We start from the raw sequence: 130,704 nt of genomic DNA, 5'->3' as shown, positions 1-130,704 counted from the left end.
ACCAAGAGAGAACTTTGCTCGAGAGTTCGGCGCATATCCATAGACATCTCTGCGGCAAGTGGCTTAACTAGGACGCCGTTGTTCTGGCAGCTTCTTGTCTTAAGTTCGAGGATTCTGATGACGCGACACTCCGAAGGCCTGAGAGGTGTGATGTAAACGGGAAGGATCGACCTGCGAAGGCGGTGAAGTGAAGAGGCCGATATGACCACTTGGCGAGCGATAGCGGGCGACGAGAGACGGGCTTCGAGTGCGGAGACTGGATCGTGGAGGATCAGAGCAGATGGCGACGGTGTTGTGTGCGCGGCGGACGAGGCAGTTTGTTGGGACAGAGGTGTGCGGTAAGAGAGGAAGAGCGGGCAGTGTAACAAGGTGAACCTGCGAAGTTTTGAATTATTTGTGGACAATCATTTATATTGTTGTAATTAATGGAGTTGTGGAACTATTCGTTAAAAATAAAACTGTATTAAATTAACTAGCCTATCTTTCCGGACCTGTTTCCCCCACCCGCAACTGTATCTCTCCTCTAAATATTATTTTAAAAAAAGTCATTATCCGCGTCCATCTGTTCGGTTACTTCTTCTAAACTACAAAATGGATTTTGATGCAGTTTCCACCATGATATAAAAATTTTATTCCGGATGGTTTCTGTGCATAAAACATTCATATTATATTTAAGATAGCACAGAAATTTGGATATTTTGTACTTAATTTCTAAAAAGACAATTTTAGGGCGCTAAAATAGCTTATGCTGATATGACTGATATAGCAAATTAATGTAGGTCTTAAGAAAGACCTACAGAAAATTCCGCATATGTCTCTCGTCCAAGAATGGCCCCACACTAACCACTTTTATCATTCAAAATTGGTTCAGAAATGATGAGTTAATCTCCAAGCTAATTTGACCCATATAGTATTAATCCTTATCCATTTAATATGATGGTTACCTTAGGCATTTAACTGAGTTCAAAATTGACATACACACCGTAAAATTTGAATGAATGTCGTAGAAGATGTCACAGATTGTCTCGTGAGGAAAAAGAAAAGCTGTCAACATTCTTTGTAAAGAAATTCTTTAGTTATGAGTAGACCGTGTTATTGAGTACACAATTTTTGAAAAGAAAAAAACCGGACACTTACGAGAACTTGATACTTGAAAGTACTTACTTATTAAATCTGTAGCACGTCACGTTAGTATATCGCATCCGTGCAGAACCGGGTCGTGTAGTAGTAGTAGTAGTAGTAGTAGTAGTAGAAGAAGAAGTAGTGGTAGAAGATGTAGTAGTAGTAGAAGTAGTAGGAGTAGTGGTAGAAGATGTAGTAGTAGTAGTAGTATAAGTAGCAGAAGTAGTGGTAGAAGATGTAGTAGTAGTAGTAGTAGTGTGCTGTGTGAGTTATTGTGTGAACGTCTTTATCAGAGTGGTTTACGCTCGTCCGATTTTGATGAAAATTTGCCACTCGGATGTCGCGCGGGTGTTGGACCGCCAGCACAGGCGCCGCGGTGTAGCGGTGTCCTGTGACAGCCCCGTCAGCAGCCGTCACCGGGTCTCCGGTCCAATCAGCGAGCCGGGTGACTGGCGTGCGGCTGGCGGCAATATCCGCGCCTGTGTCGCCGGGATTACCTCGTCACACACCTCCCCTCACCTCTAGCCCTGCCGTCGCTCTGCAGGTCGGCTGGTCGTCATGCAGATATATGTGCAGTGGTTTCCAATTCCCTCGTCTCCCTGGTCCCCCTGGTCTCCCTGGTCTCACGTAATTTTATTTAAATACTGTCCATCTTGTTAAAAGTTTCCCTTTGTCTTTGTGAACGTTTGTTCACGCCATCCGCCACAAATGGGATCACCTTGGTTGTTACACATTTACGTTCCTTGACTTCCGTCGTATCCGCGAAATTGCTCCTACTAAATGCCGTTTACAGAGAGCTAAGATATGTTGTTTAACTTTTGTAACTTGTTGTACTTTTACAAAAAAAAATACTTCATTTCCGATCATCAATTTGTTTACTGTGTAGCTGGGCTCGAAGCCATGGCTAAAAGTATGCGTGATATAGACGCAAGCAGTCGCGTCAATGCTTTGCTCCTGGAGGCACGCAACCTGCCTAACAGTCCTGTCGGGCAGGCAGCCAGCCCTATGTTTCCACAGGCGCTGATCACCACAACTACGCCTGCAGGCAAACCTGTGACCTTGTGCCTTGGGCAGGTAGGTCAGCTTGTGACCGATCACTGAGGACGAAGTAGAGTTCTCGGAACTGCAAGACTTCAGGGCAAACATTTCTATTTCATAATTGTTGATGTTTAAAAATTTAGGTTCTCGGTATACGGCTATATGGTAGGAGTTATTTCGTGAAAATGGAACGTACGTAAGTCGACGAACAGAAATGTAACACATAGGTCGCTGACCCACGTGCAGCAACACAAACCCGTATGTAGTCACTTTCGTAAACATTAGGGGACATATCAAACCTATTAGGGTGCAAAATCAAATTTTATGATAGTGAAACTACCCCGAAATATGTTTGGTTAGCTAAAATAGTCATAGTAAAGAGTAATTTCAAGTTTTAAAACACCTAAGATACCTGGCATTACAGTGATTATATTACATATTCTCCTTGATATGTCATTGAGAACGGTAGCGCGTCGCTTGTTGACCTCAAGAACATGTTTCAACTCTCGTAACTGGATTTTTTTAAATATTATTATATAATAATATTACATTATAATAATTTTGCATCAGCTCAATAATGTTAAGGTTTGTTTGTATTAATAATTTACAGACTGATTTAAGTCGTTTAAGCAGAAACAGATAAAACAAACAATTAATTAATGTGTTAATATGCGTTTAAAAATGTTACAGTTATAACTTCTAACGTGCGCTGAAACTTTATAATATTAACTATTTAGTGAATTTTAACCAGATAGGCAGTATTTTAATAAAATTCCTTTTTTGGAAATCATGTCCAAAACTGGGGTTAAGGGTTTTTTAAAGTCTTTTACGCTTTTATCGTAAGTTTCTATAAATTGTTTAAAATTTCCTGTTGTTTCCTGCTGCCATCTGCTGTTGATGGTGGCTAGGAATTTACTATTCAGGCAGCGAATTCTAGTGGCGTGTGCATAAAGTAGTGTGATTTGCCTCTTAAAATTTGTATATGTACTTGGAGAGCGAATATTTTATTGATTAGTATATTTATTACGCTCGGCAATTTTTAAAACCTTAATTATACTATGTTTCACGGTAGAGTTCGTTTTATACGTTTATTTGCAACACGAAAAACACAAGAACATGTGAATTCGCTCGTTACCGAGATTAGGTGTTTAATTAAACAACCGTGGCGAGTACTAAACCACTCGTTCAATTTTTATTTGTCTAGTAGTATATAGCGAGAAAAAAACACATCACTGTGTAGGGTTCAGCCATTAACCAATACTATAAAGTTACGATTTTTCAGGTACATTCGCTTACATATTTATCATTGATTAGAACAGAGACGGCCACTTGGCGGCCCACGACATTTTGTACGACCTGCTTGAAAGAAACTGTCAAAAAAAATATCATTAGGTATGCTTTCGTGTGTTAACCTCACAGAAATATCGAAAAATTATATATATATATATATATATAATATATAATAGGGTGCCAGGGAAAAAGAGTATAAGTCAAAAATACACAATAAGTTGACTTATACTGTTTTTCTCAAACTGTATACACGAAAATTGACTTATACTCCTGAGATCAAAAGCAACACATTAGACGTTTTGCAGTGCTGACTTATACTACTTAGACCACATGTGCGGAACCTTCCTATGAGTAGCCTGCTGACTTATCTCATTTCCCCCAAAACGTAACTCATTTCTTGGTCACACGACGTTGTGAATGTGATATCTACCGGCCCTCGGACAGTTGAGTGCAGGAGTGGTGTGTGTCGGGGGGGAAGGGGAGGGACAGACCGCCGATAAGGCGCGGGTCTCGGCCGGCCGATCAGCGGCGATGAAGCGCGCCCGTCCACGCCAGAGCGCTGATAGCGGCGCCTGTGTCCGCCGACAACCACCAGGCGCGCTGCGGCATATCTCTGTCCTCGTGTCTGCGCGCCCATGCTCCCAGAAACTAGGGACAGGAAAAATTCGTGGATTCGATGTCCTCTAGGATAGCCACCATTATCCTCTGCACTTCTCAAGTAAACACGCGTGTTCATCGGTTACTAAATTGTGAGTCGTTCTCCACTGGGTAGCTTGTGATTCGACGCTTCTTTGGTCGATGGTCTCTCATTGGCCGAGAGAGCTCCAGTTTAAACCACGTTCCAATAGCAGAACCAGCAGAATTGTACACATGTTTGAATTTCAGCCTATCACGAAATGAATCCGCGAATTTTTCCGGTCTCTACCAAAAACAATGTTCCATCTGCAGCTGTATGTTGCAACAAATCATGCATTAAATTGCAGGTAAACTAGTTATTCTATACAAATGTCCAATACGCGCACCTTTAGTTCTACGGCACGCATCCAACCTAAAAGTCCAATTCTTCCCACACTTCGGTTAAAAACGTCCGGAGTGATGGAAGCTATAGCCTCTTCATATTCTGTTTCTCAACTCCGGCAAATCATTAGGTAGCGGCGGAACGTAGACACGATCTTTTATAAAGACCCCCAAAGGAAAATAAAATCGCAGGGCGTTAATATGTCAGGTGAACGTGGAGGCCAGCGAACAAAAAAAAAAAAAAAAAGAGCTCTGTCGTCTCGACCATTGCTACCAACATTATCGGCCCTGCGGACCCGCGGGGGCGAACAAACCGGACGCGCTCTGCCTCGAAACCCACACGCAGCCAAGTTAGTTACTTAACACAAGCTGTAATGCCACTTAAAAACAAGAATGTCAACCAGCTCAGTGCAAACGTGCAGCGTTTAGGGCTCCGACAAAACACGTCACTTCAAAATGCTCAAGAAATCCGAGTAGTGCCTGCTCATAAAAAAAAATTCGATAATACGCTGAGTGTGTATAAAAAGTTATATTTTCGCATTTCATTATTAAAACAAAATGTTTTAGTAGAGTTTAAATGGCTAAAACTCGGGTTTACAGGATGTATTTTAGGCTTGAAACACCTGGTATAAATTCTTGAAAGCACTTAAGGGACTTGCATCACACCTTTACCTGCATTCCTCCACCTTATGATGTACCTAAGGGTTTGCCCTAAGCTCGACGAGAAGACCGCGCGCCTACTCAGAGAGTAGGCTATATACGGCGCTAGAAGCACCAGCCAGTCCCGCCTCGCCGACGCAGATACAGGCCTGGCTAATGTCTTTATCGCGGTGGGAGGGTGCCTCCAGAGCTGATGTAGGGGGTGGGGGGTGGAAGGAGGAGAGGGTAGGTGTTGCAGCTCCGTGTAGGACACGTGTTCCTCTCGCGGCGAGGGAGGGAGGGGCCTAACTGCCGCCAGACATGGCATATTACCGTCCATCTCGCACCCCTGCTGACACCAGCCCCGCACGGCCTGCACCCCCTGGGCCACACGGCGGGAGCAGGGTACACTGCAGGGGTGTACGCCGTGTTTCACACCTCCCGGGTACCATTTGCACCCCGGGGTACACGTCCGGGAAGGGAAACCACAAATTAGTTGATTAGAATTCACATCTTACATTTACACTACTTGTTCTTAAAATCACAAACGATCTGAACGGCTGTCCGCTAGTTCCACATGTCCGCTGTTTGCACGGGGGCTCGTCTCTTGTCACGCACCTCGGTCCCGACACTACTCACTACTCGCACGTCCGCCGCGCACACAACACCGTCCCCGATGCTCCGATCCTCGCGCGCGAAAACCGTCTCTCGCCGCCCGCTATCGCTCGCCAAAAGGAGGTCGCTCACCCTCTTCGCTTCTCTCTTGTATCGCTCCGAGGAAGCGCTAGTGTTGCCACCAGCCTCTCTCTCTCTCTCTCTCTCTCTCTTTTTCACTCTCTCACTCTCTCTCTCTCTCTCTCGCCGCCGTGTGTCGTATCATCTCGGTCCCCGGAATCAGCGCTCGAAGCTGCAAGAACGCTGGAGTCCTAGTTGCGCCACTTCACGCGACGGCGCTCTCGGAACCTGTAGAACCCTCCAGAGACTCGGCGAGGGGACAGAAGGAAGGGGGGGTCTATGTTGTTGTAGTAGTAGTGGAAGGGGATGGTACAGGCACTACCTGTGTTGCACCATCTTGAGGAAGAGGCCGACCCTCAGTCAGGGACAAGTACAGGTCCCACCAAAAGTTTAAGTCCAACAGTAGACTGAATATGATAATAATATTTGGCTGTTAAGTTCTGGTAGAAAGTCCTAAAATAACTAATAATGCACTTTTTTTTGTAAACAAAATTTACAGTTGTTCTATAAATGTTTTACCACAGTATACATTCTTTTTTTTCTTTATACAGTTTTGGAAATAATAGACTGCGGTTAATTGTGTGTTTATACATATGTATCTTAGCTAATACCAGGTGACTTATTTTAGATATATAATTAGTAAATAATATATACGTAGAATATCAGTTCAGAAAAAAAATTCTTATCACCTGTATTTTGCCTTTTATAAAATCTGTTAGCTAAGCGTAAAAATCCATTAAATGGTAACTTAGTTTTTTATAAGCATTATTGCTGTTAGGAAGCAATTCCACCAAACATTACAAACAAATATTGTAACATTCAATTTTCTAATGGTCTTGAGATGTGGCGGGACTTGAATGACGACTGCGGCACAGTCGCAGGCTGCTGAGGAGACTCATGGCTGAGGCAGGAGGGAGAGAGAGTGTGGATGCTGCCCTGGACCACGGCATCTTGCCTCTACACGAACTGATATTAACTCTTAACATTGATCAATTGTTCGTTATTAAAATTACTTATTAAATCATTTCTAATGTTTAAAATTTTTAATTATATAGCTTATTGAGTTCTATAAAAACTTTACTACAATAGTAATTAATTTTTTTTATGTTTAGGAAGTTATTTCATACTTATTTGTAATTTGTTCAAGACTGTACATGGTAAAAAAATTCAATTAAGCATACTGTGATTTGATTTTTTTTAAAAAAACAATGTTTAATAAAGAAAGATTTGTCAACGAATAGCAGTTGATAGAAAAATTTCCCATATCCTTTAATTTTTATTTCTTCATTAAATTTGCTATCCAGGCTTAAAAGGCCATTAAATAGTAGTTTTGAAAAGATTCGTTGCGGTTAAGAAGCAATTCATACCAGATATTAAAGGCCAAATATTATTGACGTTATAACGTCTTATAAATCGATGACCGCCGGCTGCACGCACGAAAAAAAGGCATGACTCATTGTCACGTTCCGCCCGAGCCGAGCGTGCAAGAACCGGGCCAACCACCGTGCGAGAAAATCTTCTATGATATCAAAACAGGTTAAGGCGGACTTTTTAAACTAATTGTTCGTGATTTATATTCAAACAAATTAATTTAAATTAAATTTTCAAAAAACTGTATAATTATATTTGAAAATTAAAAAAGTATGCAATTTTTTCATCAATATTTTCTTATGACGTTATCACGTAAAAATATCGTCCGTAAACCGACTTTTACAGACAACCCACCTTTATTTTTCTAATCGAGTTAAGTGTGAGGACAGAGCCGCCGCGACCGTCACCCGGGGGACCAGCCCTTGAACTTGAAGGGCCTCTCCACCGTCCCTGAAACTTTCTCCACTGGGATTCGAACCCACGAACCCCCAAATCACACTAACACACACATTCTCCCACCGTGCTCCCGAAATCGCCCTCAGCACAGTCACGGGTTCGAGTCCTGACTGCAAACCCCCCGCCCAAACCACCCACCTCACAACACCTCAGGGTTATCTACATCACCATTAATACCTCTAATATATTTTCACAACCAGAGGTAATGGGTGGTCTGGAACTCCACCCATGGGCCTGTGGTTCGATGCCCGGATCTTGCACTCGGACCTCGAGGCCCGCAAGAAGCTGTGATGTCAGTACAGCTGCAGCTCGCTCTGCGGCGGTGTTGCCTGCTGGAGCGACAAGTCTTGAGCCCTTGAACTTGAAGGGCCTCTGCGCCGTGGACCTAGGGGAGGAGGACTCTGGTTTCTTGTCGTCCGGAGGTAACGGCACCTCGGCCGGCCCGCACAATGCCCTTGGCGGCCGTGACCCTGGTCCGGGGCAACACCCCCCCCCCCCCTTGTGGCCCGCGGAGAAGAGACAATGCGGGCCCCACAATGGCGCTCATCTCGGTCCCCGGGATGCTGTAAACCCGCCGCCGGGATGGAGATTTAGGACCGCGGTAAAAGCTCTCCGCGGAGAGATGCTGCGACGGGACGGAAACATCAGGGTCATTGTGTGGGTGCGAGAGTCGCTGGACCAGACACCTGCGACCGCGCCGCGGTGATATACGGCCCTTCCCCGCCGGCGGCAATCAGTCAGGCAAGAACTATACCAGCGTCTCCCTCCTGATGGACTCTGGCTGCAGAGTGGATACCAACCCCCTGCAACTCGCCTCGCACTCTCTCGGAGAAGTTAACTGCACTCCAACATCTTTGTAACAGCTGCTTACCATGACCACTTCGCCGCTATACCCTATTGCTTGAATCTGTGTGTGAATGTGCGAGTGACTGGTTTTAATGTAGTAGCACCTATTTTATTAAATACTATTTGCTGTATGTTTAATCAATTTCCTTTTTATGTATGTCTATGCTTAATTTTTAATTACTTTAAATTAGTTAAGGTTGAATATTTTGTAATAGTTAATATTTGAACATTAAGTTAAAAATTTTAATTTGTTCTCTTAATCTTTAGTCAACATCTGCTTATATCATGCTTAATTTTTAATATTCCACTATTTGATGTAATTGCAGAAAAGTGGTCAAGTGTAATAAAAGGTGTACCGCCTTAATTTCGCCACCAATAAAGACGATGAATAAATAAATAAATAAATATTTTTTTTTAATTTTTTTTTTTTAAATAGTTGTGTGTAGTTAAGTTTCCTTCTTGCATTGGCAGGTCTACCGTGAGTGCTGGCTGGTGGGGAGGCACTTTGACGGAACTGCCGGCAGTAAACCGGCGTCTCCTGTTCCACGAGGGGCAGAAGGTTGGGAAGGGGGGGGGTTGTCACGGTGACGGGTGGTGTGACCGCGCGCCCACAAATCACAGCGTGCTTCGGGGCGGGCTGGCCGGCCAATCCCCGCGGAGGCTGACCGGGCAGCTATGTAGCTCGCAGCGGTCTTGGCTTCGCTGAGAAACCACAACACACAGGAAAATTAAAAAATATGGGTTGTGGCTGTGTCATGGACACGGCCGTGTGTTGTACGTGGATACGTTTACGTTTTTGATAATATTTTCCATACGAAATTATAAAATACGCGATTTTATGTATGTTATAATCTTCTTCTTCGCGGGTTCAATGACCTCCAGGATAGACTCCAATATCCTCTACACACTCGGGCAAATGCCAACTGTTCATTGGCTGCTGACTTGTGAGTCGTCTCGACTGGGTGGCCTGTGATTCGACACTTCTATGAGTGAGGGTCTCTAATTGGCCCTCAGTCCTCCAGGTTAACAGTGGACCAATGACAGAAGCAGCACTAAGGTATAATTATTTGAATTTTAGCATAACACGAAATGAATCCGCGAATTTTTCAGGTCTCTACATATATATTCACTGTTAACTACTTTACACTAATGTTTTATACGTGCAATCGATAGACTTTGACGAGAACTGACGAACGTCGTAGCTTCTCCGAGTCAAAAGTTATACCAAATGGAAATCAAGAAACGCAGCAAAATGACCTCAAAATGGCGGCGCTTCCCCCTCCACCGCGCGCGATGCGTCACAGTCCTCACTTAGCGTAACGAATACTTTGATCCTTTAGCTATCCAGTGGTGTAATTAAATTTTGGTTGGAGCCTACACGCTCTAAGCATGCAGGTTATGAACCATGCAGGAGAGGAAGCATGCATCGTCTGCTATTAGGGGGATTGGCCAGCCATGGCAACGTTTTAGCCATGACTAACTCCCCTCACTGACTATTCTAGGTTAAAAACTATATAAGTTGGACCCAGGTAAAACCTGCATGGACACAGGGAAAACCCTGGGCTCTGACATGCGGAATGCAAAATTTCATGCATTATTGGCAAGCAGATTGATTACAGGAAACAGAAGGATGGATCCGGAAGAAGAGTTGGACAGAATATGAAAAGAGTCTACCATGCGCGCGGTTGGGGGCTTGGACATTGCTGTCCGCATTGGTTTTGGGTGGCACCAGTGGCGGATCCAGAGTTTCACCTCTAGGATTTCAGAGTAGCCAGAGAAAAAAATGTCTTAAAATTACTAAATTTCTATTTAATATACTCACACTACACATAACATCCAACCACCAGATGTTATGATTCTACAAGAAATACAATAATTATATTAAAATATTTTATTGGTTTCAGAAACAATCATTTTTGTCGGCAGTATTAATGTAGCAGACAACTGGTTTTTCGGGGGGGGGGGGGGCACTTGCCCCTGGTGCCGCCCCTTGTATCCGCCACTGGGTGGTACTGGTTGTTTCGGGGGCGACTCCAGTCGTATCCCGCCGGGCTGCCAGCCAGCCCTGGAAGGACTGGAAGGAGAAGGGAGTGATGCTGGAGCTACCTCGCGGGCTCCAGGTGCGACTGCCGCCTGGCAGTTCTGGCCTGCGCCGCCAGAGCGCAGGTGAGTCGCCCCGTCCACAGACCTCGTCTCACGGCTGCTATGCAAACGAGCGAGGCGACGCGCGCGCTGCCTGGCGGCGGCCGCGGCAGACGGCGCGGAGATGTAGACTGGAACAGCCGCCAGAGCGCAGGTCGAGCGTCTTCCCCGCGTCCGCGCACCGGTCGCTTGTAGTGATGGGCAGAACGGATCTTTTGACCGAATCGGTTCTTTTGGATCAGTTCCGTGAGATGATTCGTTCATCTCGGTCAATTCGTTCTTTTCTGTGTATGGGATCTGGCTCTTTTATCAGGTGTCGTAACTCGTTCATCTTTTAGAGTATTACGTACGTGTTTTTGTATTTGAATTTGAACATTGCTTTCCGTAGCCAGTGAATCACAGTTGCGTATATGAAACAAGATTATTTATATTTTATTACTTTTTAAGTTACAAATATTAATATATAGGCTATTTACACTCTAGTGACAGTAAAGTGTTTACATGTAGACCAACACATTTAGAGAAAAAAGACAAAAATTTAATACTACTGCAATTCAGTATGAAGAGAAACAAATGAAGTACATTAATTAACCCAAAAATGGTAAGTGTGAACATTTGCAGTTACTTTCCCTGTTATTTTTTAATTCATACGGTTTTTTTTTGTTTTTTTAGTTTTTTATTTCCAAATTTGTGTATGTGAATGTGAAAAAGCAATTTTAAACCACTACTTAACAGTTGACATTTTCAGGTATAGATACTTTTCATGTTACCCTATTTTATTTGATCAGTTATCGTTTGCTCTTGTGAACATGCGCACGCTGTGATTACTAATTCTTCAGACTCCTGACGTCATGAATCATTTTACGAACGAATCAGGCCGGGCGCGTGACCGGTTCTCTCATCTCGTTCTCTCGTTCTCTCGTTCTTTCCGCGTTTTCGTTCTTCCGAATCTTTCAAGGTACCGGCTCTCAAAGAGCCGGTTCTTTACATCGCGAACGAATCGAAAGATTTCGTTCTCTCAAAGATTCGTTCTTTTTGAACGAATCGTTAACGAACGACCCATCATTAGTCGCTTGTCGTTCCAGCAGCAGCGTGTAGTTGTTTCATAACATCAACTCTATGATTTGGGAGAAGTTTTACTTTTTAATTAATGAAATTCTTGTTTTTACCATGTATTAAATTATCTGTATTCAAATGTTACCTTCCATGTATTTATTCTACCCAATAAAATAGGCAAATTTTTGGCAAGGGGGACCCCCAAATTTAAAAAAAAAATCGAAATGGATTCATTTATGGTCAATGTTCAGGAATCTGCGGAACGAATCATAGATTCATACCCATTGTTGATGAAAGTGAATAATAAAATCATCAAATGACTGAATGCAAGTAATGGTCTCTTAACCTCACTTTATAGTAAATAGCAAACCACTCCCAAAGCTCGAAATTTTATTTTTTTGAGGGTACATTTGTTTTTTATTTAAATACCTACATTTTTCTTCCACAAAAGTTGCAAGATACCATTAAAGTTCGGAGTTTTGAGACATGAAATTTGTAAATATGCCGAGGCCTATCTCTTATTTATTTGACGTCGTGCATGCTTTGCAACTGGATTCTTGCTTTGAACCATGGTTCCTCTTGAGACGTCTTCCTGTAGCCGCCCGTCAGCAACAAAAAGTAAATAATTTAAAAGCTAACAGTGAGAAAAATGGTTCTGTTCCTCCATAGTGTCTACAATGGCGCGCATGCGGACACGGACCAGTACGGATCAGCTCTTCCCGTTTACGTCTCTCCGTGCGACCTATAGCAGCCGAGTTTCTGGGCCGCGTTAGTAGCCAGTTCTGTTTATCTTATAAATAAGTTTAAAATTGTCTCCGAGTACAAGAATATCTAGCGATGTATCGTTACGTTGTGGTTTATTTTTATTACTTACGTCATTACCGACCGTTGTTACGTTCCCGCGTCATTGTGGAGAATGATCGTTAGGCTGGGTTCACAATTAAAAAACACAAGCGAGTGTACAGCAGGCCAGGCGCATGACTTGAGCGAAGTCGGTTCACAATTGAAATATTACTGTTAATTTCAGCCAATTAAATTTTGCGATGTATCTGACATCTGTTGGCAGTGTTAGTAACTATATTAACTACCAAATGATTATTCCGTGACATCTTAGCAGAAATTTGTTAGCACATTTTTTCAACATATAAGTAAATAATGGTTATATAAAATTTTATTTAACAATTCTAGCCACGACACATTTTTTTATTTACAATTTTTGCTAGTGAATCGTAAGTAATAACATTAATTAATTTTTAAAGCAGGAATTACAACTGAGCTTGTGAGCTTTGTAATATCTCGAAAATGTATTGCCACAATATGATTGATAAATTTAAACAGTTCTCTGGTCCCGCCAAAATGGCTTCCTAGTCTACTGTTATTGGTTGTTGTGCGTTGCGTCCGTAAAATAAATAAAACATATTCATTTCTCTCCCATTCGCACGACCTGTCGCCCATGTGCGGAAATAATTTTATAATTGTGCAATTAGAAAATTAAATTAGTTTTAGAATGTGAAAGAATATTTGGATGTTTGAAATAGGAATATGTTTTTATTTTTTTTTTTATGTTCAAACTAAAAGACAGTGCTGTAAAGCGGTAAATTCTATGGTTTTTGATTTTTGGTAGAGGCCTAATGCTGTTTAGGATGAACATAGACTTCTCTCGTAGAATGACGCTGTTCTTCCACTCTTTACTGCCTTGTCCGTATCCTCTTGCCGAAGCTGCGTGACGTCAGAAATCATCCCACTCCCCCCTTCCTTTTAAAGGAAAACGTGGACGGTATCATCAGTCCGCTGTAGCGTATCGTTGATTAAGCTTAAGTGTATATGTATGTGTGTGTGTTATTTTTCATTAAGCTGGAGGACAATGGTTTTACTGAATTAGATTGGAAGTTTAGATTGAACCTATGGTAACTACATCAATGGGAGGAAACACTGTTTCGCTTATAGTTAGTGTTTTTTACGTTTTTCTAAACACTGTAGGAAAAACAATTGATGAACTACTCCAACTAAACAAGTACACATTAAAGAAAAGTCACAACACAATAAATTGCAGTAAGGTTCTCAACACATTAGTAAGTCAGCAAGGCAATAATTTACAAAGATAAGTACAATTAATGGGTTAATTTTACGGATTACTTCACACGACTAATTTAAGGATTCGTCACCGCCATATTTCATTTTTTTTAGTACTATATATTATATACAAATTTGTGACAACACAAAGCATAAATGCTACCTCAATAAACCTTCGTAATTTGGTGCGGGATGATATTTACTAACAAGACTGTTACCCCAGTCCAGGAAAGACCAAACTGAAATTTAAAAGATGGATAAGTTAGTTAAATTAGTTTATGTAAATGTTATTGTTTACAGTGGCCATAAACTAAACAGTGTTTTGCAGAAACATGCTCTGAAAACTTCGTACGTCCTTCAATTAGGACTGACGGCGGACGGGGTATATACAGGACTGACGATGGGCGGAGTGTGTCTCAGGCCGACGGCTGACCGCGGACGAGGTATGGAGGGGCTGGCGGTGACGCGGTGTAGCCTTGGCGGACGGCGGACGGGGTATAGACGGGACTGACGATGGACGGGGTGTGTCTCAGGCTGACGGCTGACCGCGGACGAGGTATGGAGGGCTGGCGGTGACGCGGTGTAGCCTTGGCCGACGGCGGACGGGGTATAGACGGGAGTGACGATGGACGGGGTGTGTCTCAGGCTGACGGCTGACCGCGGACGAGGTATGGAGGGCTGGCGGTGACGCGGTGTAGCCTTGGCCGACGGCGGACGGGGTATAGACAGAACTGACGATGGACGGGGTGTGTCTCAGGCTGACGGCTGACCGCGGACGAGGTATGGAGCGCTGGCGGTGACGCGGTGTAGCCTTGGCCGACGGCGGACGGGGTATAGACGGGACTGACGATGGACGGGGTGTGTCTCAGGCTGACGGCTGACCGCGGACGAGGTATGGAGGGCTGGCGGTGACGCGGTGTAGCCTTGGCCGACGGCGGACGGGGTATAGACGGGAGTGACGATGGACGGGGTGTGTCTCAGGCTGACGGCTGACCGCGGACGAGGTATGGAGGGCTGGCTGTGACGCGGTGTAGCCTGGGCCGACGGCGGACGGGGTATAGACAGAACTGACGATGGACGGGGTGTGTCCCAGGCCGACGGCTGACCGCGGACGAGGTATGGAGGGCTGGCTGTGACGCGGTGTATCCTGGGCCGACGGCGGACGGGGTATAGACAGAACTGACGATGGACGGGGTGTGTCCCAGGCCGACGGCTGACCGCGGACGAGGTATGGAGGGCTGGCTGTGACGCGGTGTAGCCTGGGCCGGCGGCGGACGGGGTATAGACAGAACTGACGATGGACGGGGTGTGTCCCAGGCCGACGGCTGACCGCGGACGAGGTATGGAGGGCTGGCGGTGACGCGGTGTAGCCTTGGCCGACGGCGGACGGGGTATAGACAGGACTGACGATGGACGGGGTGTGTCCCAGGCCGACGGCTGACCGCGGACGAGGTATGGAGGGCTGGCTGTGACGCGGTGTAGCCTTGGCCGACGGCGGACGGGGTATAGACAGAACTGACGATGGACGGGGTGTGTCCCAGGCCGACGGCTGACCGCGGACGAGGTATGGAGGGCTGGCGGTGACGCGGTGTAGCCTTGGCCGACGGCGGACGGGGTATAGACAGGACTGACGATGGACGGGGTGTGTCCCAGGCCGACGGCTGACCGCGGACGAGGTATGGAGGGGCTGGCGGTGACGCGGTGTAGCCTTGGCCGACGGCGGACGGGGCAGGAGTGGAAGGAAGGCAGGCAGGTGGGACCTCTGTCCCGGGGCCTCGGAGAGTACAATGTAGCGCCTCCGCCCACGCAGCGTCCATTGAAGAACCTGAAGGCGTGGGCGGTACAGTCCGCTCCACAAGGTACAGTCACCCTCCGGACACCATCGCCGCCTAGCCATTTGCCTCACCAACACTAGAGGACAAGAAGTGCAACTCTTACAGTGGAAACTGAAACCATGTTTGACGCGACATGTGTCGCTATCTGTTGGGCGGGCCCATAACTACCAGCAGATAAAAAAAATCTGAATAGAGGTTCTCATACAAAGTTTTTTTAGTTAATACGTTTTTTTTTTTTGGTTATATTAAGTTATATCCTTTGGCGGCTCAAAACTAATTTAATCGATGCGAAAATACTTAATGCTGTTTTGTAATAAACCGTCATGTAATAAATAAAGGAGTAGGAGGTGCAAAAACTCATTGTATTACACACCACAAAATTAGCGGCTACCTAAATAGAGTTAATTTTTCACTGGTTTGTTTGCCTTATAATAGCTTATACATTACTTCTCCTAATAAATTAATGTAGTTGTGTCAGCAATATATTATGAGAACTACTATCTAGCGGGCGGGCCCATAACTACTTAAAAAAACTAGGTTTCAGTCTCGGTAATTAGTGTTTCTCCCCCATGCCAACACTGGATAATGACACGTCACTGCAGCCAGAATTACTCCGTGGATTCATTGGGTGACAAGGCAGACACGAAGCACATATACAGCTGTTTCACGTCGCTGATCGGACTGCAGCGCACGTGGCGATGCTGAGCCACTGTCACACTGTCTTATGTTCGCTTCCAACACCTTCCAACATGTTGGAGTGTTGTGACGTCACTAGCGCAGCCATGTTGGTTTGACATATTCGAAAACTTAAATTTCCATAAAACATTTTGCATATAGGGCTGGATACTAAAAACATTGGTTATCTGATGTAAAGTCGGTTTACGGACGATAGTTTAACGTGACAACGTCATAACAAAACACTGATGAAATGATTGCATACTTTATGAATAAAATTGAATCATTTTTATTTTAATAATAAAAGAATAAATACTTGAAACTATACTAGTAATCAGATTTTTAAAATGCAAGAATAATTAACCTTTAGGCATATTGCCGAAATTGTTGTTGTAATAAGCAATGAAAACCACATTAACTTTTTACCTCACTTTATAAACAGTTGAGTGGATGAGAGATAGATGCGGCGCAAGCGTACAATGTGCGTAACGGGACACAGCGTAATTGAACAATGTGCGTAACGGGACACTTTTTCGTGCGTACAGCCGGCGTTTTTCGATTTATTACACGTTGTCACGTCAATTACAAATTAAAATCAACGGGACAGATAGTAATGCATGTACAGTTCATGCTTATGTGACCGTGTTTTGGTAAACCGTTTGTTTGGAATACCGTCTCCGAAGACTATGAAAACCAAGGGGTGGCCACTTATGCATGGTTACATGGTGAGTGTCTGAAGCCTTTTTTTTCCTTCAGCTAATTGTTGCACCATGTTGGTTCGACACCCAAAAAAAATTGGCTGAAGGTTAGTGTTTGCAGGGTGGAAACAGTTCCTGAAGACTTTGTTTATTAAAGTGACTGTTTTAAAAAACTGAGATTCTAACCCATACTTACTAATATTCATCAGGCGTTGTCGAGCAACATTTCCGCCATGTTTTGGGTGGAAACATTTGATGACGGCGAGGTTAAAAAGTGACTTCAACTACGACGCAGCAAGCCGTCTCCTGACAGTTCGTAACTCCGTGACAAAAATAATGTTCGCAGGCTTTCACGGCCATTTTCCGAAGTGGCTTGGCTTCTGGGTTGTAGCCGCGTCCTTTGGCGAATAGGTAATTCACCGACGTTTCGGTCGACATTGCAGTCGCCATCATCAGGGAGCAGTTACCTCCAGAGGTCAAGCTACTTCCGTGATAAAAACTAGTGGATTTAAGAAGCAGCAGTGGTTTGGTAAAACTGCACCGCAAATAACGTCACAAGAGCCGTCGACAGCTTTGGAGAATAACTCAGTGGAGCGACGGTAACTTGTGCTGGTGCTTGACTGTGTCTTCGCTAGCGTCCGAAGGGGGAAGCCATCATTTTACAGACGAGAGAGCCACACCCGAAGTTCTCCGAAGTTCATGCTCGCTTTTTGTTTATTTTTGATTTCACAGTATCTTTAATGTAGCTAACCTAACCAAATCAACCGTCCGCAATGTTTTAAAGTATTTATAATGTATCTAAGCTAACCTAATTGACCATTAGTCCATTAGTAGGGACTGGAAAAATTCGCGGTTTCAATGACCACTATGACAGACTCCACGATTCTCTATGTACTCGGGCAACTATCACCTGGTCATTGGCTACCGACTCGGCACACCTGTTTACTGCGATTATTATGATTCGATACTTCTTTTGTTGGGTGTTTGCCATTGGCTCAGAGTCCTTCAGGTAAATTGCGGTCCAATCACTGACGCAGCATTAAGCTAAACGAGTTTGGATTCCAGCCTGTCACGAAAGGAATCCGCGAATTTTTCCGGTCTCTAAACCATTAGTTATCAAGAGTTACAATGAACAAAAAAAACCCGAAGATGCACGATCGGACGTTTGTCTCTCTCGTCTGTGAAGAGAGGGCTTCCCGCCTCTACTCTGCGCGTGTGACTGCTCTGCGTCGCGACGACAGCTGAGGGGGCGCTACCACCGCCGCCGCTGCGAGAGGAGGGTCGTGTTGACGCTTCCCCGGGATCTAATTAAGAGGCGTCGCTCGCTAACGACTCGGGGAAATCATTGATTGCTTCCTGCCCCGCGCCGGGCGAGCACAATAACGGCGCGGTCCCCGAGGGTTTACGATGTTTGCCGAACATGTCACCCGAACTGCGCCGCGTTACCGGGGCCCCTATAGGCCGGCGGGGCGCAACAGCGGCACAAGCGCCAGTCTTGTTACTTCCTCTCTGCCCAGCCGCACCAACAGCGCAGCACGAAACCGATGAAACTTAGTTTTGACCCGAACCACATCTGATACTAGGCTCAGGATCTAGGCCCTCCTAATAAATTTATACGTTTGCATAAAATATTGTTGTATTTTGTAGGCCCGTGCACCGGTTTTTTTTTAAATCTGCTAGCTGACCGACCCGGCTTCGCACGGCTATACTAAAGGGAAAAGAAGACCAAATATCTCATTTACAGTATTAATAAATGAAATATAATGGCAATTAATTTATTACGTTTTTTAATGTATCGGAGAGAAAACGAAAAACAGAGATGTTTTCCCGACTCTCGAGCACGCAACGTACAACTGGTGTACCCGTACTTCGCTTCGGCAGTCTGCAGGCACTACACTAACAATGAAATAGTCGTTGCCATGAAGACGAATGAAGCATCAACAATGCTACAGCTGTTGCCATGGTGATTTTCTGCCAATTCATACATACATCACATTAGAAAACTCTAAAATTATCAGATTAAGACCATTAATCGAAATAAAAACTATCCTATCTCTCAAATTGAAAAAAAAAATTACACATAAATGCCAATTTTCATCGAAATCGGTTGACTTGGTGAAGAGTTCACTGGAAACAAACATCAGAACACTGGTTTTTTTATATATATATTAAGATTAAGTGTTTACTTTCGCAACACGTCACCAATACTATCAATTAAAAATTCAAAACATTAGAAAATAAAATTTTCACTGGGCTTCTTTAATTTATATTTTATCAAAGAAATTATTAGTAATATGATTTTTTTTTTCTTTCACTGTATGAAACTTTAACAAGTGTAAATAAACATAATGCGTATATAATAAAGTGAACAGCGTGGGCTTTTCATGTACAATACGTCTGTGTCGCTAAACGTTTTTGGAACAATTTCCTTCAAATATGGCGGTCTAAACTGCAAGGCAAAACGCAAGAAAATTTGGAAGTTGAACAATACTGCCTTGCGTAGTTTATAAACCAGTATGTAGGTACTCCGAGATGCGGTTGCTGAACCTTTGCATCTTGCGTTCTTCTGTAGTTTATAAACCAGACCTTAAACCCTAAGTGCAACTTGGAAATTTATTATACATATCTTGAATGAATGTTCCGTAAGTTAACCGTGTCAATATGAATCATTGTGAGCAATACAAGCTTGGACGTACGCAAAGGAAAGGAAAATCTGGAGATCTATGCCCCCCCCCCCCCTTCTCCACAACCGAAATACTAAAAAAAAATATATTTATTCCCAACAAAAAAAATATATTAAAGCAAACTGCTGTAAAAGTGGTTCTATTCCACGCCCCTCCCCTTTTAGAAATTAAATTGTGTGTACACACCTGATTAAAGGATGCGTTTCATGATTTCAATTAATTTATTAATTCATGATTTCAATCAATTAATGTTATTTAATATTGTTAACGCGATGTGGTGTGATCTCGGTGCCGCCACGCACGCACGCACGTCTCTTAGTCCGCTCTCGCCCCGACGGCCCTTAACGCCGCCGCGCGTTTAATCAAAAGCGCGAGGCGACACGAGATGGCAGCAGCGGTCGCCTGGACGTGCCAGCCGGGCCGCTGTGATTGGGCGCGGACACGAGCAAACAAAGGAGCGACGCCGGCCCGTAATGGCGTCGCCAGGCGGCCGGACACCAGCAGCCGAGAGGGAAGAGAGAGTGTGAGAGAGAGAGAGAGAGAGAGAGAGAGAGCGCTGGTCATCTCGGGCTGCGATCTGCAGTCCCAGAGTTCAACCATCGATATCACTGAGAGAAAGGTTTGTTTGTCTCAACAAAATATTTGTTTGTATATGGCGAAATAAATATATTTTGTTAACTCAAACAAATATTTTGTAGTAAGAAAGATTCTGTTGACCCAACAAAATGATTTTGTCATCTCAACTGTATATTTGGTTAGCTATAACAAATAAATTTTGTTAGGTACTTACCAAATATGGTTAAGCTAGCATAATATTTTGTTACAGCAAGTAAATATTTGTTTCACCACACATAAACAAATATTTGTTTGATTCAAACAAACCTTTTTCTGTGTGTAGAGTTTCAAAAATTAAATTAATAATCAAATGTTTCCTTATTTGGACCAGATATTGACGTGATGACGTCTCATAAATCGATGGACGCCGACTGCGCGCACGAAAAAATTGTCACGTTCCGCCTGAGCCGAGCGTGCAAGAACCCCGGCCAACCACCGTGCGAGAAAATCTTCTATAATATCAAACAGGTTAAGGCGGGTTTTTAAAACTAATTGTTCGTGACTATATTTAAACAAATTATTTAAATTAAATTTGCAAAAAAACTGTAAATAATATTTGAAAATTAAAAAGCATGCAATTTTTCATCAATGTTTTCTTATGACGTTATCACGTAAAATTATCGTCCGTAAACCGACTTTACAGACAGTGGCTGTGTCATGGACACGGCCGTGTGTTGTACGTGAATACGTGCACGTAACAAGTAATATTTTCTATACAAAATATAAAATACGCTAATTTCTATTTTATGGAGATGATAGATATGTAGCTGCAACACCAAACTGTATCCCTCGATTTTGTTATCATTCGTTTTTTGAACTGCCTCCCACTATGGAAGCAATTTTAAAGACGTATTCACGTCAAAACTCTTGTATTTTTACAAAAAAAAAAATCCTTGGAAACTCAGCTGCCAAAGACATAACTTTTAAAACTGCAAGTGAGAGCTTTGCAAAAATTACAAATGCTACAAAACTCTGCCTTGCAGTTTTACAATTGATATCTCAGGCAACTGAGATTCCAAAGATTTTTCTTTTAAAAGTACCAAAAATAATCAGTGGAAAGATTTTACTAATTAACGATGTTTTCAACTCAACTTTATTAACCTGCACAAATCTCGTAAAAGTTTATAGTACTTAGAAAAACTTATTTGATCAAATTAGTATTTAAAACGAAACTCATCGCTTTATGATAAATCCGTTGCCTTTAATTATTATATATATATATATATATATATATATATTGTGGCTGATGGTAAAGGAAACTTTATAGAATTAACCTTTTAATGCGTTTAAGCAGTATTTTAATAAAATTTATTGCCGTGGGTATAGTATTAGTTCAATTTTTTTTTTTTTTCGCTTTTATTGCAGCTTCTATTTCTCATGCTTGGCATTATTGTAAAATTTCGCGTCCGAGTTTTGTATTATCAATGTATTTATAACATGCAAAAATATGAATTTGTTCGTTACTGAGGTTAGATGTTACTGCACGTGTTAAGGACACACGAAACTACAGTCAACTCGTGGAATAACATCATGTCAGTGTTAAGAAGACTGCAAGTCGTCGCTCTACCGCTCTGGTTCTGGGGTAGAGCGCCTGCCTTGTGACTTGTAGGACCCGGGTTCGCGCCCCGGCTCCTCCAAGGCGGATTGCCCAGATGAAATGGCGGCATTTTCTCTGGTAGGAATACAATCCCTTGTAACAAGTCAGGCTACCAAAGAAACGGTGGGTGGAACAGAAAAAAACCTACCAGGTGGCTTCCAAATGGGGAGCCCGTTTCTTTTCTTGGGCTCCCCATGCGGTGGCCATTCCGGGGGTTTCTCCGGGGGAACGGAGTTTTGCAAAAATATTTTTTTCTAGTTTTGTCAATTTAACTGTATGACACTATGTTATAATTTAAGTTCAATCAAACTATACCAAATATTTAAAAACACGTTCGAATTTGTATCAGTCAGTGAGTACCTATATCGCTTGCGGAGAAGCGGATATTACTTGGCTTGCTGTCGCTTGTATAAGATAAAACTAAAGTAGAACATATTTGCATATCTCTTCAATAGGCCTGTTTAGTTTTCCGTTTGAAGTGTAATTTAGCCTTGTGCTTGAGCACTAATTCTGCTTCCTTAAGAACTTAACTTATATGTTTCTTTCAGAAAATATTTATTAGTTTTACCTGGCTTTTCAAAATTCTCAAATTTGATACGATTTTGACAACCAAGAAACATGAAATGAGTTTTTTGTGTGATAGAAATGCAAACCATTATCATGGAGTAGCCAGTGGCATTGTAGTTAAACCTAAAAGGTTTCAGTTCTGCAACAAATTAAATTCTCCTTATTTGTACAACACAAAAACATTAAAAAATGTAATTTTGGCATCTAATATGCAAAAAATGTATGCGCTGTATATATTTTTAATTCCGTGAAAGTTAAACAATTGAAAAAGTCGATCAGTGATTAATATAAATATAAAATCATAACCTGAAATGGGAGGCACCCCCTTAATTTTTTTAAATTTTTTCCCAGGAGGGGACTTCTTGGTGAATTCATAATATGTATGTTATTTAAGTTCAAGTGGCGACAGAGAATGCCTTGCACTTGTATTGCGCCTGGTTGTAATTAAGGTTACGACTTAAAACCTAAAAAAAACCAGTTAAACGAAAAAAAGATTTTCAAGTACAATTGAAAACTAATTATTTCACTATTTTGTTAAGTTAGTAGCATGTTGTAGTGGTTATACACATGGTCCAACAATCTGTCGGCTCGAGTGCATGGTGTCAATATTTATAAATATTTTATTACATATATGAGTAGAAGGATTATCATTTCGATAATATCTTACAAAGCACTTCACGCTTTTTTTAAATAAAATACATTTTTTTCTTATATACACTATTATTAATTTATATTTATTAAAAACTTTTACACTATTCTTAATTCAAATTTATTAAAATTTATTTTCTATTTTTTTTAGTTTGGTTTTCTATATAATGCGTTTTTTTTTTAGTTTTTTAAACTATTATTTATTAATGATACAATTTTGTCCTCGTATATAATAAAAAAAAAGTAACATTGTAAAGGAACATTTTATAGAATTCTAAATTTTCGTGTGTTTGACAAATAATTACTCACATTTAATATTGTATGAATTGGTAAATTTTAAGAGTATTAATAATAATTAGGGTCGGGAAAAATTCGCGGGTTCAATGACCTCCAGGATGGACTCCTAAGATACTCTGCACTTCTGGGCAAACGTCGCCTGTTCATTGGCTGCTGACTTGTGAGGCGTCTCAACCTGGTAACTTGTGATTCGATAAATCTTTGCTTGATGGTTTCTAACTGGTCCAGAGTTCTCAGGATTAAATTTAAACCTGTAGCAGAAACAGAAAGAAGGTATACGTATTTGAATTTTAGCTCATCACGAAATGAATGCGCGAATTTTTCCGGTCTCTAATAATAATTAATTTCCAACTAGACGTTTAGGATCAGAACATTATCATGGTGGTCTTATACCTTTAGCAGGACCTTTATTAAGAAAAATAGTCTTTTGAACCTCGGCATGAGGTTTTCGTGGACAGAGCAGCCCCTGGCTTTATTTATTTATCGTCTTTATTGGTGGCTAAGTTAAGTTGGTACGCCTTTTCTTACACTTAACCACTTTTCTGCAATTGCACCAAATAGTGGAATATTAAAAATTAAGCATGATATAAGCAGATGTTGACTAAACATTAAGAGAATAAATTAAAATTTTAACTTAATGTTCAAATATTAACTATTACAAAAGATTCAACCATAACTAATTTAGAGTAATTAAAAATTAAGCATAGACATACATAAAAAGGAACGTGATTAAACATATAGCAAATAGTATAAAAAAATAGGTGCTAGGTACTACATTAAAACCAGTCACTCGCACATTCACACACAGATTCAAGCAATAGGGTAGCGGCGAAGTGGTCACGGCAAGCAGTTGTTACAAAGATGTACTGTACTGTACGTTGCGACTGGCCTCGCTGCAGACATCTTCAGGGGGGGGGGATTGTCGCCGCACGGACCCGAGACACCCGGGAGCAGTTCGTCTTCTTCGCCGACAGCCGTCCTGCTGACCTTGGGCCGCAGCCCCCGCTGGTCGGTGGATGGACGGCGACAGCCCAAGGTCACGTCGGCCCTCACTGGGTCAGTCAGTCAGGGCGGCATTGTGCGACACCTGCCCGCCTCCCCCCCTTCCCCGGGTGTGGTCCTTGGAGTTCCTGGCCGTACAGTCCCTGCCCCCTGGGACACTGGACACTGCACTCGCCGGTAGCCACGTGCAGAAGACTTTTTTTTACGATTTTATTGAAGCTTTTATTTATCACGCTCGGCGTTATTTTAAAATATTCTACGTAAAATTTCGTGACCGAGTTTCGTACTATCGTTACCGAGGTTAGATGTTACTGCACGTACAGCACGTGTTATTGACACACGAAACTACAGTAAACTCGTGGAATAACATCATGTCAGTGTTAAGAAGACTGCTAGCATCCGCTCTACCACTCTGGTTCTGGGGTAGAGCGCCTGCCTTGTGACTTGTAGGATCACGAATTAAAAAAATAATCCTTACCTTAACTTCTCTAAAGTTTCTTACATTAAATAATAAATATAAATAAAACAAAAATTGTCAATCAATAATAGTATTACAAATTTCAGTTACAAATTAAAATTAAAAAATAAACGAATAATTAACCCTTCCTGATTGGTTGAAACCCAGCATGATCAGGCGTAAAGTCTTCGTCCTGGGACGCACCTAGAGTCTTCCCTAACCCAGACCCCTCCCAAACAAATACTTACACTTAGTTTTGGTTAGTTTATGAATAAACGGCTTTGTTCTGCCTGAAATACGTATGTATGCAGATGTATGAGTGGCAAGTGACCAACCAGAATGCGGTGCACTCCTGGTTGTGCACAGTCTTCACGCCAGGTGTTTGAGAGGCTAAACCACTATTGGTGGGAGTAATTTCGCGAATGAAACGGAAATGTGTAACCATGGTGCTGCCATCTGTGGCAGAGGGCGCGAACCGAGGTACCTATACAAAGCCGAAGGAAGACTTTACAGTATTAACTGTTTAATGAATTTCAACAATACGGGCAGTACTTTAATAAAATTTCTTGTTGAAAATCAGGTCCAAAGCCAGGATTCGGTATTTTATCAAGTTTTACTTGAATTCTAGCGGCGGGTGCGGAAACTACGTGCGATTCGCATCCAGAAATGTAGTTGGAAAAAAATAGTTATAAATTCATCAAGCTCGTCATTATTTTAAATAATTCTACGTTAGATTTTGTGTCCGAGTTTCGTGTTATAAGTTTATTTGCAACACGAGAACAAACGAATTACACACCACTTGTGGATTCTGAAAGACTCACTCACATGTTATGTTTTTTGTAATTTATTTAATACTCATGCCATGCCTTCACTTGTCGAAGAATTACGATTCTTAAATCAAGTAAATCGTTTAGTTATATGGTGTAATTTTAAGTTTCCGATGGTGGGAATAAACGAAAAGATTAGAAGGAAAATGTAGCTTCACTAGATTCTGACAGTAAGGATCAAAGACCAGTGATTTAGGGGCACCCTGTGGGTGGTTATCTGATTGCCGGTTGGGGCGCTGCATCCCAGAAGCAAGCATGGCTCGCCACACACAAGGAATTTTCCGGAGAAGGTATATTTCGTGTTTGCAACGATTGCGGAGTGGAAACCGAGCCTTGATGAATTATTTGACAGTAATGCCTGATTGAGGCCAAACGGGAAACGCAGGTTTTTTTTTTTTACCTTTCTCTTTCCGTGTTCGCAGTCGGGAACTATTTTTCACGGAATCAGGTAAGTAGACTGCGCGTAAGGGCTATTATCGAATTACGTGTACGAGGTCCGGAGATAATACGTATGTTTAGCGCCAGTTTTTCCCCCCCTGAGCCGTCGGGACCGGACAGCTCGCGATGGGAACAGTTCCCCGCCGATCGCGGCGCGCGGCGTGGACGAACCTCGGGACTAATGGCGTGCCCGTAATGAACGAGCTCAGCCCGGCAGCTGAAACACTGCCCCCCGGGGTATCAGAGCGGGGACCTGCGAGGAAGGTCGTAACTCAGCGAGCGGCGCACGCGGTGGGGGAACCGCACCGGGGCCTCGGACGGGAGATTGACCGGCGAGAAGACATCCGTCAGGAGGGACGGACGTGGTAATGGCGGCGCAGCATCAGCGGCTGTCCCCCCGAGGGAGCCGCGACCTCGCCGGTCAGAGATGATGAATCTGGGTCGCGTATTTCCCCCCAGCGCGTGATTTACTCCCGGGTGTTCTCCGGGTGCTGCCGCTCGCACGGAGACCTCCTCCCCTGGGCGAGCAAGTCGAAACTACACTTAAGGTTCGAGAAAACAGAATATCTTTGAGCAGATGACGCTTATCATGACGTAGAGACCGGAAAAATTCGCAGATTCATTTCGCGATAGTCTGAAATTCATATAGCTTATACCTTTAAGCTGCTTTTCCTATTGGCTCACTGTTCGTCTGGGCAACTCTGGGCCAATGAGAAACCCTCAACCAAAGAAGTAACGAATCACGGGCAAACCAGTTGAGACGACTCGCAAGTCAGCAGCCAACGAACTGGCGTCATTTGCCCGAGTGTACAGATGACCGTGTAGACTATCCTGAAGGTCATCGAAACCGCGAATTTTTCAGGTCCCTAATCATGAGCTAGGCTAGGTGCGTGCGCTGTCGATACCCAGCGACGGATCTCACTACCACAACAACAATTCTTCTGCGAAACCGGCCAGAAAATGTAACCTGGGCTCGCGACTTCCATGCATTATATACCCATCTATATTCAATGATACAACTGAGATACAGCCCGTCGCTATCGGCCACACGAACCCTCTTCTCACAAGGCCGTATTCGAGCCGTCTGAACAAAAGAAAATGCTAACTATATTCTCAGTTTCAAAATTAAAATACCACGCCGAATTTGCAGTGCCCCCGGAACAAAAAAAAAATTATGTTAAAAAAAATGTAATGGATTTATTATGTGTGATGTTTAGTGGAATGTATGTATGAATACTATTTCTTTTTAAAAATCAAATCAAGGAACTCAATAGTATCTCCTCCGCAGGGATTACATTTGGAAGCCAAGGAAGTTTGTCTCAGCCTGGACCAACCAGGGGCTTGTGTCTACTCGTCCTGCTGACACAGAGACCAGGCGCCGTTGCATCGTCGTTGGTTGACTGGTGTGGCCGCGCGGAATGCCGCTATTTGATACATCACTTGGTTCATGAGTCCCCATGCAGACACGTACTAGTTAATATATTTTTTAATATTTTATATGTTCTGGTCTTTTTAAGTTTTACATGTTCCGTGCGTTGACAAATACGATATGTGGCATGTGGTGAAGTAAAAAAAAATATATTACTATAATATTTACAAAAAAAAAATAAAACCCTCTAAATATATAAAAAAGTTATTATTATTATTTAACTATATATATACGCATCACGAATAAAATAATATTTTTGTGTAACTCTGTGAGAAAATTATGGCTTCTAAACACTGTCAGCTGAAAACTTGACCGCCTAAAAGTTGGTTAACACGCGATATTATTCTATTGGTTGAAATATTCTATGAGCGGGCCGACTAGTTGATCACTGCACTAGAGATGTAATGCTCTACGCGCTGGCAGATAGTGAGGACTGATAACACATTCGCGCGAACGGAGACAACACAGTCGCAACAGGAGAAGAGTTAGAAGAAAAACTGTGATGGCTTATAGTTTGATTCGAGCAAGTGTGTTGGCAGGGAAGCTGTAGCCGACAACCATTTGCAGTCTTAACGCAGATATTCTTTGGTAGCTTTAAAATTATTCTAACCTACTACACTTTTTTTTGGCATTGTGAATTCCCAACAAAATATTTTGCAGGTGTTGCCGTGTTTTTGTTAGGGTAGTAATAGGTATTTTTCGTACGTAATTAAATAAATTTCAAAAATAAAAATAAAAAACTAGTGAGTCTTTCAGAACTCGCCACCACAAAAAAATTGTCTATATCAAAAATAAAGTGAATTACTATTCACTGTCTGACTGTTAAAGCTAATGCATAACGTCTCGCAATCAACGCAGCCGTGTTGGTCAGGGGCGAAACAACTAAATTTCCAAAAGGGGGGCAATATACCTTTTTATAAAGAATCATCGATCCCCCCTATTGAAGCGGGGGGGTCCGGGGGTCCTCCGCCGGGAAAATTTGTAAATTAAGGTGGAAAATGGTGCTATTTAAGCAGTTTTATTATCAAAAAATTGATTACACAGCACTTTCTTTGCCCCCGTTTGCCCCCACTTCAAGGTTTCATAAAGGGGGGGGGGGGGGCAAAATACCTTTCCCCCCCCCCCTGTTGTTGCGCCCCTGACTGTTGGTAGTATATTTAATGAAAGCTGCCACCTAGCGGGTGCTGCCGGAACCAGGTCTCGGTCCGTATCTGCGCCGGGAAGCCTTCATTTCACACCCCAAGTTCCCCCAAGTTCATGCTCGCTTTTTTCTCCGTTCTATCTCATTGCATAAACCAGTGTGGCATTAAATTTTGCAGTCGATTAGGATAGGTTAGCTACATTATAAATACTTTAAAACATTGTGGATTGTTGGTTATATTAGGTAAGTATAGCCACATTAAAAATACTGTAAAATCATTTTATGGTTGCTGAGCAAATAACTTTTTAATATGTAGCTATCCAGGGCTAAGAATCAGTTTACATGATTTCACAGTATCTTTAATGTAGCTATCCTAACCAAATCAACCGTCCGCAATGTTTTAAAGTATTTATAATGTAGCTAACCTTACCGTTTACAGTGAAAAAAAAAAAAACGAAGATGCATGATCGCCGATCATTGATCGTCGATCGGGCGTTTGGCTGTCTCGCCTGTGGAAAGAAGGCTTGCCGTATCCGCGCCGACTGTACCGGCGGCAGCGACCCTGGGAGCCGCACAAAGAACCGCAGCCAGCAGAAGGCCGACTTTACAACCCGGGACCAATCGCCGGCAGGCAGCGCGCGGCATTCCCGCGGTCCGGCCGTGCTACCAGGGGGGGGGGGGGGAGGCCTTGGAGACGTGTGTGTCCAAACACTGTCCGGACAATGGCCCAGACAAGTGTTCCTCGGTCGAGGCCAGACTAGGGTTCCCCTCCCGCTGCTAGAGCTCCGGCAACGGCAATGCAACTGTTTAAATAAGAACGTAAATGTCGGTTCGTTCAAAATACTGACTCTCCGAAAGTTTCGTCACCGATCGCGACAAAACGTTGCATTCGAATACCCGCGTGTTAGGGGTCGTCCATTAATCACGTGATGTTTTTTTAGCAAATTTTTAACCCCCCCTCCCCCCTAGTGATTTGTGGTGAGGTTTTAGACTTACCCCCCCCCCCCCCCATAAATCACGTGTATTTTTTTGGTACAAAATATTTTTAAAATGTTCAGAATATTATCTTTAAATATAGGTATAATCTGATTTAATTCTCGAAAATTAAGCACAGTGATAAAAATGTCCAGACACACATTAAGGTTGCAGGTTTACTCTCACTGGCATAAAAATAATAAAGGAAAGGCTTATATGTGATTTACGCATATATTCGGCGCCAAAATCACAGTCTTACTGGCGACTGGCAAGCCGAGCCGGGTGGTTCATGTTTCGGCGGGCGGGGATATTGTTGCCTGGCTACGGCGAGTCAAGGTCACGCGTCGCTTTTCGGTTTAGTAGAAATCGGGCGAAAAAATAAATACTCGTGATATCTCTCTATACCCCCCTCCCCCCTTGTGATATTTCGTGATTTTTTCCGACCCCCCCTCCTTTTCGAGCCTCACGTGATTAATGGACGATCCCTTATTATATACCTGTGACACACCTGAGACAAGTAAAAATATAAATAGGTAAAAACGCGCAGATTTTTAATATAGTAACATATAAGAGGGTACATGTAGAGAAAGATATAAATAGGGACTGGAAAAATTCGCGGATTCAATGACCTCTAGGATAGCCTCCATTATCCTCTGCACTTCTCAAGATACACGCGTGTTCATTGGTTACTAAATTGTGAGGCGTCTCCACTGGGTAGCTTGTGATTTGATGCTTCTTTGGTCGATAGTCTCTCATTGCCCAGAGAGCTCCAGTTAAACCGCGAGCCAATAGCAGAACCAGCAGAATTATACACATGTTTGAATTTCAGCCTATCACGAAATGAATCCGCGAATTTTTCCGGTCTCTAGATATAAAAGTTATAGAGAGATGCATATGTATAGAGCTATAGGGAGATAGAGGCATATACATAGAGGGATAGACAAAGAAATATAAAATAAGAGAGGGTTGGAGAGATGCTTTGAAATAAGTGCTTATCTACTTTTAAAAAATTTACGGAAAAAAATTGGTTGAGTCATTGCAACGTATGCCAAGCATTAGCTGGTTTCATACCGCTTTCAATAAGGCTTCCGTGCTAGATATTCCTGTTGGATATCGCATGGGACTTAGCTTTGGATACTTGTTGAAGTCAGAACTTGTGAACTGTGTGACTGCCATGCTGCGGCGCTCTCTGACCAGATCCTGTTAGAGACATGATTTATGACTTGACTGTCCAAGAATTGGGATAAATAGTTCAAAAATTGAATTAAAGCAAAAAATGGGGGGAAAAAAATCCAAGATTGCGGAGTCTGATCCCCATTAAGGCTGGCTCTCTTACGCCATGTTGGTATTGAAATAATTTCTCTTCGCTGCCGTCAGAGGGCTTATCCTGTAGAGTTATCAACAAAGAGCAATTGAATTCTATTTATCGTTCTAAATTTTCTTAAAAGATATTTACATACTAACGAATCCATTGACGAATATCTGTTTCACATTAAATTTACGATTCTGCAAGCGCAAGCGAAACCTCTCACCAGGAGTCTTCTTGGTTCTATGGGGGTTCGGGCCCCTCTGCACCCCCTTCCCCCCTGCAACCCCTCCCCAGGGAGGGGGGGGGGTTTACTCTTATGCTAACGATTTTGTAATAGCGGTAAAAAAATAATTAAAGTTTCCATGACCTTCTACAGTTCGAAAATATCGTGTATTTATTTACTCGAGTGAAACTTCTTCGGGTGCGATGAGAATAAAATTTCAAGGCCAAATTTTAATGCAAAAAAAATTTACAAGTGGGTCGTAAAAATTCGCACCTCGTTGCTCTCGCGTGTTCGAAAGAAGCGGTGGCTTCGTCTGTGGCGAATCAACGCTCAGCCAGAATGTTTGTTTTAATTATTCAGAGGATCTTGTCTGCCGCTGCTCAGTGCTTTATGACGGGGAGTCATTCCACGATCAACTGTTTGAACTGGGACCACATGTGTCAAGGGCCCTGCCTACCCAGGAGTTAATGCGCTGAGCAGAGCACCAGAAGAAACCACTTAATTTGAAAACTGCTCAATATATCCCGAGTGTTGCTGAGGGCGTATGAGTAGTTCCGTTTTCCCACACTTCGGTTTTTTAACGTGTATTTAGAAGAGTTAAACGTGTATTTAGAAGAATTAAAGGTGTATTTAGAAGAGTTAAACGACGTGTATTTATAAGAGTAAAACGTGTATTTATAAGAGTTAAACGCTTGTTTTCAGAGAAGCTCCCGGTACAGATTCTTGAGAGCCCTAGAGGAACTTGCCTTAACACCTTTGTCTTCGTTCCTCCGCCATGTAACACGGTGGTCACCGCCCAGATGTGGGTGCGACGAGAATACCAGGGGAAACCTTCTTTTCACAGACGAGAGAGCCAAACGCCCGATCGTGCATCTTCGGGTTTTTTTTTTTTTTTGTTCATTGTAAATGTGTTGATGAAAGGATACTAATGGTCAATTAGGTTAGGTTGGCTACATTATAAATACTTTAAAACATTGTGGACGGTCGATTTGGTTAGGATAGCTTCATTAAAGATACGGGGGGAAAAATAGCGAGCATGAACTTCGGGAGAACTTCAGGTGTGGCTCTCTCGTCTGTGAAATGAAGGCTACTCCAAAATACCAGAAGAGTCCCTCCCCAGGAATGGACGCCAGGAGCTGAACTCGCGGACACCGGTGACCTTGGACCCCCGGGGGGTGGCGGGGCGCGCGGCGTGGTCACACCTCGGGAGGTGACCTTGGATAGCCTCCCCCCCCCCGGCCCTGCGTGACGAGGTCAGCCCCGTCGTGGGAACACCGTGGCTCAACTGTCTCCCCTCCCCGCCGCCCTTCTCGCTCCCGACGACATCACTCAGTCACGCCTCTCGTGACTAACGGTGATCCAAGTTTTTAAGTTTTAAATTCATTTATTTCAGCAATAAAATACATAGTTACAAAAGAACACAACAGCCAAGAAAATAGCACGCTCCAGCTGACTCAGCTCTTTCGTGCTCAAAAATAAATACATGATACAATAGAAACAACACAAAAGTACAAGAAATATAATGATTACAAATTCCAGGCAAAAGTATTAAAAAAAAAAACAGAGCACAGCAAGTAAATAGTGAACAGTAATGAATTAAAAACGACCCGAAGTAATGAAAGAAAGATGGTAGGTCGGAAAAACAAAATTACAAGGCAGTGATCGAAGTAGTAACAGTTGGTTTTAAACGATTAAAAAAGTTTCACTGACCTAACATAAATATTTTGTTACAATGGTTTAGTTCCAAAAACATTCTACTAACGTGAACAAATAATGTTTTTGAAGTGAAAACTTCTTTAGCCGCGTTGAGCTATTTTTGGTAGGGGCGAAACTTATGGGTTCGCGTCACCGACATGCTAGTGACGTGTTGCGCCAGACTGCGGCGAATCGCAGCTGCCTGTGTACATGTATACGCATATATACACCAATACATTGTATATACTCGACTGTATCATGTGCGTGTTGGGCTCTTTTTTTGGATTAGGTAAAATCTTGTGAGTTCGCATCACCGACATGCTGTAGTAGCAGTAAGTGAAGTTAATTTGACCACGTGAATACATGACCTAGGTCTGACATCACTGGTAAGTCATAGCTAGGTAATTTTGAAAAACCACTGACATCTGTTGTGACTAAAAAAATGATGTAAGGATAAATGATATCATGCTGACATCGTACTGATATAATACCAAAATCATTTTCTTAAGTACATTTGACGTAGAAATGATGTCATATTACACATTTAAAAACAAATTTTTAAGTTTTCACTTCTGTTGACAGTCCCCATGACTGGCTATTTTTTTTCTCAGCCTTACTCTGAATCTTTTAATCTGAAAAAAAATTTTAACAACTTATCAGTAAGGGTCATAGTACAAGTTTACCTATTCAAGTTTTGTTCCATGGTTAACGTGTAGATATGTAGGGACAGCTGAAAAGGCTAAAGCGGATGTTTTCACGAACGTTTTTAGATATGAAAAATACCATACACTATGTCGTAAATTATATAGGCAAGTGCAAGTGTCCTTGACATATAATATCCCACGTTAAGTTAAAGGGTCACGACTTAGGGCCGGTTTCACCAACTTAGTTTAAGCAAATTAATCTCGATTAGTTTCAATATAAACTCGTTTAGTCGATTCTGCGTTTCACCACATGCGTAATCTCGATTTTCCAGACTAAAGCGAGATTTTATATTAACTGGCCAAGTTCATTCAATTTGCGCAGCTAATCTCGCTTAGCGTATGTAAACAAATGGCTCGAGCAGCTTACAATGTTATATTTGAAGAAGATTCGGATGGAGATGATTTTATTCCCTTGCGTCGACCTCGTACAATTCGCGAAAGGAGTAATTATTTTGAAAGCTATGATGAAGTGGACTTCAGAACCCATTTCCGTCTGTCGAAACAGTCTGCACATAGACTGATCTAACAAAACTGTCTTCTCATGTGGCGAAAGATTTCGACTTCTTTGTCGCTTTTCTTTAATTACAGCTGAAACTGCACCATTGCCAATCATGTTTATATGCGATATGACAATTTCCACGGTATTACTAATTTTTTTTTAAAAAAAAAAAAAAAAGTTTTTTTTTAGGTTGATGCGGCCACCATAAATTACGCTCTGCCAAAAGCTGCATCTACAAGAAGAAGAAAAAAATACATATTCGGGTATCTCCGACAGATATTCGGGTATATTCGCTAGGTAATGGGTGTTTTTATGTGGAAAGCATTTATAAATAGAGTTTTAGAAATCTCGATTAATTCAAACTTGTGTAACGATGGTGAAACACACGTCGGAATTAAACTTACGATTATACTTCATCTAGTTTTGTAAATCTTGTTTTGTAACAAAATTAAACCTGCTTGGTGAAACCGGCCCTTAATGTCCAATAGAAGCGCGTTTTCGTCGTAAATTTTGCACATTAGTTCGGTGGCTAGCGCATAGAGGCGAAGTGACGTGTGATGCGCGAGCCTGTGTCGCCCTTAGAGCCCGCGCACTTTCCGTTTCATATTGGTTACACTCACTGCGTACATTATATAATTATTACGATTATTCGTAACTGCAGAGTAGCAGGCACTTTCTCCACAGACCAATAACTCCAAGATTTAGGGTGGGTTTGGAAATAAGTTTAACCACTGCATTACTAAATGAATAACCCCAATACTACTAAAATTACCAAAATATATATATTTATTTCAACCAAATATCTGCAATAAAAATTCTGTAATAGTCTAGAACATAGCTAGAAAAAAAAACATTTAATGTACTGATGTAGACAGATTCCCCTGCAACTAGGCAATCTGCAATGCAGTGGTGTACAGCTGATTTTCTACAGAGAATTCTGCAGGCGATTTGAGAGCGGCACTGATGTTCACATGATGTTAGTTTTACATCACGTGATTGGCACATGTCTGTATTCATATGCCACACTACCTCACAAAGGTGAAAAATCATTACCCATCCAAGCAACGAATATGCCAACTGATAACTGGCTTATATTGTACACATTTAAAATTCTTCTAAACAAAACAAAAATGCTCCTTTTCAAACAAAATTCGGAAGGAGTTAAAGACAACGTGGTAAGAAGTCAGGATACTTTCAGAAAATCGGGAATAAAAAACGTAACTTGGCATAAGAGTAAAATTTAAATAACAGGGATATTTAGCTAAGTAGAACGTAAAAATATGGTAGTAAACTTTTCATATTAAAAATCTCGTAACATGTTCAATTTTTTGAATATAAAGAATAGGCCTTTAGGTAAATGAGAATTTTTTAAAGCACCTTAACACTATGATTTACTTAACAAATTTACCAACAGTAATTTTGTTACGGGTTTGTTAGCAGGTTAGCACAGAAACATCGAAACTTCGAAAATGGATTCATGCCTGCATACAATTCGACCTCAAAAGTTGTTTAAATTTTTTGAACCTAGTCATGGTAGTATCTGTAAATGTTACGAATCAGCTCGGCAATGCTGAGCTCTTCCATTTACGTTGCTCCATGCGACCAATAGAAGCCGAGTACTTTGCGTGGTAGCCATGTTTGTTTATGTTCTAAATACGTCAAGGATATCTAGTGTTCTATTAATACTTTGTGGTTTATTTTTATTATCTGTGTACATTCTGCCCATGTTATGATGTCGAAACATAAATAAAATTAATATTTCGTAACCTTTGAATGCAATCTCATTGGCTGCCATTTGTTACTTTTCCGTGCATCGTGGAAGTAGCAAAATGCGATAGTGAAATGTTCCACTGGAATGCCGTTGGTTCACCGAATGCGGAATGTAAAATTTCTGCACGTGATTGTTTTGAACGCGTATCCAGAGCTTTGGTTAACAAGGAGATCAGCTACCCCTCTTCCAAATTAAAACACAAGACCTGTAGTTTGAACATTTATAACTATTCCTCACAAAGTATTAGTAAAAAAATAGATATACATATGTGAGTTTTATCTTTAATTGTTGTTTATTATTGTATAGCACTACGGACCTTCATCACTCATTTAATAGGTTGTATTCCGAAAATTCCCCCCCTCAGCGGTCTTTCCATTTTGTGCTAGCTACACTTCTAAATGGTTTTTTCCACCGTGAATAAAGACTAACAAAAAATTCTAATAATATTGAGTAACAATCGGAATTGGAGTGATGAATGCACTTATTTCTAACTTTATAATTGACTGTTTCCTAAAGATTAAATTAGGAATGTGCGTTTCAGATGTCATTAAGTTTTTTCTAGCTCTTCCGGAATCACGGCTGCCGTGGAAGGGGAGATCGTGAATGCCCCAGCAGACAGCGCAGTGTCCGCTCACTGTGGAGCTAGTAGTTCCTCGCTCTCCGCTAGATAGCAGCTCTAGCCTGATGCGCAGGTCCCCTATGGACCGACTTTCGTTTTCACGTCTTCCCGCGAAGGGCCATCATTGGCGCAAATACTTATTTGCAAACAGAACTCAACGATAATATCAATGCCAAAAATTCTGCTTATGTAAACAGTGACACGTGTGCTTGTTTACAAATGGTTCGTAAACAAACTTGATCCTATATTAAGTAGTAGTTCGCCCCGAACAAAGACGTCGCGGAGTTACGTTGTGTATTGGAAAGTTAGTAGTAACTGTCAGAACTCAATTTTCTGTCTGTCCATGAAATTGTCTGTCATGCGTTATTTAACAAATTCAAAGTGCAATAGTAAAATTGTTATCTTTTTTTTTTTTTTTCAAGCTTCGCATAGTGGTATCCTCGATCAAAGCGCTACGTGAGTACTACATCTAGCCGCGCCAATTCTTTCTCTCAAATAATCTCTGGTCACGGTCCTGTTTGGATTCCAAGCCAGAGATTAAAGTAATGTGATTTATTTTTAAATCTACTTGTGTGTTTATGAAATATATCAAAAAACCCTTTGGCCGTTTTTGCTCATACTCGATCTTTAAAAAAAATCCATTGGCCATACCATCCTGTCAACAAAAATCTTATGAAAAGCCGATCAACGTTTTGACAGTCTATCGTCGGACGAAGTCACGTACATACAAACGCCGATTGTTACGGCGCTTCGCTCGGTCGAAAATTATTAAATGTAAAGTAGTAGTAGGCCTCAGAACGTCTTCCATTAAAATTCAGTAGTAGGTATTGAACTATTAAAAAATCAGCGTTGAAACGAAGTACATGGTGGTACGAAATTTTATAATAACCGTAATAAAGTGCCGTGTCCGCCATGACACGTGACATTTTTAACAGTTACGTTAGCAAAAAGAAGAGCTCGAGAATGTTCCACTCTCCCACGGCGCATCTGGCGAGTGCTTCTGCATGCAGACTCGGTCTGTGGTCTATGGTCTATGGTCTATGGTCTATGGTCTATGGTCTAGGGGCTCCACGCACGGCGTCGTGAATATGCATGAGCGGTTAGGCCCCGCCCACAGCCCCCGGCGAGCCAACCCTTTGCCTCTCCCCTGAGTAACGCCCGCCCTTATCTAACATCTCTGGCGAAATGGGTTCGCTCCGACATGCATCTGCCGCGACCCCTTCTCGTGTGTGCAGGCTCTGGCAGCAGACGGCTGGGGTCAGGCCACAGTTGCAAGGTCCCAGACTGGGTCCCCGGCGGACACTGGTCGCTGATTGGATCACGCCACCCTCCCACCTTTCTCTCTCCAATGCACTATGTCTGCTGTTGTCGCTGCACTGTCCTGGTTTCCGTGTGCTCTGTTTGTTTCGTGTATCGGAAAAAATTGAATTTTTTTTAAGGTTAAATTTACAATGAGTCTTGTGGAAGTTCATTTTCTGGTAAATGCCATCAGGAGCGAGTTCTGAGAATTTCCATTTTATGAGTTGTAAATGAAAGATGTCTCGGTTCCAAAAAAAATTGCTAACATTTTGTTCAAATTATTTTTGATTTTAAGAAATTTGGCTCTTTCCAGCATTGCACATACTTTCACTAAACGCCTTGTTATCAACAGTGACAGACACAAATAGTTTCCTACTGTGAAATAACAAATTCGTGTTTAGTATTAAATTAAAAAAAATTTTCCGGTCAGAATGACTACAACTGTAATAATACTGTTAATAGACAGTTTTTTTACAGTCTTAGTAAACACAATAAATATAGTATAATTTAAAATATATATTATGATTAACGATGATATGCAGAATAAGACTTAACCTGGGTGGTGTGGATGTGGCAACAGTGTTCACTACAATGCTGTGTAAGCGTGGGACAGGCTATAGACGCGAGTGGTGGCAGGGCGAGGGCAGAGAGAGTTGCGAAGTGTGGCGGCTCGCGTGACAGCTGTCACCCCCGTGTCACGGGCGCGCGGAGTGACGGACAGGCTGTCCGGTCCCAGTGGCCGCCCCCCAGGACACCTGTTCCCTGGCCACCGCCCCCTGTCCGCTCGATGACTAACTGCATCGCAGCTGCATCACCCCGTCCGCGCAATCTTCCTTCTGCACACCAACCAACTTATGACTAGAGACCGGAAAAATTCGCGGATTCATTTCGTGATAGGCTGAAATTCAAACATGTGTACGATTCTGCTGGTTCTACTATTGGCTCGCGGTTTAACTGGAGCTCTCTGGGCCAATGAGAGACTATCGACCAAAGAAGCGTCGAATCACAAGCTACCCAGTGGAGACGCCTCACAATTTAGTACCCAATGAACACGCGTGTTTACTTGAGATGTGCAGAGGATAATGGAGGCTATCCTAGAGGTCATTGAATCAGCGAATTTTTCCTGTCCCTAATCATCAATTACGTATATGAATCACCATAATTTTTTAGTCAATTGTAACATAACCTATTATTACTGCACTCGCCGACAGCGTAACGGAACACAGCGTACCGGAACAATTAGCGTAACGGGACAAAGCGTATCGGAACAATGTGCGTAACGGGACACTTTTTCATGCGTGCAGCCGGCGTTCATCGATTTATTAGACACCACGTCAGAAAATTAAAAACCATTGTCAAGACAATGCGTTTAGCCGTGCTTTGTAACTGATGATCCTGGTGTTGCGCAACAAGTGTGGTGGGGTATGTGGAGCAAGCTCGCAAAGCTGCGTTGGTGCGGCTGTAGCTGGCCGGCGGAGCCCGTGGAATCCTTCCATTACAGTTCCCGCTTTTTATCCTCTTTGTGGAGAGCGGCGGGCGTGTTTTTATTTTCCCTCCACTTGGACGCCGCCCCTCGGGCCAAATTACCAGACCGGAGCAGGTCCGGGCCCTCTCTCTCTCTCTCTCTCTATCTCTCTCTCTCTCTCTCTCTCTCTCTCTCCCTCTCCCTCTCGGCGTGGACGGCGAGGCCGCGGGCAAGACACGGCTAACCGCCGCCTCTAGGTTTGTCGACCGACGGCCTGCGGGTTCCTGGAATAAAAGGAACAAGGTCCGAAATGTCGGGGTGAACTCACCTGGTTGCTTTTTGCCCTTGCACCAAAGGTGCCAAATAATTAGGGACCGGAAAAATTCGCGGATTCAATTACCTCTAGGATAGCCTCCATTATCCTCTGCACATCTCAAGTAAACACGCGTGTTCATTGGGTACTAAATTGTGAGGCGTCTCCACTGGGTAGCTTGTGATTCGACGCTTCTTTGGTCGATAGTCTCTCATTGGCCCAGAGAGCTCCAGTTAAACTGTGAGCCATTAGCAGAACCAGCAGAATTATACACATGTCTGAATTTCAGCCTATCACGAAATGAATCCACGAATTTTTCCAGTCCCTATCTATTAGAATACAAAAAAAAAAAAGTAGTGGAAAATAACAAGAACCAAGAGTAGTTTTGGACGTTCACGAACATGATTTCAGTGCACGTCTGAACCAGGTTTTTTTTTCTTTTTTTTTTCTCTTTTTTTTTTTACAGTGGCTTGTTTTCCTCCGGAAACTTCAAACCGCTAGTGAATGTTTCAACCGGAACTCACTGGGAATCGTACCTGCGGCAAGAAAGCAGCAGGTTAATGAGCTTAACGAAGCAAATTACTCCCGCGCGCTGTGCCCCAGCCGAGCTGGCGGCAGTCGCCAGTAACGTGTGTTTACCCCGGAGGGTTCCTTTCACCGGACCAGCAACCACGTGTTACGGTCCCGAGAAGGCGGCCTGATTGGCGCTGCTTCCGAGGACGACCGCCAATCCCGTTCCACGAACCACAACGAGGCCTCCGGCAGGCCTCACAGCGGCCTTTCAGGCGCAGGTTAATTATCAAGTCGCGCCATCATTTATATTCCGTTCGATTTACCAACTTGGCGCTGAAACTACTTCCACGTGATTCGGTGCAATTCTATCAGTAGGGACCGGGAAAATTCGCGTTTTCAATGACCTCTAGGATAGACTCCATGATCCGCTATGTACTTGTGCAGATTACACCTGCTGATTGGCTACTGACTCGTGACACGTGTTAACTGGGAAGCTTGTGATTCGATACTTCTTTCGTCGGACGTTTTTTCATTGGTCCAGAGTCCTTCAGATAAACTGTGGCCCCATCACTGAAGCAGCAAAAACGGCAAATGTATTTGGATTCTAGCCTATCGCGAAATGAACCCGCGAATTTTTCAGGTCTCTACCAATCAGATAGTCCGGAATCAAACGGTCCGGAAAGTCTGACCACCTAGGAATGTACGCTAAAAACCTATAATTTTACGCTCACAAGTGGCTCTGCGCAGCTCGGAAATAGTCGGGAACGTTCGGCGAAGTTCGGGACCGCTCGCGTTGATACGTGCGCTTCTATTTCGTAACGAAATGCCTAGTTTGTAAGTCATTTATCTTTTTTCTGTTTTAGTTTCTTAGTTTTTTAGGTGCTGACTGGCGGCGGAGTGAGTGGTCAGTGCAACCACTCACCACCAGGGGCGCTTGCGTCCCTGGTCACTAAATCCAGTACTGGACAACTGGAAAAGCGGACCACGAGTCCAAGTGCCCAACCCCCGCATGGTAGACTCTTTTCTACTCTGTCCAACACTTCATCCAGACCATCCTCTGTCTCCTGTAAATTCCTACACGTAATGCATGCCAATTTGCATCCCGCATGAATGTGCCCAGGGTTTTCCCTGTGTCTATGCAGGTTTTACCTGGGCCCAACCTATCTCTAGTTATAGTCTAGATTTAAGAGTGAGGGGAGTTAGTCATGGCGCCAATCGCTGCCATGGCTGGCCAATCCCCGCCTAGCACATGATGCATGCGACCCTCTCCTTGCATGGCTAATCCCAGCATGACTAGGCGTATAGGCTTCGGCCTGAGACGCACCTAGGTCCTTCCCTAACCCGGACTCCTCCAAAATACACTTAGTTATAGTTAGGTTAGGAAAAAAAATTAAATCACGTGCGCTTCGATGATTTAAAAAAAAAACTTTGAACAGAGACGCGGGAAAGATTCGGGGGTTTATTTCGAGCTGTGCTAATATTAAAATAATTATACCTGCTGCTTCTGATCTAGGTTCACTTTTAATCTGGAGGACTCTGGGCCAAACAGACCGCCTTGAGCAAAGAAGTATCAAATCATGATGCACCCAGCTGAGACGCCTCACGAGTCTCCGCCAATGAGCGAGCGACGTTTTCTCAAGTATGTAGGGGATCGTTGAGTCCGGGTCGTTAACACAACGCCGAAATACCATAACGCCTAATGTCAAAATTGACCACAACGCCGACAGCTAGTAAACTTATGTGTAACACAACGCCGAAATAACAACTGAATGAATTTGTGTGTGTTTCTTAAATGTACCTTAACGCCGAAATACCACAGTCAAACCTAACCTTACCTAACCTAACCTAACCTAGCCTATCCTAGCCTAACCTAACTTAACCTAGCCTATCCTAGCCTAACCTAACCTAACCTATCCTAACCTAGTCTAACCTAACCTAGTCTAACCTAACCTAGTCTAACCTAACCCAACCTTTGTGGCAGTCCTGCAATGACATTTTTCGGCGTTAGTGTATTTCGGCGTTGTGGTAATTCGGCGTTGTGGTACACAGCAGTTTTCTAGCTGTCGGCGTTGTGGTCAATTTGGCATTTCGGCGTTGTGATGCGTCCCCCTTGAGTCCATCCGCGAATACTATTTAAAAGTAATAACAATTTCGAAAGTTTTATAAAGTTGAAAATAAGTAAAATAAAACAATTGCTGTTCAGGCTCGTGGTGTTCTATTTGTGTGTTTCCAGGGTTCGATGTGGCGACCGAGAAACTGGCTCACCACGGCCCGCGGGAGGGAGCGATGACGTCACCGCGCGGGGCAGGATGGCGCTTGGACGCTTGTTGCTCCGAGCCCCGCCCCGGGCCCGGCGCGGCGCGGTGTTGCCGCGTCTCCGGCCACGAACCACGTCGCGGGTTAAAAAAAAAAAAAAAAACGGAGGGTCGAGATATGAAACACACTTTCCAAACGAAACGCGTAAATATAAAGATTATTTGTAAAAGCTAAAATATAAAAAAAAAAACCTGAATGATTTGCAGTAAAATTCGAGTGGTCGTTACATTTGAACTTACTGTCATAATTAGAGACCGGAAAAATTCTCGATTTCAATGACCTGTAGGATATACTGCATGGTCCTCTATGCACGTGGGGAAATTACATTTGCTCATTGGCTACTGACTCGTGACACCTGTTAACTGGGACGCTAGTGATTCGATACCTCTTTTGTTAAAGGTTTTTCATTGGCCGATTATCATTCAGATAAACTGTGGCGCAATGACTGATGCAGCAAACGGGCAAACGTTTTTGGATTCTATTCTATCACGAAATGAATCCGCGAATTTTTCCGGTCTCTAGTCATTATATTTTGCGCAGTTGAATGAATGTATTTGAAAAGGTCATGTCTCGTATAAATTAAATTTGTCAGGAGATAATAAAGGCCAATTCTCCGGATATATGGCTGTTTCAAATAAACAACTGTGATCTGGCTGCATATATATGATTAAATGTTATTCTCGCAAGTTACATGCTTCGGCGTCTCTAGAGTGCATTTATGCAATAAAGCGAGAATGTAGCATTTTCCAACAGATTGGTTTATTTGTTACATGATTGGCTGTGGTCGGTGAGAAAAGCATATTGGCACTCGATAGGCTAATGAGAAAACTGTTACCGTATACTAGTGTGTTGCGGACAACTATTCATAGTTGGGCAACGGTTGAAGATTTAGAGGCAGGGGTATGCAAACAACAGTTCATTAGGGATAAATACAGCATAACAATATAACAATAAAAGGGTAGGGGCATGCATATTTCGCGAAAATATTCCGAGACCAGCGGAAAGTTAAAAACCCTTTAGCGTCGTCTCTGTTTCTTGATTGGGTGAGATAATTTCAGGTGCAGTGTTTTTTTTTTTTTTTTTCTTCTGCTTTACTTTCAGTAATTCAGCCGAAGAGTCGATTTGAAAACGCGCAAACAAAAAAAGTTTGAAGACGAGCACACACGCGCGCTGTGTTAGTTCCCCCCCCCCCCCCATCCTATAAGTGTTCCAGGAGCCTGGAATGTTTTTATCGACGGCGAGGGACCCTGAGGGTCGGCCTTAGGCGCTTACTGCCATGCGGCGGTCAAGGCCACGGTTCTACCGACTCATCCTACATACTAACTCGGGTGTGCTATCGAATCCATCGTATCAACACAAGAAAACAAGTGTACATGCCGGTTGAATTTATGTTATAGAGACCGGAAAAAATTCGCGGATTCATTTTGTGATAAGGCTGAAATTTCAAACATGTGTACAATTCTGCTGGTTCTGCTATTGGCTCGCGGTTTTAACTGGAGCTCTCTGGGCCAATGAGAGACCATCGACCAAAGAAGCGTCGTAATCACAAGCTACCCAGTGGAGACGCGTCACAATTTAGTAACCGATGAACACGCGTGTTTACTTGAGAAGTGCAGAGTAGGCTATAATGGAGGCTATCCTAGAGTTCATTGAATCCTCGAATTTTTCCGGCCCCTATTTCTGGATGGTGTTATGCACAAATGAGTTAACCGACAAAAGGAAAAAAAAAAGTTATTGAAATAAGTGTGTAGGTAAAATTACACTTTTGATTGAGCTAAATTTTTTTAACCGTCATTCCTTGCTACTATGACATCTTGCGACCAAACATTCGACGCTCTGCCACAATACCGGTTATCGTGTGTTCATCTTTGAGCTCAATTTACTCAGTTGAAAATGTTTGTGGGTTGAACCATTTTTACATAACACCGTCCATTTATGAATTGTAATTAATTTTAATTTGGTCGTGAGCAAGGGGAGGATGCGACCCCCTCCGCAGAGAACTGCCTCCAGCGGACAGGCGGGGACCACGGGGTGTGGCGAAGAGGGGGAGGGTGTGCTCAAACACGCCGTGATGCTAACGCGCCGTGTCAACACCCGGCCAGGGAAGACCATCCTCCGCTACCCAGCACCGCCTGTTGTCAGGAATGCACGACGAGACACGGCCATCGCTGAACGGGGCTAGGTCATCCAGTGGTTCCTTGAAGTCAAGCCGGGAAAATGCCAGGATTATGATGACTTGACATCATGCAGAGCGCTGGTGGCAGGGGCGTAGGGAAGGGGAGGGATCATAGGGATCCATCCCCCCCCCCCCCGAAATGTGTGGAAGTTTTTTTTTTACCTGAGTTGAGTTTGTAATTTGTGATATCTTAATATTCAAAATCAATAATGTTTACAGTAGAACAATATTCAATGTTATATTATGAAAACTGCTAAAATAGCACCATTTTTCACGTAAAAATCCAAATTTTTCCGGGGGAGGGCCCCCGGACCCCCCACTTCGTAAAGGGGGGTGGGTGAATAGCCAAATGTTTAATTCCCCCCCCCCCCCCCCAAAAAAATAAAATCCTGGCTACGCCCCTGGCCTGGTGGAATATCCTCCAGAGTTGTGTCGTTGACTTGATGTAAGTTGTAGAACTGATCATTGTCGCACGTGTTTGCTCAGTGGTTGAGGTTCTGGCTGGTTGAAGGTCCCGTTCAGGCAAGCAGACGGGGGGGAAAAAAGAGGGGGGGGGGGGTGTTCCCGACCCACCCTTCCGAGATTTAAAAGAAACAATGCCGCTGCGGCTCCAGAAAAAGTAGTATCAACCGTAAGCGTTGTAGAGTTCTTGGTTCAAGGCCACAATTAAAAGAGTAACCCTGAACAGTTCTGGATATGCGCATGCAGGAGGCCTGCTTTGTTGTTTTCTCGCTTGCAGCGCCGCCTGCGCAAGATGGCGACTCCTGGACGTAAAGCGTTTTGTTTTCCATCCCCACTGGAATCTCTTTACACAGTGGTTTGAACGTCCAAGCCCCTCATCGTTGGATTGGTGGTAATGGTCGAGACGACAGAGCCCCTTTTCGCTGTTATCTTTGAAAGGTTTGTGCAATGGGAGTGCATGGCTTGATGTAAGTTTTTTGTTTGTTTCGTCTTTTCGTTTTGTCGTGTTTTTTGTCTCGTTTCAACGGTTGTACTGAATTTTTTTTTGGGTTCAATATTTTTGTGCTGTCATCATTTGTGGTTTTTTTTTTCGTTCTGTTAGTCCATATTTCTTTGTTTTTATTTGTTTGTTGACCATATTCTGGTTATGGAATATTATGTGGTGTTTATATCCTATTGACAACAGCAATTTTTTGCCTGATTTGTGTTTTTGTCTTTGTCTTTTGGGTTTTTTGTAGTTTTCTTCTACAGACATACATGAGCTTAGCAATGGCGTATGTCCAAAAGCTTACATCAAGTTAAAAGCATGGCTTGACGAGATCTTCCAGAGTGCTCGGGCAGCTGCGACCGAGCCGAGCGTGTGTTTGAGTATGACGAGGCAGCCCACGAAGCCTCTGACAATGAGCCATTGTTTCACGTCATCCGCGCTCATCTGAAGTCTGAACACTCTTCAAATAAACCTTCGAGCGAACCAGGCGCTACTGCACACGAGGACGCCTGCCCGCCTGTCGAGCTCGAAGGCCAGGTCGACACTGCGCTGCGGTCGACACTGCAATGTTATCGATACCGTTACTGATGTCGATACTGCGCTGTGGTTGACATTGCGCTGTTTTGTGGTCGACTGTGAAATGTGGTATACACTGCACGATAGTCGACACTGCGCAGTGGTCGACAAGGCATGGTGGTCGACACTGCGCTGTGGTCGACAAGGCATGGTGGTCGACCCTACGCTGTGGTCGACAAGGCATGGTGGTCGACCCTACTCTGTGGTCGACACGGCAGTGGCCAAGCGCGCCCCGCCGAAGGTCTCTGCCAGCCATGTGGTCGCAGCTGTGGCGGCCTGGTGGTTCAGACCGAACCAGCCACCAGGGCGCGAGACGTGATGCAGTGGTAAAGCACTGGAACCCGAGTCCCGGAGGAACGGGGCTATGTCATCCAGTGGTTCCTTGAAGTCAAGCCGGGAAAATGCCAGGATTATGACTTACTGTTAGGGACCGGAAAAATTCGCGTTTTCAATTACCTCTAGGATAGACTCTACGATCCTCTATGTACTTGTGAAGATTACACCTGCTGATTGGCTACTGACTCGTGACACGTGTTAAATGGGAAGCTTGTGATTCGATACTTCTTTTGTCGGACGTTTTTCATTGGTCCAGAGTCCTTCAGATAAGCTGTGGCCCGATCACGGAAGCAGCAAAAAAGGCAAATGCATTTGGATTCTAGCCTATCGCGAAATGAACCCGCGAATATTTCAGGTCTCTACTTACTGTTATGTAGAGACTGGCGGAATCCTCCAGAGTTGAGTCGTTGACACTGCTTACCATAATTAACTTGATGTAAGTTGTAGAACTGATCATTGTCGCACATGTTAGCTCAGTGGTTGAGGTTCTGTCTGATCGAAGGTCCCGGTCAGGCACGTAGACGTGACCCATCCTCCTAAGATTTAAAAAAAAAGTAAAAACAAGCGAAGACAGAATAAGAAAAGTACAGCAACTTAACTACATAAGGTTACAGAGAGCTTTATTTGGAAGGATTATTGTAATACTTACAGTGGGCTACAATAAATGGATTCCGTCCCACATCTAACCCCACATGCCTCATCCACAGATGTGGCAGGGATTGTATTTCAACAAGTCCATATTTAATACCCGTTCGCACACATGTCTTTCATACAAACTTGACACGTGTTATTAGTGCATTAAATAACATTAATACGGATGCATTTATGTCTGGTTTTAACGGAAACATCAAATATTTTACTTAAGAAAAAAGTTTTAAAAACCATTTAAATAAAAACCAAAATTTAAAAGGCTCAGGTTTATTTTTTCAAGCAAAACAATTACTTAAATTTTTATTGTAAAAGTATGGATTCTAAAAGTCTATTGGTCCCTGAGATTTTAGTGTGCCAATTTTTTTTAACTCAGTTAAAAAAAAAAATTACTCATAAAAATAATTTAAAGGTCATACTGGATATCCTCCTTCACTAAATCCTGGTTACAGCCTTGTCCCGGAGTCGAAGTCCGATCCATACGTACGTACAAATATATATATATATATATATATATATATATATATATATATATATAATGGTATGTATGAATTTCAGCCTCTTTCCAAATTGTAAAACGAATTTTTGACGTGACAACGTCTAATAAATCGATGAACGCCGGCTGCACGCACGAAAAAGTGTCCCATTACGCACACTGTCCCGTTACGCTGTGTACCGTTACGCTCATTGTACGCTTGCGCCGCATCTATCTCTCTTCCACTCGATTGGAACAACTACCGATTTGACTTTTTCGAGGGACATTAAACTTGAAACACTCCTATTCGTTTCCTACTTTTTCTATCATCGTTCTATCCTTAACAGAATAACACAGATTGGAAGAAGTTAAATAGCAAACATGTATAAAAGTTATAGTTAAAATAATTTATTCGTTAAAGTAATAAACATATTTGAATTAATGAGTGCAAATAAAAATTAAATTATGAATTAAATTGTAAATTTCATTTCACTCCTTCTTTGTATCCATACAAAATAGTGATAAGTCAATAAAAATTATTCAATTTTATTCATAAAAGTATGCAATCATTTCATCAATGCTTTGTTATGACGTTGTCACGTTAAACTATCGTCCGTAAACCGACTTTACGGACAACCAATTTTTTTACCTGTTTTTTAATTTAATTTTCAATCTGCTTATGCTTTAATGGAAGGATCATGAATCATCGCAAGTGTTACGAGGCGGCACAGACTGGACTCGCTATCTATAGAACCCTGGATTCGAATCTGGGGTTTGGTATTTCTGTCTACAGTGATTCTGTGAAATAACTTCTTGTTATTTCCTCATGTCCCTGACTTAATTTTTTTTTATTATTGACACACGCCATTGCTGGTTTTCACTAAATGTCACAGAGAAACCACAAGAATGGACAGAGAAAGATGAATACACAATCACACTGGGAAAAAAAGAAAAACAAGCTAAAATCAGCCGATTCAAAATGTTTAGGGACCGAAAAAATTCGAGGATTCAATGCCCTCTAGGATAGCCTCCATTTTCCTCTGCACATCTCAAGTAAACACGCGTGTTCATTGGTTACTAATTTGTGAGTCGTCTCCACTGGGGAGCTTGTGATTCGACGCTTCTTTGGTCGATAGTCTCTCATTGGCCCAGAGAGCTCCAGTTAAACCGCGAGCCAATAGCAGAACCAGCAGAATTGCACACATGTTTGAATTTCAGCCTATCACGAAATGAATCCGCGAATTTTTTCCGGTCTCTAAAAATGTTGAATGAACAGACAGAGAGAAGACGAAGGCACATTACAACACAAACCACTACAGCTTCGTTTACAAGTAGTGACTTCCTTGCCGAGTGTGGTCGATCTTGTAAAGGGTGACCTGCGAAGAGGGTTGTTTCCCACGGTGTGAGCTTAGAAAGGGGGGGGGGGGGTTGTGACTGTCCAAGTCGGGGCAGTTGTCCCTGGGTGTAGCCGGAGCGAACACGATTTGCACGGCGGCGACACAGGGTGGTTTCTTTCCGGGTGAGTTGTGACAATCTGTACCCTCGTTGTCTTCCTCAGTGGCGGGCCCATCAAACCTCTTTCTCCTCCCTCGCTCAGACATTCCCTAACACTTTGTCTTCGCCCTTCAAAAAAATCCTTCCTTCCCCCCCGAAAACACACACCCGCGGAAATTTGTTTTCAGAACCAAATTGTTCGCCGCTAAATTCTTTGTCTGCGTTCACTCTCCCCTAGCTAGGTCTCCCCTCTCTTCACATTTTACGATCCAAAACCATTGAACAAATAAAAAAAAAAGGGCCAAGACGAGAGCAAATACCTCGAGCAACGATTCTTAAAAACGCGCTGCGTGTTTTGTGGCCTTTCCTCTGGTTCCAGTTTCTTTGTTCTTTTTTATTAGTCTATCTCCCGAGTGTTGGTAGTAAACATGTCCCTCGCCTGTCGCAGCGCAGCGCACTGATTGGCAGGCGACACGGAAGGTTTTGAGTCCTATTACGTGATTGTATATTAATAGGCTACTTCAATACTTCTTCTGTATCCGCACATGTTGGCGCAACTAATTTTTTTTCTCTCTTAAAACTGTCTGCGAACTCAAATTGTAACTGCCGGAGGACAGGCAACAACGTAGAAGTGTTTTCCGGTTACCATTAAAATGCCCTAACACCGATTTTGACGTTTCAGCTCATTTTTTAAAAAAAAATGGTTGTCTGTAAAGTCGATTTACGGACGATAGTTTAACGTGACAACATCATAACAAAACATTGATGAAATGATTGCATACTTTTATGAATAAAATTGAATCTTTTTATTGAATTATCACTATTTTGTATGGATACAAAGAAGGAGTGAAATGAAATCTACAATTTAATTGATAAATTTTCTTTTATTTGCACTCATTAATTCAAATATGTTTATTACTTTAACGAAGAGATTATTTTAACTATAACTTTTATACGTGTTCGCTATTTAACGTATTCCAATCTGTGTTATTCTGTTAAGGATAGGAAGATGATAGGAAAAGTAGGAAACGAATGGGAGTGTTTCAAGTTTAATGTGCCTCGAAAAAGTGAAATCGATGGTTGTTCCAATCGAGTGGAAGAGAGATAGAGGCGGCGCAAGCGTACAATGAGCGCAACGGGACACAGTGTTACGGGACAATGTGCGTTACGGGACACTTTTTCGTGCGTGCAGCCGGCGTTCATCGATTTATTAGACGTTGTCACGTAAAAAAAAAAACTTCGTTAAAAGAAGTTGCGCCGTCTTGGCGGACGCTGGATCCAGCGAGGCCTCGCGGTATTGCGACGTGAAGATCGACTCCTGGCGTAATAAGGTGTGAACACCCACCCTACAAGATGGCCCGCCGAGCGAACTGTTTGTTGGAGACTTTAGACAGTTGCTTGTGACGGCTCGCCTGACCTATAACACATGCTCGCGAGGCCTGCTAAGGAAGCCGCGCGCACAAACAACCAGGTAGCCAGCCGCCGGCCGTGAGAATGTGTGCTCTCTCTCTCTCTCTCTCTCTCTCTCTCTCTCTCTCTCTCTCTCTCTCTCTCACGCCAGCTCTCCACGGAGAGCATGTTTGCTCGGTGCTGTGAGTGCTGGCAGTGAGCTGGTTAGCGACCGGGTGATACGTCACAGCACACTAGCATGAAACGAATAATAAGCATGAGTTTGGAATTTTTCCTCTACTTCCCCCCCCCCCCCTTCGGATTCAAAACATTGTTTTGATAATGTAAGCTCTTATTAGGTAGTTAGTTAATTCACTTGTTCCTTACCCGGTATTTTATAACTGAAATTAAATTGTTTTCGAAAAGGTTTGACAAAATATACATTATTTTTACTATCTCGAAAGTATGATTAAATTACAAAAAAAAAATGGGGGGTTGTCTGTAAAGTCGGTTTACGGACTTCATAAGAAAACATTGAAGAAATATTGCATAATTTTTATTTTTCAAATATTATTTACAGTTTTTGCAAAATTTAATTTAAATAATTTGTTTAAATATAATCACGCACAATTATTAGTTAAAAACCCGCCTTAACCTGTTTGATATTACATAAGATTTTCTCGCACGGTGGTTGGCCGGTTCTGGCACGCTCGGCTCGGGCGGAACGTGACAATTTTTCGTGCGTGCAGACGGCGTTCTTCGATTTATAAGACGTTATCCGTAAAAAAAGATAATATGGGAAACTGTTAATTTACATAGTACTTCATCACACAATTCATATTAAAGCTGTGTGTTATCGCTAGGTGACTGGAAAAATTCGCGTATTCAATGACCTCCAGGATAGACTCCACGATCCTGTGCATACTCGGGCAAACGTCGCCTGTTCATTGGCCGCTGACTTGTGAGGCGTCTCAACTGGGAGACTCGTGATTCGATACTGCTTTGACTGAGGGTCTATAATTGGCCCACAGTCCTGCAGGATAACAGTGAACCAATGGCAGATGTTGCATAAAAATACAAATATTTGCATTTTAGCATATCGCGAAATCAATCCGTAGAGACCTGAAAAATTTGCGTATTTATTTCGTGTTATGCTAAAAATCAAATAATTATACCTTAGTGGTGCTTTTGCCATTGGTTCACTGTTAATCTGGAGGACTGAGGGCTAACTAGAGACCCTCACTCATAGAAGTGTCGAATCACAGGCCACCCAGTCGAGACGACTCACAAGTCAGCAGCCAATGAACAGTTGGCATTTGCCCGAGTGTGTAGAGGATATTGGAGTCCATCCTGAAAATCATTGAACCCGCGAATTTTTCCGGTCTCTAGTCATCGCTGACTATCTACAGAATGGCGAGGGTATAAAAAGCCACTACGGGGTTACGTAATGCCAGGGAGAAAAGAGGGGGGGGGGGGGGGTTTGACTGGGCACGAACCAGATCTGGGGCGGTACAGTGCGCTGCAGGAAGTTGAGACACGCCTGCAGTGTACAGTCACGAGCTCCACTGAGACTCACCTGACCTAGGCAAAAGACTGCTGGAGTGGAGCTGCCATCAGTTGTCTATCTGAGGCGAGGGCGGTGCGTGTTTTGGGCGTGTCTTTGACCCTAACGTCATAAAAAAAAGGGGGGGGTTGTCTGTAAAGTCGGTTTACGTGATATCGTCATAAGAAAACATTGATGAAAAATTGCATACTTTTTAATTTTTAAATATTATTTACAGTTTTTTGCAAAATTTAATTTAAATAATTTGTTTAAATATAATAACGAACAATTAGTTTAAAAGCCCGCCCTAAACTGTGTTATATTATAGAAGATTTTCTCGCACGGTGGTTGGCCGGTTCTTGCACGCTCGGCTTAGGCGGAACGTGACAATAAGTCATGCTTTTCCGTGCGTGTAGCCGGAGTTCATCGATTTATAAGACGTTAACAACGTCAAAAAAACATTTTGTAAAAATTGATTGATTTCATTCCTCTTGAATAGCTCAGCTTGCTTCAAATGAAACTACGAAAACTACTGCGAGCCAGTAAAGTTTGGCAAGAAAACTGCCACTCTGTTATGATTCTGAGTGGAAGTATGGAGAATTAGTTTTAACAGATTTGGAGGGAAATTCTTCCGAAGAGCATTATTTTTAACTGTTCCATGCCTAAATTACAGATTGTAATTTGGATTCCTGCTGTTTTCGTAAATGTTACGGACACTTGATTTGACCTTGCTCTGAACGCGGAGCCAAAATAACTTTTGTGATGCAACTTGTGCAGTGTGTATTAAGAGCGCTCTTCTTTTGTCCGCCCTTGTTTGGAAACGAAACACACAACTCGTGGGTCGGAATACGGCGTGGTTAATACGAAGATTCAGTTAGGTATTTGAAATTAAGAACAACTCTTCGTTGGAAAGTCCGTAAGTATACTGTGGCCATTATTGAATGAGGACTCTTCTCGTCGACACAGGATAACAAACTGTGAAATTTGAGCGGTGACCGTAACATTATATTGCGGAGAGATGAAGATAAAGGTGTAATGGAAGTACCTTTAAGTGCTTTCAAGAATCTGTACCGGTTTTTTCACGCCTAATAAATTACTCTGAAAACATGCGTTTTATCCGTTTTTAACTCTTCTAAAAATACAGTTTAAAAACTCAATCCAAAATCGAAAGTACTTTTTCGGCCCTCGGCGAACTCTTAAATGCTTTACGCTCGGATATGTTGAGTAGTTTCGGAATCGCGTTGTTTCTCCTGAAGCTCTGCGCACCGTGTGTGTGCCCTAATACCATGGCCGGAGACGGGGACGCACCACAACGCCGAAATACACTAACGCCGAAAAATGCCATTGCAGGACTGCCACAAAGGTTAGGTTAGGTTAGACTAGGTTAGCTTAGACTTGGTTAGGTTAGGTTAGGCTAGGCTAGGATAGGCTAGGTTAAGTTAGGTTAGGTTATATTACGCTAGGTTAGGTTAGGTTAGGTAAGGTTAGGTGTGATTGTGGTATTTCGGCGTTAAGGTACACTTAAGAAACGCACACAAATTCATTGAGTTGTTATTTCGGTGTTATGGTACACATCAGTTTTCTAGCTGTAGGCGTTGTGGTCAATTTTGACATTCGGCGTTATGGTATTTTGGCGTTGTGGTACACAGCAGTTTTCTAGCTGTCGGCGTTGTGGTCAATTTTGACGTTCGGCGTTATGGTATTTCGGCGTTGTGGTGCGTCCCCTACCTCGACGCTCTTTGCTTGGTTTTCCCCGTGTGCTCCTGGTTCATCTTGTCGATATACTAACGTCTTTCTCCGCGTGCTCTTGATTGTTCCATGGAAACATTCGGTAGCGTTTCTCCGCGTGCTCTTGATTGTTCCACGGAAACATTCGGTAGCGTTTCTCCGCGTGCTCTTGATTGTTCCATGGAAACATTCGGTAGCGTTTCTCCGCGTGCTCTTGATTGTTCCATGGAAACATTCGGTAGCGTTTCTCCGCGTGCTCTTGATTGTTCCACGGAAACATTCGGTAGCGTTTCTCCGCGTGCTCTTGATTGTTCCATGGAAACATTCGGTAGCGTTTCTCCGCGTGCTCTTGATTGTTCCATGGAAACATTCGGTAGCGTTTCTCCGTGTGCTCTTGATTGTTCCACGGAAACATTCGGTAGCGTTTCTCCGCGTGCTCTTGATTGTTCCATGGAAACATTCGGTAGCGTTTCTCCGCGTGCTCTTGATTGTTCCATGGAAACATTCGGTAGCGTTTCTCCGCGTGCTCTTGATTGTTCCATGGAAACATTCGGTAGCGTTTCTCCGCGTGCTCTTGATTGTTCCATGGAAACATTCGGTAGCGTTTCTCCGCGTGCTCTTGATTGTTCCACGGAAACATTCGGTAGCGTTTCTCCGCGTGCTCTTGATTGTTCCATGGAAACATTCGGTAGCGTTATTCCGCGTGATCTTGATTGTTCCATGGAAACATTCGGTAGCGTTTCTCCGTGTGCTCTTGATTGTTCCACGGAAACATTCGGTAGCGTTTCTCCGCGTGCTCTTGATTGTTCCATGGAAACATTCGGTAGCGTTATTCCGCGTGCTCTTGATTGTTCCATGGAAACATTCGGTAGCGTTTCTCCGTGTGCTCTTGATTGTTCCACGGAAACATTCGGTAGCGTTTCTCCGCGTGCTCTTGATTGTTCCATGGAAACATTCGGTAGCGTTTCTCCGCGTGCTCTTGATTGTTCCATGGAAACATTCGGTAGCGTTTCTCCGCGTGCTCTTGATTGTTCCATGGAAACATTCGGTAGCGTTTCTCCGCGTGCTCTTGATTGTTCCATGGAAACATTCGGTAGCGTTTCTCCGCGTGCTCTTGATTGTTCCATGGAAACATTCGGTAGCGTTTCTCCGTGTGCTCCTGCTTATTTCTGAGAGAACAATCTCTGCATGTCGTATTTTATTTCCCGAGGTGATACAGAGTTTTGTATAAATTGCTGAGTTTATGTTACTAAACCAGCAGTTAAAATATTTTAATCAGGTGGAATTCGAACCAAAAAACATTACTCAGTCGAATACTCTGTCTTTAAAAAGCTGAGAAACACGTCATGCAAGAAGAACTTCGTTCTTGATGTCTAGCGAAACCATCCCTCTCTTGCGATCGTGAGTGAGCATCCCGGATGCCACAAAAAAAAATTTAACCTCAACACAACACGTGGCGACATCTGTTGGTAAGAACAGGAACTATTTGCAACAAGTTTCTTGTATGAGATAAGTTAACTCGCGCTGCTGAATGGAGTTATTTGAGCAATTAAAGCATTGAAACAATTGGAGCAATTGGAGCTGTTTAACAATTTAAGTTTTTTTGAGCCCTTGGAGCTGTTTGAGCAACTGGAGCTCTTGGAAAATTGGAGCCAAAGACTTATGGAGACAAAGACTGTTGGAGGCATTGGAGCACTTTGGAGCTGTTGGAGCTTATTCCAGAAGATTCTAAAGGAATATTCGATTTCTCTGACATGAATAGACTCGATAACTTATTATTAAAAATACCATGTGATGGCAGTGGCGTAGCCAGGATTTGTGTATGGGGGGTCTTAAGAAGCATGGCCCCCCCCCCCCCCCCGTATTAAAGTCCGGGGGTCCTCCCCAGGGAAAATTTGGAATTTAAGGTGTAAGATAGTGCTATTTTAGCAGTTTACGGTACTTCAATTTAAATATTGTAATGGTAAAAATTTTATTAATTTTTAATATGAAATTTGTTTGAGTGATGAATAAGAAATTTAATTAAAGATTTGGTGCTAAGGGGGGGGGGGTGTTGAACCCCTAAGCCCCCCCCCTCTGGCTACGCCCCTGTGTGACGGGCTCGCAGTACACACGTGCAGATGAAATTTGAAAGGTACGGGATATTTTATGGTTGCTATGCCATAGAAGACACGACACAACTTGGCACAATCTGCAATCCATACCGGCTGCAAAAATTATTTCAAGTCCAAATTCACCTGCGGGCGGGTTACCCCTGTTCCCCCCTAATTGTAGGGGGGCTTCCACAGAGTTTCAATACAATTCAGCCCATGGACACTTTATTTTTTCCCTGGGACGAGCGAATTACGAGCGAAACTTTCGTTCCTCGAGTAATGAGTGTGACACTGTGTAGTCGCAGCGATACGTTGTCCCTGGGCCTCTCTCGGTGGACCGGACCCCCCCCCCCCCCCTTTTTCTTCCTGGTTGTAACGTTACCCGCCGCTGCGCTGTTTAGCGTAATTTACGACCCACCGCCCGTTTGGCGCCCGCCGTGTTTGCATATCAAATAGCAGCGAGTGGAGTCGCTGCTGGGACCACCTGCAGCTCGGAGTCCTTGCTGGCCCGCCGTGGCGCGAGCAGGTCCTGGGGACAAGGCACTAGGCTGGAAACAAGACCGAAAGATGCTAGGCAGAAAAATACTAGGCCGAAAGTCATTTAGCCGTAAGGCACTAGGCCGGAACACACTAGGTCGAAAGGCACTTGACCGAAAGGCACTAGGCCAAAAGCTACTAGGTAGAAAGTCATTTAGCCGAAATGTACTAGGGCGAAAGTCATTTAGCTGAAAGGGACTAGACCGAAATATACTAGGCCGAAAGGTACTATGCCAAAAGGCACTAGGCCGAACACACTAAAACAAAGGTACTAGGCCGAATGTCATTATGCCGAAATTTCGGTCAATTGATTTTCGGTCTAGTGCCTGCTACTCGCTGGAAGCACCAGCGACTAGGCACCCCTGACTAGGCGGGAGGCTCAGCAAAGACAGCATCAAATGACGAACAATCCAGTAGAGACTCACGCATAAATCAACAAATAGTTTTGCAGACTATCCTGAATAGCCACTGTCTCCACTAATATTTCCATTTCTTGCCCACGAAGAGAAGGGGAATTTCGTGTTTCGATATTCAAGGCTGAAAATGTTTGTGTTCGCTCCAGCGTAGACTCTAAAGCAATGTACATAATTGATTTATTTTGATTTCCTTTCCATACATAATTTACACATTCCCATAAGGTTTATAGGAAGTTTAACTTTTACAAAAGCAAGCTATAGTGCGTAAGTGCTACTAGTCGCTCTATGCTCATGCAATGGGGAATTTTGATTTAATGCAAGTTCGCGGGACTAATAATCATCTAATTCCCCCGTTTGCAATCGATTTTTTTCCTATACAGCCATATGTAAAGACCGGACAAATTCGCGGATTAATTTCGTGATAGGCTGAAATTCAAACATGTGTACAATTCTGCTGGTTCTGCTATTGGCTCGCGGTTTAACTGGAGCTCTCTGGGCCAGTGAGAGACTATCGACCAAAGAAGCGTCGAATCACAAGCTACCCAGTGGAGACGACTCACAATTTAGTACCCAATGAACACGCGTGTTTACTTGAGATGTGCAGAGGATAATGGAGGCTATCCTAGAGGTCATTGAAACCGCGAATTTTTCCGGTCCCTAGCCATATGTAGGGACTGGAAAAATTCGCGGTTTCAATGACCACTAGGATAGACTCCACGATTCTCTATGTACTCGGGCAACTATCACCTGGTCATTGGCTACCGACTCGGGACACCTGTTTACTGCGATTCTTATGATTCGATACTTCTTTTGTTGAGTGTTTGCCATTGGCTCAGAGTCCATCGGGTAAATTGCCGTCCAATCACTTACGCAGCATTAGGCTAAACGAGTTTGGATACCAGCCTGTCTCGAAAGGAATCCGCGAATTTTCCAGGTCTCTAGCCATATGTCACGGACTTTCGATCACGCTGGTTGATTTGTGGGGTTCGTGGACGGCGAGTGCAGTCGTGTGACTGCGTGAGTTCCCGGTGTTTCACGTGTGCGGGTCTGCGGGGCCGAGGGCGGAGTCTCTGGCTGGCTGCGGCGGACGCAGCACTATCGCCGTCCAAACAGCGGGTCCCGGCTCCAGGTCGGAGGGCAAACAGACGACTCGGCACACAGGTGTGTTTGCCCGGCCGCTCCGTCCGGGTCCCCGTCTTCCCTCCTCCTCGTCCTCCTTGTCCTCCTTGTCCTCCTCGTCGGCGGACCGCGCGGTTCGGAGAGCTGTCCCCCCGCATCACTACACCCGGAGGCCCCGTCACACCCTCGCCTTCCAACATACAGTCCAAGGTTATGACTAGGGACCGGAAAAGTTCGCGTATTCAACGACCTCTAGGATGGCCTCCACTATCCTCCGCACATCTCAAGAAAACATCGCGTGTTCAATTGGTTACTAAATTGTGAGTCGTCTCCACTGGGGTAGCTTGTGATTACGACGCTTCTTCGGTCGATGGTCTCTCATTGGCCCAGAGAGCTCCAGTTAAAACCGCGAGCCAATATAGCAGAACCCAGAAGAATTGTACACATGTTTGAATTTCAGCCTATCACGAAAATGAATCCGCGAATTTTTCCGGTCTCCAGTAACGGACGTGGATGTGCTCTCTGGTGATTCTGATGTTGGTATTGAGTCAGTTGAGCCAGTGGCTGTGAACAATGGACCAAGTTTGTCGCGGTTTGGTGTCACAATTTTTTTGGCGTGGCCGCCCGACCGTCCATTAAGACGTTAACCAATTTCACCTCAGAAAATAAAGCAAAATCAATTTTGTTAGATTATTTTATTTATTTCATACACAACATTCCCGTTCAGAGCGTTAAAAATTCACGAAACCAAACCCCGGAAATTTTTTTTTTTTTGACGTGATAACGTATTATAAATTTATGAACGCCGGCTGCACGCACGAAAAGTTGTCACGTTCCGCCTGAGCCGAGCGTGCAAGAACCGGCCAACCACCGTGCGTGAAAATCTTCTATAACATCAAACAGGTTAAGGCGGGCTTTTTTAAACTAATTGTTCGTGATCATATTTAAAAAAATTATTTAAAATTAAATTTGGTAAAAAAAACTGTAAATAATATTTGAAAATTAAAAAGTACGTACGCAATTTTTCATCAATGTTTTCTCATGACTTTATCACGTAAAATTATCGTCCGTAAACCGACTTTACAGACAACCCGCCACATTTTTTTTCTGATCCTGGAAGGGAGGGGTCCGCATACCACGGACCTCCCCCTGTTTGCCTGCTATATGTGTTTCAAGTCCACTCTGCAGCAAGTTACTGGCGGACTAGCCTCGCTGCATGCCGACCCAGCCGCTGGTACCGACCAGGCACTGTAACTGGATCGCCTCCCCCCCCCCCCCCTTCCCCCAAACCGCCCTGTATGGTCGGCGGCCAGCATTGTAATTAAATGTGAAGGCGGCGCCCATAAATCAGGGAGTATCTGGTTCCCCCCCCCCCCCCCGTGCTTTAATTAACTCCAGGGAGACGCGGTGTCCCGCCATAGAGTCGAGGCCATAGAGTCGAGGCCATAGAGGCACGTGCAGGGTCACTGTAGTTGCCGTGGAACCTTGGGAACAAGCGTGGCAGTATTAAAAAACAATAGAATAATCGCACTCTCTTGCGACGGTTCAAGATTGATTTAAAAGGAGGGGACGAATCATAATTTTTTTAATTTTAGATTATGCGAATAAATTTTTTTGAAGTGAAACTTCTTTTGGGCGAGATGACAGTAAAATGTTAAAACAGAATTTTAATGCAACGTTTTCGTAAAAAAAAAAAAAATTAATGCGAGGACAGATAATAAGTAATTGACCCAATAAATGTAAATAGAGCACTATGCTATATACGTTGCTGGGCTCGTGTTCGTTCTCCTCTTTGTGCGTTTATCAAATTAAGCATATTTAGACATCATCGATTCCATATAATCACAAAGAGTAAGAAAATAATATCCGATAGAAACTTTACACATTAAAAAAATTTGTCATCGGAACTGAAGTAATCTTTGCAAAAATACAAATGTTTGTAAAGATAATTTTTTTAACATTTATCATCTGTACAAATACAAGAATAATAACAGCATAATTACAATTACATTTTTTTATTAACTTCTGGACTCGGAAAGTTGCGCCTACTGTTAATAGATGGCACTTAATATTAAATACGATCTGTTCAAGTGTAATTTGTTGTGCTTATCGACAGCAGAACCTAGAGTGTAATCATGCGTTAGCTTCTTTGGATTCAGTACGTGTAGTTAGAAAATGGGTGGTATGTTTTCCGTATTATGCAATTGTAGTTCCCTTTATGTACGATGATAGTAAAAGTAGGAAACGAATGCGAGTGTTTCAAGTTTAATGTGCCTCGAAAAAGTCAAATCGATGGTTGTTCCAATCGAGTGGAAGAGAGATAGATGCGGCGCAAGCGTACAATGAGCGTAACGGGACAATGTGCGTAACGGGACACTTTTTCGTGCGTGCAGCCGGCGTTCATCGATTTATTAGACGTTGTCACGTCAAAAATTATTCCATTGAATTAATTAGGGACAGTAACACATCACAAAAGAAACTATGTGGTAAATTAAGGTGTTACGCCCAATTATTTCAAACGAAATAATTGCACTGCATCATAAGTTTTTCGGTCGAATTCAAACTCATCCTGTTCACACGGATCGCATTCAGTTACGATTTCAGCCCGGTGGTCAGTTTTGTGCAAGGTATGGTAGAGTTCGAATCCGAGTCCGACTTTCCCGGCGACAGTTCCGCGGGTTTGTTCCGGTGGCCAGCCTGGCGAAGGAGGGGAGGGTGTGACGTCATGACGCAGGCGCAGGTGTGGCGCAGTTAATGACAGCCTCCCCTCACGCGGCCTTTTTGTGGTGGACGGGCCAGGGATGCCAACTTGGGGGTTTCCCCCCCAAATTTAGAGGGAACCAAGATTTAATGTGTATTTTTAGGGGGTACATTTATTTAGGGGGATTTTTTTTAGCGGGTTCATTATTTAAGAAATTTTTTTAGGGCGTGAAATTAAAGTGTATATCTTGTAAACAAAGTAAAAAAAGAACAGCAACACAGTGGCGCTGGTGGCTGAATTTCGTACTACGACCAACAACAACTTGCTGGTCGAGAGAGTTCCGTTTTTTTTTATTTTTTTTTTTACTTTTACCGTTCAAAGTTTTCAAGTTGTGAGTTGTCTGGTTGAGGTTGTGTCCGTTAGTTTGCTGTGCACTCGCGAGTTTTATTGGATTGCAAAGTAAGTCGTTTATGTTTTTCTGTGGTGCCAAGGAATAAAAAAAGAAAACAATAATAATAATTATTCGTGTTCAAATCTTTTCAAGAATGCCAAATATATATAGATAGATAGATAGTATCAGCAAAAAGATACGAAATGTTGGGAGGCCGATCCAGAACTTCAAGGTTAGTAAACATGTATTATTTGAACCGAAATTAAATTTTTACATTTATAAAATTGTAGATACTGAATGTTATTTTTCAAAATTATTATGCTCTGTTTGTGCAGAAAAATAGGGAAATCTAAGGTTCAAGAGAAAATAATTTTAGCTCCCAAACAGGGTGTACAATGAAAACATTAGGGGTTTCTAATCGAAATCTAGGGGGATTTGAAGTTGGTCCTAGGGGGAACACTCTGTAGGAGTTGGTATCACTGTCCGTGGCCCGTGCAGACGAAGTGAGCCTGCCCAGCTCCCGCGAGGCTCTAAATAGCACATTGAGGTTATGGTGTTGTGCTTAACCTCTAATAGCACATTTAGTTTATGGTATTGTTCTTAAACTCTAGTACCACAATGAGGTTATGTTGAACATGTTGACTGACGAGAGGAAAACAAATATCGTCACAGTGGGAGTTTTGAATGCATGCAACGATTTTCTGTTACACTGATCACAACGTAAAAAAAAGTATTTCCTCAAGTAATTAATTTAGACATACTGTTTCCAACAGCAATTTATTTACAATAAAACAAACTATACAATTCAAGTTTTGATATTACAACGAAAGTTAATATGATACAAAAATAATTTCTCAATGCAAGCACTGGAAATGAATAAACCATAAAAGTCACTAAGAGTTGACCAGAAAACAAAATTAAATTATATAATACTTTTTGAACCCCAATCTTATTATGTATAGTTTGGTTCACTTCTTAAAAATTGGTTAAACTAGATGGTTCGGGTGGGGAGTAAAACATGTTTTCTTAAACGTCTTCCTGAGTTTACCAGTTCAAATACATGGCCTAGTAATAAAATCAAATTCGTACAAAAATATTTACGATAACAGAATAGATATCCAATTTAAAATATAAAAAAACAAGCAAATATAATTTACATATTCTGAATTTATGCGTTTCACTAAACACGTTCAATGGATTTTACAAAAATTCATATAGCTATACACACTCAGTACATAAACTGTGTTCAACTTAAATGCTTCTCGATCTATTCCAATATACCTACAGTTCCTGGTTCAAAATTAGATGATGTGGATGTTCTAAAGTTCACTATATATACTAGAAAACACTGCTCCATCTATAATGAAAGGTTGTAAAAATGTGTTATCTACACACCCAGAAACAACACACCTCAAACTAATGCAATTACACTTACGTAAACCACATGCATATCATTTACAGCCACGTGGATGTCACAATACGCAGTCACAGTAGCTGAGGATGAGATCTTAAAATAATGAGTAATAACATTTCATAACAACACAAATTTCGCCATAATACGCAATTTTCAGTCTATGTGCATCTCACCAATCATTTACATACATACAGCAAGACACAAAGATACTGAATCGCACTTAATAAATTACTTTATAAACCTAATTTTCGCTGAACAGTTCTGTACAGTATTCCAGTTAACCTGTTGAACTATAATACAAAATTGATTGAGAAGCTGCACAAGCTTGTACAAGACCGTACAAGTGAACATTGTGAACTGCAGTTAAAATAATTGTATCCCTTGACCTGAAAAAAAAACCTAACACGTAAAATACTTCATTATTTTACTTGAACTGATTTTCAAAAAAAAAAAATTCAAAAATGCTGTACATAATTCCAAACATAGGTTCTTAGCATTAACGAATACATCCTGTAGCAGCAGGTTTGTTGCCAATATTGCAATATTGCATAGTTCGCACGAGTCTGAATGCTGCGTGCTAGAAGTTTCTTCTTTGGTAGTCTCCGCTGGAGACACTGCAGGACCGCACTGTGCAGTCACTGGACAGTGGGGCGCGAAGAGGAACTACACGTCAGACTGAGGAACAATGACTGGAGGGCGGGGGGGGGGGGGGGATCTGCAGGCCGGCTAGCGCCTCATGATCTCCTCGATGCTGAAGCCGTGCATCTTGGTGGAGGGGTTGCGCGGCGGGACCCGCGGGGGCGGCGGGGGTTGGGCCGGGGGCGGCTCGCCCCGGCTGGTGGACGGCTCCGGCGGCGGCGAGCGGCGGCAGAGCGGGATGTCGGGCGGCTCGGGCAGCCGCCGCCTGAACATGCCCGGCCCCGGGGGCGGCAGCGGGGGCGGGGGCGGCGGCGGGGGTGGGGACGGCCCGAAGGCCTGGCCGCTGGTCACGGTGGCACACCTGGCCGGGGGTGGCAGCAGGTCGCGGCGGATGTGCAGCTGCGGCAGCGGCGGCTCCGGGGGTGGCGGGCGCATGGTGTAGCCGTCGTGGTGGTGGCAGCGCGTGGTGGCCGGGGGCGGCGCGCGGGGGCGGCTCGGCTCGCCGGACTCGCTGGAGGACGGCGACGAGGCGCGCTGCGGCTCGGCCGCCCCCAGCGCCTCCGGAGGAACGTCGCCCACGGCGTGCGTGAGCGCGTGGCGGCGCAGGTCGCAGTTGCGCCGGAACACCTTGCCGCAGGAGTTGCACTCGTAGGGCTTGTGGTCGGTGTGCGTGAGCAGGTGCGTCTTGAGGTTGGAGCGCTGGTTGAAGGAGCGGCTGCACACGGGGCACTTGTGCGGGGACTCCTCCATGTGCAGGATCTTGTGCACGGCGAGCGTGCGCGACTGGCAGAAGCCCTTGCCGCACTCGCCGCACTTGAACGGCTTCTCCTTCGAGTGGATGTACCTGCAACACCACGACCACCCGTCTCAACCTCATCTCCTGCAGCCCGGCCGTCGACAGTACAAGGCATGCAAGTATACCGTGCAACAACAACAGAATACTTTTAGAGTTTGGCATACAACCATTGTGAATAACCAACAAAAACAGAATCCACGCAACACTACGTACCAATATGAAAAAATTAAAATGTTGCAGTGCACAACATCATATCTTTTCCTTCGTTTGTATATATGCTAAACATTTATAAATTTTGACAGCATTCTAGCCTATAAAAAACCAACAAACATTTTTATCCAGAAAATTTAAATGTTCATGCACGTGGGAAAAGTATAGCATTATACTACACCACACCTCCATACTTCTAGTGAAATGTTCTACCGCTCATGATAATCACTCAGGTACACAATACTGCCCATTGCAGTGTTGCCAACTTCCAGTCGGCACAAATCTGAACAATAGAACGCAGTCCGGTAAGGCGTTCCACGCGCGCCTACCCGGATTACAAGGGTCGTCGCTACACCCCTCCCCTCCTGCGCACCCCCGCGCATCGTCCAGCCTCGACGCCGCTATCTACTGCTGAACGGCCTTTGGGGGCCGCCGCGCGGAGCAGCGTGAATCAACGCCGCCCTTCTGGACTGTTCGGGCGTCGGGTCGGCCCGGTGATGACGCGACTCGTCACAGCCGCTCTCGTCGGTTCGAGAAGGGCGCCACAAGCATATAAGCAGCGACGCCGGCCTCCGCGGCCGTGAGGACCGGTGAGTGCCCCGACGAGTTCCGATGCGAAGGGAAGTACGACAACGGCGAAGAGGGTGAGATGCATAACTAGGGACCGGAAAAATTCGCGGATTCATTCCGCGTTATGCTAGAATACAAACAACTGAACCTTCATGTTGCTCCTGTGATTGGCTTACAGATTGTCTGAAGGACTTTGAGCCAACGGAAAACTTTCAACAAAAAAAAAAGTATCGAATCGCAAGCGTCCAAGTTGACAGATGTCACGAGTCGATAGCCAATGAGCAGGTGGCATTTGCCTGAGTGTGTAGGGGGTTGTGGAGTCTATCCTAGAAGACACTGAATGCGCGAATTTTTCCTGTCTCTATACATAACCCCCCCCCCCCCCTCCCGAGAGTGGCGCGACACGGAGTTGAACTGGATCGTGAGAGTGCGGCGACTGAGTGGCGCGAGACCGTGTGTGTGTGTGTGTGTGTGAAAAGGCGCGCGGTAAGGGGCGAACCACTGTTGAGCCTAGCTCCACTGCGGAACTAGACAGACATTGAGTGACTTGAGAGAAAACATTTTTTAAGAGGCCAGTGATTTGTGATCAGGCTTTTTTTAAGTACGATTATTTATTATTAATGTACATATTAGTTAATTAATAAAACCGTGAAAAAAAACATAATTGGGCTATATTTCTTACGAACCCAGTTATCCCCACAACATAAATCGTAACTATATATATATATATATATGTGTGTGTGTGTGTGTGTTTATTTTCCCATTAATGTCCATATTTTTAACAGAACGCTAGACAAACAAAAAACAAATAAATATTCAAAGCACCCATGGGCGCGGGGTCCTACCCCCGAAAAACCTAATAAAAAACCGTCATTCCCACCAACAAAATAAAAAATAATGCGAAAGCAAACCGCTGTTTTTTACCCCACGCTCAGGCTTTTAAGCCTTGTTAATTTTTTTGTTCTAATTTTTTCTTCATAACTTTATATGTGAAGACTATTTCTAAAATTTCAACTCGATACCTCCCTCGCATTTATGTTCTGCCACAAATATTTTGAACAGATGTTCACTTAGCGCAATATCGTGGGTGTAAAACTTTCGCGCAAGTTATAAAAAAAATACGAAGACTTGCGCGAATTTCTTTTTTATAAATGTTGAAAATATTTGAGCCGGATGAACAAATGTAAGGGAGTTATCGAGTTACAATTTAAGAACTAGCCCTTAAATAAAAGTAATGACGATGGAAAGAAAACAAAATACAAGTCATGCTAGACCGAGCTTTTAGTGTGACACGGTACTGTACTTCTTTGGTTTCTAATACTCAACACACAAACACATACCTATTAGATGAAATATTAAGTTTATAAGAAGTTTCAATTGTATATAGGTGTTCGAAGATGCGCTGATAACAGGTTTAATGTGCTTCTGTGTTGGGAATTGCTGAAATGGCGAGGGAGCATGTAAAATATAATTAGCGTATAATAGATTAAATACAGTATGTCCATAAAAAAAGTCCCAGTTATAAATTTTAATAGTACCAACTGAAAGCGTTGTAGAGTTGTGTTTCAATGTCACAATTAAAGAGTAACTCGTTTAGTTTTAGATAAACGCATGTGCGAGTATTTCTTTGTTGTTTTCTCGCTTGCAGCGTCACCTACGCAAAATGTCGACTCCTGAGCGTAACGCAATTTGCTGAGGGTGAATCTGCAATGTCTGCCCTCCACATTGGAATCTCTTTGTACGAGAGAGGTTGAAGGTCCAAGTCCCTGACCGTTGGATTGGTCGTAATGGTCGAGACGACAGAGCTCTTTATCGCTGGCCTCCACGTTCACCTGACATTAAGCTACGCGATTAGTTTTTCCTTTGGAGCTTTTATAAATGGTCGAGTCTACGTTCCGCCGCTACATTATGATTAGCCAGAGTTGAGACACATTATTGGACTTTAGGTTGGATGTGTGCCGTATAACTAAAGGTGCACATATTGTACCTCTGTAAGAAAAACTGTAATAGTTTACCTTCAATTTAATGTAGGGGCCTATGATTTGTTGTAGATAGTCTAAATTAAACTGTTATAAAGTACCACTGAAACTGGGACGTTCGTTTATGGACATCCTGTAGACCGATACTCGCACCCGCACGACCGAGTCGGTAGATCGATACTCGCATCAAGAAGACCGTTTTGGTAGATCGATACTCGCATCAGGAAGACCGTTTTGGTAGATCGATACTCGCATCAGGAAGACCGTTTTGGTAGATCGATACTCGCATCAGGAAGACCGTTTTGGTAGATCGATACTCGCATCAGGAAGACCGTTTTGGTAGATCGATACTCGCACCAGGAAGACCGTTTTGGTAGATCGATACTCGCACCCGCACAACCGAGGCGGTAGATCGATACTTGCACCCGCGGCAGGCACCCGAGTCCAGACGACGTGGGGCAGGCCGACGACCTCGCTCCGACAGCGGCGCACCGCCTCGTCCCGTTACGCGCGCGGTCCATCGCGGACCATCGGCGTCCCTCCAGGAACACAGCTGCAAGGGACAGCTTCTCGCCTGCTGATTTGGCCACTGAATCCCTCCTCAATGTATATTACCATTTATAACACTACGGGTACACCACCACTTCTTTCTGATTGGGTAAAAATTTTCCACCTCTTACAGTAATTCGAACTCGAGCGATCACGAAAACTTTCGTTAAAACGGACCAGCGCTCTGCTATTTGTTCCACACAAGACCACGGAAGACCACGGAGACCCTGCGAGGAGACTTGATGTAAGCTTTTGGACATACGCCATTGCTAGCACATGTATGTCTGTAGAAGAAAACTACAAAAAACCCAAAAAACAAAAACACAAATTAAGCAAAAATTTGCTGTTGTCAACAGGATATACCTAAACACCACATAATATTCCATAACAGGAATATGGTCATCAAACAAAGAAAAACAAAGAAAAATTTACTAAAAAAAAAAAAAAAAAAACACAAATTATGACCGCACAAAAATATTGAACCCAATAAAATTCAGCACAACAGTTGAGACGAGACAAAAACACGACAAAACGAAAAGACGAAACAAACACAATAATTTTCCAAAACAGAAAGAAGCGAAGTTTCGGGAACTGCTATCTGCTCCCGTCCTCAGGCAGAGACGCACATGGTACGAAAACACAGGTGCGACTGACATACATGTCTACAGACATACATGTGCTTAGCAATGGCGTATGTCTAGGGGCATGCAAATCTCGCGAAAAGATTCCGAGCTAGCTGAAAGTTAAAACACTGTAGCATTGTCTGTGTTTAGTGATTGGGTGAGTTTCTTTCAGGTGCATGTCTGCTGTTAGAACACCAATCACAGAAATTCAGTTCGGAAGTAAACGCGTCCTGAGTGGCTCGGTCAAATAAGTAGAGACAGGAAGAATTCGCGAATTCATTTCGCGATAGGCTAAAATACAAATCGTTATACCTCAGTGCTGCCTCTGCTATTGGTTCACAACTCACCTGGATGACTCTGGGCCAATGAGAAACACCTAACCAAAGCTTTATCAAATCACAGGCTGCTACGCTGGAACGTCTCACAAGACAGCAGCCAATGAGTGGGTGGCATTTGACCGAGTGTACGTAGAACTATGGAGTTCATCCTACGGGTCATTGAACCCGCGAATTTTTCCTGTCCCTACAAATAAGGCAACGACTTCTCTCGCAGACGACCGCCAATCACAAGGAAGAAACACCTTAATGTAGATATACATTGTTGCAGTCTAATAGGTATTCAGTTTTTTTCCGCGAGAAATGCCTGCCCCTAAGTATGTACAAAAGCTTACATCAAATCACGCACTCCCATTGCACAAATCTTTCAAAGATAACCCGCAAGGAGAGTTCCCTCGTGTGACAGGGGCTTCATGAGGCTCAGCGCGTGTGTGCGCTCCAGCAAGCGGGCAGCCGCGCCGGACAAGGCAGGGCTCTGTGCCTTGTGCCAACAGCCGCGGTAGCCGGCCCACACGAGCCCTCTTCCCTCCCGGCTCACACGAGCACGCGCGGGCAACAGCCACAGCTACGAGCAACAGCCACGGGCTAGAATTCAAGCATCATGCTATTTACGAGTGAGACTCTTCTTTTTTTGAAGTAGCTTGGCTTCTGGGTTGCGGCCGAGTGTCCTTGGCGAATAATTCACCATAGTTTCGGTCGACATTGCAGTCGCCATCATCAGGGATCAGTTACCTACTAACCTACTAGGTTAACTGCTCCCTGATGATGGCGACTGCAATGTCCAACGAAACGTCGGTGAATTGTTCGCCAAGGACACGGCTACTACCCAGAAGCCAAGCTACCTCAGACAATGATGGCCGTGAAAGCCTGCGAACATTATCGAGACTCTTATTGTTCTTGTTAGTGGGCACTACCTGATTCGCTTGCCTCTCTCCCAGCTCCCCAAATTTGTAAATAATATACCACGGTTGACTTATTTCATTTCATTGTTTTTTTTTTTTTTGTTACGTATGCTCTCGCACTACGTAGGTACATGATGACGTCTCCGTGGCGTGTAATCCGTTATAATAGTCTGCATTTCATCTTTGTATGTCATTAAGGGTATGTGTTTCTGGATGAATAAATGTCTTAACACATTGCACACCTGTTTTCCATTTCATCGCTTGTGCCCAGTGGCGGATCCAGGATTTTGGTTTGGGAGGGGCTTGACCCATCTGAGGCTAGGCTTTATCAAGGCAAACACTAAAACAATAGTGGACCCAGATGCTTTTGGAGGGGGCTTGAGCCCCTTAGCCCCCCCTCTGGATCCGATACTGCGTTGTGCCCCTCGCATTAGACACGAAGAGGGTTACATTTGTGTAACTGCGTCCTTTTCTTTGTGCGGCAGCTGACCGGAGGTGGCGCCAGGTCCTGTCCGGAGCAGTAGGCGGCCACTGGACGGCTAGGGACGCCTTGACGTCTGCCCGCCGCGAGGCGTCCGGCCGCGGGCAGCGCCGCTTTCACGTCCCCCGCCCCGCCGACGGCCTCAACCCTGCCCCGCAGCTCCCGCCCTGACCGTCCGCCCGGGCACACACACACTGTGTCCGTCCGAGCGGGGGTCTGTTCACGAGAAACATTCGAGAATTCGCGGAGAGCCGGTAAGGATATTTTTTAAACCGTATTTTCAGATGAGTTTAAAAATGACTAAGAGGCGTGTTTACGGAGAAAATTTTTATGCATAAAACATAGGTACAGATTTTTTGATAGCACTTGAGGGTAGGGTCTGGAAAAGAATTCGCGTGTTCAATGACCTCCAGGATGGACTCCCAAGATACTCTGCACTTCTGGGCAAACGTCGCTTGTTCATTGGCTGCTGACTTGTGAGGCGTCTCAACCGGGTAACTCGTGATTCGACACTTCTTTGATTGATGGTTTCTAACTGGTCCGGAGTTCTCAAGTATTAAAATCAAACCAGTAGCAGAAACAGCAAGAAGGTATACGTATCTGAATTTTAGCTCGTCACGAAATGAATCCGTGAATTTTTCCGGTCTCTTCTTAAGGGACTGTCATTACACATTTATAGAGATCGGAAAAATTCGCGGATTCAATGACCTCTAGGATAGCCTCCATTATCCTCTGCACTTCTCAAGTAAACACGCGTGTTCATTGGGTACTAAATTGTGAGGCGTCTCCACTGGGTAGCTTGTGATTCGACGCTTCTTTGGTCGATAGTCTCTCATTGGCCCAGAGAGCTCCGGTTAAACCGCGAGCCAATAGCAGAACCAGCAGAATTATACACATGTTTGAATTTCAGCATATCACGAAAAGAATCCGCGAATTTTTCCGGACTCTAGTCATAACCGTTCTAATTTGTGCGTTTCTAAGGTAGGTACGACTTTCTAAGTTACGACGTTTCCAAGCCACGTTTTTCGGCGTAGCGTGTTTCTAAGTTATGATAGATATAACTTATGACAGTTTCAAAGTTCGAGAATTCTAAGTTATGACTGTCCCAGATGTGTGTTTATGAGTTATGCGTGGACCCCGACTGCGTTCGGGCCGGTGCACGGAGCAGCCTGGTGTTTGTTTCTTCCCGGTGCGGCAGGTGGCAGCACTGGGCTCCCTCAGAGGCGGGATTACCTGCGGTGCTGCATCACGCGGGGTGTCGCCTGGCTTTATCGCCCCCCCGCCTACCAGACACATAAATTACCGGATTAGAATAAAACGTTGGCAGTGCACACACCGCAGCAGGGTCTGCGGGATGCGAGACTGTACAGTGGCGACCCAGCACGCGGTACAGTCGCTGCTGCACTCAGCGGCACACGGTACAGTCGCTGCTGCACTCAACAGCACGCGGTACAGTCGCTGCTGCACTCAACAGCACGCGGTACAGTCGCTGCTGCACTCAACAGCACACGGTACAGTCGCTGTTGCACTCAACGTGGTTGTAAGACCCCAAGGCCCGTTCTGCAAGTACACGTAAACGTAGACGTATCTCCCGGGTCGAATCCCCGTCGCGTTTGCTAATTCCACAACGCACGGGAACGTTACAAATGGCAACCAAGGAGATAGAATTTCACGGTTACTAATTATTAATTTATAGAGACCGGAAAAATTCGCGGATTCATTTCGTGATAGGCTGAAATTCAAACATGTGTACAATTCTGCTGGTTTTGCTATTGGCTCGCGGTTTAACTGGAGCTGTCTGGCCCAATGAGAGACTATCGACCAAAGAAGCGTCGAATCACAAGCTACCCAGTGGAGACGCCTCACAATTTAGTACCCAATGAACACGCGTTTTTACTTGAGAAGTGCAGAGGATAATGGAGGCTATCCTAGAGGTCATTGAATCCACGAATTTTTCCGGTCCCTAAACATTAGATATTCTTGTACTTGAAACAATTTTTAACGCACGTATTTAAAAAGGAAGCGAAGCAAAACACTCTTCTTCTACTTGGACGCACGGAGGAACGTAAGCGGAATAGCTTGTCCGTTCGGTCCGTGTTCGCAATCGTGCCATCATATAAACCCGTTTCGTGAGATCCGTCTCCGCTTACGTGTAATTGTAGAACGGGTCTAATCACGACAGCGTGTTGAATATTTTCAAGTTTGTTAACGCAGTTATGGTCGGACAACAAGCTCAGACAGACCAAACAACCGTGACTGAGCGAATGTGGCAGGGTTTTAACTCTGCCTTATGGAGCACAGAAATGTGTCGTGAGGTTAGTATTATCTTCGTACACAGAAGAAAGCAAAATTATGCACGGCAAATGATTTCTTTGTAAACCACTTACCAAGAAATAGTTTGTATATAATACCACAATAAAGATATTTTAACTTCGTACAAGACATGGCGGTGGTTATTTTCTCGTATATGAAATACGTTTATCGAGATATAACTGAGTATTTATAGGAAAATTAGCGCATAGTTAGAGATGTTAATTAAAGAATCATTCAAGTATAATTTATTCAAACCATGAAAAGATAATCGAATATTAAATAATTTGACTTCATTTTATTATGCTTATCAATATACGCAAATAATACTGCAAATAACTTTAGATATTGTGGGTACTGGGACAATACAAAGCATAAATGCCCAGGCAAGAATCCGAACCCATTGTTACTGCGAACACTATTTTGAAGTGATACAGCTTGTTTTCATGTGAATGTACAAATTTACAAACATTTGTAATTTTACACGAATATTTATGGTCATTTACAGAACAAAAAATTTGGTTGTCTGTAAAGTCGGTTTACAGACGATAGTTTAACGTGACAACGTCATAACAAAACATTGATAAAATGATTGCATACTTTTATGAAGGAAATTGAATCATTTTTATTGAATCATCACTATTTTGTATGGATACAAAGAAGGAGTGAATGAAATCTACAATTTAATTGATGAACTTACTTTTAATTGCACTCATTAATTCAAATATGTTTATTACTTTAACGAAGAGATTATTTTAACTATAATTTTTATACATGTTTGCTATTTAACTTCTTCCAATCTGTGTTATTCTGTTAATGATAGGACGATGATAGGAAAAGTAGGAAACGAATGGGAGTGTTTTAAGTTTAATGTGCCTCGAAAAAGTCAAATCGATGGTTGTTCCAATCGAGTGGAAGAGAGATATATGCGGCGCAAGCGTACAATGAGCGTAACGGGACACAGCGTAACGGGAGGGAGCGTTCAAGTATTACGTAACGAATTTGGTGGGAGGGGGGGTCCTGTAAAACGTTACGATGCGTTACAGGGGCGGGAGGGGGGGTTTGCCTACGCGTTACGTCACGTTTTTTTTTTTTTAACCCTTCAGAACGGTCGCGTAGAGACAGATTCATTCACACTTTTTTTAAAACTTTTTTTTTCTCAAAATTTCAAATGGCATGATAACTTAATTTTTTTACCTTCACAAAATTGCTTCTGCTTGCTTTACAGGATTAGTGAATAATGTTTTTTTTAAACTCCAAACGTAAAGCAATATATATATATATATATATATATATATATATATATATATCAACAGCTGTGATAGTTTTTCTCGTCACTCCAGTAAAGTAGTTAAAACAAACAAGCTCGTGGTACCTAGTCAGATAGACAAAGGATCATGCAAGTTTTCGCCACTTCTTGTGAGGTTGTCTGTTGATCTGCCGCCTCCTCTAAGAAGGGTTTAAGCAGATACCTTACTATTTATTTTGCCCATCAGTACAATCCGACCTAAAGAACCGAGTATGTTCAACCTGTGGGATTTATTTTACACCCCACAAGAGTGTGCAAATGCACAATCGTTACATGCATGGCAAGACTGCCCAAGACCTTCGTGAAAGTCGAGTACGGCCACAGCGACTTGCTGCAAGAAGGGCAAATGAGCTTCTCTGCATTGTGCGTAGCTGTGAAACATCGTCTGAGGATGCCGATTGGCTCGACGAAGACGAAGTTGATGCAAGCGGGTTAACAATTCCGGAACCCTCTTCGTCTGCTCTCCGGATGCCAGTAATGAAAGAATCTGAGTGGCTGGCAAGCCCATGGACAGAGGAGCAGTAAAACTCAAAATGAATTGTTTTTTTTTTTACAATCTACTTATTTTAATTATGGCTGATTTTATTTTAAATGTTTTCGTTTTTGTTCGATCGTATTCTTAAATACGATTATATTTTGACAAATATATTTTATTTCAGTTAGTTTTATGTTTGTAATTGCATTTCCAAAGGTAAAAATAAATTATTAGAAATAAAATTTGTTATTTGATTTTAATAGCTTTGTTAGTAAAACGCTAAAATAGGAGAATGCATGAGAAGAACAATGGCGGATAAAGCAAAAAGTGTGTAAGGACAGGGCCAAGTAGGAAAACGACGTAATTAAATGTATGATTGCTAAATGTATGACTGAGTGGTAAAAATTTATTAGGACAAAACATTAGAAAGCTCTTGCTTTTAAAAACAAGACATTTCAAATGTTAATAAATAACATTAACGCGATTACAACAATAACAAAGGTATTTTAGTGACTTATTCCGGTACGTTACGCCACATAATTGTGACTTTTAGGTAAAAATGGTCACTTGGGGTTACGTAACGTTTTACTAGGGGGGAGGAGGGGTACAGAAAAACGTTACGGCGCGTTACATAAGGGGGAGGGGGGGTCTAAAATATCAAAAAATTGCGTTACGAAATACTTGAACGCTCCCGGACATTGTGGGTTACGGGACACTTTTTCGTGCGTGCAGCCGGCGTTCATCGATTTATTAGATGTTGTCACGTCAAAATTGCAGTGTATGCCGTGCGCCATGGCGACAGGCGAGGTATCGGACAGGATATGCTTGTAGTGTTTGCGGGGTAAAGATGGCAGAGCGCGGCGCCAGTTTGGCTGTGGAGGTATGTCCCTCACGATAGATCAATAAGGTCGCCGCCTGACACGCGCGCCCAGCGCCCGTCGACCTTATACGCTCGAGACTGCCCTGAAACACGGGACTCGGCGGACGAGACCTTCGGCCGGTGTCAGCAACTACTCCAATAAGTAGAGACCGGAAAAATTCGCGGATTCATTTCGTGACAGGCTGAAATTCAAACATGTGTATAATTCTGCTGGTTCTGCTATTGGCTCGCGGTTTAACTGGAGCTCTCTGGGCGAATGAGAGACTATCGACCAAAGAAGCGTCGATTCACAAGCTACCCAGTGGAGACGCCTCACAATTTAGTACCCAATGAACACGCGTTTTTACTTGAGAAGTGCAGAGGATAATGGAGGCTATCCTAGAGGTCATTGTATCCGAGAATTTTTCCGGTCCCTACCAATAACTCAACAAAACCACGAACGCAATAAAAAAACAACTGACTTACAGGCAACACACAGAGTTAAACCGGTGGATCTAGAAACATTGAAAATTTGCACAAGAGTTCCTTACATAACTAGAGACCTGAATAATTCGCGGGTCCATTTCGCGATAGGCTAGAATCCAAATACATTTGCCGTTTTTGCTGCTTCAGTGATCGGGCCACAGTTTATCTGAAGGACTCTGGACCAATGAAAAACGTCCGACAGAAGAAGTACCTAGGTATCGAATCACAAGCTTCCCAGTTAGCACGTGTCACGAGTCAGTAGCCAATCACGAGTCAGTGGCCAATCAGGATGTGTAATCTGCACAAGTACATAGAGGATCATGGAGTCTATCCTAGAGGTAATTGAAAACGAAAATGTTTCCGGTCCCTATAGCCTATATAACTAAGGTGAGCACTAAGACAGGATTTGTGAAAATGTATCCCCTAAGGAGGTAAAATAGGGAATGAAAGTTTGTATGAAGAAACACTATTCAGATGAAATAAAATAACATTTGTTTCATTATTTTTGAAAAATTCGTCTCCTAAGGTGGGTTTCGTGAAATAAAAAAAGGGGGGGCGGTAGGGTTGTTTAAATGTAAAAATTCCCGTTTTTGTCGAAAATACCATGACAACGAAAGTTGCATTGTTGATGCTTCCTCCGTATCTCCATTAAAATTTAGCGGGAGCGTTAAAGATGAAAATTTCCCGTTTTTCCAAGTAAATGTTGTACAGTCTTGAAAATCGGCTGCGATGTTCGTTACAGTACTGAGAGAGAGGCTTTCCGAAAAGCAGCTCCCAAGAGTGTTTTTCCCCGCGCCAAGCCAGGTACTTCAGATAGCGAAGCAAGAAAGTAGCAGACTTCAAAAAACCATAATTTATGGTCCATAAAACTTGAGATAGTAAAACAGTAGAAAACAAATTTCTCCCCAGAAAATGTTTTTTATTGGAAATTTATGTTTGTCATGAAAACATATTATGTTATTGAAAATAATTTTATTTCAAAGTGTTATTTTCTTTTTCACTGTACAAAACCTTAACAAGTGAAAACTTGACGACTATAATAAATTCAACTCTGCACATAACGTCTCTCTTTTAATACCTACTTCACTTCAAACATGGAAGGCAGAAACGCCAAGACGAAACGCAAGAAGTTGAAAGTTGGCCAGAGTTTGCTTTGCGTTTTCCGCCGTGCGTAGTTTATAAGTCAGTATTTGAAAACATCGTAGTAGAACTTTTTTTTTTTTTTTGCGACTTGCATTTGTTTTGTTCTTGCGTTTCTTGAGCAGTTTATAAACCTGGCCTGACTGTATGGAGGCGTCAGCTTAACTCCCAACACTGAACGTAGGTTAAAAACGTTTCAAATATACTTCAAAAGATTTATTTAGGAACGAGACGCAGTCCTGTTCAAACACTGCGCGTAGCGGGAGCAGAGGAAAATTTCAGGCAGGCGGTTTTTGAAAAGAATCCCACCTTTACTAATAAAAATTTAAAAAAAAAAAATTAAAAAGTCAAAATGAAATAATTTACAAACAATATTTTGTATAATAAGAACATTTATTTTAAATGTAAATAAGCCGAAACATCAATAAATCTTAGAATTTCATAAGCGTTGATATAAAGAAAAGTAGTCTGGATTTGATATAGGTCTTATGTGTACATCATTTCTTTCGTAGGTGGATAATTTTTTTCCCTAGCCTAACTCAGACCGAGTGTGTTGTAATGAGCAGTCCGGGTCAGGGAGGTCTCAGGCAGGAAGGGTAGTACGCGTGGCGCTTGTAAGAGCGGGCAGCGACTTGGCAACAGCGCCGGCCGGGTCGCAAACCGGTCCACGACGCGCCGTCTACCTGAGTAGCCCTGCGGGAGCTCACACAGCATCCCGGCACGCCGCCCTGTAGCTGCGGCACGGCGACCCGTAGTTACGGTACGCCATCCCGTAGTTGCGGTACGATGACCCGTAGTTACGGTACGCCACCCCGTGGTTTACGGCACGCCGCCCTGTAGCTGCGGCATGGCGACCCGTGGTTACGGCACGCCATCCCGTAGTTACGGCACGGCAACCCGTGGTTACGGCACGTCGTCCCGTAGTTACGGCATGCCATCCAGTAGTTGCGGTACGGCGACCCGTAGTTACAGCACGCCATTCTGTAGTTACGGTACGCGCTGATAGCCGAGCAAGTCAAGGGGTAGGTTTCGCGGTCAGTCATCTGGTAGGAGCCTAGGAGATTATTATATTACACTAGCCAATAACCCGCGACTTCGCTCGCACAATTTCTTCATCAAAATGCGTCAACTATTTTTCGATTGATGCTCGAACATACAGAAAAACAGAAAAAAATTAAAAAAACTATATTTTTGAGTTCTCAATAATGTAAATAGCCATTTGCAATGTATATATATAATTATATATAATTATATATGTCATTTCATCAAATGTACAGACTTATTGCCTGGTACAGTTTTATTATTAGTATAGATATGCATGAACAAAATTTTAATTCACTTGATAATAAGATTCATAATTATATTTATATTTTACACATATTAATCTTATCAAAAATATTTTTCAAATTTTTATTTTTTATGTTGTCGACAAAAAAATTTCAGCTTCATAACTAATCAGTATAGTACGCCAAGCAGTTAATTATAGTAATGTTTAGATTATTTTACAAGGTGGTATTATGCATCTGGAACAATGTCTGTTTTTTTGCTGTTTTTTGAACAGTTATAATCGGCTTACAGAAAATACAATGTAGCCCAAAATTCTGGGAACATTTTTACTCCTAATCAAAAAATAAAATAAATAATAGGCCTAACTACGCCATTCAGTGCCCAGAAGCATTTACTTGCGTTCATAATATGTTAAAAATTGAACTTTCAAAGATAATTATGCAAAATATATGCTTCAGATTATTTTTTTTAATGCGATCAAAATTGCGTTACTTATGGAGTATCAAGCGGAACGTTGTTTCAAGTAAATCTTAATGAGCTAATGATGCATAACTTTTTGTGAATAGCCTTAAGAAGTTAAGCCTTAACATATATCCCCCCCCCCCCACTCCAAATCATTACTCAATCGTACCTAATGATTTAGAGACTTTAAAAATCCGCGTTGTTATTTGAGCAGCAGTTATACTTTGTGCGATAAATGTACTTGAACGCTTGTTTCTCCACACCGGTTGTAGTGGATCCTGCGCAGATCTTATCACCTCTCAACGGCTGACACATCCCAAGGTTGGAATACAACCATATCATCAACTTCTCTATCAACCTGTGCGTATTTCTTAATCCTGTTTTCTTCTCCGTTCGTATTTCGTAAACCAAGAATGTATAAAAGAATATTGCCAAATCAGTCCGGATCGTATTACCGCCAAAACATGGCCAAAAGCCTATTCGTTCATCAAAACGTACTACAGCAGTTTTTTTTTTTTTTTGTTACCTTGGAACAACAGCTTTCAGATCAGAAACCAATTTTTCATGTCTTACTTTTTTTAAGGAGCTACACTCTTAATCTGAAATAGTGGAAACTGCTCTAAATCAGTAGATTTCTACGCTGTTAAAAATATACTCTCCTTCAATTTTCTAAGACAGCTGGTTACAAGTTATCCAGGGTTTTTCGTAAATCTACGGACACTGTACACGAATCCAAAAAGAATATTCTTGGCGTATCAAAAAAAAAAAAAAATTCTAAAACTGGTTACGTTTACAGTAACAACGCCCTTCTTTTGTTCACGCGTGTTTTTGCCTTTGTTTAGAACTCGGAAAGTCGAAATACGGAGTTGTCGTTTTATACGAAGATTAAGTTATTGTGATCACGAAGACGTCTTCATTGATTTCCGTTAAACTGTTCGTTGAAAAGGCCGTAAATTTCCGAACAGCGTAGACGCAGCGGTTCCCAAATGGTGGGTCGTGAGCCACTAGTGGGGTCGCGGGAAAGGGTTGCAGGTGGGTCGCGACTCTATCCTAAAACCATCGAATAAACCATCATAAAAGATGAGAAAAAAATCGAAACAAATCGAATCGTGTGTAATCACATATCTATTGTAGAATAAATAACTGTTTTGCTACGAAGTGCTTAGCTATATCTTGTCAACCATTTTCACATCAGAACACAAATTGTTTATCAATAGGTAGGGACCGGAAAAATTCGCGGGTTCAATGACCTCTAGGATAGCCTCCATTATCCTCAGCACTTCTCAAGTAAACACGCGTGTTCATTGGGTACTAAATTGTGAGTCGTCTCCACTGGGTAGCTTGTGATTACGTCGCTTCTTTGGTCGATGGTCTCTCATTGGCCCAGAGAGCTCCAGTTAAACCACGAGCCAATAGCAGAACCAGCATAATTATACACATGTTTGAATTTCAGCCTATCACGAAATGAACCCGCGAATATTTCCGGTCCCTACCAATAGGGAAAGGCGGGTCGCCAGCTGATCGGAGAGTGACTGGTGTCGGTCTGCCGGCGCGGCGCGGGGAAGTGTGTCGCCGGAGGGTTGGCAGCGCCGGCCCGGGAGAGGCGGGGACAAGCACGTCGCGGCGCGCGCAGGAATGCCCCCTCCCCCCCTGCTCGACCCGGGCCCGGCCAGGCTGGCGACATCCATGTCACCGGCCTGGCGGCGGCGGAGTGGACGCGAGGGCAGCATCCCCACTATGCCGAATGGCATGGATCGGCTTCGCCGAGCGGCAAGTGCGGACACATCGCATCGACGGCTTGTGCCGCATTGTGCCGAGGGGCCGTGCCGCGTGCCGATCCCAAAACCGACTTGTTGTCGGTGCGGATCAAAGGGGAAGCCGCGCGGTTTTCCATGTAATTTTACATCATTCTATTTAACTAAGTATATATCTGGGTACAAATTAATTTATTTCTATTGTATCGAGTGATTTTGTTTGATGTATTACGTTTCCGACACATTTGTGTATAATTGGATTTATTTCGCTTCCATTGGTATCGTTTGATATTATTTCGGTTATTCACATTTATTTGTTCAAGTAGATAACATTTCAGCACATTTCAGTCCTTTCCTATGATTCATTTCGTTACAATTATTGCATTAAATAATTGGAATAAGTTTCTTTTTAACTACACTTATTTCGTTATAAATGGGTTCTTTTGTTGCTTTTTTATGTAATGTTACTTCTTTCTATTTATCTAGAGTGGGGAAGAGCCGAACGTCTAACTCCGGAATTTCTCACCCAGTCTGGAGAGGGCCACTGGGAAGTGAACAATGGAGTGGTCTAACGAAAAAATGTTTTGCAACTCATAGAGGAGTACCGCGACTTTCCTGTGTTGTGGGACTGTATTTTACCTGAATATAAAAATCGTAATAAGCGAAACGATGCGTTTAACAAACTCGCGTTGTCATTTGGAGTAGACAAAGTGGAAAATCCCTGCACGCTCGTCGTTAAAGTGGCACAATCTTCCAGCACTCTCCCAGTGATGTGTGAACATCTAACCTCGGGTAACGAGCAAATTCACGTGTTCTCGTGTTGCGAAATGCACTTAACAATAATAAACTCAAAAAACACGAATTATTTCCCATCATGGAAAGTAGAGTAGCTTGGCTTCTGGGTTGTTGCAGCCGTGTCCTTGGCGAATAATTCACCGACGACCGAAAACGTCGGTGAATAATTATTGACACGGCTACAACCCAGAAGCCAAGCTACTTCAGACAACGGCCGTGAAAGCCTGCGAACATTATTTCTCCATGGAAAACCTCCTGTGTTCGTTGGCGTTGCCGCCGTTGCCGTAATATCTGTTTTGTCCATCATCATCGTGTTCGTATATTTGCTGCATTGTCCAGGTTGTGTTGACTGTCTCGTCGTTGTTAGCCCAATGTGTTCTTATGAGCTGTCGTCGTTGTGTTATCCTTTATACCTGTTTAAGTTCATCGTTTGGTTTATCTGTTTGAGATCAGCTGATTTAGGCTTGTTTTCGTGTTTATTTCTCTTATATTATCTTTGAAAGATTTGTGCAATGGGAGTGCAAGACTTGATGTAAACTTTTGGACATACGCCATTGCTGAGCACACGTGTATGTCTGTAGAAGAAAACTACAAAAAAAAAGAAAAAAAAAACCAAAAGACAAAAACACATATTAAGCAAAAAAAAAATTGCCGTTGTCAACAAGATATAAACACCACATAATATTCCATAACGATGAATATGGTCAGCAAACATTTCGCATTTATGAATTTGCTCCATGACGAGGAGTGCGGAACTGCAGGTCGTAACACCCGGGGGCGCCACTAGCCTGACTGCAGTAGTGTCTTTGAATATATATACTGTATAGAAGTCGCCAGCTCAGGTTAAAATTTCTAATACGGTTTTGAGGTAGTTGGTTAATTCACCGCCCCAATCGCCACCATCTCTAGGGCATCGACTTGTGGTGGTCCCTGGCGGACAAGCGTCGAACTCTTCAAACACCCCTTCCCCCTCCCGTTGAACGACCTTGAGCTGCAGTGAATGATTGGTGAGGGGGTGCGGGGAATGACAGCGGGCGACAGTGCTGCGCTCTAACGTGTAAATAACAACTAAGACGATACACGGCGTTAGGGCATGGCACTGCAGCGGTGAAGTTCCCAAGCTGCTCATCATGCGCTCCTGAAAAACGTATAGTAAATCCTATCCACTCGCGACTTCTATACAGTATATATATATTCAAAGGTAGTGTCGAGGCTCCCGCAACCCGGGGGGCTCCGCCCCAACGGGGGAAAGTGCCCGCCCCCCGTCGCTGTTTCACGCCTTTCCCTCGCCGCGTTGCGCAAGCCAGTGTCCGCACTGCTGTCCTGGCCTTGCGACTCCCCCCCGGCCGCGGGTGCCACACCCCCACCCAACCCCCCCCCCCCCCCAGCGAGTGTCGAGGCCTTCAGGGGTCTGCGGTGCGGGAAGCCTGAGATGCACATAAAGTTCTGCCATTCCCGATCACACCCGAACAATTCACCTTCGGCCAACCTCGGGTTTGTTTATATGTATATTTATATTTCTCTGTTTATTTTAATGTAGCCATGCTAACCTAACTAACCATCCATAGTTAGAGACCGGAAAAATTCGCGATTTCAATGACCTGTAGGATATACTGCATGATCCTCTATGCACGCGGGAAAATTACATTTGCTTATTGGCTACTGTCTCGTGACACCTGTTAACTGGGACGCTAGTGATTCGATACTTCTTTTGTTAAAGGTTTTTCACTGGCCGAGTATCATTCAGATAAACTGTGGCCCAATCACTGATGCAGCAAAAGGGCAAGCTTTTTTGGATTCTAGACTATCACGAAATGAATCCGCGAATTTTTCCGGTCTCTATCCATAGTGCTTTAAAGTGTTTTAATATAGCTAACCTAACCGACCACTTTTTTTTAAAAGATTTTTTTCTAACCTAACTAAAACTAAGTGTATTTTGGAGGCGTCCGGGTTAGGGAGGGACCTATAGGTGCGTCTCAGGCCGAAGCCTATACGCCTAGTCATGCTGGTATTAGCCATGCAGGGAGAGGGTCGCATGCATCGTGTGCTAGGAGGGGATTGGCCAGCCATGGCAACGATTGGCGCCATGACTAACTCCCCTCACTCTTAAATCTAGACTATAACTAGAGATAGGCTGGGCCCAGGTGAAACCTGCACAGACACAGGGGAAAAGCCCTGGACACATTCATGCGGGGTGCAAATTGGCATGCATTACGTGTAGGAATTTACAGGAGACAGAGGATGGTCTGGATGAAGTGTTGGACAGAGTAGAAGAGAGTCTACCATGAGCGGGGGTTGGGCACTTGGACTCGTTGTCCGCTTTGAATTTTATTTGTATCTGGAATATTTGACCAAGGACACAAATTTGAATTCATCCCGAAGTTGGCCGAAGGTGAATTGTTCGTGTGTAATCGGGAATGGCAGAACTTGATGTGCATGTTAGGTCTCCCCTGCTGTCCGCCCCTGCAGGCCTGATGGCGCGACCCCGCACGGCGCCGCCGACAACTACACGCCGTCTTCTCGCGGCAGCCTCGAGGACCTGTGTCCCGTGCCACGTCGTTTGGTATTCCATCTCTACGTCCAACACGTTCAAACATGCACACCTTTCGAATGACTGAAAATTAACGCATAATCATCTGGCAAAAGTTTAATTTTTAACATTTTCGCGCAGTATGAGTAGGGACCGGAAAAATTCGTAGATTCAATGACCTCTAGGATAGCCTCCATTATCCTCTGCACTTCTCAAGTAAACACGCGTGTTCATTGGTTACTAAATTGTGAGGCGTCTCCACTGGGTAGCTTGTGATTACGACGCTTCTTTGATTGATAGTCTCTCATTGGCCCAGAGAGCTCCAGTTAAACCGCGAGCCAATAGCAGAACTAGAAGAATTGTACACATGTTTGGATTTCAGCCTATCACGAAATGAATCCGCTAATTTTTCCGGTCTCTACTGCTTGTACGTGAGCACACGGATATCAACTAGGCACAGGTTTCTCTTCGAAGTGGGGTGGGGAGGCTGTCAGCCAGTTGTTGAAGAAGGGGGGAAGGCTGCCAGCACCTGCTCGCGCCAGGTGTCCGCCAATCAGGTCGGCGCACCTCGGGCGGGAGACGAACCACGGACTGCGGAGAGGCGGGACCGCTCTGTCACGCGCGGACCAATCACGTCACGCCGCGTGCCGTGACTCCTACCCACTGACGCGTGACTCCTACACACTGACGACGACACACGTGCAGAAATCCGGTTCGTCCCTTTGGGAGACACGCGAGGACGCTTATACCGTCAGAGACCCGGATATTTTCACAGATTAATTTGACATTCTTACAATCTTGCAATTTCTATACCGACGTTTGCTTATCCATTTTTGCCCAAAACTAAACTCCCACGAATTTAATTTTCGAACCCCAAAATCTTTTTTTTTCCTTTTAAACAGATTAACTTTCAGTCGATGGCCAAAAAATAATTATTTACAATAAAGCCTGATCAAACAATTAATGTGGATATGCAAAAATTAACAACTGTTTGTTATAGTTTTAAGTTTACACTTCTGTCGGCAGTCCTCATGACTGCTTTGAAATTTTTTTTGAACTAGTCCACGACGGTTATTCCAGGCACATTCCGCATTCGTTCGCGGGTCGCCTTGAATGCAGCAGTTGTGCGTCTCCACGCAGGGTCTTGTAACTGTAGCTCCGGGCTGTGTGAGCCGCGCTGTGTGCGTGCGGCGGTGACATACCGCGCTGTCACGCTGACAGATGCCGCCCGTCACCCTGACAGATGTCCGTCCACACCCTCCCCCCCTTCTCACCTCCGCGGCGGGACCTCGTACACGCCAAACGCATGCGAGAGATTTTCTTTTAATATCACATTATTGATAGAGACCGGAAATATCGCGATTTCAATGACCTGTAGGATATACTGCATGATCCTCTATGCTCGCGGGAAAAATTACATTTGCACATTGGCTACTGACTCGTGACACCTGTTAACTGGGACGCTAGTGTTTCGATACTTCTTTTGTTAAAGGTTTTTCATTGGCCGAGTATCATTCAGATAAACTGTGGCCCGATCACTGATGCAGCAAAAGGGCAAACGTTTTTGGATTCTAAACTATCACGAAATGAATCCGCGAATTTTTCCGGTCTCTAATTATTGATGCAGGGAGATGTTATTGTCGGTAACAGAGCAGACAAGAGAGACAGGTCTCGGAGCTGTCTGCGATTTTGTGACCGCGTCCAGTGGCGGATATAGGGATTGTATCCGAGTATCACTATGATACCCTTGTGTCCGCCCGCTCGGTCCAGCGGCTAGTGTGTGGAGGGGCCTGGGTTCGATTCGAGGATTTCCAAGCCATCTCCCTGGGTTCACGACTGGGCGTTTACGCCCGAAAACTAATGCGGACAGCAATGTCCAAGCTCCCACCCTTTGCCTAGTAGTTCATTTCCACTCTGTCCAACTCTTCTTCCGGAACCATCCTTCTTTTTCCTGTGACCAACCTGCTTGATATTAATGCATGAAACTTTTGCATCCCGCATGTAAGTTCCCAGGGTTTTCCCTGTGTCTATGCAAGTTTTACCTGGTCCTAACTTATCTAGTTTTAGTCTAGTTATAGTCAGTGAGGGGAGTCGGCCATGGCGCCAAATTCCTGCCATGGCTGACCATTTCCCTTCTAGCACATGATGCACGCTACCCCTCCTGCATAGCTAGCACCCTGCATGATTAGAGGCCTGAGACGCACTTAGTCTCCCTCCCTAACCCGGAACCCTCCCCGACACACTTAGTTTTTAGTTAGGTTAGGGGAAAAAAATTGACTGGGCGTTCGTCCCGCGGAAGGCAACGGTAAACCACCACCGGATCACCCTGCCTCAGCACGCATAGAGACGTCACTGCTGTCATAATAGTGGCCGAACCTGTACTCACCACACTCCAGTAACAGGCTGACTCTACTCATCGTCACAATACATGATGTCATAAGTGTGTGTTCAAAATAAAACTTACTTACTTAAAGTGTGATCTCTGCATCATAGATGACAAAATTTAAATATTAAAAATTGAAAAAAAAATTGTTTATTCATAAAAATCTATGAAACCAATATAGCTCCTTATGGTTATTATTAGAGACCGGAAAAATTCGCTGATTCATTTCGTGATAGGCTGAAATTTAAATATGTGTACAATTCTGCTGTTTCTGCTATTGGCTCGCAGTTTGACTGGAGCTCTCTGGGCCAATGAGAGACCATCGACCAAAGAAGCGTCGAATCACAAGCTACCCAGTGGAGACGACTCGCAATTTAGTAACCAATGAACACGCGTGTTTACTTGAGAAATGCAGAGGATAATGGAGGCTATCCTAGAGGTCATTGAACCCGCGATTTTTTCCGGTCTCTAGTTATTATCATATCCCCCCCTTCTCAACCGAATACAGAAATGGCGGACTTATAGTCGTGTTTGTTCTGGTCCAGGGACTCGTCTTAATTCTTAAACAAAAGCCAAACGCAATTTTTTTTTTTTTGCCGCGGCTGATTTGTGAACGCGCTGTTCGGCGACACCCGAGAAGCAGGGCGCGGATTGGCGGAGCCCGGGGCCAGGCAGATGCGGGCGCGCCGGAGTCGCAGCTGCAGCAGCTGCCAGCTGCCGCTGCTCGCACGCCACTCGCGCGGCCCGGCCCGAACCCGAAATGCCCGCCGGCCAATCACGCGTCGCGGTCGTCGTGGCCCCGCCTTCCGCTGCTACAGGAATTGCAGGAACGAAGAATTGAAGCTCGGATGAACTAAGAGTTGTTCGTGATGTCAGAAAACAACTGTGTCGTCGCAACCTTGGTTTATTTGAGGCTTTCTTCGTTTTGTCAGTAAAAGTACTGTGATTTCTAGTTACTATTTTGACAACAAACTAGAGTGAAAATTGTTATGTATTTGAATCAAGATCGCAGACTTTTTTTGCTGCAATCCTCTGAGATTTCTTGGTTTCGTGGGCGTCGAGGGCAAAGATTTCACCGACGTTTCGGTTGACATTGCAGCCATCATCATCAAGATAGAATCCTACTTGGGGTATTTTTCCTAATCTATAACTAAAAACTTAAGTGTATTTGGGAGGAGTTAAAGGTAGGGAAGACTCGTAAGTGCGTCTCAAGTCGAATGCATGCACGCGTAATCAAGCAGGATTTTAGCCGTGCATCATGTGCTAGGTTTGGGATTGGCCAGCCCTGGAAGCGGTTGTTGCTCTATCTTAACTCATGTGATCGGAATACTCGAAACGCTGCGATGATTGTAGCCTCCTCGGCCGAAGAAGTTTCACTTGGGAAATGTTGCCAGCGAGTCTGAGCCGCCGTGGAGGAAGGGGGGGGGGGGGGGCGGTCGCCCCGGGTGGCGCGAGGTTGGCAGTAGTGGAGCTGCACGGGTCGCTAAACACCGCCCGCCTCTCGCCGCTCTCCGCCAATCACAGGCGCTGTTGGTCACGACCCGGCCTGTCGCCCTCGAGCACAGAGCAGGCGCCGTGCAGATGCGGAGCACCGCTGGTCGGCGGGTAAATGCGCTCGTGTGCGCCCAAAGTGGGTGCGATGTTTCCGGTGTAGGCCGGAAAGAAACATCAGTTGATAGGCAATCTTCCACAGAGAAAAAGGTTTGTTTGAATCAAACAAATATTTGCTTATATATGGCAAAACAGATATTTACTTGGCGGAACAAAATACTTTGTTAGTTTAACCAAACTCGGTAAGTAACAAAAATAATTTGTTACACCTAACCAAATATACAATTGAGTTGACAAAATCATTTTGTTGGGTCAACAGAATCTTTCCTACTACAAAATATTTGTTTGAATTAACAAAATATATCTATTTCGCCATATATAAACAAATATTTTTTTGAGGCAAATAAACCTTTCTCTCAGTGTCCGACACCTAACCCACCATAACCCTCTTTGTCAACTGGGGCCGAAGTTCACAAAGCCAAACGAAAACTTTATAGCATCAACTGTTTCTAATGTACTTTAATAAGATGAGCAGTATTTTAATAAAATGTCTCTTGCAGTCAGGTCCAAAATCTGGGGGTTTAGTATTTTCCAAAGTCTTTTTTCACTTTTACCGGAGCCATTTCATTATATAGTTAAATTTTGGTCTGCTAATCAGTGATTAAATAGTCTGCGTAGCTGCTCCGGCAGTGAATTCTAGTGGCGGATGCTGAAACTATGTGTGTTTCGCGTCAAGAAATGTGGTTTAAAACACTTTTTATGTGTGTTCTACTTATTTCAAGTGTATTAGCGACATGAGAACACGTGGATTTGCTCGTTGCTGAGGTTATATGTTACACATCTCTGGCGGGTTTTGAAAGACACCCATCAAGGACAGTTAACTGCGAAAATTCCCAACTCAGAAGGCATACATTTGTCTCTTCAGATGTCTCTGAACAAAGGTTGTTCATTTGGAGGAAGTCTCTGTGACTTTTCTTTTTTTGCAGCACTGACGCAATTCTTGGTACGTCGTGGTCTTGGTTTTCACATCTCTGCCGATCGTGGCACCGATTTTGTTGACGTTTCTGCCCACGTCCAGAGAACGGTGTTGCACCTGCTAGACACCTCCACTTCGTGAATCCATCGAATCGATTCCATTGGATACTGGACTGAACTTTCATTTCAAACCTCCTGCAGCTCCACATCAAGAAGGTGTTTGGGAAGAAGCTACAAAGTGTACAGAAGACATTTTTTTTTTAAGAAGTGGTTGCACGTCAGGTATTGACTTCCGAAGAGCAACTGTCTTGAAGTGGTTATAACTCAAGACCACTCGCCCCGGTGTCGTCGGACTTTTTGATCTCGGCGTACCAAACACCTGGCACTTGCTAGTTGGCGGAACACTGCTTGCCTGGTCCAGAAGATGACCTAGCCCATGGGAACTTCGAGCATCTCGCGTGTTGGAAACTGGCCCAAGCGAGAAATATCCAAAAATTTCTGTAACTGGCGGCAGAAGAAGTATTCGCTCGCCCTTCAGCGACGTGCACTGTAGACTCGCCCGCAAAAAAAAAAAAGAATCTTATCCATAGGGGATCTTGTTCTTGTCTACCAGGATAACTCGCCACCTCTGAAATGGGAAGTTGACGTGTAACCCGATTAAGATTAAATGATAAGGGTGGCAAAAGTAAAAACAACTTGTTTAGAGGGATGGAATCAATTCAACCCATTTGAATAAAGGAGGGATTTAGCAGTAAGAATCTGGCAATAGATAGGCAAATGTTGTATAGATATATACGACTGTTAATTTTAGCCAGACTTCAAAGAATCTTAGAAATCTTAGAATCGTAGTGAACTAACGGCGTGCAGTGCTGCCATCTAGGTTCGTCTTGCCGAACCTCGCTGGAGTTGGGTGTCTCGTTGAATTGTCCCACAAACATTGTTGACTTCCATTGACAGGTAGACACCCGGATATTTTGTGTCAGGCTAAAATTCATAGCCTCGTGTTTACTTTTTCATTGGCTGATTTCCAAGAGAGAAACATTTTGCCCACGTTAGTTGGCATTAACTGATTCGCTTACTTCCCTCCTAGCTGGTTCTTCGTTGGCTCACGGTCGCAGGTGAGCTTGTCCAAATAACTGCGGTCCAATCATAATGAAGGTTTGCATTCTGTTATATAGCGACCAAACGAATTTCGCGAAATATCCGTGCATCTATTGACCGGACAGCTGCGGTAGAGTATTTAGAAGTTCGTGCACTTGCATGAGCAAGACGGGCATATAATTCGTTGCTTCTGGCCTCGGGTGTTCGTTGCTATAGCCCTGGACCGCTCAGGGCCTGTTGGGGCGAGTGCATGCTTGAACCGCAGCCCGCCGACAACCTTACTGACTGCGCTTTCCCCTCGCCCCGACCCAGGATCTCCGCCCCAGGCGCCCAACAGCTCCGTCTGCACGGTTCATTTGCTTCCTCCGCGGCGCGCTGGCGGTCGTGTTCGAGCGATGACGACATCGCCCGGTCACTGGGGGCAGGGGTGGGGGGTTGCCCTGGTCAAGCGGGGCTGTTTGGAAATTGCGGTAGGTTCTTGGGCAAGGAAGGGAGATACGTCCCGGCTTTGTTGCGGCGGTTCCGTGGAAATACTGGGCTGATGTTCTGGGAATTCCCGAACCTCTTTGGCGAGCCCTTTCGTCGGCCCACGCCGAGGTCAAGGTTTGGTCACACCTGATCGGTAGAGACCGGAAAAATTCGCGGAATCATTTCGTGATAGGCTGAAATTCAAACGTGTACAATTCTGCTGGTTCTGCTATTGGCACGCAGTTTTACTGGAACTCTCTGGGCCAATGAGAATGGGCGAATCACAAGCTACCCAGTGGAGACGCCTCACAATTTAGTAACCAAGGAACACGCGTGTTTACTTGAGATGTGCAGAGGATAATGGAGGCTATCCTAGAGGTCATTGAATCAGCGAATTTTTCCGGTCCCTACTGATTGGTTATTACTGGCCTTGAGTTTACTGGGGCGTGTCGAGATAAACTGACGTCCGATCGTGAAGTCTGCTTTTACACCTAATCACGGGATCATGCTTAGCATATATTGATGTGTCCCGCGGCAGGAGACAGTAGGTTGAGCTGAAATCCCCCCCCACCACCAATTTTCATAGCGTGTTTCCGTTTTGAGAAATTATTTCCCAACAAAGATCTTAACAAATTTCTAAATTCAAGATTGGCATAGTTTCCTTTGTAGTAGCTTAATATTCCTACTGCTGTACTAGCCACCATCAATAACCCTTTTTTACTGAAAATTTAATTTTATAAAATTATTAATTAATTTTTTATTAAATTTTAATATATCCGAGGCTATAACTGAGGACTCCGAACTCGTTCAATACTTATATATATATATATATATTTAATGATCCAAGATCGCAGCCATCACGTCCCAAACAAAGATGGTGGAGCTCCTGTCTCCTACCGCAATCCACGCCAGTCTCTACTCCTATTGTGTTGTGCTGCCGCAGAGTCTAAAGTCAGCCTGCGGGAATGTGCGGGTCTGTAATAGTACTGGGCATGCTCTTTGCAATTCAGCCGGATTTAACGCGGGTCCAATTGGAACCCCGAGACATACGTTTGGAGCCGAAGGGAGGCGAATAGGAGGAGGCATTCTCTCAGTATCTCGCACGTCGTGAAAAAAAAATGGCAGAAGCTGTAATAGATAGAGACCGGAAAAATTCGCGGATCCATTTCGAGATAGTCTAGAATCCAAAAACGTTTGCCCTTTTGCTGCATCAGTGATTGGGCCACAGTTTATCTGAATGATACTCGGCCAATGAAAAACCTTCAACAAAAGAAGTATCGAATCACTAGCGTCCCAGTTAACAGGTGTCACGAGTCAGTAGCCAATGAGCAAATGTAATTTTCCCGCGTGCATAGAGGATCATGCAGTATATCCTACAGGTCATTGAAATCGCGAATTTTTCCGGTCTCTAGTAATAGACTAAAGACGGATTGAACAGTCGTGACTCGAGGTGAAATAGAGGGAAGTATTCTTGAATTCGATCAACCTTCGACAACAGTTTTCCGACCTGATTACGAGTATCTATATTACCTACCTGTTATCTTAGATCATAATTCTGTGGAATAAACGACGACAGCAAAAAATGTATTTCCTAATTCCTCATTCCAAAATTTTACTTTAAAAAATGCGGTGTTTCAGATACATTTTAATAACTTTTATTGCAATACTAAGTTCATGCTTGATATTTTTTTTTTGCTCACCGGCGTGTGCCCAGAAACAGAAGCGCGCGGTGCTAATGGCAGGAATTGTTGCACGAGAAAGAGAAAGTGTAAAGTGGTGCAGGGGCGTAGCCAGGGGGGGGGGGTTAGGGGTTCAACCCCCCCCCCCCTTAGCACCCAATCTTTAATCAATTTCTTATTCATCACTTAAACAAATTTCATACTAAAATAATAACATTTTTACCATTACAATATTTAAATTTAAGTACTGAAAACTGCTAAAATAGAACTATTTTACACCTTAAAATCCAAATTTTCCCGGGGGGGGGGGGGGAACCCCCGGACCATCCGCTTTAATACGTGGGGGGGGGGAGTTCATGCTTCTTATCACCACCCATACACAAGAGTTCTGGCTACGCCACTGAAGTGGTGTAAGGACGAGATGCGATGCAGCGCGACTGCAGAGCCACGCGCCCAGGTGTGGCCTTCCACTCCCGAGGACCGCCCGCCGCGCGCTAAGAAGGACCGTGGCTGGCAACACAGCGTGTGTTTGTGTGCACGCATTTAGTTACAGCCTCGCGCGCGATTTATCACCTGCACCCGCTCCCCCTCTCTGTGGCTTTCTTTCCCTTTTTTTATATACACCTCCGTACCTCTCGCGGCGTTCCGCCTTACCCAAGTAAGTCTGTCTGGACCCCGCATTAATCCCTAGAGACCTGAAAAATCCGCGTATTCATTTCGTGTTATGCTACAATTCAAATAATTATACCTTAGTGCTGCTTCTGTCATTGGTTCACTGTTAATCTGGAGGACTGAGGGCCAATTAGAGATCCTCACTCATAGAAGTGCCGAATCACAGGCCACCCAGTCGAGACGACTCACAAGTCAGCAGCCAATGAACAGTTGGCATTTGCCCGAGTGTGTACAGGATATTGGAGTCCATCATGAAGGTCGTTGAACCCGCGAATTTTTTCCGGTATCTATTAATCTCTTGTTTTTGGGGCGGCGCGGATGACTGTAAGTTGCAGGGTCGTTACCCTTTTTTGAATGCCGTCGCGTATATCTGGACGTTTTTGAGGTCAGCCGTTCGCGCATCTCGACGTAATCACTAGGGGGGGGGGGGCAGGCATTTTTCTGGACCCCTATTAGACTGCAACAAGGTATACCAGCAACCACGGTTTCTTCCTTGTGATTAGCGGCCGTCTGCGAGAGAAGTCGTTACCTTATTTGACCGAGCCACTCAAGAGAAGCGTTTGATATCGAACTGAATCACCGTGATTGGTGTGCTATAGGTAGGGACCGGAAAAATTCGCGGATTCAATGACCTCTAGGATAGCCTCCATTATCCTCTGCACTTCTCAAGTAAACACGCGTGTTCATTGGTTACTAAATTGTGAGGCGTCTCCACTGGGTAGCTTGTGATTCGACGCTTCTTTGGTCGATAGTCTCTCATTGACCCAGAGAGCTCCAGTTAAACCGCGAGCCAATAGCAGAACCAGCAAAATTGTACACGTTTGAATTTCAGCCTATCACGAAATGAATCCGCGAATTTTTCCGGTCTCTACCAATAGCAAAACTACAGATTTAAGAGCGTGATCGTAGGAATAGGCTTAAAATATTAAAAAAATTACTCAAATTTATTCTTAAAATGCTTCTCATGCACTCAGAATTCCAAAGGAGCACATACCCAGAGCTTCATCGTGACGTGTTAAGAGAACTGGCAACAGCGCGCGCCATAAGTCGTGTGCTGCAATCTAAGCGTGAGAGATATCAGTTTAAAATTTCTTACGAATTAAGTGCACTAAGTGGAACTTTCAAGAAACATTCATTTTAGAAAGACTACTTTATAGCTTTTTGATAGTGCCGAATCTCAAAACACACGAACAGATGCACGCCAAAACTATAAAATGGACGACTTCTTTCTATCGCCAACGGGCTCTATACTTCTCGACCGAAATGCTAGTGGATCTCACTCGGGAGTTCCACAGCGGCACGACGCTGCAAGCCAGTACACACATAGAGGCGATGCAGCAGTTGTTTCTTATGTCCGTGTCGCCCTTGAGGCCTTTTCACAATACCGCGATGCGACGCGATCTGGCGACGCGATGTAGCGAAGGCAGCGACGTAAATATATGTCGCCAGCTAGTGCACTTCATAATAGCGCGACGCGATCGCCATGCAGCTGGCGAAAAAAACCGAACCAGCCTGCACTTTGCTGGGGATATTTTACAACATGGTTGTAAACAAAAGTTTTTGGCGGTAATATTCAGATTGTTGTTATTATATTTGTACACTGACTGACTGGCAGAAGCATTTAATTATGGATAGGAATCGCGAAGCCCATAATATATTTCTAACCAAGCATTATTTTTCTCCGCCTGATTACAATATTTGTTACTAGAAACATCGTACAAACACGGCTTTTTCTGAACTTCATCAATCAGACGCTCTTCAAAACTCATTTCAATTGAACAAAATCCACGTGTTGTTTAGTAACATTATTTAGATGCATCAATACATCGTTTCTTAACTCTTGTTTTCAGTTCTTCTTCTTCTTCTTTACCACAATCTTATTTCTGATTGGCTGTTATTTCTGACGTCATTAGCGACATCGCCGAAGCGACGAAACAGCCTCGTCGCCAAGTGAGCTGTCGCGCATCGCGGGCGATGTAGTTGTGATTGGCTGGTTTGGTATGACGTCACGTCACATCGCGTCGCGTCGCGGTATTGTGAAAAGGGCTTTAGCGCTGAATGACCCCCTGCTTCCCCCTCCCCTACAAACGGGGAGGGCGTCGTCGTCGAAACCAGTCTCATTGCAACACAACTTACGAGCTCCTTCGGCAAAGATGACGTGCAGCGAATTGAAAACTGTCCAGTACGACATTCCTCACGGACTCCAGAGCGGGTCCCGAGCGACTAGGAGCGACCAAGAGCGACAAGGAGCGACAAGGAGCGACCAGGAGCGACAAAGGAGCGACCCGACAGCGATACGCCTTGCCAAGATCGAGAGAAGAACGCGGACACGTAATCAGGCCGTTAGTATTCAACTACTGTTCGAGACAAGCCGCCGACATTCCACGGGGAGTCGTCGAGCCAAAACTCATTCTCCCGTCCCCGGTAATTATGCACGGCAGGTCCGGCGAGTTCCCTGCCCGCAACCGCATTACACTTGCTCCGAGCACCGCTGATTACAACCTGGTGAAATTGGAGGCAGACGTGGAAATAAGCCCGTGCATAGCAAAGAAGGCGCTGCAAGAAAACTCGCGAGAGCTTTCAGAAGGGTTCGCTTCAACGAGAACAAAACTTAGCAATAACAGATATCCAGCTAGTAGTACTCCATGGAGACACACGCATAAGTAGGTAGTAGAGACCGGAAAAATTCGCGGATTTATTTCGCGATATGCTAAAGTGCAAATAATTGTATTTTTATGCAACTTCTGCCATTGGTTCACTGTTAACCAGGAGGACTGTAGGCCAATTATAGACCCTCAGTCAAAGCAGTATCGAATCACGAATCTCCCAATTGAGACGCCTCACAAGTCAGCAGCCAATGAACAGGCGACGTTTGCCCAAGTATGCACAGGATCGTGGAGTCTATCCTGGAGGTCATTGAATACGCGAATTTTTCCAGTCCTTAATAAGTAGATAACGTCATTTATTTCATGTTCAGAAGTTTGAAGGTCCCTAAATTCACCCCTCAATGTTCACATTACAACTGGTTTCGGATTCTTTCCCGGGAATTTATTCTTTGAGTTGTCACATTTACTTCATTAGTTAAAAGGTCATTTGTAAACCGTTCCATTATTAGCTTCCCAGTATTAACCGCGCACATTAATTGCATGATAAAAAAATTAGCAAATTGTGTAATATTCTATTATCTTTACCATGGTTTAAAAAAACTAATATTTAACGATTTTCGTAAGCACAACTACATATAGGATATAGCCTATTGCTATATAGCTAATTTAAAAAAAAGTAATTCACACAAGCAAAAAAATAACCGTAACAATCTGTTCTAAAAAAAATTTTAACGTAGCTTTCTTGTAGTATTACCAACACTTCTTGCAACTGGCTTCCAAAGGTATCTTTTGTGAAAATAAAAAAACGGGGTTGTCTGTAAAGTCGGTTTACGGACGATAATTTTACGTGATAACGTCATAAGAAAACATTAATGAAAAAATTGCATACTTTTTAATTTTCAAATATTATTTACAGTTTTTGCTAATTTAATTTAAATAATTTGTTTAAATATGATCACGAACAATTAGTTAAAAAGCCCGCCTTAACCTGTTTGATATTACAGAAGATTTTCTCGGACGGTGGTTGGCCGGTTCTTGCACGCTCGGCTCGGGCGAAAAACGTGACAATTTTTCGTGCGTGCGGCCGGCGTCCATCGATTTATTAGACGTTATCACGTAAAAAAAAATTAGGATTTTGAGCACTCTATCACGACATACTTGAAATAATCTATGATATGTTTTCACGTCAACAGTTCTTTGAGACTGTTTCTAAGTTAGCCGGTTGCCGCGAACCCTGTGCCTCCGCTGAAGCGGTCTCGTGTGCGGCGAGTGTCTGCGCCCACGGGCCGCCCGACCTCGGGCACGAGGCGACGGGAGGCGACGGGAGGCGACGGGAGGCGACGGGATTATCATAGAATGAGCGGCGCGCGAGTGTCGGCGCGGGCAGGGCTGCCAACCTCGGGCCGCACAATGGCCCCGGGAGCCGGGGGTGTGTCCCGTCGCCCCGGTGCCCCAGCGGCGAGGCCCCAAGCGACACTGTGTCCTGCCGGCGCCGAGAAGTCCACGTCGAGGTAGCCGTCATGACGTCGGTCCACGCCACTAGCCCCAGTGTTTGGCCCTAGACACCGGAAAAATTCGTGGATTCGTTTCGTGATAGGCTAGAAATTCAAACGTGTGTACAATTCTGCAAGGTTCTGCTATTGGCTCGCGGGTTTAACTGGAGCTCTCTGGGCCAATGGGAGACCATCGACCGAAGAAGCGTCGTAATCACAAGCTACCCATCAGTGGGGACGCCTCACAATTTAGTTACCAAATGAACACGCGTGTTTACTTGAGATGTGCAGAGGATAATGGAGGCCATCCTAGATAGAGGTCATTGAATCCGCGAATTTTTTCCGGTCCCCAACCCTCCAGGTCGCAACAGTGGAGCAACTCGCACACGCCACGGTTCGAGTCCCGGACTCTCGCGAAGCCAGAGAGAGAGAGAGAAGGGATGGGGGAAGGAGGGGATGGGTGGGTCGCTCTGCGGTCAGCAGGGTTTGGGAAGGGAGGGGAGGATGCAGATTACATCTCGCGGCGGTCCGGCTGCAGCTGATGAGCTGACCGCAAATTGGAATTCCGGGGGGCGGCCGTGCGCCGATGTGAGAAGCTGCCGCCGGCGGCGTTCTCATGGGGCCTGCGCCCGGGAGCACACCCGGGTCCCGTCAGGCGGCGAGGCTGCTCCAGTGTTCCGATGTGTAGGGACCTCTAGGATAGCCTCCATTATCCTCTGCACTTCTCATGTAAACACGCGTGTTCATTGGGTACTAAATTGTGAGGCGTCTCCACCGGGTAGCTTGTGATTACGATGCTTCTTTGGTCGATGGTCTCTCATTGGCCCAGAGAGCTCCAGTTAAACCGTGAGCCAATAGCAGAACCAGCAGAATTGTACACATGTTTGAATTTCAGCCTATCACGAAATGAATACGCGAATTCTTCAGGTCTCTACGCGATGTGCCGACTGCCCGCCCGTCTGGCGACCCAAGGTTCGAGAACAAAAACTGCTCCAGATATCCCGCGCCTGTTCTCGCGCGACGAATTGACACATTTCTAACGATGCCAGACTGCCTTCGCGGCCTTGAAACTGTTTAAAATGGACTGCATGCGGACCGGCTTCAAAACGGATTTGATTAACGGAAATTTACATAAGCAAATATATGTTGCTGGAGCCAAAGAGAAAATTCAGCCGAAGACAGATGCCGCAATTGGAGCCATGTAGACTTGTAGCTTCGTAGTCAAGTACTCATTATAGACTTGTAGTCCTGTATCCTCGCAGTCTCGTAAACTTGTGTCCTACAAGCTTCGTAGCTCTGTAGCCTCGCAGTCTCTATTGTGACTTGATGTAAGTTTTTGGACATACGCCATTGCAATGGCGTATGTCCAAAAACTTACATCAAGTCATGCACTCCCATTGTATAAATCTTTCAAAGATAACAGTCTCTATTGTACCTATTGTTGATGAAATAAATGTGAATTTGAAGACCCTTAAAAACTTGAATCCAAGATGGCATCTATACATATATATAATCACATTTATCATATATCATAATATAATATATACTTATAGAATTATTAAAAATATATATAAAGGAATTTTGTCCTTAAACCAATAAAATAATTAAAGAGAATGTAATGGCTAATAATGTTCTGCAGAATCAAATTTGGAAAAGAAATGCCTTCTTGCATACCCCTCGGGGTTTATATCAAGAAGTTAAAAGTTTTAATGAATGCCTATTAAGAATACCTAACTTGTGAATTATGATCGCCAAATGTATACGGAAGAAATAAAGTTTAGGTACCACAAAACCTGACTTCAATTTATTTGTATTGTGTGATATTTGAAATATGTACGTCCAGAATCTTTCGGCGTGCTAAATACAGCAAGCATCACGTACCACTGGATCAACGTCTGCATGATCGTGCCATCAGAATCAAGGGATGAGCTTAGATACGGAATAATTGCCCAACAACGTGTTTAACTCGAGCGATTCTCACTCACTGACCCATCAATACAAATATAAGCATAGTGATATAATAACCACTTAGATTTTTTTTTACGTGATAACGTCTTATTAATCGATGAACGCCGGCCGCACGCACGAAAAATTGTCACGATCCGCCTGAGCCGAGCGTATGCAAGAACCGGCCAACCATCGTGCGAGAAAATCTTCTATAATATCAAACAGGTTAAGGCGGGCTTTTTAACTAATTGTTCGTGATTATATTTAAACAAATTATTTAAATTTAAATTTGCAAAAAACTGTAAATAATATTTGAAAATTAAAAAAGTATGCAATTTTTCACCTATGTTTTCTTATGACGTTATCACGTAAAATTATCGTCCGTAAACCGACTTTACAGACAACCCCCTTTTTCTCGGTTGTGCCTAGAATACTTACAAAAATGTTTTCGGTTTGAACAGATACAAATAAATAGGGGCAGGCATTTATCGCGAAAAAAATCTGAACGCCTGTTAGACTGCAACAAGGTATACCCGGAACCAGCTGTTTCCTCATTGTGATTGGCGGCCGTCGACGAGAGAAGTCGTTGCCTCATTTGTCCGAGCCACTCAGGACGCGTTTGCTTCCGCACTGAATTACTGTGATTGGTGGTTTCAACAATCGACACATACCTGAAAGAAACCCACCCAATAATGAAACACAAACGATGCTACATTGTTTTAACTTTCAACTAGTCTGAGAATCTTTTTCGCGAAAATATGCATGCCCCTACTAAAATAAATTCAGATCTACTTCCAACCCTTCAGGTGTCCGCGAGTGACGTCAGAGCAGGAGGACGGCGAAGAAGCGAAGACCAAGGTCACTGTCGGAGGGAAGTTGTTTCGGCATCACGCACCGCGCAGATAACGGAACACGGGGCTCGCACGATGCGCGCGGAAGGGGCCTGGCTTATCGGCGGCGGCGGCGGCGGCGGCGGCGGCGTGCCGCGGTAGGCGGGGCCGGCCCCGATGGCGGCTCTTATCGGCCCCCCGCGATAAGCCTTATTTATGTGTTGTTTACCGGAGCCGCGCGGCGCACTCCTTCATCGCCCCTGCAGCGCGTAAATCAACTGCCCCCCCCTTCCCCCTCCCCCAAAGCCACCACTTGGCAAAATGGCGGCACCTGCATGCGGTGCCGCGAGACGTCAGCCAGAGCCACCGAGCTGCAGTCTGCATCGAGCGTACACCGTTGCCGGATTGTACTCCCCCCGGCTTCTTAGCATTGCAGATGTTTAACTACCACGGGTTCCAATTAACGACATTGCAGTCGCCATTATCAGGGAGCAGTTACCTATTGTACGTTGGTAGGTAACTTGCTCCCTGATGATGGCAACTGTAATGTCGACCGAAACGTCGGTGAATTATTCGCCAATGACGCAGCTACGACCCAGAAGCCAAGCTACTTCAGACAATGGCCGTGAAAGCCTGAGCACATTATAACGGGTTTTAATGTGTTTTTTTTTTTAATTTTAGTTTTTCTATTTGTTAATTTTATAATCCATAAATTAGTACCTTTTTAACAGTATTATTACAGTTGCGGTCACTATGAAAGGAAAATTATAAAAAGGAAAATTATAAACAGTGCTTAGGCACCGAATTATTTGTTACAGTCGATCACTATTAAAAACGAAGGCATTCCGTAAATTTGTGTCTCGTGATAAAAAAATGCAACTTTTTTAATGCAAAAATTATGTTAAGACTCCTTAGAAATAAGAAAATAGAATATGTTTAGATGATGCTTGAAATGAAATACAACAGGAAAATATATTTACAATTTTTATTTTTCAAAACTAGTCGAGATAACTGTGTAGCGCACGTTAACGAATAAAAGCATTTAAGAATTCGCTGAGGGCCGACAAGTAGTTTTGTTTCCAGATTAAGTTTTTAAACTTTATTTGTAGAAGAGTTAAAACTGGCTGAAACGCGTGTTTTCGGGGTAATTTTTAGGCAAAAATCAACCGGTGCAGTTTTTTGAAAGTACTTAAGGGACTTACATTATTACAACTTTATCTTCATTTCTCCGCCATGTATTGTTACAGTCACCTTTCTGTGCACTGGGAGAAGACTGCGCGCCAGCTCAGAGGAGACACCGCGCTAGAAGCACCAGCCAGTCCCGCCTCGCCGACACAGATACGCCCCTTACGAGGCGGGGGGGCCTTAATAGATCCGGCACCTCGTGACTTGACGGGAGAGAGGACTTTCCGAGGGGATACCTTTCCAGTGCATATTTGCATTAAAACCGAAACATTTTAAGGAATCGAAAAAAGGGTACCTTTCCAGTTTCTACCCAGCTACACTACCGCCACCAAAAGTATGAAAGGTGCCCTTTCCGAGGGGATACAACTCTGTCGTCTCGCCACAGCTCCGCGGCGGGGAAACACACCGCTCGTAGTTCCCGGAAGTGGCGTCTGTTCCCGGGCCCACTGGACCCACCCCCGGGCCCCCTGTGGAGGGGGAGGTACAGGGAGGGGGGATAATGGCGGAGGGGTAAATTACAGGCTGCGTCGGCGGCGCGGCCGCGGCTGTTTAATTAGCCCGGCTAAATAAAGGCATGCAATCAGGCGGCGGGCGACGAGTTGGGGCCGTCCGCTTGGCGAGGGCTGTACACGCGGGTACAGCGCCGCCGGGACCACGTGCAACACGGGGGTCGCTGTCGTAACCTAAAAACACCACACAACAGTGTTTCCTAAGTCATATGTCTGTTCCAAGTTGTGTGTGGTTCGGCGCTGTGTGTTTATAAGTTAAGACAGTTCTAATATTTGTGTGTTTCTAAGTTGTGATAGTTATAAGTCGTGTGTTTCTCAGTTATGTGGTTCGGCGCTGTGTGTTTCTACATTATGACAGTTCTAAATTGTGTGTTTCTAAGTTACGACAGATATAATTTGTGTGTTTTAAGTTGGAGATATTTTCTAATTTTCTTTTTAAGTTGAAGATATTTTCTAATTTGTGTGTTTTAAGTTGGAGATATTTTCTAATTTTCTTTTTTAAGTTGAAGATATTTTCTAATTTGTGTTATTTAAGTTGGAGATATTTTATAATTGGTCTTTTTGAAGTTGAAGATATTTTCTAATTTGTGTGTTTTAAGTGGGAGATATTTTCTAATTTGTGTGATTTAAGTTGGAGATATTTTCTAATTTGTGTGTTTTAAGTTGGAGATATTTTCTAATTTGTGTGTTTTTAGTTGGAGATATTTTCTAATTTGTGTGTTTTTAGTTGGAGATATTTTCTAATTTTCTTTTTTAAGTTGAAGATATTTTCTAATTTGTGTTATTTAAGTTGGAGATATTTTATAATTGGTCTTTTTGAAGTTGAAGATATTTTCTAATTTGTGTGTTTTAAGTGGGAGATATTTTCTAATTTGTGTGATTTAAGTTGGAGATATTTTCTAATTTGTGTGTTTTAAGTTGGAGATATTTTCTAATTTGTGTGTTTTTAGTTGGAGATATTTCTAATTTGTGTGTTTCTAAGTCGTGGCAGTTCTAGGTTATGCGTCTCTAAGTCACGTGTGGGTCCCTGGCACGAGCAGGTAGCTGCGACGGTCCTGAGGTTGTCCTAGGCAGCAGCCGTTGAACCGAAACACCGGGAACTCAACCTTGTTTTTTCTGCGCCCACATATAATCGTCGATTACACTGCTGTCTATGAATCTACAACAAAGAAGTAACGTGATCGAAAAAGCTTGACGATATAATGTATCGGGGGGAGGGGGGGAATCGAATGTTAACGCGTTTCGATTTCGAAAGGAGGCAATCAGACAAGTAAAAATAACATTAATCACACGAATTCTTATTTGCAAAATGATGATAAAATACGGACTTAATTGTACCTGCTAAATTCATTTTCCTAAGTCCCACATTAAATCAACAATAGTGTTAAATAATAATTTTTAGTATTATGACTAACATCCTCCATTCATGTCTGTACTATCGGTTCAAATTAACTTTACAGTGCGAACCATCGTATAGTTAAAAAAAAAAAAAAAAAGGCGCTCTTAAATCCTCGAATGTGTGATTTTCATGGTCTCTGTCACAAAAGTTTTTTTTAAAATCCATTATGCGAACTTTCCACAATATATCATTAGAGACCTGCAAAATTCGCGGATTCATTCGGTGATAGGCTAGAATTCAAACACATATACCTCTTAGATAATTATGCTATTGGCTTACTGTTCATCTGGACAAATCTCAGCCAGTTATAAACCCTCAACCAAAGAAGGATCGAATCACAGACAAACCAGCTGAGACGACTTACAAGTCGGCAGCCAATGAGCTTGCGTTATTTGCCCGAGTGTACCGCGAATTTTGCAGGTCTCTATATATCAGGTACGTAGCGTCCTTCATAAATGTATTTTCTATCGATTCAATTAAAATTTAGAGTGCAAACCATCGTACAGGTTTAAACAGAGGTTCTTATAGCCACGAATATGTGATTTTTCATTAGTTCCGTAGTAATTATTCTTGTTTATTTTTGATGGTGAACATGAGCTAACAAAATAAGTAGTTCGCTGTGGTAGTGCTGACTATAGTGTCGACTGGAAGCACTGCCTGGAGGGCCTAGCGCTGACGGCGGCTCACTGGCCAGAGAACAAAGCCAGTGGCTCCCGGAAGCGAACAACTTTGGGACTGGCCTCGTTCAGCCAAGTTTATTTACCTGACCCAACTAAAACTAAGTGTATTTGTTTGGGAGAGGTCTGGGTCAGGGAAGACTCTAGGAGCGTCCCAGGACGAAGCTCTTCACGCCTTATCATGCCGGGTTTCAGCCGTGCAAAAGGTTCGCATGCATAATGTGATTTGTTAGGAGATTGGCCAGCCATAGTCGGAAAACGTCCCTATCTTAAACTCTAGACTATAACTAATTAATAGGGACCGGAAAAATTCGCGGATTCAAAGACCTCTAGGATAGCCTCCATTATCCTCTGCACTTCTCAAGTAAACACCGCGTGTTCATTGGGTACTAAATTGTGAGTCGTCTCCACTGGGTAGCTTGTGATTCGACGCTTCTTTGGTCGATAGTCTCTCATTGGCCCAGAGAGCTCCAGTTAAACCGCGAGCCAATAGCAGAACCAGCTGAATTGTTCACATGTTTGAATTTCAGCCTATCACGAAATGAATCCGTGAATTTTTCCGGTCTCTACTAATTAAGTGTGTAAAACCTGCATAGACACAGGGAAAAACCCTGGGCTCACTCATGCGGGTTTAAACTGTTGCAAGCATTACGCAGGCAGTTTCAACACCGGGCCTAGTCACAGAGGTGTAATTTGAGCTGGTGAGATGGGATTACAAGTGTTACTAAGCGCGCAGTCTTCTCGTCTGAGCGGCAAACATAACATTCTATGAAATTGAGATAAAGGTGTAATGCTAGACACTTGAGCGATTTCAAGAATCTCTATACCAGGAGTTTTCAAGCATTAAACATTATTCCGAAAACACACGGTTTTAGAGATTTTTTCGCTCTCCCCTAAGGTTTAAATACCGATGAAAATACGGAAAACAGAAGCACTCATTAGACCGCGGTGTATCCTTAAATGGTTTCCGCGAACAGACCCCAGGGGGGTATATCTCGAGCAGTTATCAATTCTCGTGGTTTCTCCGAAGTTGGTTCACGCGAACGAAGACTACGTCGTTGCAGATGCTCGCGTGTTCCTCCGCCTAAAAAGCGACCTACTTGCGAGCTTCTTACTTCCGAGAACATCTGTGCGCCACATGACACTGCGCTCATATCTGTGTGCAGAGGAGTTTCATTTCATTCGCAAGAAGTTCTCAAGAAAGCTGCAAGCTATTAGAAATATGTTTGTAGGCATCAACGACATGATTTTAATGGTGCTGATGATGATGACAATAATAATAAATATACGCTGGAAAATATAGTGTTCGACAAAGAAACACATATTTGTTTAAATAGCGAGGAACAAATTAGCAAACTTCAACCAAATATATTTATTTGAACGCAATATTTTTTTTGCTCAACGATAATTAATGCAATAATTTGGAACAGAAAGACATTGCACACACTGTAATACGAAAGTATTGAGATGTTTTTATTATAGATACAGATTTACTCGTATCTGCTAATTACGCAGCGTTTTTTACGAAATGAAATCTACCAAAACACCATTTTCCGAAGTGGAAAGGGTAAATTTAAAAAAAAGGCACAAGGAATTGTAGTTAGAAAGTTTGTATGAGAAACCCCCACACACTATCGATAAGAAAAAAACTTTTTTTTGTAATAAATTGGTTTTTTTTTCTCTTTTTGACATCGTTTACTACTGCTATGTCTGCATTTGGCTCACAACTCACCTGGACGACTCTGGGCCAATGAGAAACACCAAAAAAAAGCTTCATCGATCACAGGCTGCTACGTTGGGACGTCTCACAAGACAGCAGCCAATGAGTGGGTGACATTTGACCGAGTGTACGTAGAACTATGGAGTTCATCCCGCAGGTCATTGAACCCGCGAATTTTTCCGGTCCCTAGCTATGGCAGCGTGAAGAAGGATATGTGTAGGGACCGGAAAAACTCGTGGATTCAATGACCTCTAGGATAGCCTCCATTATCCTCTGCACTTCTCAAGTAAACACGCGTGTTCATTGGTTACTAAATTGTGAGTCGTCTCCACTGGGTAGCTTGTGATTCGACGCTTCTTTGGTCGATAGTCTCTCATTGGCCCAGAGAGCTCCAGTTAAACCGCGAGCCAATAGCAGAACCAGCAGAATTGTACGCATGTTTGAATTTCAGCCTATCGCGAAATGAATCCGCGAATTTTCCCGGTCTCTAAGGACATGTATCTAGTTTTGTTCCGTCCTGAGCTGGAGACGCCCTGCTGCTGCCTCGCGGAACCAGCACCGAGTGTGTCTGCAGGCAGGAACGACGCCAGCGAGGGCGACTCGACGTGAGCTGGCGCGCGCGGGGCCGCATATCGGCGCGGCGAAGAAGCACCCGGGGGAGAGAGGGGAGGAACAAAGAGCACGAGGAAGAGTCCTGGCCGCCGACACACCGCGGCGCTGGCCTTGGACCCGGACACACACACGCGGTGCGCACAGCTTCAGGGAAAAAAACAACTGCGATTCCAATAACTGCTCAAGATATCCGAGCGGGAGTCTGCTTACGAAAAGCATTTAAGAGTTCGCTGAGGGCCAAAAAAGTTTTTTTATTACGGATTAAGTTTTTAAACTGCATTTCTAGAAAAGTTAAAAATGGCTAAAACGCATGTTTTCAGAGTAATTTTCAGGCGTAAAACAACCGGTACAGATTATTGGAAGCACTTAAGGGACTTGCATTACATCTTTACCTTCATATCTACGCAATATAATGTTACGCTCACCGCTCAAATTTCACAGTTATCCTGTGACGAGATGACGAGAAGACTGCACGCCAGTCGGTTAATTATTCGCCAAGGACACGGCTACAACCCAGAAGCCAAGCTACTTCAGATAAATGTCTGTGAAAGCCTGCGAACATTAGAATATAAGATGGGTTCAATATGTTTGTGCTGTCATCATGTGTGGGGGTTTTTTCGTTCTGTTAGTCTATTTTTCTTTGTTTTTCTTCGTTTGTTGACCATATTCCGGTTATGGAATATTTTACGATTATTATATCCTATTGACAACAGCAATTTTCTGCTTAATTTGTGCTTTTGTCTTTGTTTTTTGGGTTTTTATAGTTTTATTCTACAGACATACACGAGCTTAGCAATGGCGTAATTCCAAAAACTTACATCAAGTTATGCACTCCATTTGCACAAATCTTTCATAGATAATATGGTATACAAAATAAGATTTGGAATGTTAACAAGCTGGGTGATGGTGTGCGCCAGTTACTCCACAGATGTCCAGGTGTGGTGCAGTGGTGAAGGGGGCAGGGGGTGTCGGCCGACCATCACAGACCACACGGCGCGGCGTGTGACGGAATGCGGTCCAGGGATGTAGGTGGGGGCTTGAAAAATGCCCGCCCGGACTGGGAGGGGGAGAGGAGATAAGCCCGCGCCAGGAGACACCGTGGCTTCGCCCGCCTTGACGCGGCGACCAGAGGAAACAGAAGGAATTATATCTAGAGACCGGAAAAATTCGCGGATTCATTTCGTGATGGGCTGAAATTCAAACATGTGTATAATTCTGTTGGTTCTGCTATTGGCTCGCGGTTTAACTGGAGCTCTCTGGGCAATAGGATGTAAAAATTGAACGGAGACGTTAGGGAGATCATGTTTTCAACAAAAGCTAGAGCAGTAGCTTGGCTTCTGGGCTGTAGCCGTGTCCTTGGCGTATAATTTGCCGACGTTTCGGTCGACATTGCATTCGCCATCATCAGGGAGCAGTTACCTACTACCTTCTACTATCTACCTACAGTAGGTCACTCCTCCCTGATGATGGCTACTGCAATGTCGATCGGAACGTTGGCGAATTATTCGCCAAGGACGCGGCTACAACCCCCTGAAGCCAAGCTACTTCAGACAACGGCCGTGAAAGTCTGCGCACGTTATTAAAATCTGAGGCACTTGACGGAAGGAACGACAGAGCTTGCGTCGCTGCTCGTATGACATGTATGACATCACGCTGACGTCTCCGCGAAGGCCAGCTCCCGCCATCTCCGTGAAATACGTCGTCTCTGCATCACTCACCCAGGTCCGTGACGCGCGCCAACTGCAAGGCTGCAGGCCAACGTTATCAGCGCCAGTAGTACATAAAGCAGGGCTGCCAACTGTGGCACCGCCCACTCGGCACACCCGCAAGTAGTGTCCCAACTCCATGCTAGCTCGGCACACGAGTCACTCCATGTGCCACACTCTCTCTAGCTTCGAACCGGAGACCCCCAACGAGAGCGACCCGAGTGCAGTAAATTATGACCGTTGGGTGTGCAACCCGCTCTCTACTCGATAATCTCTGCCAAAGTACTGTTTAAAGCCTGTGTTAAGGGTTACCCAAAATATTGTGCTTTTGAAATAAAATAAATTTTGCCCTAGACCATGTATTTAGCCAACCATTGGATATTTTACCTTTGTTGAGATATGCGTTTTATTTATTAATAAATGTATATTTAAGGCTGCCAAGTATTTTTTTTTATAATTTTCAAATACAAAAGTCACCAATGGCATACATACGTGTATGAATTGATTCTGGACACTTTTATTGTAAAACAAACATTTAAAGAGTTGGGTGTTTCAAACACCGTAGTTACTAGCAGCAGTCGACACAAAATAACTTCGTAAAGACGTTTGTATTCTATATTTTGAATTAGCCTGAGTGCAAAGAAAGTAGGAAAATTAACACCGACGGACATTATTATTAGGGCCATGCAGATTTCGCGAAATGATTTTAAGACTAGATGGAAGTTAAAACACTGTAGAACAGTCTGTGTTTCGCGACTTGGTGAGTTTCTCCGAGGTACAAATCGACTGTAACAACACCAATCACAGTGATTCAGTGCGGAAGTAAACGCGTCCTGAGTGGCTCGGTCAAATAAGGCAACGACTTCTCTCGCAGACGGCCGCCAATCACAAGGAAGAAACCCCAGGCGCGGGTATAACTTGTTGCAGTCGAATAAGTGTTCAGATTGTTTCGCGAAAAATGCCTGCCCCTAATTATTATTTTAGTCTCGTCTCGGTCCTACTCAGTAGCCGCGGTTTTTGACAGTAAATAGGTGGTCTGTCATAAACACCCCTCCCCCCCCCGCCCACCTTTTCCTCTTTGCCCAACAACCCCTTTTCTTATTTCTACAAACCCACCCCCCTCCCCTCTCCAAAACTCAAAAAAGTAAAAGTAGAAAAAATTCAATTTCCACGGCTGTGATGACAGGTTACTACCACGCTCTCTGATTCAGGGACAACGAACATTTCCCTAATTACGTTTCCTGCCGCGTCCGAGTGTAGTTCCCCGGCGCGGCGGCAGAGGGCAGCACATGCGCGGGAGGCGTCACGAGACATGCGCAGTGTTGCCACATCTCCACCAACCTGTCCCGGCGTGAGGCACGTGAGGTATCCTTACTGTAAACCTTTTTGCTGCGCGTCATTAAGTAGATAAACGTTTCCTTAGCAAATATTTAAAATTAATAATACTTTTTATATACGATAAATGAAAAAGTTTTCAATGTGTGTAAAAATCTAACAAGCTAATACTTATGCAAAAAACATAGGTATTTCGCTCTTCATAAAAATATTTCACTTCAATAATTTTTCACAAAAAATAAGTTACATCAAGTGAATTACATAATTTTATTACTTCTGGAATTTGCTATGCCTCTGGTATAATAATTTAAAACTACTAAACACTGCAGTTTTTTGTATGAAATATTACTAATGGATAGAGACCTGCAAAATTCGCGGATTGATTTCGTGAAATGCTACAATTCAAATAATTATACCTTAGCGCTGCTTCTACCACTGGTTCTCTGTTAATCTGGAGTAATGAGGGCCAATTAGAGACTCTCACTCAAAGAAGTGTCGAATCACAGGCCACCCAGTCGAGACGACTCACATGTATTGTGCAAAGACACGAAATTTTCCTTGTAATATTGCGAACTATTTCTTGGCAACTTGGTTTCCACAGGAAACTTTCGTTAAAGTACAAACAAAAAAATCATGTGTACTATTTTCAAGTAGGCCTGGGAAAAAGAGATCCGGCTACTTCGTGCACGGCGATGTTCGCGTGTAGGTTTGGCAACGTGGCGCGGAGCTGCCCCAAGAATGCCAGCTCATTTCGAGATCACAAGCCCGCCTGATTGTCGGCTAATGGAAACCTGGGGGATTTTGAAGCCGGGCCGGTCCGAGGCGAAGGAAATGTGTTCTCTGAAATTAATATCCCCAGAATGCCGCAGGGGACAACAGAACCACGAAAAGATTGAGAAGAGGGGGGCAGGAGAGGAGAGAGAGAGAAAAAAAGCTGGGCCGAAGAACTCGGCAGGGCAGCGAGAAATGGGTTTACCAAAAATAAAAAAAAATAAAAAAGAGCGCCTCAGAGCAGCATCTCAAGGCCAACCGGCAGGACGGGCAGGATGCTGCGCTGGACCGCGCTCCGAGAAGCCAATAGAAACCTCTCTCCCGCCAGTACCGTAACTACGGTCCCCGCGTGCCGTAACTACGGTCCCCGCGTGCCGTAAATACGGCTCCACGTACCGGAGTACAGCGCTCGTGTCCGCGGCTGCAGCGAGCATTGTTCCAAACGTCTAATGACGTAGAAATAGATATTTTCCGGTCAAATATGTTTGGAAATTTTTTCCATCAAATCTGCCAGAAAATTTTCTGCAAACCCGGAAAATTTCACAAAACAGAAACACAACACAAACATGCATTATTATTAGAGCCACGGAATTTTCGCGCATTCATTTAGTCGCAAGCTAGAATGCAAACCTCCACACTGTCGCACTGTGTTCATGATTGGACCACAGTTATCTGGACACGCCCCTCTACTACCGCGAGCCAATGATGCCCAGCTAGGAGAGAAGTAAGCGAATCAGGTAGTGCCAAATAACAAGGATAAAAATGTTCTCGCTAAGAAATCAACCAATGGGAAAGTAAACATGGGTAAAGCACACCTGTAACTTTGAATTCTATCCTAAGGCCAGAGGAATCCACGAAATTTCTGGGACTCTAATTATTATCGACTTTTTTTACACAAACATAACCCGCTATTTGTTTACTTCTTTGTTTACATTATTATACATACATACTATTCCGATTTCTCACTACAACTCAAAATGTGTTCGATACTACCCTCTGCCAACTGATAAGAAAATGTTGTAAAGAGTACCAACCTATTTGTAGAAAATAATTCTTTGTATAACGTATATAACTTTATCTTAAGTTAGATATGTAAATCTGTGTTGGTATTGGAAGAAACAAATATTTACTATAAAAAATTATGTTACACAGTGTTCCAGAAAATTTTATACAAACAGAATATTTTTTTACCCACATTTCCAGACTTGCCTATTGCGATGCTCCTTTGTTAGCCTGATAGATGACTGAAATTTCTAGATTAGATGAAATATATTTTACAATTGGGTGATTTATCTTTTTATTTGAAGTTGGATTTTAAAACGTTTTGACGCAATCAAGAAAAACTGGGGGAAAAAACCTACACTTAAAAAATGTACTTATTTATATGAGCATCAGCGAGTGAAAAGTAATAACTGTTTTGGAGTTCTAGTAAGATGAAAATAAACAGAATAAACACTTAATGTCTTTAATATAAATAAAATACAGTACCTTCACAAATTTTATTTATTTTTCGTCGGCTCGATCTAGCATTGAGCTATCAGAAAATCTGGTTCACTGCCCCTTAAGTGTCCACTGGTGTGTCGTGAGATCGATTAAAACACCAAGAATCGACAAATTCCGAAGATCGAGTGAAGCACCAAGAGGTTAGGTTTATTAAGGTGGGTATCCACACGTTGCATATTATCCGTTGCGTGTCATCGTTACGTAGTTACGTGTGACCATGTGACGCGACACGGTGCAACGATGTTGGAATTACCACCGTGTCAGTCATCCGTTTACAGCGTATCTTTAGGGGCAGGCATTTTTAGCGAGTAAATCTGAACTCCTATTGGACTGCAACAAGGTATAACCGCACCCACGGGTTTCTTCCTTGTGATTGACTGCCGTCTGCGAGAAACGCCGTTGCCTTATTTGACCCGAGCCACTCAGGACGAGTTTGAATCCGAACTGAATCACTGTGATTGGTGTGCTAAAAGTATACATGTACCCGAAAGAATCTCACCCAATCAAGAAACACAGTAGATGGTGAAGTGTTTTGACTTTCAGCTGGTCTCGGAATCTTTTCGCGAAATATGCATGCCCCTACGTCCCGTAGATACGCCAGAATGGCAGTTCATCAGTAGCCTTGAGCGCAGATTAACTTGCAGCGACCCCCTTCATTTTTTATACACCTCTCGCTAGAAAGAAGGAGTAAGAGAAAGCCACCTCGTTGGTGGATGTCAAAAGTATTTACAAGTCGGTGGTTCGAGTTTGTTGACTGATTTGAAGTTTCAGGCAGTGAGTGAGTGGACTTTACAATAAAATCACGAGAATGCATCCGACTGAATTAGACTTTATTTTGTTTGTGTGTGTTCGATCGGGCCGAAAAACGAAGAAGAAGGTCACGCCACCCGTCCTCACTGGTTCTTCGGTCGAGCCACGTCTTTCTCTGATGTGACGGCGAGAAGACACCCGCCTACCCGGACACACATACGTAGGGACCGGAAAAATTCGCGGATTCAATGACCTCTAGGATAGCATTCATTATCCTCTGCACATCTCAAGTAAACACGCGTGTTCATTGGGTACTAAATTGTGAGGCGTCTCCACTGGGTATCTTCTGATTCGACGCTTCTTTGGTCGATAGTTTCTCATTGGCCCAGAGAGCTCCAGTTAAACCGCGAGCCAATAGCAGAAACCAGCAGTATTTGTAGACATGTTTGAATTTCAGCCTATCACGAAATGAATCCGCGAATTTTTCCGGTCTCTATTTATAAGTGTATAATAACTGAGAAATAAATACATAAAATATAACCTAAGAAACCTTACATTAGTTTCATAAGGATGAATGTTAACATCCCCTTAAGCTTTGCATACCTTTGCATACAATCAACTGCTACTTGTTACGATGGACGTGGGAATAATCTGGCGGGTTATCTCCCAGCCGGGGTGTCGCCTCGTGGTTTATCACCGCGCGCACCTGCGACACCAGCCAGAGACTTGGAGGAGTCGGGCGAGGGGTTGTAATCGGCTTAGCGAGATGACGAAGTGCTGGGGCTGATAGCATCTCGTCGAGACTCGGGTCCGGCGGTTACAAAATATCCCCTCTGGAACGCAGTCGCCAAGAAATAGTCTGTGGTCCTACAAGAAATATATGATGTAACTTTGTACAACACATGGCCACGGTATTTTCTGCATATATGAAATACGTTGCTCGAGATAATACTGAATATTCCTTACGAGAACCGGCGCGTTATTTTATATTTTAATCGGTGTTTCGTTAAGATATTAAAGTCAGGTAGTGTAGCCAAGTTGCTAGTGTGTCCAGGTACTGTAGCCAGGTACTGTAGTCAGGTAGTGTGTCCAGGTACAGTGGCCAGGTACTAAAGCCAGGTACTTTAGTCAGGTAGTGTGTCCAGGTACAGTGGCCAGGTACTAAAGTCAGGTACTTTAGTCAGGTAGTGTGTCCAGGTACTGTGGCCAGGTACTAAAGTCAGGTACTTTAGTCAGGTACTGTGTCCAGGTACTGTGGCCAGGTACTAAAGCCAAGTACTTTAGTAAGGTAGTGTGTCCAGGTACTGTGGCCAGGTACTAAAGCCAGGTACTTTAGTCAGGTAGTGTGTCCAGGTACAGTGGCCAGGTACTAAAGCCAGGTACTTTAGCCAGGTAGTGTGTCCAGGTACTGTGGCCAGGTACTAAAGCCAGGTACTTTAGCCAGGTAGTGTGTCCAGGTACTGTGGCCAGGTACTAAAGCCAGGTACTTTAGTCAGGTAGTGTGTCCAGGTACTGTGGCCAGGTACTAAAGCCAGGTACTGTGACCAAGTACTACGGCCAGATACTAAAGTCAGGTAGTGTGGCCAGGTAGTGAAGCCAGGTAATGTTACCGGGTATTGTCACCAGGTCCTAAGAACAGGAACTGTTACCAAGTACTAAGAACGGGTACTGTGGCCAGGTACTAAAGCCAGGTACTTTAGTCAGGTAGTGTGTCCAGGTACAGTGGCCAGGTACTAAAACCAGGTACTTTAGTCAGGTAGTGTGTCCAGGTACTGTGGCCACGTACTAAAACCAGGTACTTTAGTCAGGTAGTGTGTCCAAGTACTGTGGCCAGGTACTAAAACCAGGTACTTTAGTCAGGTAGTGTGTCCAAGTACTGTGGCCAGGTACTAAAGCCAGGTACTTTAGCCAGGTAGTGTGTCCAGGTACTGTGGCCAGGTACTAAAGCCAGGTACTTTAGTCAGGTAGTGTGTCCAGGTACTGTGGCCAGGTACTAAAGCCAGGTACTTTAGTCAGGTAGTGTGTCCAAGTACTGTGGCCAGGTACTGTAGTCAGGTAGCGCGGTCAAGCAGCCAGTGGCCAGGTACGCGCCACCGGACGCGGGTCCAGTTGCGGCGGCAGCGAGTGTACCGCCGCAGCCGGCTGCGATGATCCCATTCTTTACGCGCTGGAATGCCGCCCGGCCACTCTGGACCGCCGCTCGCCTGGACCGCCGCTCGCCGCTGAGTCACGCGGCTCAGGCGCTCAGGCGCTCAGGCGCTCAGGCGCTCAGGCGCGGTGCACGCCGTCTCGCTCTGTGTCTGCGTGCTTCAGCTGGGTTCGCGATTTACTACGGGCTATTTCATTACACGATATAGGTTTACAATTGATATCTTGCTGTTAACCTCTGCCAATGGAATTTCGCGTTGTGCGCAACACGTGTTTGTAGCGTTATAATAAGTAACTATATAAACTACCAAATGATTATCCCGTGACCTCTGACCAGCAATATGTGAACACACTTTTCAAACACATAAAAGTAGATTTGGGATACATACAATTTTTACTAAATAATATACTAATAACGAAACATCTTTTTTTAAGTTTCTGGTTTTAACATTTATCGCTCGTTACTTTGTTATTTTTCTGTATTTGCATTAATTTACGAGGTGTGCTAAAAAAAAAAAGACCGTGAATTGATTTTCATAGCAGCAACTGCTGACGCTACATCTATTTGAAGTGATAAGCCCGATAGCCTGATCCTTTGAGATTGTCGGTGTCAGGTCTGAACAAGTTGTGACCATTCAGTCGGCTTCCAGAGCTGGAAGAGTGAGGTCGTGTTCACCGTGTCTATCGCGCATCACGGATGCAGACAAGGGAAAATTTCGCGGATTCGTCTAGCCTCAGGGTAGAATTCAAAGTCGTAGTTGTGCTCGACGCATGTTAACTTTCCCTTCGGTTGATTTCTTAGCGTGAAAAATTTATTTTTATCGTCGGTGATTGGCTCTACCTGGATTCACTTACTTCTCTCCTAGCCGAGCCGCGAGGCAGGGGCCAGTCGTTAGCCCCCGGGTGGGGTGCGTTCCATTAACGCGACACATTCCTCGTCGGATTAGCAAGGGACACCTCGCTACCCTCCCCACCCTTCTTGCCGCTTTGTCGTCGAACTCTCCGTCCTTCTGGAGGATTCTGAGGGAACTCTCCGTCCTTCTGGATGATTCTGAGGGAACTCTCCGTCTTTCTGGAGGATTCTGTGCGCCTCCGGAGCCCGCCGCGCGGAGTGGCGTGACTAGGACGTTCGGGTGTCGGGTCGACCCAGACCATGCCGCACTTCCAAGAGGTGGGAGCAGGGCCGCAACTAAGGGGGGCAAGCGGGGCATACGAAATCGCTTGCATTGTAATTCCTACTACAACTGGTAACTGGTAGAAAGTTTTTTTAACTTGCATGCCAGGAATGTCTAATCTGATTTACAATATAACGTCTCAACATATTTAATGAACAAGTCTAGTGATTATACGGACTACTTTATAGATATAGTGGGTTCATGCATGGAAGTTACAGTAGCACAGAAACTGTTACATGTAGGTATGGAATAAGCTTGAATAGCACCATTTTTTTCCCGTGGGGGGGCCCCCGGACCCCCCGCTCTATTGGTGTGGTATGTGCAAAAAAGAGGGGGGGGGGGCATGAATCCATTCATGCTCCGGGTGCCAGAGAGACTAGTTGCGGCCCTGGGTGGGAGATCATTCCAGAAGGGGAGCCAGGAGTATAAAAAAGGCGACGCCAGCCTCCGGGGAAGTGGAGTGAAGCGGGCGAGTGACCTCTTGGGTAGCGACGGGCCTCGTGAGCTGAGACCGGTGCATGTGGACTGTGCTGTGTGCGACGGACGAGTGAGTGGTGCAAGGCAGTGTGCTGGGACAGAGGTTCGCGGTAATAGACCAGCAGTAGGGAGAGCCACTGTCAAGCCGAGATACAGTGGGGGAGAGTGAATAGTGGACTTAATGAGTGATTAATATACAGACAGACGTATTAAGTTTGTAACATATTTAACAGTGTCAATAATAGTTAATAAATAAAAACTGTATTTAATTAAATTGGGATATCCTGTACGTACCTGTTTTCACACACGTATTAGTACAATTCCTTTAAAATAAAGTGTAAAAAAATTTCTGATTCTTGCCCGGGCATTATTTATCCAGATGTGCAGAGTATCTTGGAGTCCATCATGGAGGTCATTTAACCCGCGGAATTTTTCCAGACCCTAGAAATTATTGCTGCATGGAACTTGATCAGTGGGAGTCCAGCGGCCATGGCGGCTGGCGGTTACAAAGGCGGGAGCTGAGCGGTGAAATGCAAATCAGTCAAGCACGGGCGTCCAGGACATGTTCGGAGGCGCTCTCAGACGGCCGAAGAAAACTTGCCCAATTATACCCCCCCCCCTTTCCCACGGCTTCTTCCCCCCCCCCCCCCCCGGGCGCCGAAATCCATTTTTATTAAATAGTCTGACGTAATGTATTCATGGACCTCGATGTCTCGGCGCGCGGTTAATTACAAGGTGGGGGACGCCGGGTGGTGAGCGCGGCTACAGCTAACAGCTCGGCGCTTCGACGTTAGGAGACCCCTGTCCGGGAGATGTTACCACTATCACCGCTCGCTTCACAACCACCGGGACTAGTTACACAACTAGTTCACCCACGACAACATATCCAGTAAATTGTACTTTCCTTAGTTAAACACGTGAATACAACTGATGAATGTTTTTTTTTTTTTTTGAGAATCTAAAAATCGAACATAGGGGCAGGCGAATAAATCTAGATCGAGCCACTAAGGACGCGTTTGAATCCGAACTAAATCACTGTGATTGGTGTGCTAAAAGTATATCTAAATGTACCTTAAAGTGACCTAACCTAACCTAACCTAACCTTACCTTACCTAATCTAACCTAACCTAACCTAAACTTACGACTGTCAGAAATATCCTGATGGGCTGCCCATCCAAGGGGCAACAATTCAGACAACTTTCCAAAAACACCACTGTCAGAAAAATCCTGATGGGCTGCCCATCCAAGGGGCAACAATTCAGCTCCCCCGAGCCAATGAGAGACTATCGACCAAAGAAGCGTCGAATCACAAGCTACCTAGTGGAGACGACTCACAATTTAGTAACCAATGAACACGCGTGTTTACTTGAGATGTGCAGAGGATAATGGAGGCTATCCTAGAGGTCATTGATCCGCGAATTTTTCCGGTCCCTAATAATATTCCATTGATATTTCTAAGGAGTCGTGATTGAAAGACGCAATCTTGTTTTCATCCTTTTTTTTTTCTGTCAAAATTAGTTCTATATTATTTAATATCGAAATGTTTTCACTTTTCAGCATTGCACATAAATTTACGGAATGCCATGTTATAGTAGTGGCCGACTACTACAAATAGTTTCTCCTGTGATATAATAATTTTCTTTCAGAATGACTACAGCTGTAATAACACTGTCAATAGACAATAATTAATTGTCTTAAAAATATCAACAAAATAAACTATTACTCTCCAATTTCCCATTGGTCGAGCGGACCAGAGAGAACCCTAGTTGTGGATGAAGCAGACGTCGCCAGCGAGGAGGCAGATAGTTCCATCGGCCGACACGAGATTGCTCTCGCGACCAGCATACCGGCCCCATCGTCATTACATAATTACAGCGGTCATGAATACAAAACATATTTCCTTCCACTTTCTCGTCCACGATTAACTTCAACTAATAATTACACTAATTCATACTTGAAAAAAAATAGGTACTGTATTACTTTGCGGTCAAAGTTTCAGATCGAAGAATAACTTCGAAAAATATATATTTAAGCGACAGGATGTCTAACATTAGTTACATACTATAGTGGCGAGATTCCTTCTATAAAAATAATATAATTACGCTAATTACTGACTCACTGACTGAAACTGTAACGCTGTAAGAATCCACAGATACCACTATACACACACCTATGCACCAGGGACCGGAAAAATACGCAGATTAATTTCGCGTTATGCTAGAATCCAAAAAACTGTACCTTCATGTTGCTTCTGTGATTGGCTTACAGTTTGTCTGAAGGACTTTGAGCCAATGGAAAACCTTCAACCAAAAAAAGTATCGAATCGCAAGCGTCCCAGTTGACAGATGTCATGAGTCGATAGCCAATGAGCAGGCGGCATTTGCCTGAGTGTGTAGGGGGTTGTGGAGTCTATCCTGGAGGTCACTGAAAGCGCGAATTTTTCCAGTCTCTAATATGCACACTTCCTTACTAGCATGCTTTCGCAAAATATTAAAATAAAGTGAATTGTTTTAATAATATTCAATGTATATTATATTAAAATTATATAGGTTATATTCATCATTTTTAAACTGGCGCATTACAACTAACTAGTAACATAGTAAAGCTTATCCCATCACTGAGAAGCCTCCAGCCAGAAGGAGAGGGTGACGGGTAGGGACTGGAAAAATTCGCGGGTTCAATGACCTCCAGGATGGACTCCCAAGATACTCTGCACGCTCGTGCAAACGTCAACAGTTCATTGGCTGCTGACTTGTGAGGTGTCTCAATTGGGAGACTCGTGATTCGATACTGCTTTGACTGAGGGTCTATAATTTGCCCAGTCCTCCAGGTTAACAGTGAACCAAAGGCAGAAATTGCATATAGGTACAATTATTTGCATTTTAGCATATCGCGAAATGAAGCCGCAAATTTTTCCGTTCTCTAGTGACGGGCAAACAGGGGCAGGCGCGTGTACCTGTGGTCCCGCAGGTGGTCCTGCCGCCGGAACGCCTTGCCGCAGATGTCGCAGGAGTAGGGCCGCTCGTCCGTGTGCGTCCTCTCGTGGATCAGCAGGTTGTAGGACTTGGTGAACTGCCGGTTGCAGAACTTGCAGATGAACTGCTTCTTGGGGCGGGACGCGCGGCCGGGGGCGCGCAGCAGGCGGCGGTCGAGGTGCGCGTGGTGGGGGTGGCCGCCGCCGGGGAACATGGCCGCGCCGGCGCCGGGGAACGGGAAGGCGCCCTGGGCGGCGGCGCCGGCCGCGAACAGCGCCGGGCCGTAGGCGTGGTGCGGCGGCGGCGGCGGCTGGCGGTGGTGCGGCAGCAGCATGGCCGCGGCGGCGGCGTGGGCGGCGGCCACGCACGCCGCCTCCTCGCGCAGGGCCAGCTCCTTGCGCTTGTCCGCCATGAGCGCCACCAGGTCGAAGCCGCCGGCGGCGGGGGGCTTGCGCGCCGCGCCGTCCTCGGGCTTGGGGGCGGAGTCCCGGGGGCCGGAGGGCGGGGTCGCCAGCAGCAGCGGGTAGGACGCGAAGCGCGACGGCACGACGGGCACGAAGGCCGAGGTCTCGCGGTGGTGCTGCGAGATGGCGGCCAGGTGCTGGTGGTAGGACGCCAGCGCCGACGCCTCGAAGGAGGCGCGCGCGCCGCTGCGGCCCATGTGGTAGCCGGAGGCGGCGGAGGAGGCGGCGGGCTCCGGCGCGCGGGGGCGGGACAGCTGCAGCGGCTCCTCGGGGCCGGGGCCGGTCCCGTGGTCGGGGCCCTCTACAGGCATGGCCCTCCCTGCAAGCACACACCGCCGTCAGCCAGACGCCCTCCACCGGCTGCGTCTCTCCACTGCTGGGGCTGGAGCAGCCCGCCACCTGTACATTGGCTGCTGACTTGAGAGCCGTCTCAACTGGGCAATCCCTTTCAATATATATACTGTATAGAAGTCGCGAGTGGATAGGATTTACTCTACGTCTTTCAGAAGCGTATGATGGGCAGCTTGGGAACTTCACCGCTGCAGTGCGCTGCCGTAATGCCCTGTATCGTCTTAGTTGTTATTTACACGTTAGAATGCAGCACTGTCGCCCGCTGTCATTCCCCGCACCCCTCATCCATCATTCACTGCAGCTCAAGCTCGTTCAACAGGAGGGGGAAGGGGTGTTTGAAGAGTTCGACACTTGTCCGCTAGGGACCACCACAAGTCGATGCCCTAGAGATGGTGGCGATTGCGGCAGTGAATTAACCAACTACCTCAAAACCGTATTAGAAATTTTAACCTGGGCTGGCGACTTCTATACAGTATATATATTCAAAGGTAATACTTAGAGACCCGAAAAAAATCGTTGATTCAATTCTCGATATCTAGAGACCCGTGAATTTCGCGTATTCATTTCGTGTTATGCTAAAATTCATATAATTATACCTTAGTGCTGTTTCTGTCATTGGTTCCCTTGTTAATCTGGAGGACTGAGGGGCCAATTAGACGACCCCTCACTCATAGAAATGTCGAATCACAGGCCACCCAGTCGAGACGACTCACAAGTCAACAGCCAATGAACAGTTGGCATTTGCCCGAGTGTGTAGAGGATATTGGAGTCTATCCTGTAGGTCATTGAATCCGCGAAATTCACGGGTCTCTAGCGATATCCTAAAATTGAAATAGTTATACACCAATGCTGCTTCTGACATTGGCTCACAACTCATCTTCAGGACTCTGGGCCAATAAGAAACACGTAACCTAATCTGTAACGAATCACAGGCTACTACGTTGGGACGTCTCACACGACAGCAGCCAATGAGTGGGTGAAATTTTCCCGAGTATACATAGAGCTGTGGAGTTCATCCTAGCAGTCATTGAAACCGCGATTTTTTTCGGTCCCTAGAAAATACTACTTTGACTGAGGGTCTCTAATTGACTCAAGAGTCCTTCAGATTAATATTTAACCAATAGCAGAAACATCACAAACATACCATTATTTGAATTTTAGCTTATCACGAAAGAAATCCACGAATTTTTCCGACCTGTATCCATTACTTCATCCTCCGTCTGGAATGACTTCAACGTCGACGAGACGTTAACTCTTAATTCATTAACCTTTCTTTGTCTATTCAAACCATTTCTCGTGACATAACTTACTATTTTATTGTTTTTGTGACTAACAGAATGGTATTTCTGACAAAAAGTTTTTTTTTTCGCGATAAGTCAACTGAATATTTTAAAATTGATTTTAGTTTTAAAACGAAATTAAAAATAGAATATCTTCATTGTAATTAACCATCACCCTGTCACTTTATTTTAACTTAGTATGAGAAAAATTGTTATTTATGAACTGAGAATTAATATATGTTATATTAGATGTTCCCTGTTGTATTATTTGTACTATACTAAGTATGTGGTGTGAATATCTCAGCGCCACATTAACCAACATTTACAGGCCTAAGCGACGAATAAAGTCTTTGGGAAGTTTGTCAAATCCTGTTCCTAGCATGCGTCTCATACGATACGGATCGCACGGATAAAAGAATTTTCTCGTCACATTTAAAAATATCATCGGCAAGAACAAACGGCTGCAAACAGGTTCCACAAGAGTAAACAGGCGTAGGCGTACCTACTATCTTATCTTTCACCTACAAGTAGAGATTAGATGAACAACGATACTTGCATCAAACTAAAAGGAACTTCGCTGTCGCAAATGGCACTGAAGGTTTGTGCTATTTCCCTGACGGACTAACAATAGCCCAGACCGAGATCAGCACTGCGCTGCTAACAGTTTGTTTCATGGATGATCCCAACCAGTTGATTGTAACATGAAGTCCTAGAAATGGTGATCCATCCAAAAAAAAATGCTTTGTTCAATGATAATTTGCAAAACACTGCCACTTGTACTTTTATTGTGGATGCGAGAGTGGTTTTACATGGTACAGTTATTTGCAGGCAAAGCATGAACAGTCTGCATTCTCATTGGCCAGTCAAGCGCGAAAGCCCGTGGGGGAATAGATGTACAGCAGAAGAGAATAAAGTGTATTGAAGACTAGCAGTCAGTAGACTTGTCAGACAATAAGTAGGGACCGAAAACATTCGCGGATTCAATTACCTCTAGGATAACCTCCATTATCCTCTGCACTTCTCAAGTAAACACGCGTGTTCATTGGTTACTAAATTGCGAGGCGTCTCCACTGGGTAGCTTGTGATTCGACGCTTCTTTGGTCGATAGTCTCTCATTGGCCCAGAGAGCTCCAGTTAAACCGCGAGCCAATAGCAGAATTATACACATGTTTGAATTTCAGCCTATCACGAAATGAATCCGCGAATTTTTCCGGTCTCTACTAATCAATGGTAGTTTATACATGCTCCAAAAGAGAACAAACTTACAAACAACACAAAATTAAAACGGACCAATCATATGAAACCCTGCCAGGATCCAATGGACACCCACTTATTTGTGTACAAGTGTGTGCAAATTATCCTAGAGCCAGAAAAATAACACGAATTATGCAGGTGTCGAATAATGAGTCATATTGGATACACGGACCGACCCACCTTACCTACCGCTACCCCCCCCCCCCCCCCTGCGTCAAGGCAGTGGCGGATCCAGGATTTTGGTTTGGGAGGGGCTTGACCCAGCTGAGGCTACGCTTTATCAAGGCAAACACTAAAACAATAGTGGACCCAGATGCTTTTGGAGGGAGCTTGAGCCCCTTAGCCCCCCCTCTGGATCCGCTACTGCACCACAGTAATCACGTATCTGATGTCAACACACGCAAAGGTGAAAATTTTAATCTAGTGTCATGCAAAACTTTTGATATCCATATAAATGTTCGTTCGTTCAAAAGCTTAAACTCAGAAAATTCTTTATTGACCGATTGCTTTAAATTTTTTACACAACGTTGCGTGTTTTCATATACCTACCTCTGTCACACCTGTGACAGGTAAAGATATAGATGAAAATATATATGTAAAAATATAACTTTTTAATATTTTCATTTTTATAGAGTGGCATATAGAATATAGAAAAAGATAAAGAGAGGTAAATAGAGAGATATAAATAGAGAGATAGATAGTTAGAGATGCTTTGTATATGCGTACCTACTTCAAACTAATTACAAATAAAAAAAATATGGAGGCATTGCAACGCATGCCGGACGTTATTACTTTATTTTTATTATAAAGATTTCAAGAGGTTTTTTTACAGGTATTACGAGGGCCATCGCAAGGGGGGGGGGGGGGGGGAAGCAAATCCCCGGGACCGGGTGAAGTTCCGAGGTTTATTCTGATTCTTGAGTTCACCCTGTTTATGAGTAGGGACCGGAAAAATTCGCGGATTCAATGACCTCTAGGATAGCCTCCATTATCCTCTGCACTTCTCAAGTAAACACGCGTGTTCATTGGTTACTAAATATGAGTCGTCTCCACTGGGTAGCTTGTGATTCGACGCTTCTTTGATTGATAGTCTCTGATTGGCCCAGAGAGCTCCAGTTAAACCGCGAGCCAATAGCAGAACCAGCAGAATTATACACATGTTTGAATTTCAGTTTATCACGAAATGAATCCGCGTTTTCTTCCGGTCTCTATTTATAAGTCTATTGCGGATATAATTTACTAGAAAATCTACAAGTTATTCGATACGCGTAGATCATGTAGATACAGAGTTTCAAGTAAAACCCCTGACTTTCCCGGGCCATTTTAACCTTCCATTACTTTTCTATATTTTTCCTGACTTACCATAATGTGGACACCCTGGTGACGTAGTTGTTTCAGGGCGAACCACCGGCGTCCTGCACTGCAGTTTGTCTTTCCTCATTGGCGGACCTGAACGCGTAACAAGTCTCTTAGCCGATAAGAGCCGATAAGGAAAAGGTAACCATGTTGCACACGCAGACAAAGTGTACTGGCGCCTAACAAACAGTCGAATGTTCCCACGACAAAGCATCATCTTTAACGATGACACGTGACAAAACATATGACCGAATAACTTGCTGTTCGGACTAGTAAGGGCAGCAGATAAGAGGAACGTTGGCAGTGGCTGAGACGCTGGACATTGGCTGGGCCAAATCACTGGTTTCAGAAAAATTAGGTGGGGTAGTAAGGAAGTGACCACCCAGATTACCTTACTGTCCCCGTTTCTTACTAATAATGACACACCGACATCACAGTCAAAGTCAAGAGAGAGAGAGAGAGACAGAGAAAGAGTCAGAGAGAGACAGAGAGAGAGACAGAGAGAGAGTCAGAGAGAGAGAGGAGGGGGGAGAGGGCCCAAGCGTGGGGGAAAAGGAAGGAAAAAGGAAACACCCTAATACCTTTTCCAGCTCCGAAAATTAGGAAAAGTACCGCTGATTGTTGTGACTGCAAATTTAAAAAAAAAAAAACATATATCTGCACTGCCCGGTGTAATGTATGCATACTGTGGCAGATAAGTCGAAAACGAACGAAGATGCAGGCATAAAACTGGATAGTGCAGCATAATTGAAAATTAATTTACTTTGTCTGCATAAGCATGAGATGGTGGGTGCACTTGCGGCAAAAATACGTTTAACCTGCATTACTTTATGAAGCTGTCGCAGTAATAGTACAATCAGTGTCGCGGGTATTGTCATCTGAGTAAAAAACAACGCTAAATAAACCTCAAGTGAAACAAATAATATATATTATTACTAGAGACCTATAAAATTCGCGGATTCATTTCGCGATAGGATAGAGTCCAAATACTTTTGACATTATTTTGCTTCAGTGATTGGGCCACAGTTTATCTCAATGACTCTGGGCCAATGAAAAATCTTTAACAGAAGAATAAGCGAATCACGATCATTCCAGTCAACAGGTGTTACGAGTCGGTAACCAATCAGCATATGTAATTTGCACGAGTGCGTAGAGGATCATGGAGTCTATCCTTTAGGGATTTGAAATCGCGAATTTTACAGGTTTCTAATTTATTACATTTGTTTACCTGCGAGTGTCAACACACAATATGTTTATGGCAAAGAACTATAACAATCTTAGAAATAATTATGTATCTTAGCCTACAACGAATTAATTTTAACATAATTAATACTACTACATTTTAATTGTGTTGGTAGGAAGTGAGCTGTATTTTTTAAATGTCTACATGAGCGTCCAACTCTCGAAGCCCTGGACGTGAGACAGCGAATGGCTTTTCATCACCTTTCTTCCCCCGCGCACGCTCAAAAAAAAAAAAAAAAGACTTTCTCTGTCTTCGTCGGGCGACCCACCTGCCGAAACAAGATGGCTTCCATGCCGCGGCGGGAGGGAAAGCGAGGAGCAATAAAATTCAATATGGCTGTCGCTGCGCGTGAACCCTTTGCGGGGCGTGCGCCGCGCGCGCCAGCGGTACAGGCTGCGCAAAAAAGGCGCGCTGTTTCCCCCGCGTTAAGCCCCAAAGGGGTGAGCGACCTACTCGGCACTCGACTATGCTAATGCAGCGGCGGCGTGGTGGCTGTACACAAAGCAAGTGGAAGGCGAGAGACAAGAGGCTTATAAATAAACATGGGAGAGGTAGCTGGTGCCACCGTTGTTGCAGTTGGCAACGCCGAGGCCGACTCAAGAAAAAAAAAAAATAAGCAGCGTTACCAGCGGCGGCTCGAAACAGGCAGGCAACCTACGAGCAAAAACAACCAGCATAACAAATAAAACACCTGCAGTTGCAGAAAGGAAACTTACCGGGAAGCGAACGCCTCCGCGAAAAAGGTTCGATCCAGACGCGATGGAATTTATTTTCATTTAGATCTCGTCGGCGGAAAACTTGCACGATCAAGCAGAAGTCACTTCATTTTTAATCCCAGGACGGCCAAAACTTAGCCGTTTGTTACATCACGTATAAACGACACTCAGCACAGAATCACTTATAGACACCAATCAATAATTGTTATTTTTACACGTTCACAAGACTGTACGATAAACCAACTTAAATATACTACGGGCCAATTCACTCCACCCTTTTTTTTTTTTTTTTTTTTAGTTCAAAATGATTTTTGCCATTCCGAGAACTGAATATTCATTCACGCTACAGATAACAACAAAACAAAGCAGTATGTGTGTTTCCACCAGCTCATGTCTAGTTTGAGACAGTGTGGATGTTTACGCAGGCGATTTTCCATCGTGATCTATTTTCCCCGGCTCGCGACGCGAAGCGCGGAGGCACGCACGCACGCGCGCACACGGACCCGGCTGAGCATGAGCGAGCACGCACGCTGACGTCACGAGCGACGCCTGGCGGAGCGCGCAGACCGCAGTGCTACCTCGCGGTAGTTCGGCGCACGACTGAGGGAGGAGGCTAGGCGCGCGGGAGAGGAGCGGGCAACTGGAGTGCGCGGCTGCCGGCTACTTCACAGGCAGGGAGGCAGGGCCCCCGCTCTCTCGCGCGCCTGCCGGCTACAACACCGCAACTCGCACCGGCGCCCGCGCCGCTGGCTCGCTCGCTGGCGGGCTTACCCACCTGTAGAGACCTGAAAAATTCGCGGGATCATTTCGCGATAGGCTAGAATCCAAATGCATTTGCCTTTTTTGCTGCTTCCGTGATCGGGCCACAGTTTATCTGAAGGACTCTGGACCAATGAAAAACGTTCGACGAAAGAAGTATCGAATCACAAGCTTCCCAGTTAACATGTGTCACGAGTCAGTAGCCAATCAGCAGGTGTAATCTGAACAAGTACATAGAGTATCGTGGAGTCTATCCTAGAGGTAATTGAAAAGGTGAATTTTTCCGGTCCCTACCCACGTGGATTACCCCCTCGTCACTAGAGACTGGAAAAATTAGCGCTTTCAGTGACTTCTAGGATAGACTCCACAACCCCCTACACACTCAGGCAAATGCCACCTGCTCATTGGCTATCGACTCATGACATCTGTCAACTGGGACGCTTGCGATTCGATACTTTTTTTTTGGTTGAAGGTTTTCCATTGGCTCAAAGTCCTTCAGACAAACTGTAAACTAATCACAGAAGCAACATGAAGGTACAGTTGTTTGGATTCTAGCATAACGCGAAATGAATCCGCGAATTTTTCCGGTCCCTATTCATCACTGAGCGGCGATGTTTTCAGAATACCAGCAGTGTGGCATTATAAGTTGTACTTACTTCACGTAACGAAACAAAACTCACTTTAATTTTGCATGAAAAATAGTTAATAGAAATAAAATATTAAAAGAATTGGATTTGATATTATAACTACGGCTGGTAAAGTATAAATTCAATCATATTAACAAATTTAAATAAATTCTCATTATTCAATATTAACTTAAACACGTATATAAAATTAAGTTATTTAATTTTAGTAAAATAATCTATATGGTTTTTAAATTAAAATCAATACACATGCAGAATTTTTATATTGATTTATTAATTTGAAGTATTTATTAAATAATAAATTAATGATTAATAATTTAAAATGCGAATACATTATACATATGGAAACGGAACATCGCTTTTAAAAAAATACATTTGAAAACACACCTTTAAAAGTTTAATCAAATGTTTTTAATTATATGTATCGGTTTTCAATATCTATTACTAAGTATATTATTTAAAAGCATATATATACAATTTTTATTTGTGTGTAGTTTTTCCAAAATGTCAATTTTTGTTGCATGCTGCACGCGAATCGTAAAAATTCATTTTCATATATTTTTTTTTTCCACAACGCTCCCAAAGAAGTATAACTTCAAAAATCCATAAGGATCTCAAAGTAGGAAGACAGCCCGACCAATGGAGAAGGAAGCTCAGCATAATGGACATAATGGGCACGGATGCAAGAAAAAAATATATTATCCCTGGTATGTTTATTGCTGTCGCCACAGACGAAGGAAAGCAGTGGCTTTGCGGGCTCTGGGCCATTTTCTTTCACAAGGGCGTAAATATTTTGAAGAGTGACCTAACCGTGGGGAAGGGGGAACAGGAGTATCCCAAAGGCTCTCTCCCGGTAATTTGGAAAAAAAAAAAAAAAACTAAAAATAAAATCATTAGCAAAAAGTTTTTAAGCCAATGTGGAAATTGTATCTTTACAAAAGTTTTGCTCATTTAACTAAAGTAATTGTTATAATCTCAACTGATAAATTATTGATTTAATGAAGATTTTTGGACATACGCCATTGCAATGGTGTATGTAAAAAAAACTGCATTAAATCTAAATTCCCCATTGCATGAATCATTTAAAGAATTATAAATTATTATCCGACGGCAATGAAATTTTAAGATTTGTTTTTCTAACATGAAATAATGAATTATAGGTATTGGCCAGCAATTTAGATTACATTATAAAATTAAAAAATTTACCTTTTCCCCATTTTTGTATTTTTCCAACATAACATTAGACAAAAAATGAACATTTCTCGATGTTATTTTGCAAGGAAAAAAAATATATTTAAAAAAAATATTTACAAATACCTACTCTTCCAAAATTAACTGAAGCAAAATAGGATGTCTTAAAATAATAGTTAATGTCCTAAACTAAACTCTAAAATAAGGCTGTAAAGACACAGCTTTGGTTTTTTTTTTTTAATCCATGGTCGAGGATACTTATGCACATTATTATTGGTATAAAAAATAAATTTAAGGGTGAGACTTGCACGCGAATTAAATACACCATTGCTTCTATATGCAAAACACTAATTTGGCTTGCAAAAAGTTTACTTCAAGTCGTCTGCTGTTGCCTCAAGGTAACGCTCCAGATAAAAAAAAATAATAGGTACCTTTATGTTTCATCTTTGGTTTGGAAACGCAAACTGCCTGAAAGTACATGTTCTCCATGAAAGAATGTTCCAGTTTCAATGGTATATTATAACACTTTAATTTAGACTATTTACAACAAATCATACATCAAATTGAAGGTAAACTAACCTATTTTTTCTTACAAATGTTCCATATGGCATGGTTTTATAGCAGGTGAACGTGGAGGCTAGAGAAAAAGAGCTCTGTCGTCTCGACCATTGCGACCAATCCAACGGTCAGGGACTTCAACGTTCAACCACTCTCGTAAAAAGAGATTCTAATGGAGAGAGCTGAATATTACAAATTCACTCTTAGCAAATTGCTGAACAAAAAATCGCTTTACGCTCAGGAGTTGACATATTGCGTAGGTGGCGCTCCAAGCGAGAAAACAACAAACCAGTACTCGCATATAAAACTGCTTGAGTTTATCTTTAATTGTGACCTTGATATAAAACTCTACTACGCTTACAATTGGTACTATTAAAATTTATAACTGGGACTTATTTTATGGACACACTTATTATTATTTAATCTGTTGTTAGAGCGACAACGAAACATCTAAATTAAAAGGTTTTTACGCCACGATTTTGGACCTTAACTATCAATTGCTGAAAATTATAAACTTGTATCTAAAATCCTGTAACATTTGCAGTGATGCCATATTATGCTCAAGAAACTTGAATATGAGGTTTCTCGGCTTGTTGGGTTTGAGAAGCACCAAAAGTGAAGAGTTCGCCAACGTTTCGGTCGATATTGCAGTCGCCATCATCAGGATAACAGACTGTGGGCCCGTAAGCCTACGATCCTTATTGAAATTGAACAAAGTAAAGTCAGCTTCGCTTTTTTCATTGGTTGCTGCCACATTTTACCTTTCGTTCGGTCTGCAAATGGTTTGGTCATATACGTTTCTTGTGAACATGTAGTTGGATTCTGGTTTTACGTGACGTTAAATAATCTCTTCATCAAAATGGCAGAGATATTAAAAATGTTGAAGGTTGGCAGGGGATGCTGTGACCTAGAATAACAGCGTGAATTTTCCTTGGGCCTTCACCTGACTTTTGTGCATTTGGGCGACTCGAAGCCACAACCAACCTCTCCTCGCGGCTATGAGAAGCTGGAAGATTGTGTGTGAGAGAGAGAATGAAGGAGGGAGGGAGGGAGAGAGAGAGAGAGAGAAAGAGAGAGAGAAAGAGACGTGCCGACATCGCTCCGGCCACCGCCCTCCATAGCCAGTCAACTGTGATGGCCACCCCGCAGCTTGCGAGTCAGCCAGGCTATCATCGCATGCTAGTAGATAGATAGGGGCAGGCATTTTTCGGCGAAAAAAATTCTGAACACCTATTAGACTGCAACAACGTATATCTAAATCAACTGTTTCTTCCTTGTGATTGGCGGCCGTCTGCGAGAGAAGTCGTTGCCTTATTTGGCCGAGCCACCCAGGGCACGTTTGCTTCCGCGCTGAATTACTGTGATTGGTGCTGTAACAATTGAAATGTACCTGAAAAAAAATTCCCCAATAATTAGAGACCGGAAAAATTCGCGGATTCATTTCGTGATAGTCTAGAATCCAAAAACGTTTGCCCTTTTGTTGCATCAGTGATTGGGCCACAGTTTATCTGAATGATACTCGGCCAATGAAAAACCTTTAACAAAAGAAGTATCGAATCACTAGCGTCCCAGTTAACAGGTGTCACGAGTAAGTAGCCAATGAGCAAATGTGTAATTTTCCCGCGTGCATAGAGGATCATGCACTATATCCTACAGGTCATTGAAATCGCGAATTTTTCCGGTCTCTACCAATAATGAAACAAAGACGATGCTACAGTGTTTTTAACTTTTTGCTAGTCTCAGAATCTTTTCACGAAATATGCATGCCCCTATAGATAGATATTGATAAAGATTTTATATAGATAGGGGCAGGTATTTTTAGCGAATAAATCTAAACGCCTACTAGACTGCAACAAGGTATACCCGCAACCACGATATCTTCCTTGTGATTGGCGGCCATCTGAGAGAGAAGTCGTTGCCTTATTTGACCGAGCCACTCAGGACGCGTTTGAATCCGAACTGTTATCACTGTGATTGGTGTGCTAAAAGTATACATGTACCTGAAAGAATTTCGCCCAATCAAGAAACACAGACGATGCTAAAGTGTTTTTAACTTTCAGCTGGTCTCGGAATCTTTTTCGCGAAATATGCATGTCCCTATATATAGATAAACTTATATAGAGAGTGAGATATTTAGAGAGATATTTATATAGAGAAATATAGTGAAATGTATATAGACGGCTAGAGATGATTTGTATATGTACAACTACTTAAAAAAAATTACAAAATAAATTGTGTTATTTCTCCTTTCTTTGTTCTCCGTTGATCCAGGGTGGGCCAAAGCTACGCGTGGCCGGGCACAGCCAGTGACATACCACATGCCATCACGTGTAGGAAATGAGAAGACTGGAGACGGCCTGAGTGTCCCCAGAGGGCTGTGTCATCGGGGGGGGGGGGGGGGGAGTGCGTCGCAGTGCGTCAGCGATGGTGAGTAATCGCCCTGAGCTACCCTCCCTCCTGGGCGTAAAGAAGTTTCACTTAAAACTAACCTGCAACAACATTTCTAAGAGAATCTGAATCCTCCCAAAGAGGCGGGCATTAAGACCCCCGCGGTGCGCAAAGCTTCAGGAAAAAACAACGCTATTTCAAAACTACTCAAGATATCCAAGTGGGGTCTGCTTATTATTATTATTTTAGATTTATCTGCAGAAAATTGTGTGTCATAAACAAAACTATTCGAATTTACCTTCAAATATTTTGTCAGTACAATTTTTTCTCGGGTCGCTTCAAAAACTTTTTTTTTTTTTTTTTTTTTTTGGGTGTCGCATGTCGCAACAGAACTTTCTGCCGGGCGAATTTTCACTCGCAAATTAGCGGTGTCCACAGAAACTTTTACTGTCCTTGTTTCGGCGGTATGACGTCACGAGGGAGAGAGTGCGTCGCCACTAAGTCAACGCAGCCGAGGCCAGCGCGCCGAGGTTTCCGCGCGGCGTCGCTTGGAACCGCTGGTCCCCTGTCCGGCCGCTAGGAGCGCTGCACGTGTCGGCATTCCACCGAGGGAAGCCTTCATTTCACACACGAGAGAGCCACACCCGAAGTTCCCCGAAGTTCATGCTCGCTTTTTTTCCCCCTTCTATCTCATTGTATAAACCGGCGTGGCATTAAATTTTGCGGTCCATTAGGATAGGTTAGCTACATTATAAATACTTATAACATTGTGGATGGTTGGTTATATTAGGTAAGTATAGCTACATTAAAAAATACTGTAAAATCATTTTATGGTTGCTTAGCAAATAACTTTTTAATATGTAGCTATCCAGGGCTAGGAAACTGTTTACATGATTTCACAGTATCTTTAATGTAGCTATCCTAACCAAATCAACCGTCCACGATGTTTTAAAGTATTTATAATGTAGCTAACCTAACCTA

At 43.7% G+C, this 130,704-nt stretch overlaps 1 protein-coding gene across 2 annotated transcripts; it reads right to left on the bottom strand.

The window, feature by feature from the left end:
- Positions 1-61,725: 61,725 nt before the first annotated feature.
- On the bottom strand, positions 61,726-124,782 carry LOC134543025 (protein bowel). Of its 2 annotated transcripts, none has more exons than XM_063387716.1 (3): positions 124,184-124,782; positions 117,501-118,302; positions 61,726-63,864 (listed from the first exon to the last, which is right to left on the bottom strand). In XM_063387716.1, the coding sequence occupies exons 2-3, from the start codon at positions 118,292-118,294 to the stop codon at positions 63,108-63,110; spliced, it is 1,551 nt and encodes a 516-aa protein (XP_063243786.1). In that variant the 5' UTR covers positions 118,295-118,302; positions 124,184-124,782; the 3' UTR covers positions 61,726-63,107. The 2 variants fall into 2 exon arrangements, with proteins under 2 accessions (XP_063243786.1, XP_063243785.1); XM_063387715.1 differs by lacking the exon at positions 124,184-124,782 and adding an exon at positions 122,231-122,627.
- Between the last annotated feature and the right edge of the window lie 5,922 nt (positions 124,783-130,704).

This window comes from Bacillus rossius (assembly GCF_032445375.1).
Source record: "Bacillus rossius redtenbacheri isolate Brsri chromosome 9 unlocalized genomic scaffold, Brsri_v3 Brsri_v3_scf9_2, whole genome shotgun sequence".
NCBI classification, from domain to species: Eukaryota; Metazoa; Arthropoda; class Insecta; order Phasmatodea; family Bacillidae; genus Bacillus; species Bacillus rossius.
The sequence above is the reverse complement of the archived record's forward strand: the minus strand, read 5'-3'. Positions and strand labels throughout refer to the sequence as shown.

What these genes read in the sequence shown, in the direction of transcription:
- LOC134543025 (XM_063387715.1), bottom strand. Translation starts at nt 122,468, where the DNA reads ATGTTTTGTCACGTGTCATCGTTAAAGATGATGCTTTGTCGTGGGAAC. An exon ending in ACCAGGGTGTCCACATTATG is followed by an intron (nt 118,303 to 122,230) that starts GTAAGTCAGGAA and finishes GTGTGCTTGCAG; the next exon opens with GGAGGGCCATGCCTGTAGAG. An exon ending in GACCACCTGCGGGACCACAG is followed by an intron (nt 63,865 to 117,500) that starts GTACACGCGCCT and finishes GTGGTGTTGCAG; the next exon opens with GTACATCCACTCGAAGGAGA.